Here is a 120,605-nt window from a genome sequence, read left to right as displayed (position 1 = left end):
CCCCATAATCCAGCTATGCTGTCGGAGTGTGAACTACAAATACACTGCTTAGAAAGCATAAAAGTTGCACTCAGAACATAGACCATCCAGCATCCAGCTTGATTTTCTATTAGGTTATATTAGGAAGTTCAAAACCTTGAGTTGTGAGCCATGGATAGCAATATTATACTGTTACTGACTATTGATACAAGACCGTACACTTATAAAAATGAAAATAAAGTTGAGTTTGCAGCTGCATTGCATAGGCAATACTGTGGGAGCCATATTGTTCCATATTAAAGTCTTACAACATTTCAGTTGAGGTAGAGAAAAAGAGGCAAAAACAAACAGATGGAATAAATTATCCAAGTAAACGTGAAAGGAAAAAGGATTTGTTATTCTCTGCCTACAGTGCTGTGGTTACAATTCCAAACAAAATAAATCAGAAACAGAGCAAAATTTTCATAATTATTTATCTACTTTTGGTTTGTTGAAGACACAATAAAGTTGATATCTGGTACAAAGTGTCGGCATGCTGCCAGACCTGCAACAGTTTATCACACAGTCGTCACGGAGGCTACATATAATTGTGACCTATTTAGTTTCATATTGTCTGCAAACTTATACAGCAAATGGGTTTTCAAAATGCTTTGAAAACAAACGCGAGATTAGCAGTGACCTGAAAACTGTTCCTGTATTTCTTCTAACACCATAATGCATTGTTCATAATTTGCATTTTCTTTAACACTAGGGCACTAATGGAAAATGAGCAGTGTTCCTTTTCAAAAGTTGTCCCTTCCACATTGTGATTTTCATTTTAAAGACATTCATGCATCCATCTTTCCAATTAACTGAGACTGCTTCTCACCTTGCAGTGTTTTATTGAGTGTGTTCAAGCGTGCAGTCAAGTCAATTAAAAGTGTCAGGTCTGCAATCCATTCTGGATCTTTTAATGTTGGTTCCTGCTTTCCATTTGCCTCCATAAATTGAACAATTGCAGGTCGTGTCGAAAAATCATACCAGATATGTCACTTGATTTCACCAACATACTTCGCAGGAGTAAATCATGTCTCCATACTGTTCCTGTAGCTCCATCAAAAACTATTAAAACTGCCAATGTAATAACCCACATGAGTTCACATAATTTACTATTCAGACCACCAGATTCATGTTGTGCTCTGTCCCAGCAAATTTAGCAAAAATACTTTTTGATGTACAGAGTAATGAATTCCATACAAATTGTCTGTTGATTGATGTACTCTTAGTTCTTCACACAACAATGCTAGAGTGCCCCTCGTATTGCTGCTACGCCATCAGTGGCAACATGACCCGATTCAGGCCAACGGCTTCTATTGCCTCTTCAACAGCTTTCAGCAAGTCGATCCCTCTTGTTGTGTCTTTCATTGGCATTAGATCTAACTGTTCTCCTGTCATGTGCAAATTGCTGTCATCATTGGCTGACTGTGATATGGAGCACATATCTTTGGAATGGAATGTACACTCCTGGAAATTGAAATAAGAACACCGTGAATTCATTGTCCCAGGAAGGGGAAACTTTATTGACACATTCCTGGGGTCAGATACATCACATGATCACACTGACAGAACCACAGGCACATAGACACAGGCAACAGAGCATGCACAATGTCGGCACTAGTACAGTGTATATCCACCTTTCGCAGCAATGCAGGCTGCTATTCTCCCATGGAGACGATCGTAGAGATGCTGGATGTAGTCCTGTGGAACGGCTTGCCATGCCATTTCCACCTGGCGCCTCAGTTGGACCAGCGTTCGTGCTGCACGTGCAGACTGCGTGAGACGACGCTTCATCCAGTCCCAAACATGCTCAATGGGGGACAGATCCGGAGATCTTGCTGGCCAGGGTAGTTGACTTACACCTTCTAGAGCACGTTGGGTGGCACGGGATACATGCGGAAGTCCATTGTCCTGTTGGAACAGCAAGTTCCCTTGCCGGTCTAGGAATGGTAGAACGATGGGTTCGATGACGGTTTGGATGTACCGTGCACTATTCAGTGTCCCCTCGACGATCACCAGTGGTGTACGGCCAGTGTAGGAGATCACTCCCCACACCATGATGCCGGGTGTTGGCCCTGTGTGCCTCGGTCGTATGCAGTCCTGATTGTGGCGCTCACCTGCACGGCGCCAAACACGCATACGACCATCATTGGCACCAAGGCAGAAGCGACTCTCATTGCTGAAGACGACACGTCTCCATTCGTTCCTCCATTCACGCCTGTCGCGACACCACTGGAGGCGGGCTGCACGATGTTGGGGCGTGAGCGGAAGACGGCCTAACGGTGTGCGGGACCGTAGCCCAGCTTCATGGAGACGGTTGCGAATGGTCCTCGCCGATACCCCAGGAGCAACAGTGTCCCTAATTTGCTGGGAAGTGGCGGTGCGGTCCCCTACGGCACTGCGTAGGATCCTACGGTCTTGGCGTGCATCCGTGTGTCGCTGCGGTCCGGTCCCAGGTCGACGGGCACGTGCACCTTCCGCCGACCACTGGCGACAACATCGATGTACTGTGGAGACCTCACGCCCCACGTGTTGAGCAATTCGGCGGTACGTCCACTCGGCCTCCCGCATGCCCACTATACGCCCTCGCTCAAAGTCCGTCAGCTGCACATACGGTTCAAATCCACGCTGTCGCGGCATGCTACCAGTGTTAAAGACTGCGATGGAGCTCCGTATGCCACGGCAAACTGGCTGCCACTGACGGCGGCGGTGCACAAATGCTGCGCAGCTAGCGCCATTCGACGGCCAACACCGCGGTTCCTGGTGTGTCCGCTGTGCCGTGCGTGTGATCATTGCTTGTACAGCCCTCTCGCAGTGTCCGGAGCAAGTATGGTGGGTCTGACACACCGGTGTCAATGTGTTCTTTTTTCCATTTCCAGGAGTGTATTTTAGGATGGGAAATAAGCACTTGTGACGAGGCCACTACAGAAAGCCACAAGCTCTGACGCCACATTAGTTGTCTGTATGAAACCAGCTTCAGATACTGAGAATTTCCATTTTCATTGTGGTAAGTGGCCTGAAGATGTCATAATGGCTACGTAACAATTTAAACCCACACAATCATTGTATTGTCATGCCAAAATGAAAGTGTAATTTTAACAGCAATATAAAAAATGAGTTTTCTTTTGTCACCCTTAGTGGAGAAACTGTTGAATGCACAGTAATGGAAAAAAGTATTCATATGGGCTCTGCATAACATGGGATAGTGGCAGAAATTAGCTGGAGAAAACACAGGCAGATTGATACAGAAATCCTGGACATGGGCTAGCGAGAGACTCGCAGATGACTGGACCACAGCCATTACGCGTCCAATTCACAAAAATTGAAGCATAACAGGTCCATTAACTACAGAGGAATACCGTTGCTTGCAGTCACATAAATCATCGAATGACATGTAACAAGGCAGTTGAACAGCGAGTTAAGGGAATATCAACAGGTTTGAGAGCATTGAGATCGTGTACTGAACAAATGTAAAACCTCAAGACCATCCTCTAGTACAGCAAGAAACGAGCCAGACAATGGGCATCTACCTTCATAAACTTCCAAAAAGCATACAATTCTGTTGATAGAACCATTCTCTTTTGAATACTAAGAGAAACAGAACTCATTGAAAGACTCAGTAGGTTGATCCAGGCTTGTACAACACAAAATTCAAATTAAAGTATAGAGGACAACTCTCATAAGAGTTTCCCGATCACTACAGGGCTGAGGAAGGTGGTGGTATTTCAAGCACATTGTTTAACAGTGTTCTGGAAGGGGAACAAAAATAATGTCAGGGAGGGACCAGATCTCTACCAGCTAACATTGGATTAAGGATGGGGATCAAAGCAGATCTCAGGATCTCGTGTCTGCCTGTTGCTGATGACCTGACTGTACTGGCCAACAACATGCAAGAGGCTTCTATGCAACTCCAAGCACTACACTTAATAGCAAAGAAAATGATCTATCAATCAACATCAGAAAGACCAAATTCACTACAAATATTAAAGATATCTATAGAAGCGTGAGAATCAGCACTACCAAGTATATCAAGAGAACAAAACTGTAAACTATCTTTGAGAATGGAGCTCAGTGAAACTGTTACTTCCAAACAAAGGAAAATCAAACTAGATAGAGCATACTATGCATGCAGAAAAATCTATGTCTCTAAACACCTATCAATGAATATCAGACTAAGAGAGTATAACATAGTACTCAGATCATCAATCCTTTGAGTGGCAGAGTGCCTATCCCTAACCAAAAAACCCCCTAATAAGAACCCTTGAATTACAAGAAAAGAAATTCCTACAAAAGACAGTGGGACCAAGGATGCCACCAGATGAGAGAGAATGGTACAAACCTAATTGAGAATTCTGCCACAACCAAGGAAACCTCACTGATGCCATCAGAAGAAGAAACAAGCTTTCTATGGCCACCTGTACGGAATGGACCCCCAAAGAGTGTCCTATAAGATCTTCAAAGTAGTCAACAAGGGTAAAACTACTGGATCCCTGTGGATCAAGCAAATAAAGAAATTCCTTGCAGAATGACTTTTTATTTATTGATTTAACCTGGCAAGCACCTCTTTTGCATCTAACCAGGCATTCTACTTATTTTACATTCATAAGTTTTAGTAGGAATGTTAAACTACATCTAGTACAAAAAGTGAAATGAACAATTACAAAGGCACACGTGGAAAAATACATACATATAGAGTTTATATTCGTAAATGATAAGTACTGTTATAATTAGACATTATGAAAGAGACAGATTTTAGATAGGAGTGCTAATAGCAGGGAGTATGAGGAAGACTGATGGTGAAGGGAGGAGAAGAATAGAGACATGATGTAACATAAATAAGGAAATATAAAGGAAAAGAAGATCGCATGGATAATAGAGAGAGACGAAGAGGAAGAAGAGAAAGGAGCAAGATAGGAGACACTAGCTTTGCTATTTGACCGGGGAAGGATTAGCCTTGTACATTAATTTTGTGGAAAACGTTATGACGATGGTAGTAGGAAATGCTTCAACTTCTTCTTAAAAACAGCAGGGGATTGAATTTTGCGCAAGGTAAAGGGCAGTTTGTTCCAGAGGCGGACAGCGGCAATTGAGAAGGGGTTTGTAAAAGTTTTTGTTTTGTGAGGTGGCACAGTTAGGATACCAAATAAGAGTGACCTCGTGTGTGGATTATGATGGCATGAAAGGTGTTTAAACTCTGAAGCAAGATACTGGGGTGCTTGCGCGACGAGGAGTCGGTGAAGTAGAGATAGAGTGTGGTAGTCACGCAATTTGCCTGGCCGCAGCCACCCTAGCTGGGAGTAAGAAGCACTACCATGATCATATCGGCAAATGCTGCAGGTGTAACGCACACAGGCATTCATAGTTAGTTCTAGCCGTTGGTTGTTTTCACTACTCATGCCTTGTTGAAGTACATCACAATAGTGGAAGTTCAGTAGAACGAGTGCTTGCACGAGCTGGCATTTCAAGTCCTGTGGAAATACGTTCCAAAACTTTTTAGAGCATAGAGACAAGCGGACATCTTTTGGCACACTGCGACTGTATTCTCCGCCCAGTTGAGATGCTCATTGAAAGTTACACCCAAGTTCTTAACTGTTTTCGGATATGGTATTGGAATACCGTCGAGCAGAATAGGAGGCAGCCGTTCGCGGGAATCTGAACTTGTTAATTTCTGATGCGCTATTAAGATTACGTGTGTCTTTTTTGCATTTAGTTTAAGCTCCAGGTTTTTCACCCATGTCACTACTGAAGACATCATCGTTCATCTGAGCGATTGCAGTGTTTATATCTTCAGGTCTGACGCTTAGGTAGAGCTGGAGGTCATCGGCATAGAAATTATATTTACAGGAGGGCAGAACCGACGAAATATCGTTGACATATAAAGAAAACAGAAGTGGTCCTAACACTGATCCTTGTGGCACTCCCGAGGAGACATGTTTCCATGAAGATTTTTCATTTACTCAGACAACACATTGCTGTCTGTCTTTTAAGTAGCTTTCAAACCATCTCATTGCACTATTTGAGAAATTAAGCTGTTGCATTTTTCTGAGCAATACGTCAAAGTTAACAGTATCAAAAGCATTGCTGAAATCTAGTAGCGTCAATATCGTTGCCTTTCGGCTGTCGATGGCATATTTCAGGTCATCAGCTACTTTAATTAGAGCAGTGTTTGTGCTGTGATGTTTACGAAAACCGGATTGAAATTTGTCATATAGGCTGAATTCATGCAGGTGTTCAGTGATTTGATCATGAACAATATATTCAAGTGCTTTGGAAACAGCAGGCAGTATACTAATTGGTCAGTAATTACTAGGCAGTTGCGGGTTTTAGATCTTAGGGATGTGTCGAATTATGCTTCTTTTCCATGCAGTGGGGTATATTCCGTTCACAAGGGAAAAATTAAATATGTCAGTTAAGACAGGTACTAAGATATCGACAACATTCTTAATCATGGTTATACTGATACTGTCATTGCCTATCGCGTCAGAAGAGATTCTCATTATTGCTTTTCTTGCCGTATTTATTATTACGTGTTTTAGGTGGAACGCATCGTTGCTAGTTATCCAGTTAGGGGATTCTTGTGGACAGTAATCATCAGCCATGTGGGTATTCAGAGGTGCAGAGAAGAATGATTAATTTGTTAGCTGAGACATGAAAAGCTGTTTCCGATTTTGCCTTTCCGACCCCCAGGCTACGTAGATTCTTCCATAGAGTCGTGGGTGTCAGATCGCTGCATACAAGGGAGTGAGCGTGCCCGATTTTAGCATTGCGAATGCATTGTTTCAGTCTGTTCCGTAGTTTTCTATATTCTACGAAACACTTGGTTTTCGGATCTGCCTTGAAACGCCTATGGGCAGCATCCCTTTTATTCATCATTTGACGTAATTCCGCTGTCAGCCATGGAGCAGGAGATTTTCTTATGCAGATTGTGCGTACAGGTTTATGTTTGTCATAGAGGGCAGTGAGTTTATCACCAAGTTCATTAATTTTGCCATCGATTGTAGGTTCTCTGATTATTTGATGCCATGAGCTTTCTGAGCAATCGGCTGTTAGAGCGTCAAGGTCAATACGTTTCATGTTCCTACAAGTTATGTAACACGATTTGATCCTTGGGGGCTGCACAGAGTAGGCCAGGAATATTACATCATGTGCTGAGAGGCCTGGGGCCGAAATTTGACTAACATCTCTTACTCTTTCAGTCTGTTTCGTTGCGATTACGTCTATAAGAGCATGACTGTGCGCCGTATGGTGTGTAGGTTGTAATGGAAGAATGTTCATGCTATTGCAATTAAACAATCTTCTTAGGTTTACTGCGGAGGGGGTGTCTCTTAGCAGGTCTATGTTCAAGTCACCCATTACGATGACATGTTTGTATTGACACTGAAGTGAATGTAATTCCAACTGAAAGGAACTCATTGAGCTTATTTTTGGCGGCTTGTACACAACACCAGTCAAGAACTTCGGACTTTGTATATTTATTTCAGTGAACATGAATTCAGCCTCTTTTCCTTCAGCAGGGTTTGACATACATAGACTTTCGCTTTGAGATCTGTTCGTATAAACACGCCGACCTCGCCACCTCACTTTTTTTATCTGTCTGCCCTAAGAAATGTGTACCCTGGGAGATGAACAGGTATAGATGATATGTGTGGTTTTAACCACGTTTCGGATAAGAGGATTACGTGGTAGTTTAGTTGGTAGAAGAGGAGGATAAGTTCTTCGCAATGTGCAGGTAAAGACTGGATGTTGCAGTGCGCTACTAAAAGCTGACGCGTTCCGCTGGGCAGCCTGGAGTAGGGTGGCAGACTGGTTTGTCCCTTTGTTAGGCACTACCTGCTGCGAGGGGCACTGGCCGCTGCTTCTGCGAAGTGACATAACACAGGGGTGTCCGAGATTTTGCGCACCCTGTTTGTGACGCTGCGAGTGCCGAAAGAAAGGTGATCGCAAGAGATTTCCTGAGGTTGCAGGGGTATAGAAAAAGGAGTAGTGGTATTCGGTGCAACGAGAATATGACCAAGGCAAGACTTAAGGGGTGATTACCATTTAGTTATTGTAACCAGACCTTTTGCTAACATCCTCTACAGGAGTTGACCACATTGAGACCAGGAAATGGTTTGAGAAATGCAAGATAGAATTTAGCAAGAAAATGGAAGAATACAGTAATACCCCAGATTTACATGGTAGTTGGGACCGAGCAATAACCGTGTGGGCCAAATTTGTGCAATAAATTATTTTCGATTGGGACCAGAGACTAAAGAAAACAATGCAGCTTAGAAGAAGATGTTTAATAAAATGTTCAACAATACAACAAATTATATTACAGTACACTATTATGCATCATAACGGTATAAATCAAAGTTATTGTGACACAGAAGTTTTCATAAAATCTAACAATGTCATCAGATGAGTCAATTTTTTTCTTCTCATGCAAAATTTTGTCATAGTATGCTAATAAATTTTTCATTCCCTGTTTTGTACCAGAAATGCGCATTTCACTGGAGTCTATTTTTTTCTAAAATTTGTAAACCTTTTGCAACTGAACTGAGGCCTTCTGTGAAGTTCACAACCAGGATTGACCTTCTGGATGAAGCGGATCTGCAGAATCAAGTTGTTCAGTTTTTTTGCTCAAGCATTTCTATAAATCATCGCCATCGACCTCTAAATTTGTCTGGCAATATCGATCCCTTCTTCAATCACATTATCAATTTGATCAGGATCTGGTGCATATTCAAGTTTTTTTTTTTTGTGAAGTTTCATAACAAGGCTGTCCAGTAATTCTCATGGCATCAGAAACATTGAATTGCATCCAAAAATCTTTAACAGAGAGCTCATTGTTTTGTCTCATAGCTTCATATAGATGTGCAAACAATTGTCTCATATAATAAGATTTAAATGCTCATTGACACCCTGGGACCATCGGTTGAAGCAAGCTGGTTGTATTCAGTGGCAAAAATACAATTTTCATATGTGGATTGAAATTAATTGGAGTAACAGGAGGATGAGCTGGGCCACTGTTGATTAAGCAGCACTTTAAATGAGATTTGTTTTAATTGGCAATAACATTCGACTTCAGATATGAAGCGATGAGCAAATCAATCCTCTAAAAAAGAAGCTGTCACCAAACTATAGCTTTCAACTTACAAACCAGGAGCAACCTATCTTTAGATGTGTTTTTTAAAGCTCATACATAGGTTTTCTGAGCAATAAATTAAGAAAGGTTTCAATTAACAATCACCAACTGCCTTCACACCAAGCATCACTGTCAGGCAATCTTTGGCAGTTTTCAAGCACGAAAGGTTCTCTCTTCGTGTGCGATAAAAGTTCTTTAGGCATCTTCTTCCAGAACAGAGCAGTTTCATCTACATTGAATATGGTTTGGCTAGTATAGCCACCTTCTTCTATCATTGCCTTGAGTTTCTCAGGATAGAGCAATCTCTCTATCAGTGGTTGGTTGGAGTTAAAGGGACCAAACAGCGAGATCATCAGTCCCTTCATCCTACATGTATCGAACTAGGAATAATCCTCAGAGGAAGGATACAAAAGGTAAATAATGGGACACCTGATTGTAACCAAAATGCAGTAAGACTGAGATGGAAGCAAGGACAGGTAGGAAAGGAGTGAAAATGGTTCAAATGGCTCTGAGCACTATGGGACTCAACTGCCGAGGTCATTAGTCCCCTAGAACTTAGAACTAGTTAAACCTAACTAACCTAAGGACATCACAAACATCCATGCCCGAGGCAGGATTCGAACCTGCGACCGTAGCGGTCTTGCGGTTCCAGACTGCAGCGCCTTTAACCGCACGGAGGAAAGGAGTGAGAGGGGGTAAGACGGCGAGCCGCCCTGCCTAGAATGCAGTTGGAGGTCTCCAGGGCACGGTATGCAGTGGAAGATGCACCCTCTGCATCATACCAGTACTGCCTTGCCCTCTGTTACCCTAAGAAAATGAGCAGCACAGACAAGATGATAAATTTTTGGGAAAGACAAAACATTAAAAACAGCAAATGTAAAAGAATAAAAAAGTGGAAAGAGTAGCAGGAGACAGGCTGGACCACCAAACATGGGCCGCCATGTGTCCTCTTGGCCAGAGCAGGCGAGGGTGCCCCTCCAACCTCTCAGGCAGTCAATGAGGCCAAACTGCCCTACCTCACAGAGACAAGTAGAAACAACCTTCACAGGTGAAACATCAAACTAGGTCAGCCACTTTGGGGTTGGCCGCTAGCACTGGAGGTAGCATGTCAGGAAGTTACGATATGGCTGCAAAGAGCCAAATTTGGGCAGTCAAGTAGGATGCGGATCACTGTCAGGTGAACAGCACATCGACAGTAAGGTGAGTCCTTCCATCTGAGAATGTGGCCATGGGTCAGCTAAGTGTAGCTAATGCATAGCCGACAAAGGGCAGTTCCCTGTGAGAAGTGTGAAGGTAAGACTGCCACATGGTTGCGGTCTCCTTTATTGTGCTCAGTTTGCTTGGGGAGTCCAAGGCAGACCATTCCAAATTCCAGACATCCAACAGTTGATGGCATAGGGTGAAGCAAAGGTTCAGTTCTGGGTCACCCTGGTAGCCAACCAGTCAGCATGTTCATTCCCTGAGATGTCAAACAAAGACGACTGGCTGTCCAGCTTGATGGAAGGCAGAAAGAAGATCCTGGATAGTCGTGACAAATGGGTGACAATGACAAGGGTAGCAATGGTCTACAGCCTGAAGGCTGCATGGGGAGTCACTGCACAATAGAAGCATCTTGCCGGTTCAAGAATTAGCATGGCTCAGGGCTCATTTGATGGCCACCAATTCAGCAGTGAAGACACTATATCCATTTGGCTGTAAGCATAGATCACTGCACCTTGCATGAGTACATGCAAAACCAGTTTGTCCATTGACCATTGAGCTGTCGGTGCATACCACTTCTAAACCTGGAAATGCATCAAGAACAGCCAGGAACAGGCAGCAAGAAACCATGAGGTCAACTGAATCTGCCCAAAAGATAAATCAAGACAGATCTGAGGTCAGGTTACATACTATAGGGGCATGCATGACTGCTACCTGACAATAAGTGACAGTGGCAGAAGTTGGAGTTCAGAACAGAGTCACTACTGTCGATCTGCAGTTATGTCCGCAGTTCTGGGTTTTTGTTGTGGGAGGTGGATTTCCCTTCTAGGGGAAAAAAAAACATGGTAGCTTTGAACATGTATAGCACAAGTGAGTAGCTGTTGTTGGCACCTGATCTGTAATGGAAGGGCTCCAGTCTACATGAGTAAGGCTGTTCACAGGGCTAGTTCGAAAGGCTCCTGTATCAAGTCCAACTTCATAGCGGTTCATCGGGGGTCCAGTGACTGCAGTTTTGAGGGTGATACTGAACCGTGTGCTAGACTCTCGCAGCCAAGACAGGACAACACCAGGGCTTTGTAGAACTATAGAAGGGTAGTGTGGCCTGGACCTCAGCTGGTGTTACTGAGGCAACAAAGGGTATTTAGGTGTACCCAGCACTTTTGCTTAAGTTGGCATAGATGGGGAAGGCAAATCAGCCAGGTATTGAAGACCAGTCCCAAAAATGATGTCTCCACCACACTGACAAACTGTTCGCAACGTAAAGTTCTGGTTGTGGACGAAAGCTACAGTGTTGACAGAAGTGCATGATGTGAGTCTTGGTTTCTGAAAAATGAAAGGCATGGGCGAGGGCCTATGACAGCACCATTCAAATGGCGCCCTGCAGTCAGCATTCAGCAACATGTTCAGTAGAGGAGCAATAGTAAAAGCAAAAATCGTCAGAATACAATGAGGGTAATACTGAAAACCCCACAGCTGCTGCTAGATCATTGATGGCCACCAGAAAGAAAAGGGCATTCAATACAGAGTCCTGTGGGACTCCATTCTCTTGGGTATGCAGGGTGGGTTTACAGAGGGAAGCACAACTTGAATTGGAAAGTACAGCGCGACAAGAAGTTCTGGACAAAAATTGGAAGCAGCTTCTGGAGACCTCACTCATGTAAGGCAATGAGGATGGATGTCGCCAGGCGATGTCATATGCCTTTTGTAGGTTGAGTAAGAAAGCAATAAAGTCCTGATACTGGACAAAAGCAGTCTGGATTGTGGAATGCAGACTTCGGACAAACCAAATTATCAGCAGTAGAATGGCCTTGGCAAAAACTGCCCTCGAATGGAGGTGGAAGACCCCGAGACTGAAGGAGCCAGTGCAGCAGCCGGCTCACCATGGGTTTGAGCAACTTACAGAGAACATTGATGAGACCAATTGGGCAATACGTGTCCATCTCTAGGGGATGCTTACCCGGTTTCAGTACCGGGATGATGATGCTTTCTCGTCATTGAGACGGAACTCACAATACGGTCTCAGGTGTTTCACCATCAGAAGGGAGATAAACATTACAGACAGTAAAATATTAAAATGCCATTACCCGAACAGCCACTATCTCCAAAGTTGTATTGAGAGACAAACGTTTCCAGAACGACGATGCTTAAAATATCTGCGCTAGACACATAGGGCAGAGGTCCATGTTGCTGGAAACTAGGTTTCCTGAAGGGCAATGCAGAAAGCAGGGAAGGAACTTAAGAGACGTTGTAGCTCAGCCAGGTGGTGGAGAAACTTCTACAATTCCACTGGAGAATCATGCTGTCGGTGTACTGTGAGAGTGTGGAAGGATAAAGGAGGAAGGTCATGCCCCAGGGTCACCTGCTGCCTTCAGTTGAGAGGTTATGGTATCAACACACACAAGTTCTGAGACACATTGTGTGGTGCAATCTGGAGCCCCAGGAGCCACCAGGATCACTGCCTCAGCCACAGAAGCAGAATGTGTGGGATTCGGAGGCATGGGGACCCCCGGAATCTCCATCTTGGAAGACTTATTTTTATCTTCCTTCTCCTTAGGGGGTTTAGATGACTGGGAGAGCTTTCCTGAATTAGTTTTAGGGACTGAGGAAGATCATAAAGCCGTACAACCAGCAGCCTATGACTCCTTCATCCATTGGCTTGTTGGTTGGGTTGATTTGGAGGAAGAGACCAAACAGTGAGGTAAGCAGTCTCATTGAATTAGGGAAGTATGGGGAAGGAAATTAGCCATGCCCTGGCAAAGGAACCATCCCAGCATTTGCCTGAAGCAATTTAGGGAAATCACGAAAAATGTTAATAAAGATGGCCGGATGAAGGGATTGAACCGTCACCCTCCCGAATGCGAGTCCAGCGTGCTAACCCCTGCGCACTGACTGGTATCCAGTTGCAGACCCACAGAAACCTTGGAGGTGAGTGTCGTGAGGGACCCCTTCATGGCATAAGAAGTCAGATGAGGGTTGTGTGTCTATGGATGAGAGATGGGAATCAATGTCCCCAGCAGGTGGGGAGCCATCACTCCGAAAGTGGGTGTGGGTGAAGCAGCAGGAAGGGAGCCCCCAACCATCAGGAGGGCAGGTGTGGTCGAGCATTCCTGAGAGCCTGCTTGTAGGTGGCACAATGGGTGAGAATTGATGTGTCATAGCTGTAGCATGTCATTGTTGTGCATGCAGGATGTAGATGTCTGTGCTTTTTGTTGACCATTTGGTAAATTAGTTTGTCCAGAGTCTTATACTCCCGTCTTTTTTTCTCTCTCTCTGAAAGGCTGTGCAGTCTGATGAGCAGGGAAAAAGGTACTCTTTACTGTATAAAGATGGGGGAAGGTACATAATGAATGTTTGCGTACAATGGTCATCCATAATCCCAACAGACTGGGCTAGCATTGCAATGCAAAGACATGTGCCCATATTTCATGCATCTGAAGCATCATATGGGGGGGAGGGGATAACTTACAGTTTCACATCGCATCTGTGTAGCATCAGCTTGACCATTTTAGACAACAAATTGCTCTCTAAGGCCAAGATGAAGACGCCAGTAGCATTCCTATTGCCCTTTGCTGCATCAAACCTGTCTCAGGACTGAAGACAACAACAACAACAACAACAACAACAACAAGAACAAGGAGGAGGAAGTACAAGAGCAGTTGGATGTATGGGAAACAACAGTACAAGAATATAGGATGAAATTTAGTATAAGTAAGAGTGAGATGATTATCACAACAAGAAAGAAGGAGAGAGGAACAACGGGAATAACAATTGGTGGGGAACGATTGAAGAGAGTGGAAAGTTTCAAGTACCTATGAAGCCTGATACAGGAAGATGGAAAAAAACGACAGCAAATGAACGAGCAGGGGAGAAAAACAGAAGCATTTCAGAAGAGTGTCAGAAGCCTGATATGGAGCAAGTGTAGTGATGCAAGGGGTACCCAATTTGCTATAAAAGTCTGTTGACTGTAATCTGAATCAGTTTCATCAAACTAATATCATCTCTCGGGCGGTAAAATTTTATTGATTATGAGATACAAGTTCTTGAAGTTTATTCAGAATCAGAAATGTTTAATTAGTAATTACATGCCATAATTTATTTGTTTAATATAAAGGCGTTTTGAATTTTTATGCATAAAAAAAGTGTGAATTTATGTTCAGCTTTTACTCTGAGACAAGTTATCACTTAGAGTGCTAAAAGTGCGCGTGTACAGTTCGCTGACTTATGTGGTGAATTTTATTTTGTGATCTTGACCCGAATGGAAAGTAAATCCAGTTTCATTCAAACTTTACACGAGATAGACACATCAAGTTATTACAAAAGAGTCGTTTAACCTATTAGGGAAAACTGAAACCTGCACGCTCGATTTGAAATACATTACACGCCAGGTGTGATGGTGGTGGTGGTGGGGGAAGGGGGGGGGGGCTGGGCTGTATCAGTGCTTGCCATCTTTCCACTTTCTGTCAAGTTATGCCAGTTACAATTACTTTTGAATCAGCCAAACCATCCTCTACTAGTTTCATCTTTGGCTGCCTCCCCAGTTTCTTCTTCCAGTCACCAAAAATAAGCTTAGCTTGAGAACACATTATTTCCATCTGAGTAATAACACCATAAATTTACGAATGGTATTGAATTCAAAGATTGAGCATTTTCACAGCTTTTAGAATTTTTTCATTATCTGTTGTAACTGTGGATTCTGGTTCACAAATTTTAATTTTTGTGTTGAAGTCTTTGTAATATTAAGTTTATATTTAAAAGATAATTATTTTTTCTTGTTTGATGTAAGTGAATCACGTCTGCTTTATTTGGATGACAATGAGTCTATCAGTCAATAGTGTGGATAAAACGATTCCACATGCAACATGTCTGAACCTGTCATAAGCCTAACACTATGTGGGTGGAGTGGAGGAGCAGACATGCATGGCACTCAGATAGAATAGATCATATCCCGGCATCTTTATTTTCTTAAATATGTATCAAATGCCTTATTACATGTTAGTAACAACAACAAAAATCAATTATTGATAATATAATGTAAATGGGTAGATAAGGATTTCACTTTTACAAACTTTCAGATCGAGTGGCTCCTTCTTCTGATAGAAAAGTTGAAGGGGATGGAAGAGGGCTAAAGGAAAAGGGCTGGAAATGGAGTACAGTTCAGGAAAGTCGTCCAGAATTCCAGGTCAGGGGAGACTTACCGGACGGGACAAGAAGGAAAGAGTCTTTCCTTCTCATCCTGTCCTGTGAACGGAATTGTGAAAACCAAGGATATGCTGGAGGGAAAGTTCCCACCTATCTACTTCTGGGAGAAATGTAAGTGCAATGGGTATTTAAATTATTGGTGCTGTGGTGGCATTACGTTTGATAACTGGGAAGTCAGGTTTGCATTTGGTCAGAATTTGGTAGCAGTTAGTAACTGTACCACAGCTAATACATCATGTAATTGCTGTCACATGTGGTTCTACCTCTTAAGAGATTGGAAATGCCTGAGAGTTGAATGCAGTTAGAGGTCTTGCAGATATGTAATCCACAGGGTAAAGACCCATTTGGTGCCACAATGAGAACAGCGTTGGATTGGGATACTGTATAGGTTGTATGGACAACAGTGCACTATTGTAGATATAATGAGGGTAAGCTTATTTTGGGTATGATATACCTCAACTTAAGGGCACAAAGAGACAGCCCTGACAAAAGATGTGGTTAAATTTTTCAAGATCTGGGTTGTAAGTGGTGATTACTCAGTGATTGATGACAGGTTTGTTGCTATCATGAGAAGAGACCTTCTGGACTGATTGGCAGATTACTGTCTGCTTATAAGGGGCCTGGCAAAGTTATTGGTTTATTGGTAAACATCTGCTTTCCACTACAGGTGTTGTGCCCATAAGTGCTAGATCATTTGATGAGGGACTTTTTAATGTGGAATGGGTGACAACTGTAAAATTTGAGGTACTGTTAGTGATGTTTTCATGCAGCTGTCCAGGATGTTGATAATATTCTGGGGAAAAGATCAGAACTTATGCTTGCCATGGACCAAATCATTATGTCCACAAACCTAAATCAGAAGGTGTTTTACAAATTGAGTGCATAGGAATGATTTCTCTATGTGGGCTATACACAAATTAGCACAGACTGGTGCCATGTAAGTACCCATGACAGAGCTCCACAGGTTTGTTTTTAGACTTAGCCCTTGAAGAAGAAATAATTATAGGTCAGTATGTGGTTGGCCAAAAAAATCAAGAGAGAGATCAACAGAGATAGTAGTAAAAGAGTAATAATGCTTAGGTTTTACTACATGAACAGTGAAAATGCAGTAAGCAATAAATTTTTTCCTTTTGTCATTTTATGGAGGGTGTCAGAGAGAGAAACTTACATGAAGTTTGGAATTGTGTGTAAAGTTTGTTGGAAATCACTAAGTGCTCTCATTCTGAAGTACTGGATGAATAAAATCTGGTTATTTGCATGCTGCCATCAGTTACGCTGAAAAATTCATTCATTCATTCACGTGATCAGGCCCAGTGGACCGCATGCCACCACAGTAGATCTCTCCACCTGTCTCTGTCTTCTGCTATCTGTCTCCAGTTTTCCGTGACTCCCAGATGCTACAAGTCTCCTCTCACGCCATTGATCCACCTCTTTCTAGGTCTTCCCACTGGTCTGCTGCCTGAGGGGATCCAGTCCATTGCAATTTTGGGCTACCTTGTTGCTTCCATTCTAACTACATGTCCAACTCATTGCAGTCTTTTGCTTCTCAGCACTCCTAAGATGTTAGGCTCCTTACAGCTCTTCTGTGTTATTGCATCTTCTCCTTTCTCCAGTAGACTGATCATAGACTATTCCAAATATTTTCCTGAGGGCATTCCTTTCAAATGTAAGCAGTCGGTTAAGGTCTTGTTCTCGAGTGCTCCAGGTTTAAGAACCATAATGTCTTATACAATAGTAGCTTTAGTTGTTGAGAGACTTCTACATTTTAATATAGGGTCTAGAGAGTGATAGCAGCTGTTTCCCACCTGCAGTCGTGCTTTTATCTCTGCTTCAGTTGATGTTACTTCTGTGAAAATTGATCCAAGATATTTGAACTCTTTCACGTGTTTATACCTGGTGTGGCTCATCATTAAATCTTGAGAGTTTTGGATCTTTTTTCCTATGGTCATATACCCAGTCTTTTCAGAGCTAATTTGTAGACCAATCCTAGCTGCCAATAACTCCCAGGTCTGGATACTTCTTTTCAGATCTATCTGTGTGCATGCAAATATTTTTTTAAATTGGGATAATCAACAGACAGATTTCACAAACTGAGTTATTTGAGGTTCATTCCTCCCCCTCCCCTTTTTAAACCCTCAGCCTCAGCCTCTCATGTCATATGTGTCAACTTGGTTGAGTGATAATGTGCACTCAGGTATAGGATGATGTTGAACAAATTACATTAATTTTATAATAAATATAATGAGAGGGGAAGTTACAAGGGACAGAGGTGGAGTGTGTAATGTAATACTATCTGTAACATGTAATAATTTTCTTTATACATTCTTGAATTGTTTCGAAACAAGCCCAAGTGCATTACTAACTTGTTTCCTTTAAGTTGCATCATTTAAAGGATATTTTTAAGGAATATTTCATTGGTGCTTGGAGAAATGTATACATATTAAAAACTAAAACACACAGTATTAATGTGGGATGTCAACACTGTATATTCCAGTTTTTAATAAGAATGAAAAAACCAGTTTTTGATATTATAATGTAATTGGATAGATAAAAGATCTCCTCTACAAGTGGTGGCACGAAGACACAAACACAAAAGGTTTTACTTATGGAAGCTTTTAGGGCCAGTGGCGGAAGGGTTGAAGGGGAAGGAAGAGATTGAAGGAAAAGGAACTGGAGAGGTTCAGCAAAAGGGGTACAGTTCAGAAAAGTCACCTAGTACCCCAGATTAAGGAAGGTTTCCCCCCTCCCCCTATCCAGTAAGTCTCTCCTGACCCAGAGTTCTGGGTGACTTTTCCAAACTCTACCTCTTTTTCTTAACCTTTCCAGTTCCTTTCCCTTCATCCTCTCCCTCCCCCTTCAACCATCCTGCTGGAAGAAGGCACCACTGGCTTCAAACGCTTGCATTTATGTGTGCTCCTGCTGGCACTTTGTGAGTAGATGTTTTATCTATCCAGTTACATTATATTGTCAGTTTTCAATAAGATATATAATTACAACTCTTTCAGATTTTTTTCCAGTTAAGTTTAAATGGAAAGTGTTGGCAATAACTGAAGATAAAATAAATATCAAGTATAAAGTTCATAAATTTTTGCCCAATTTTTTTTAGTAGGACGTAGGGTGTCAAACTTTTACACTCTTTCCATCCAACATTTATGGATGTGGAATGTTTTCAGAATCCAGATATTTCAGTCTTTGATGAAAATAAAAAGCTATCTAGCTTCAGGTATTCAATCTAAAAGGAGCCATAAAACTCAGGAATTTCTGCATATAAAGAACCATTGAAAACTTTTTGCACAACAAAAGTAGTTTACTTATCTTGCTGCACATAATGATCTGATAATTTTAGGATGTCATAAGTTCATTGTACGGCACTGTAGAGTTGTTTGTATTCCCAAATCTGATAATTATGCCTGTTCGCTGTAACGGGTATGTAAAATGTTGATCCATCAGCAAACATATCCCTAGTACAAGAGTAACAGTATTTAGATTTGATGCAATATTTCAGACTGGCAAGGCTAGAATTTTACTTTCGAGTTTCAGCTTCTTCTGTTTTCAAGTACGTAGGAAAAACAATTTTTGAATAGCCACCCCAGGGGCTATTACTAAGATATCTCTGGCCACAATTGTATTTGCTATTTTTTTACTGGCTGCTGCTTACACCAGTCAAAGTGTATTTGTACCCTATGAAATATTCACACTTTTTCTTCAGTTAATGCCAACTATGTATAAACTGAATTCTAGCAGTAGTCAGTAGGAAAACGAGGTATTCTAAAAAAAAAAAAAAAGAAGGCATTTTATTGTAGATATGCTGTATCTGTTACTGAAATTCATTTTTGTATTATGTAAACAGCAATGGTCCTTAAAGTTTTTGTGCAGCAAGCATGTTTACATCAATTTGCAACTGATAACACACTAGCAATATCAGTGTTAATTCAATTCCCCATTCAACATTAGGGAGAAAAAACAAAGCTGTAATATTTGCAATGTCTTGTCTGTATCTGTATGTGTGTGTTCAGACGTGGATTTGAACATTCCTTCCAATTAACAGGTCATTTTCTTAACTACTGTACCACATCACTTGGTCAGAATACATGGAAGAACTAGCTCAGTGAAAAAAAAAAGCAGGAAATAAGTCAACATAATAATAAAACTTTTATTGAAAGCACAGATCATCAAATATCTACCCATTGTTTGGTGGAAGATATGCCATTAACAGTACCTGACATTGTAATAACACCAATATTTATTAACACAGAATACCCACAGTATAATATCTTTAATACAAAATGTGTACAAGAATTCTTATTAATATACTATGTTTTGGGATTTCTCATTTAAATTAAGTTTGAATCTGATGTCTGATTACACACACATCAAATGGGATGCAAATGTATCTCAACAAATTGAGGTCTATAACAAGAAAATTACATAAAAAATCACTTGTGCAAAGAGGTTGAATCAAACAATTCAAATTTATATAAATATCAGACCTGGGAGTGGAGAGGGGTGTGTGTGTGTGTGTGTGTGTGTGTGTGTGTGTGTGTGTGTGTGTGTGTGAGAGAGAGAGAGAGAGAGAGAGAGAGAGAGAGAGAGAGGGAGGATGAGGGGGGTAGAGGAACAATAACCACAGCAAGACAGCCCATTACACTATTAAAACCTTGTCATGAGTTACAAAGTCATGTGTATGGGAAAGAGAGAGAATGGATGCTGAAATAAAATTACACTGAATACTAACTGTATTGGTTCCTGATATTTACATCATAATCTGTCCATCATTTTTAAGGAAGCAGTTAAAATTCCTAAGCAGATACTCTAAAATGTGCTGGAAACTTAAGCATTGTAGAAATTTCTGTGCTATTCTTTTTGTCATAACCTAAGATTATCAGTGTATATACTTCATAGTCCAAGTTATTAAATGTACTTGCTTCTCAGTCTTATTTTACAGAAAAGATGATAAATTTATTTGCTGGACTCTCATTAAGAGCAGTTGTGTAATGAACTGCTCACAAAGTCAAAATATTAAGTATGTACACACATCGTACACCAGTAATTATTGAAGTCGGAGATAAAAAATTATGAAAACCAATGGCACCTTGGTATCCAGAAACAGTGCTATGAAGGCTAATGAAACAATGAGAAAGGTTGGGAACCATGTCAAAAGCTTTTGTGGAATGCACATAAAAATATGTAAATTGCATTGGAAGGGGAAGAGATAAGCCAGAGGGTGAGATGATATACCAAACTCCCACTGAGTCAAAAGTGTGGAAATAAAAAGATTACATAGCAATATTTAATTTATTGCATTTTAAATTCAGAATGCAAGAAAATGTGAAATGGTTATAGCAAATAGACTCCCACTTTATTGTGAAACTGAAAGATTAACTTATGATGTAAGAAAAGTAGTCAACAGTTCTTAAGAATTATGATAGCTGGAAGGAGGAAGGTAACAGTAAAGAAGCAAATACTTAATGTTGAAGTCCAAAACAATCAAATTGTGTGTACTTTTCTGAAGACACACATATTTAATACAATTGAGAAAGGTATAAAAAGCAGAGAGAAGATGAGTACCACATCAAATAAAATATAGGGGGTTACACATAACAACAAAACATAAAATTTACTGTATTTGTAAAATCTATAAAAATGCCTCAACTATATGGCAAGTAATCTTACAGTAACTTCTTCCATTATTTATAGACTGCAGTATTTGTTGGTTTTTGTTTTATGTTAGTGACATTAAGAAATGTATATTTTAATAAGAAAGCCTGGGCTGAATGCAAACAATGCCTAGTTAGCGTTGTCACTCTGGCAGTGCTGAAGAATATCGATTTGAAGTCTGAGTATACAGCAAGAAGTTGTCTTTTATAATATCACAGTTTGTATTAAAGCTTGTTTTGAACTTTAATTTTTGTGAAGATAATTTCATAGTTGGATACTGCTGATAATTAGGCAGTACTGGCTGATTATTTACAATAACTATGTCCTAGATCTACAAACAAGACTGTGTTAACCTTGGTGATCGCCTGGCTGGTGTAGAATGAAGAGGTGTCATGGCCTTTATAGGAGTTATTGGGTGCCGTCCTGCAGCACTTCCTGAATTCATGTATGGCTTCAGCATTTTACTTGGAGATCGCAACAACAATGAATCTTTGATATGGGGTACTGGTGTCTGATATTTAACTTCAATGTTGTTTCGTCCTGCCACTACGTTTGCCACATCCACTCTATTCCGGACTTTTAATGGAGAAGAGACGTCTTTTGATGAGTCGAGGTGTGATTGTTTTCTTAAGATATCTTGACACTTTTGCGAACGGAATTCTGCTATCTTATTTCTAAAAAACTGATCATCTGTGGCTGCAAGGTTTTCCTTTTCACCATTTGCTGTCTTTGAAGGGGTGGTTTTATTAAATCTTGAATGGCTGTGCTGTGATTTAGCAACTTTGCAACTGTGTGACTTTCTCACCAATCTATTTTTGGGTGAATTCACGTGACTGCTTAAAATTGCACTTTTTGACAAAGGAGATTTTGACTGCTTATGTCTAGTTTTTCTGGAAGTCTCTTTTGGGCTTTTAGCGTGGCATTTCTTTTTATTTGAAGTGGTTGTACCATGGGTAATGTTTTTAGTAGTTCTGTGAACAGTAATTATCTTAGAGTGCTGCTGACCATTAATCACGTCCACTCCTTTCAAACAGTTAATCCGTGTTCTGTTACTGATGGGAACTGGAGTGTCCAATACACCAGAAATAGCATCACCAATATAATTGTCAAAAAGTCTCATTCTTTCCAACACCATTCCAGCATTTTCATTTCTTATTCGGGCTACTGATGCCCTACCTGTAACTGGAGCTTCTCCATGAACAGTTGGTGTCTTGGGCAGGTGCGTTTCAGCTGAAAACCATTGGTCGCCATTTGAAACAGCAGCAAAATCTTCACTGCCTTCCAGCATAGGTTGGTGTGTAACAACACAATGGTTTTGTTCTGCAAACTGAGGGGTGCTGGAAACAGTCATCATTCCAACAGATGACTCAATTGACTTTCCTCTCTGTAAGAATAATTGCTGATCAGATAAAACTGGGCTCACAGTGCAAGCTAAATTTCCAAACGTATCATTTCCAGCAGCACAATTTTTGGAGACAGATGAAGTCGCATCTGTATCAATATTAGATTCCCGCCCATGATAAGACGATGATCTACGGCATGGACGTCGTAGACCCGTCAATACTGTATTTGGACGGCCCCGACGCAGTGCAGAGCCATTTGCTGTTGAAACAATAGCATCTGGAGAAGCCCACGAATTCCGCCGTAATTTTTGTGCTTCTATTTCTCTTGAACGCCTACGCAATGAGCCAATCTTACGAGCACTAGGTGATCTGATTGGTCTTGCTCCATCCAAACTTCTTCGTATACGCAGTTCACGGCTCAGTCGCCGAGCAAGTTGATCAGCAGAAACCATATCTTGACCAGGAGTCCCATCAAGACGTGCTTGCTCTTCCAGAGTACGCTCATAAGCAGACTGAACTGACAGTGTACCACACACTTGTTCATCTGAAGATGCATGATTCACATTGCCAAATTCTCTTGTAATTTGATTTTCAATTTCAGAAACTCTGTTCTTAATGGCTTCATATTCACTCTTGGGTATACGGACAAACTCAACAGAATCAGAGGCTGTGTTGTCATAGTCTTCAAGAGCAGCTCTTGAAAGTTTACCATCTACAATTGCCTCATTTAAATCACAGTCTGATAGATTTACAATGGCATCTGAGAAAACAAGATCTCCTGAAGAAGTGCTGAGATCTGGCATGTCTGTAGATTCCGAAGGAACAGAAACATCTAGCGAGTCAAGTCGCCTTTTGCGGCGCCAAAGACCTGTGCTCCATCGTCTTTCCAGACTTGCTGTATGCTTTTGCAGCCAACTAGTTTCTTCTCTTACCTGCAACAATTATGGAAACTACATAACATATATTCTAAAGTTGTGTGCAGTAGTATATGACATTCTAAACTTCTTTATTAACCTTAGATTCTAGTACAAAAAACACCAAACTATTATTTTGCAGTCACTAAACAACTTCAAATATTAAGAGACAGTATGTTAGCTTTGGAATAAGATACTTTCAGAAAATTAACAACAAACTGTCTCTTGATAAATCAATCAATCAATCTAGGTTTTACTTGCCTGGTTGGATAAGGAGTGGGGTTTCTTTCGATTTGTTGATGCCATGCATATCTGATCTGGACAGGTTTCATTCCCACTTCTGCTGCAATTAAGATAAATGAATTTCACATCACTGCGTTTGCTGTATAAAAAGTTATGGGAAGATAATTAAGGCTTCTGATGTTACTGAAAAAATTAATTTGTATTACAACTGTAAATTAATAAGTACAAGCTTAATTATTTAGAAAACATACTCATCTCTTCAGTGTGGAACTGTAACACTGTTACTAGTCATAGTGTTACAGTAATTAAAGGGAAGTAGAAGCAAGCAACTGCTGAAATATTGTTCAAGTGCTACTCCTGGACACAGTAATGAATATGGTCAGTACATTAGAACCTGTATTATCTGATCCTCAATTAACTGACTCCTCAGATTATTTGTCCATGTGCCCAATCATCTATCTGTGCTCCACACCTAACAGTATGTCGGCTTATTTGCTATCTCAACAGTCTTCCACCTAAGTCATGATCTTCATGCATGCTCAACTGACAGACAATTGTACTGTCAGAATGTTTGCTTCATTATACTCTAATCTGCTGCTTTATTTGTGCATTTTTTAAGTTTATTATTATATTCTTTTAATTACACATTTGCGGTGTAGTTTTAGAGAGTTCTTGCAGTTGTGATTAAGAAATGTAACACATTCAGAAAAACTAAAATGGGTACAAATCAGAGTAGGAAACATGTTGTGTGCATAATCGAACAGAAACTAAAGTGTTCTGCAAACACTTACAAGAGGTGAGTCAGTTACTAGCTTAGCTTCTGAAATGGATGTCTGAGTGATGCCCATTAATGATTGGAAAAAGAACTGAAAAAATCTAAGTTTTTTGTTAAGTTTAAGTGGTGAAAAATGCTTTAAAAACTAGAAAAGCATTGAAAAAACCAAAATCTGAGCTCCTGGATGACACTGTGTGTGTATGATTTCATCGGAAAAGAGTTGGATGCCTTTCAGACGCTATCATAAAGAAAAAGTTATTCAGTTACACCAAAAAGTGGGGGTGGGGGGTGAAGAAGATGGATTCCCAGCAAGTGGAGGTTGTCTTCACTGATGGTAAAATCTTCACAGCATTATGCAAGTTGCTATTTCACGTGGAAAACTTTCTGATGATGATGCAGATAGGGAGTTTGTTGAAAAATTAAAAAAAAAAATAGTCTAAGAAAATAAATTGGTTCTTGATCAATTATACAACATTAACAAGAACCAAACAATGAAATGTCAAAAAATGCTTGCCTCAAAGAATGAGACATTCACAGACAAGAAACTAGTAGCAAAGGACAGGCTGACCAATTGCAACATAAAGCAATGCAAGAGGTGAAAGAAACCAAGAGCATCCATAAACATTCAAGAGTGCACTCAAATATTTGGAACAACAGCTAACTACTTTAGTTATGGTCATATTGTGGACAAAACACCTTTTACACTTCTTTAAATAGATTTTTATTGTTTAAAATTTTCTGTTTTACTTTCTCTCAATTAGAAATGTATTTTTTACTCAACTCTGATTAATTACATCATTTTGAACTCTGCAAATGATTTGTTTCAGTCTCCTCTGATTATCTGACCATTCTAGCATTTCAGGCACTGCCTGGTCCCAAAACTGACAGATAATCAAGGTTCTACTGTAGATAGCAAAAAATGTAAGCTGGCTGATGAAAGTCTGAAGTCATAAATAATAACAATTTTCCACTAGGGTATTAAATATGAAATATCATATTGCTAGGCTATATTTACAAATACCAGAATGATAAGCAGTCACCACAGCTACATTGATCAATGTTTCAACAGAGATCGCTATAGATTGTACTGGGACTTGTTTGTTTACTTATATGGGTACATGTTTTATTTTTCTCTGTTTATTTTTATGCATTAATTCGCCTAAGTAGTTTACGGCAAAGATTAAAATGCAGTATCCCCACCGCAATCAAGCCTGTGAAGATAGCGAGGAAAAAGCACTAAGAACATTAATTTTCTTGTGTTTGTAAAAACTCTTATGGGATGTTTCATTGATCCTGTAAAGTGTCTTATAGTCCATAATAGAGGTAAGATGTGAATTTCTGTTTAGTTCACTAACAATGTGAAATATATCAATTATTATAGTAATAAATTAATTCTTAAAGAAATAAGCTAATGTCACTTACTAATTCTTTATTTCACCTGATCTATCTGTGTGTGTCCCCATACCTGTAATACTTCAGAGAAGCAAGAAATTTAAGCAAAGCAAGCTGCACACCATAACATTGTCTCCAAAGAAGAAGATGAGGAAAATAACTTCATGGCTGGAAGAAATATCATCTAATAATCTAACATTACACATTAGAGATTTTTTTGTGTTAGGAAAAATCATAAGCCTAACTGTCTCGAGTGTGCGTACCAGTGCGTAAATTAGTTGAGACACATGCTCCTGAGCGTGCTTCTTGTGCAGTGCCAACAAATTTCTATCGTATTTATTATTCTTAAAATTAATAATTAACCAATAGAACTGGTGACCTTTCCCTGGATGGTGCCAGATAGATTAAATAGGCGAAATAATTAAATGATATAAAACCTGTTGTGTAACTGTCTATTGTACTAATTTTTTCTGTACTTACTTCATTTCATGACGGACAAACACCACATGGTATGCATAAATGACATATGGTTAACCAGAGGAATTTTACCAAAAACCTGTAAGAAGATTGTCTATAAGATAGGAAAGAACTCCAACTTATTGCTCCCATGACTGCATTTGGAAACACATCTATCAAAAGTAGTGTCACTATCTTACCCCTATCCAGTCATAAATCTGAAGCATTTTTTTAAAACAACAGATATTTGGGTTAACATTATTCTGATTTTTTTTGGAATTAGATACAAAAATTGTAAATGGCAAAAATAAGCTGCAATTCTGGTGAAGGATAAATCATACATTGACTGGGAAAATTCTTGCAATCAATTTTAAGATTAAATTTAAATTTTGTTTCATATTTATAACTTTAAGAAAGACTTGCAAGATGGAACCAGTTAAAAAGATGGTGCTGACTAATGAAAATAGCGTAGACACACACAATGTTGCCACAATGGGTGTGTGACAAAAAATGTTTATCATATCAACGGCAGCTCTGAATACTATACAAATTCAATTTATGCTGATGACAATAATGTCTTAGCTCATGATGCTACCATGCTCATGGTAGAAGAGAGTAATTCCCAAATCTTACTAAGAAGCACTTTCTTGCATGAAGCCAATGAAAAGAGCATTAGTGTGGAATCAGTAAATTTCGTTTCTCGATGTCAAGAGAATTTGTTTCAAATGTGACTGAACGAGACACAGTAGGTACACAAGATGGTTATGTGCTATCAATGAATTCAATGCAGAACATGTATAAGGGCTTTACTGACCCCATGAGGAATTTATTTAATAATTTTCTAAACAACAAACCAACAAAAAATTTCATTATTTTAAAAATGACCTATCACAGATGTTCGATCATTTAAGTCAAAATCTACACACTGACTTTTCTAATGATTTAACATGCAAACTTGCTGATATGGGGAAGAAATTGAAGGTGTAATTATTCACTGATTTGTCTCAGGAGATAAACAGCCTAGATCAAAAATGTCATTTATAGAGGAGGCACAGCCGCAAGAGGCTCAGTCAGAAGCTTCAGAAATTTATAAACTATGACAGGTACTGTTAATGGGTTGCAATCTTTATGTAAAGATTTAACAGAATAAGTAGAGGAGCTGTCAGTAAAATTGAATAATTTAGATTTAGGCATTAAGTTCATAAAGAAAGCACAAGGAAACATCATAAAGGAGGTAAAGACTTTAAACAACAGAGCCAAAGCAGGAATGTTAGATAAGGGTACAACCCTAGCACAGAAGGTTGTACAAGAGCTTAAGACCAATGTTGAGGCAATTTAAGAGGTACTAAAGGAAAGAGAAAATGAACTGATTGCTAGGATTGAGCTGGGCTTAAAGGCAGCAGAAGAGAAGTTGCAGGGCAGTCTAATTAATGTTGTGGGTGTCACTAGAGAGACGCCAATAGCAAGCAATCGGGAAGGAAAGGTAGTGGTAATACTTATCAACCATTTGCTATCGGCTCTTCAGATGGAGAAGAAAGGAATTATGAAATGCAACAGGCATTGCTAACATCAATACCAGTTGTGCAAACATATCCAGAGTGTAATCATGTACATCCAAACAATGCTGTGGCAGCAACAGACAATACTGCATGCTTGCTTCCTTTATTAATGGATGTTGGTCTCCTCCATCACAGGCAATTCCCAGTTTTTTCATCTGAGAGTAAGAACATGAACCTTATAGTGTTTATCAGAAATTTTCACAATGTGTTACCCTGCAACTGGGCAGAAGCACAGAAGATCCAGTTCATTTTAGGGTACACACAGGGCAATGTTTTTATTGTGGGCAACAGATGGCTGAGAGATGCCATACCTATGAGCAACTTGAATGGACAGACTTTAACAAATATTGGTCCACAGCAGTCTAAGAAAGTCTACGTCAAGCAATTTTCAACCCACAATCATTCAGTAGTAAACATGGGGGACTGAGGAAGTTATTTTGAAAAATACTTAAACAAAACCAGTTATTGGACAAACCCAGTTTCCCACATGGACATATTGAAAATACTGAGAAGTGACGTGCCCAACCGTATAAGGAAAAAACTGACCAGATACATGAAAATGATAGAGCATTTCTTATCTGCAATCGACTTGGTTGACCTAATATATGAAGAGGGGCCATCACAAGCACAGAACATTAATACACAGTCCGTGTCTCCACAAAATAGCCAACTGCAGAATGTCAATGGTGGCAATAACCAACATGGCTGGCACCAATATTTCCCATGCAACAATAATAATAATAAAAGAAATAATTATGATGGGGGAAGCCAAACGTACAAACAAGTTTTCAAAGGAATTGCAATAGACTGGCTTATATCAAACAGAAGAGCTTTGGCCATATAGTTCAGAAAGCACCTCCCACAGGTGACAATAACCAATACAGTAATTTGCAGGAACCGAATGCAAATAGACCATCCGGCAGACCTCCACCTGGCAGTTACAATCAACGTAATAATTATATATTGTGGGGGTCAAACAATTTAACTCCAGGGCAATAAAGAACACGAACTGGCGAGGTCAAACCCACAACAAGCAGGTAGTTAAAGTTACAATGAAGAGGCTAACCCTCCAACCAATCAGGAAAACTAACAGGTCACAATAAGGAGACCTATAAAAGGGGTGGGGGCATGAAATTTATTCCAAACTACTTTCTGAGATATGAACAAGGGGGGTAGATATGAAAGAAGAACTGTATCGCAGGGTGTATACGTGGACAGTGAAAAAAATTCCCAGATTTCCCAGTTTCTCCCGGGTGAAAATACACTTTTTCCGAGTTAAGTGACAGCATACTTTTCCTCGGAACCGTAAAACTTATCAATTTTTCGAGATTGCTACGCGCTTTTGTAAGCCAGTCGTAGCTCACGCCACATGATCTCGACAGCCAATAGCATTATCACTATTAAGTAGCGTGTACACACAAATAGGAAAAGTTAATGGTTTTAATTAATATACATAGTGTTGCTACAAGAAAAGCAAAGCTTTCACATACAAATGTGCCAGTAAAATTTTTAATAACGACACAAATGTCTGATCTTCTGGGCTCGAAATTATTCTAAACGGTCATCCTCAAAGAGTTGATTTTTAAATGAGAGTCAAACGCTCTGCGATTAAAGAAATTCATCGCACATAGTTCATCTTCGGTAAAAGAAAATTTACTTTGAAAGCAACGCTTTTCAATCAATCATTTGCGATATTTTCCCGTGACCTGTTAGAAAGAGGTTCGTTTCAGCAGTCGCCAGAGAGCGCCAGATAACAGGTGTGTCAGCGCTTGAGCAGCTACGATGACGCAAGAAGCCCCTACGTTCGTAAGTGTAAAACATTAAAAGATCTTATGTTATGTCATAAAAGAAACAAGACACCAGAGGATATTCCAAGAGCATTGGAATTTCGTGAACCATAATAATGTGCATAATTCAGTTTAAAGTGCACATTCGTACGTCCAGATTGGGTTGTAAATTTTCTTGGAGTACCAGTACTGTATTATTTCATTTTTGGTCCTTTATTATGGCATAATGCCGTACTTGCAAGAAGACGAAAACATGCTCTTTTGAAATGCAGAGAACAGTTGAAACTAGCCAATAGTGTGGAAATAAACATTTTGTTACAAATAAATTGACTGCCTCAGCGGAAAAGATGAATAAAAACCACATTTCTTTAGCAAACTGACAAAAATAACTTCATTGTTCTGCAAGGCGATTAATGCTTGACTGAAATTGTCGCCCGGGGCAGATACCCCGGTTTGCTCCCAGTGAATATGGCAGCTTGCACACGACAGTAAATTTTTTCCATGTAGCATCTCGTTACTGCTTATACAGCTAACAGCCACACTTTTGCAGTGGGAGAAGGTACTACACATACGCAACTCAACTGTGCATGCGCATGGGCCCACACGCAACTGCTCATACGAATCCAATGTAAACAGTTGTGATGTTACGCTCACCGGAGGCAATTTGTTGTTATGAAGCATTGCATAGCATTCCTAAAGCCTTTGACACATTTTGCTGCTGGCAGATGCTTGTGTGAGCACTGTGTTTTGTTGTTGTACATGGCATATTTCCTTTGCAACTTAAGTTTTATTTTAGTTTCTTTCTCTCGTTCATGTTTTATTGCTGCAGTATTATTCTGCAGTAGCGGGATACAGTAATATTCTTTGTTTGAATATTATTTCTTACCAGTCAAAATAACAAAAATTTAATTGAAAAGTAAAAAAAAAAAATCACTGAATTCTAAAAAATTCCTGGGTTTTTCCCGGTTTTCTCCCGGATGAAAAAATTCCCACGTTTTTCCCGGATCTCCCGGTTGTCCCGGGTCGTATATACCCTGGTATCGGGAAGATGTAACAATTTAGACAAGGCTAATAAGGAGTCAGTGCAAGCTGTCACTAATGCCCAGATATGTGATTTAGATGTACCTCTGGTACTTAATATGGGTTCACTGACATACGTAATAACATAAGGTCTATTTAATGAGCTGCAAATTCTGGTGCAGAATTGTCATATTCTGAACGCAGTTGGGAGCAAGTCAAAAGGAGTTAAACTTCAGGAGTTAATACCCACTACCATCAGCAATTTTTCTCTGAAATGCATTTTTCTGCTAGTGGAAAAACTTGTAGTAAACTGTCTTACTGGAAGGATACCTTCAGACAATACAAAGTACAGATTGACATATGGCAAGAAAAATGTTTCTTTACCACCAACAAACAGAGGTCATCAGTAAATTTAATTAAAATCAACACAACAGAGAATACACTCAAATCGAGTACTGTTAGAGTAGAATTCTCATATCCAAAAGAGAATTCTTGATAAACAAGAAGGTGAGCAGCTGTCTGAAGAAGACGTGACCCCAGAGCCTGTCCACACTAAGGTAAGTGAATCTGCTTGTTTGTCAGATGATCAGGAGGAGGAGTTACAAAGAGTAATACTTTGTGATGCACATGTATTTAGGAGGCGCAAGGGGTAATAAAGGGTTACGTGTATAAAATGGACGTTTACCCACACAAAACATTCTGCTTTTCTTCATATCCAATTCCATGGACAAAAGGAGAAACTGTGAGGGAAAAAATTGAAAGGATGATAAATTAGAAGACCATACAACCCTCCTATTCCCCAGTTGTAGCTCTATTTTAACCATCAAGCCCGATGGTAGCGTGAGGCTTAAGTTTGATGCCCAAAAGTACAAACAAAATCATTGTTCCTGTCAGGACATGCCGTGACAACGCTGAACAGTTACTGAAGTTTTACAATGTTAAATACCTTTCTATAATCAATTTAAAACCGTCATATTGGCAAATATGATTTCATAAAGGGTCTTTGTGAGTGGGGGCAGGCGCTGTGAATTCTGCGTTTTGCCGTCTGGCTTGAACGTGAGCGCGGGTGCAGTCACCACAACTACATCAGTTAACGTTTCAACAGAGATCAGTGTAGATACTGCAATAATCTCCTGACAACAGTCCTCCAATATATGTGGCTTACGTCATTAGAATATATTTCAAAGTTCTCCACAACTAAAAGTCCATGGAGGTAGATCAGGATATGGTTGGAGGGCAGGAGGGGGTTACTCAATGCACACTCTTTGTCCAATCCAGTGCCCCTGCATCCTGGAAAACTCATGCAACCACATGGTACTGTGGTGGCACCCCGTCCTATTCGTAGATGACATCATCAGCTCCATAAAATGCATGTATACTTCGTAAAATTAACTCGTGTAACATTTCCAGGTACACTTCTCTAGGGACAGTATCAAAGAGAAAGGGTTCTGAGGTCCTAGATGGTATTCAGAACCCTACATGAACCTCTGGTAAACTGACCATCTTATCCATGTGAACAAGTGATTTTTCAGAGCCCAGTAGGTGCAGCTTTGCTGATTCAGTGTTCTATTAGTTTTAAATTGGCCCTCTTTAGACCACACCAACTATTCATCTCCAGTAAACATTTGCTAATATTTAAAAATGAATATGAATGGTCACAACCTCAATAAACTTTATCTCTTTATAAGTTTATTGCGGTTGTGACTATTCAGATTCATTTTTAAGTAATAAATACACTGCTGTGCTCCAGAGAAAGATGTTCTCAAAAATTATATGCTGATATTATTTGCAAAATTTTATTCGATAATCAGCATCATCACTTAACTGCATGCAGGAATTGTGGGATGTAAACTTTTGACTTAACAACTTTTAGAATTCATCATACACTTATTGCGTTAATCATCACCTCAAGTGCACAAGCATAACAGACTTCTGTGGAGAAGCATCAAACTTGTCAGACACGAGAGCCAATGAAGAAGGACTTTTCGCTGTACCATGGTCTTCCAAATCTTTTCGTGAATATCACAAACCATTCCATGCATCTCAAACAAATCAGGAATGAGTTTAATTGTTAGACAGGTTGGGAGTTTTGTTTCAAACTCCTACCACCAGTGACACTAAACATCAACAACATTATCAAATTTGATAAACCACTTCAAAATGCATTTTCACTGCTTGAATGTCAACTGTGATTCAGCCATTTTGTTTTCTCACTAACATGATACCTGTTGAGTGAGAGGCCATACTACAACATAATCTGAATTTAAATTTCTTGTCAATATCAATATCCAGATACAGTGTGACAGCAGATGTATAGATATTTGACAGACTCTGTATGTAAATGAATTAGCAGACAATACTAAATAGTAACTTCATATTTCTTTGCATATGATACAGTTATCTATAATGAAGAACTATGTGAAAAGTGGTGCACAAGTATCTACTCAGATCTAGTTAAGATTCCAAACAGTGCAAACATTGGGAACTTGCTTTAAATGTAGACACATACAACACAGTGCATTTCAAAAAATGCAGGAAAGTAGTGCCTTATGACTACAAAATGAATGAGTTTCAACCGGAACCAACCAATTCATAGAAATATCGGAGTAACAATTTGAGGGGATATGAAACGGAATGATCACATAGGCTAAACTGAAAACAGGTGGTAGATTTCAGTTCATTGGTATGATACTGGGAAAACGCTGTCAGTCAAGGGAGATTGCTTACAAAACACCCACGAATCTCCTCTTAGAAATTTGCTCACGTGTATGAAACCTGTACCAAATGTGACAGGCAGGGGATATATTGGATGTACACAAAGAAGGGCAGCATGAATGGTCACTGGCTTGTTTGGCTTAAGAAAATGCTGAGATCTTAAGCAGCAGATACATGAAGAGAGGCACCAATTATCACATGAAAGCTTACCTACAAAGTGAAGAATCTTTTATATTAATTACAGCCTGCACAGAGCCATTAAAGCAGTCATTCTTCCATGCTGCATATGTGATTGTAACATGTGGTACAATGCTAAGTACCTTCTGCCATGCAATTCACAGTAGTTTGCCGAGTATGTATGCAGATACAGAATTATATTTGCATATAATTACAGACATGAGAAAATAAATGTATACCTTAATTCTTACTTTTAGGTATTGAATAGTTTTAAGAATATGCACAGAAAATGGAAACCAAAAGGAGAAAACTTCAAAAGAAGAAAAGAAAGATTTGCAAGTAGAAATATTTAAACAGTTTAAAAAGTATACATTCAACACAAAAATAAACATACTTATCTTGAATCTTCTGTGGAAATAATTTTCGGTTTCTTGGTTTATTTACTGGGCTTCTTGACTTTGTAGTTGGACTATAACAAAAATATTTCTTAAATAACAATATTTAAACAATCGATGCATGGAATACAGAAACACACAACAGAAAACAGCATTCTGGCTACCTTTCAAGCATTAGCTACTGCTTCTTCTTCTTCCCTTAAAAAAAAAAAAAAAAAAAAAAAAAAAAAAAAAAAAAAAAAAGGGGGGGTGGGGTGGCAATAGTACACACACATTCACGCAGACAACCAAAAACCAAAACACACACTCCTGCAGTCACGGCATTACACACAAACCCAATTTTGAAGACAGCATATTTGACAGTAGGGTTTTGTAAAAATCTATGAAGTTTTAGACACACAACAATGTACTTGTGTTGTTACACTGTCAGTACCTTTTCCTTTCTGGGAAATTAAATTTTTACCTGTACAATTACCAATTACATGGTTGTTTCATTGTTCTATAGCTATCTTAAAGTTGGATTCTTTATACCGTTTGGTCCCCACAGCCTTTCTTGTTCACAGTTTACATTTTGTTAATAAAACTGCAATAGAATCAAGAGAAGTCAGAATTTTAAGAATCTGTGTCACCTTCAAAATTTGATTTTACAATCTTAGCACGTTTTAACTCTAAACAGTGTGTTTCTAAGAATTTAAGTAAAGTTTTGTGTTCATTAAAGATAAGCAGCACTGACACAGCCAAGGAATCGTTAATTAAGATTGGCATCCAAGGAAAGACATTTCATCCACAAATGTTTCCCCAAATACATACTATTACCATAAATGTGAAAGTAACTGTCTGGTATGTTTTCATAACTAAACTGCCAAACCAATTTCAATGAAATTTGGTATGGTGGTAGCTTGAGCCCTGAGAAGGAACATAGGCTACTTTAGAAAGTAAAAAAGAATGGCCCCAAGAGGGTGAAGCTGGGGATCTACCATCTTTACTTCAGTAAACATAAACCACATAAATTATTAAATTGGTTGCATAGTGTATAGTTACTTCAATGGCAAGCTACAAAGATGTACACTCCTGTCCAAGCCCCTCTGCATGCACTGCTTGGCAGTGATGCTGCCTGTCCACCAAATTGTGCGTTGGGGTAGGGCACACATCACAAGCTACGCTACCCCAAACAGACACACATATGCGGGCAGCTGATGTTATTGCATTTACTCATCCTCACTCATCACAACAAAACTACTGACATGTGAGCACAGCCAGTACTTGATATTTTAATCTGCTGGGAGGGGCAACATAACTCTTTTAAGCACTCATTTTTTTATAAATAAATTTCTAGCTTGGTCTTAAGAACTTTAATGTTGTTAATATTGCAGATAAGTTCAGTCACATATCATAGAAAAATTCCAGTTATAAAACACAATATCAAATGTATACAAAATTTTCTGGTAAATAAATACATACACAATGAAAATTCACCTAAGAAGGAAAGTATGGGTTTTATGTGCAGTTGTGACCTCATACAATATCTAAGGGAAATTCTGATCATAAAGTTTTTTGACTAACAAGAAAAGGTCAGCATGCCTTTTGGATATTGTAACACACTTAAATAACATGAAAGTTAAGCAAAAGCGTAATCTTTTGCGGCTTTTGTCGTGCAGTGGTATAGACTGGAGCAGTGAATCTTTGAATCTGTACTGTTCCAACTCAAATGCTGTCTTCAGTATGTAGATGGTGCTTTCATCATGTGCCAACAGTAAAGAGGAACTGTATAATTTTCACTATTTTTTAATCGATAGCATGCAAACATACAGTTTATGATGGGGACAGGAAAGCGAGGTATGCTACCCTTGCTCGAAGTGACAGAATCTGGACCAATACACATTAGCTAAGAAGTATACCAGATCAGTGATGCACATCAAAAAGTGAAGACTGCAGAAATTATTTCTAGTAGTAAAGGGTACAACAATCAGTTGCAAATGATGTTTATTGCATATCTATATTTCAGTCACTGTGTGGTCATATTCAGTGCCAAAAAAAATGTGAAGAACCAGTTACAATAAAGTAACATGCATGCCTTATTAAATGAATTGTTGCATAAGCTTTAAATGTAAGTGAGTCATAAAACAAATACCAGTAAATGTGAAATAAAACATTAAAACCACTTGTAAATGCATGTAGTCCCAACTGGACTAGTCATGTCAGAGGTTGAGTTAACATTGAGGCCACTGTTTATAATTACACCACAGCTGGCTTCAGTGTATGTCATACAAATCTACAGTGTCCTCCTCACATGTGTGATGCATTGAAAATATGTATTAAATTTAATTTACAATACATATGTTTTATCATTTTATTTTATATATTTTTAAAAATATGTACATAAAACAAAATATGGTAGTTGTAACTAAAACCAGAAATTAATGTTTTACAGTTATATATGGTGGTAATTAGCAAATACCTAAGCTAATAATTTTTTAAATTAAAACCTTGCTATATACTAAGTACAGTTAAAATAATTGGAACAGGTGGGAGGGGTACTATAAGCTGTCGTACCATCAGTAGTATGTTGAAGGGCCAGGGATCTTTCTGCTTTAAAATGTTCTCTGTTATGAGTTTAGTATACAGAGCCATTACAATTTACACAGTTCAGTGTTAAAATTAATTAACTATCATCTACATCATGTAATATCATGGGAAATACATTACATTTTTTCTCCAGAAACTTCGTGCTCATATGCTTCCTAGCAGGAGTGTAACCGTTATTGTCAGATCAGTATGTGTGTATTGGGACCGGTGCATAATAGCTGAATCCCAATGATTTTTAAATAGTTCCCAAAACTGAGCTAAGGACAGTTATATAACCAAATTCAATAATTACGGGCATAATTATGTCAATGGCATGGGTAACAACATGGTGAACAAAAGGCAGAAAGAAAATAGTTTGAATAGAGGTGACGATATCAGTGATAAGAACATTTGTTTACAATACTATGGTAAAATTAGTGACAGAGTGGCCTTCCATTTTTAGAAAACAAAGTAAATGTGGCATTTTCTATTACGGGTAACTTGGGTAGAATTTTAAAAAATAGCATAAAAAAATCTTTTCCATAAGTCACGTGACTATAGAATTGAATGTCTTGACTGCAATGCTTGCTATGTGGGACAAATTGGTAGATGGCTGGAAGCCAGGTTCAGTGAACATGTCGCATTAGATCGTCAAAATGCAACAGAAAAATTAACTTCACTGTGCACCTCCTTGAAAGTGTACCAGTTTTGTCCTCACACACGAGGATGCTCCATCCATGCGAGAAGGGAAGATGCATGACCTGTTGGAGGAGTTTGGAATCTTCTGCCATCATGCGTCATCTCATGTGGCATTGTTTAATGAGCAGGTGGCCTCAAAAAACACCCAGTTTTGGGAACTGTTTAGAAATAATTGGGATCCGGCTACTATGCACTGATCCCAACAGGCACACTGATCTGACAATAATGACTCAGCTATGATTACACTACTCTTAGAATGCATATACGGGTAACTACAAAGTTTCTGGAGATAAAGGCAATTTATTTTCCACTTTATTATATGACGTACTGGATAGTTTATTAGTATTAATATCAAATTGTGTAAATTATAATTGATTTGTATATGAAACTCTATGGCGACTTATAGTAACATTCCTGTCGGTTCAAATTCTACTTAATAATAATAATAATAATAATAATAATAATAATAATGGTTTTAATAAAAAATATTAATATGTATTTGAACATATATGTTTTGTATTTTTTTAAACTATGTTCAACTGTAAAATGATTAGCAGTAACTGATGCCACAAGTTCACAAAGTTACTACCATGTATAGCTGTAAAACATTAGTCACTGGTTTATTTGTTTTATGTGCATAAGAGTATAAAAAATAAATAAAATGATGATATTCAATCGGAACTGTTGGGGATAGCGGTCAAAGGCTTTGGGTGAAAGCTTTCCGTTGTGCCTGTCTGCAACTTAGCAGATCATCTGTGATACTGCAAAATATATTCATTTCCATTTTCTTGGATGCAATAAGGGGACCACAATCTAACCACAAAGAACACCACCACACCATAACACCACCTCCCCTGTACTTTTCTTTTGGCACTAGACATGATGGCAAGCAATGTTTTCCAGGCGTTCACCAAAGTCAAGTCCTTCAATCAGATTGCCACCAGGTATAGCATGGTTCAAATCACTCTTTCCAGTCATCCTTTGTCCAGAGGTGTTGCTCATTACATCACCTCAAATGTTCCTTAGTACTGACTACAGAAATGAGGAGCTGCTTGACCATTATTCCTGCTCCTTTTGCACAGTCACTGGACTAACTGAACTGCTGGTAGAAACTTGGAAATCAAAGGTGATTCCTTCCACTGGTTTCATGTGATCTTTTACTACCAACCTGTGCAAAGCTAAACATGAGTGCATGAGATGTGCCTAGTCTTGGTTTACCTGTGGTCATTCCTTTCCACTTCACAATTTCATTAACAATTGACTTGGGCACCTATCGAAGGGTTGCAATGTCCCTGATGGATTTAGTACTCAGGTAACATCCAATGACAAGTCCACATTCAAAGTCACTGAGCTCTCCTGTGTGACCATTTCTACTGTTACTGCTTCTTTGCCAACAACATGATACTCCCTGCCCCCTTTTATACTTGCAGGTTCACCTCTTATGACATCTAACAGTCAGCTACACATTACATGGAGCTGCCTGCATACTTCTGATCAGATAGGGAATGTGATTATCCTGGCAGTAAATACCACACATTAGTCTTCACAACAACATGATGGAGTCAGATACTCGGGAAAATTTTATTGAAAAAATAAAAATTCTCTAGAACACTTAGCCTCTTCCCCATTTTGGTTCTTATTTGTCCCCATTTCTTCTACTTACATGTATGTTCATTCATTGTTTGTTTGTTTGCTCTTACAGATCTAGACACTGCTGAATATTTCTCTGAATCACTCACAATGCCTTTTAAAACCTGCTCATATAGTATTACGGTCAGAAACAAAGCTTGTGAGTGGGAATTGCACCAGACACAGATTAAGTCCATGAATTGGATTAATAATTACTGGTCTGGTACATTAGTTAATCAGAATGTGAATTTTAGTTAGTTTCTCCTTCATATTAAGGTGACGTTAAGAATTGATTCCTGCCTCAGAAAGAGACGCCAGACCCATGGCTAGTGGGACAATGCAATGAAAGTGAACATGAAACTTCCTGGCAGATTAAAACTGTGTGCTGGACTGAGACTCGAACTCTGGACCTTTGACTTCTGCGGGCAAGTGCTCTACCAACTGAGCTACCCAAGCACATTCACACCCCGTCCTCACAGCTTCACTTCTGCCAGTACCTCGTCTCCTACCTTCCAAACTTTGCAGAAGCTCTCCTGCGAACCTTTGGAAGGTAGGAGATGAGGTACTGGCAGAAGTGAAGCTGTGAGGACGGGGCGTGAGTCGTGCTTGGGTAGCTCAGTTGGTAGAGCACTTGCCCGCGAAAATCAAAGGTCCCGAGTTCGAGTCTCGGTCCGGCACACAGTTTTAATCTGCCAGGAAGTTTCATATCAGCGCACACTCCGCTGCAAAGTGAAAAACTCACTCTACAAAGTGAACATGTAATGTAGGTGAATAGTATATGCTCCTCCCCCAGAGAGGAGAGGGTTATTGCTTGGGGGAGGTTAAAAAGGAAGAGAAAGTCACTTAGACCCCAGGATGATACTATCCATCTGTAGTTAGGGCTGATGTAGACAAAGATCACTAGTATAGTCCTCACTACAGGTGCGTCCCTCTCAATCTGGGGCCTGAGTGACCTGCCCTTCTATTTTAACCTCTCCCAAGCAATCTCCCCCCACCACCAAACTTCTCCATGGAAGTTAGGATAGTGTCATGTACCTTTACTTTTCTTATTTTATTTTGGCATCTGAGCAGGATCATTATCACACATATAAGGTTTTAATATACCATCATAAACACGAAAGTACAGTAGAATCAGTTAGTTCACATGCTCTTCCAATAAAGACACATATCAATGGTGATAGATTCTCAATCATTTGAGCTGAGCAGTACAGTGATATGTCAGAAACAGCAACCAATGACGTGCCAACAATGTAGGAGGTGACTTGTAGCATTGTATCTGTTCGTGCAACCAAAAAAGGGTATGACTGACAATCTCTTCAACACAGCCACAGCAACTAGACTAATGTGATGTAAATGCTTCCTGTAACAGCCATGACTAGTGTGTGTGTGTGTGTGTGTGTGTGTGGCGGGGGGGGGGGGGATATTGGTACTCCCGACATTAGGAATCAGCACCAGGTCCACTTTTGGTATAATCCTTTTTTGTATTTGGAGGTCTCGTGCCATTCTGTGTGCGCGTGTGTGTGTGTGTGTGTGTGTGTGTGTGTGTGTGTGTGTGTGTGTGTGTGAGAGAGAGAGAGAGAGAGAGAGAGAGAGAGAAGTATTGAATATTGCCTCCTGAACGCAAGTACTGGTCAGAAATTCTGTCTCACAATTTAATGGTCTTATAGACAGTGTTCACATTTGCTTCTGCATTCTTCTAAGTGTCCTAACCCAAGCCAAACTATACCATGCCCTCCCATAAGGGTCCGACATCTACGAGTCTGTGGTTTGCTAGCAAAGTGTGCCCAAACTGAACATTATGCACCCTCTTCAGTTTTTGAAGTCATACTAGAGGCCATACTGACAGACAACCACTTTCATTATATTATCTATTTGGACAGCTAATTTGTACCTGCATGCCACAGCAGTGTTTTACTCTCTTTTGTTATCTGAGAAGATGTTTCAGTGGTTTCTCCTACATGAAGTAGCAAGAAGTTTTTCAAGTAAAGTTTTTGCATGCCTAATTCCTGATATAAGCCATCATTCTGGTGCTTTAAGGAGTCCTGTTTACTTTAAGATTCCCAATCCTTTTAACTTGTGGGAAAATTCTCACATAGTTTTCAAGATTAAGTTGTTAGTTATTCAGGCAGTTTAATTTCATCAGAATGATTAGTTTGCTGTCAGTTAAAGTACACAGTAAGCATACACATGTTTCTTTCCTTTTTTCTGTATTTCTTTCATTTGTTTTAAATATTTGGATCACACTGACAGTCTTCATGATGTTTCCACTATGCATGTTATCTGAGAAATAGATACCCTGCACAAAAGCTGAACAACATTCACACTGTGCTTCTTGCACAAGTTGTCCAAATCAAAAGACTGTCTCAAAGCTAACATCTTAGAAATGATTCCCAATTACAAAACTAGATAATGAACTACATTTTAATCCATTCTCTCACCCTTCAGCTATCACCAAATTTGAGATTTATAAAGTGGTATTACATCTGGACTTAACAAGGTTAGACCAAGTACATCATCTCCTGTGGGCAATCCCAATGTAAATTGTTCTTAACATTATCTCCCCCAGCCTGGCAGACCATAATAATTTCACAGAGTAATAAAGGAAGCAGTGAAGAGATATTCACACCACCTTGGGCATCATGAAATGCTGTGGCTATGGCTTCAGAAGCAATGTGTTACTGTATTTATAAACAAAACTGAAGTGACACACACACACACACACACACACACACACACACACACACACACACAGACACAGCTACATACTCACCAGCATCTCAGTTCCTAAAAAAAATTATTAAATTACCTATCCATGAGTCCAAATGGAGTAAATGTTCAATCCTATAAGCCAAGAAATTAAATACGAGGGCCGTTTTTTCTTCAACCTCCGATCACTTAGTACAGAAGCTACGCAAATGGCAGAAAGTGGACACGCGCTGTAGGCTACTGCGCAACTCTCGCACTACACACTCCGCCATTGCCGACCTCAAGGCATCAGTCTGCATTGCACTACAGCCACGTAAACGTGGCTGCTGTCATTGTTGCTCCCGCCAAGTGTGAATTACAAAGTGTAATTCTGTTTCTGCAAGCAGAAGGGAATAGCGCAGCAGAAATTCATCGGAGAATGAGCGAGTGTACGGTGATAACTTCACGACTGATGGTGTTTTGTGTGAATCGTGCTGAAAATTTGAAGATGGCTGAAATGACATGCATGATGAAGGGGGCCAAGGACACAAGTTTGTCGCTACAGTCGACCTAGTTGAACGAGTTAACAGAATGGTTAGACAAAATCGTAGGTTCACCGTAACTCCTTTGTCTATGGAAAATTCAGAAGTTTCAAGATCTGTTGTACACTCTGTCATTACTGAATATTCAGGCTACAAAAAACTTGGTGCTCGTTGGGTTCCAAAAAATGTTGAAAGAGGCCCACAAAAGTCACGGAATGGTGTCAGCTTTGAATTTTCTTGACCATTATCATGATGAAGAAGAGAACTTTTTGAAATTAACTGTTACTGGAGATGAAACTTGGATACAATGACACACCAGAAACAAAACAACAATCACAACAATGGATGCATCCAAATTCACCAAACAAACCCAAAAAATTCAAAGATTCAACAACAGAAAGGTTATGGCTACCATGTTGTGGGACCATAAAGGAGTGCTGCTTGTAGAGTTTATGCAGCCCGGAACCACTATCAATGCTGCTGTTTATTGTGAAACTTTACGACGTTTGCAGAGAGCCATTCAAAACAAATTAAGAGGAATGCTATCTTCAGGAATTGTGTTGATCCATGACAATGCTCGTCCACACACCGCTGGCACAACCCAACGGCTCCTCGAACAATTTCAATGGGACATTTTTGATCATCCACCATACAGTCCTGACCTGGCACCCAGCAACTTTCACCTTTTCCATGAACTGAAGACATGGCTAGGAGGGCAGCAGTTTCAAACCAACAAAGATCTTCAAAACAACATCAATGCTCGTTTGAAATAATTGGCAGTAACATTTTTTGAAGAGAGGTATTGCAAAGCTTGTCCACAGGTACGATAAATGGCTCAATCTTTACGGTGATTACGTTGAAAAGTAACCACTAGTGTAAAAAATCTTTTTCTAATAAAATAATTGTTTTCTATGAACTTGTCTTATTTATAGCCTATCGGAGGTTCTTTAAAAAGAGGCCCTCATATCTAAATCTGTTTTTATTAAGTAATCTTAAGGCGTAAGTTACATGTGATACATGAAAAAATACAGCTACTAAGGAAAAGGAACCAGGTCCAGAAGAAAGTATTTAAAACTACAAAGCAAACAAAGAGAGGAACAGTCTAAAAACCACTTACTTGGGATGCACGCAAACTTGTGGTGTAAGGTACAATTCACGACTGACGTAATGTGCAGATGTAGGTGTAGGTGTGAACTGAACAGAAGACAGAGGGACTCCTTGCGGCAAAGATTTCAACACTTCTTGCCTGAAAACCAACATGCACACATGCATACTACAGGGACATGCACCCATAAAAAAGTGTACAATAACCTACTGAAGACAAGCATTTGCGTTTACAAATAATCTCTCTCTCTCTCTCTCTCTCTCTCTCTCTCTCTCTCTCTCTCTCTCTCACTCACTTCCCCCCCCCCCCCCCTTTTCCTATGGATAGTGGGATGCAACTTTAATTCTCTTAACTCTTATATCAACTAAGATATGAAGCAAGTATATTTTTTAATGAAATAATACACATTTTAACAACATTCGAAAGCTCTTGAAAAGACAAGCTGTATAACTTTTCCTAATATTAGTGCCGAACCTTCTTGGAAAAATATCTGAGAACTGTACTAAAACTGAAATGCCAAGTGGCTGGAATTGGCTATTGATGTGTTAACATCACTAAGCAAGGCCCCATCATTGTACAAATAATTTTGATGGTACACTTGTTTCAACAGAAGCTGTTCACTTGAACCTGGGGATATCCACACATTTGAAACAGCCGTCCTAAGCCAATTCTGGTATATAGAAATTATTATACAACTTCATTTACAAAAATCAATAGTTGACTCTGTATCCAATTCATATCAACTAAGGCCCAGATGGAATTCATTTAATTTTAGGAGACTCAGTCTTTCTTATTGTTGCATATAATGATGGAGCCTGAATTGAGAGGTGGAGGGGCAGTGGGTGGGGCGTAGCGGAGGTGGGGTGGCCACCGTGGGGGAGTGGCCACCGTGGGGGAGTGGCCACCGTGGGGGAGTGGCCACCGTGGGGGAGTGGCCACCGTGGGGGAGTGGCCACCGTGGGGGAGTGGCCACCGTGGGGGAGTGGCCACCGTGGGGGAGTGGCCACCGTGGGGGAGTGGCCACCGTGGGGGAGTGGCCACCGTGGGGGAGTGGCCACCGTGGGGGAGTGGCCACCGTGGGGGAGTGGCCACCGTGGGGGAGTGGCCACCGTGGGGGAGTGGCCACCGTGGGGGAGTGGCCACCGTGGGGGAGTGGCCACCGTGGGGGAGTGGACACCGTGGGGGAGTGGACACCGTGGGGGAGTGGACACCGTGGGGGAGTGGACACCGTGGGGGAGTGGACACCGTGGGGGAGTGGACACCGTGGGGGAGTGGACACCGTGGGGGAGTGGACACCGTGGGGGAGTGGACACCGTGGGGGAGTGGACACCGTGGGGGAGTGGACACCGTGGGGGAGTGGACACCGTGGGGGAGTGGACACCGTGGGGGAGTGGACACCGTGGGGGAGTGGACACCGTGGGGGAGTGGACACCGTGGGGGAGTGGACACCGTGGGGGAGTGGACACCGTGGGGGAGTGGACACCGTGGGGGAGTGGACACCGTGGGGGAGTGGACACCGTGGGGGAGTGGACACCGTGGGGGAGTGGACACCGTGGGGGAGTGGACACCGTGGGGGAGTGGACACCGTGGGGGAGTGGACACCGTGGGGGAGTGGACACCGTGGGGGAGTGGACACCGTGGGGGAGTGGACACCGTGGGGGAGTGGACACCGTGGGGGAGTGGACACCGTGGGGGAGTGGACACCGTGGGGGAGTGGACACCGTGGGGGAGTGGACACCGTGGGGGAGTGGACACCGTGGGGGAGTGGACACCGTGGGGGAGTGGACACCGTGGGGGAGTGGACACCGTGGGGGAGTGGACACCGTGGGGGAGTGGACACCGTGGGGGAGTGGACACCGTGGGGGAGTGGACACCGTGGGGGAGTGGACACCGTGGGGGAGTGGACACCGTGGGGGAGTGGACACCGTGGGGGAGTGGACACCGTGGGGGAGTGGACACCGTGGGGGAGTGGACACCGTGGGGGAGTGGACACCGTGGGGGAGTGGACACCGTGGGGGAGTGGACACCGTGGGGGAGTGGACACCGTGGGGGAGTGGACACCGTGGGGGAGTGGACACCGTGGGGGAGTGGACACCGTGGGGGAGTGGACACCGTGGGGGAGTGGACACCGTGGGGGAGTGGACACCGTGGGGGAGTGGACACCGTGGGGGAGTGGACACCGTGGGGGAGTGGACACCGTGGGGGAGTGGACACCGTGGGGGAGTGGACACCGTGGGGGAGTGGACACCGTGGGGGAGTGGACACCGTGGGGGAGTGGACACCGTGGGGGAGTGGACACCGTGGGGGAGTGGACACCGTGGGGGAGTGGACACCGTGGGGGAGTGGACACCGTGGGGGAGTGGACACCGTGGGGGAGTGGACACCGTGGGGGAGTGGACACCGTGGGGGAGTGGACACCGTGGGGGAGTGGACACCGTGGGGGAGTGGACACCGTGGGGGAGTGGACACCGTGGGGGAGTGGACACCGTGGGGGAGTGGACACCGTGGGGGAGTGGACACCGTGGGGGAGTGGACACCGTGGGGGAGTGGACACCGTGGGGGAGTGGACACCGTGGGGGAGTGGACACCGTGGGGGAGTGGACACCGTGGGGGAGTGGACACCGTGGGGGAGTGGACACCGTGGGGGAGTGGGGGAAGGGCAGGGGAATGGGACACCAAGGGGGAGTAGGTGGGAGCGGACTCCGTGGGGGAGTGGGGTAAGGGCAGGGGGAGGGGACACCAAGGACCGGGGGGGAGGTAAGACCGGGGGGGATGTAAGACCGGGGGGGATGTAAGACCGGGGGGGATGTAAGACCGGGGGGGATGTAAGACCGGGGGGGATGTAAGACCGGGGGGGATGTAAGACCGGGGGGGATGTAAGACCGGGGGGGATGTAAGACCGGGGGGGGGATGTAAGACCGGGGGGGGGGATGTAAGACCGGGGGGGGGGAGGTAAGACCGGGGGGGGAGGTAAGACCGGGGGGGGAGGTAAGACCGGGGGGGGAGGTAAGACCGGGGGGGGAGGTAAGACCGGGGGGGGAGGTAAGACCGGGGGGGGAGGTAAGACCGGGGGGGGAGGTAAGACCGGGGGGGGAGGTAAGACCGGGGGGGGAGGTAAGACCGGGGGGGGAGGTAAGACCGGGGGGGAGGTAAGACCGGGGGGGAGGTAAGACCGGGGGGGGAGGTAAGACCGGGGGGGGAGGTAAGACCGGGGGGGAGGTAAGACCGGGGGGGGAGGTAAGACCGGGGGGGAGGTAAGACCGGGGGGGAGGTAAGACCGGGGGGGGAGGTAAGACCGGGGGGGGAGGTAAGACCGGGGGGGGAGGTAAGACCGGGGGGGAGGGAAGACCGGGGGGGGAGGGAAGACCGGGGGGGAGGGAAGACCGGGGGGGAGGGAAGACCGGGGGGGAGGGAAGACCGGGGGGGAGGGAAGACCGGGGGGGAGGGAAGACCGTGGGGGAGGGAAGACCGTGGGGGAGGGAAGACCGTGGGGGAGGGAAGACCGTGGGGGAGGGAAGACCGTGGGGGAGGGAAGACCGTGGGGGAGGGAAGACCGTGGGGGAGGGAAGACCGGGGGGGAGGGAAGACCGGGGGGGAGGGAAGACCGGGGGGGAGGGAAGACCGGGGGGGAGGGAAGACCGGGGGGGAGGGAAGACCGGGGGGGAGGGAAGACCGGGGGGGAGGGAAGACCGGGGGGGAGGGAAGACCGGGGGGGAGGGAAGACCGGGGGGGAGGGAAGACCGGGGGGGAGGGAAGACCGGGGGGGAGGGAAGACCGGGGGGGAGGGAAGACCGGGGGGGAGGGAAGACCGGGGGGAGGGAAGACCGGGGGGAGGGAAGACCGGGGGGGAGGGAAGACCGGGGGGGAGGGAAGACCGGGGGGAGGGAAGACCGGGGGGAGGGAAGACCGGGGGGAGGGAAGACCGGGGGGGAGGGAAGACCGGGGGGGAGGGAAGACCGGGGGGGAGGGAAGACCGGGGGGGAGGGAAGACCGGGGGGGAGGGAAGACCGGGGGGGAGGGAAGACCGGGGGGCGAGGGAAGACCGGGGGGCGAGGGAAGACCGGGGGGCGAGGGAAGACCGGGGGGCGAGGGAAGACCGGGGGGCGAGGGAAGACCGGGGGGCGAGGGAAGACCGGGGGGCGAGGGAAGACCGGGGGGCGAGGGAAGACCGGGGGGGAGGGAAGACCGGGGGGGAGGGAAGACCGGGGGGGAGGGAAGACCGGGGGGAGGGAAGACCGGGGGGAGGGAAGACCGGGGGGGGAGGGAAGACCGGGGGGGAGGGAAGACCGGGGGGGAGGGAAGACCGGGGGGAGGGAAGACCGGGGGGAGGGAAGACCGGGGGGGAGGGAAGACCGGGGGGAGGGAAGACCGGGGGGAGGGAAGACCGGGGGGAGGGAAGACCGGGGGGAGGGAAGACCGGGGGGAGGGAAGACCGGGGGGAGGGAAGACCGGGGGGAGGGAAGACCGGCAGGAGTGGGCGAGGGGCAGGGGGAGGGTAGAGTGAGGCGATGGGGAGGGGACGACCAAGGGGTGGGGGTGGTGGTGGTGGTGGTGGTGTGGAGGGAAGAGTTAGACGAGGGGGAGGGATGACCAAGGAGGAGGGGGAGAGAAGATGCAAAGACAAGGAATAAATTCAGATGTGTCCTTTCCAATGCAAACATTCTGGAATTCAGGTTCATTTAGGGACACCAACAATAGGTAAAATTCCACGTGGACTTAATGGTCTCTCATCGGGCATCTCTCCAGATGGCAGATAGGGGAATGCTCATCAGATATGAGGCTTATCAAAGAAATAATATAGTCAAGGTGGACCAGAACCGCAACAGTTACCCTGTTTTGTGTAGAGTAATCTACAAAGGTTAAAGAAGGAAGACCCCTACAGAAAGAAAAGACCAGTCCTCTAGGCTGAGGACTGTTCACAAGGCTAGTAACACAGCTATGGAAAAATTCCTAGGTTATGAATATTTCACATATGCCTTGGATGAAACATGGGGAAAAAAATGACTACCTTTAGCTGGAAAACAGACATGAGATTGGGAACATGGAATGTACACCATTTATTTGAAAATGGTTCTTCTGAAGACTCAGTAAACAATGAGACATTTATAATGTAACAATCCTCCCCCTTGCATGCCTCAGTGATACAGATAGCCGTACGATAGGTGCAACCACAACGGAGGGATATCTGTTGAGAGGCCAGACAAACATGGTTCCTGAAGAGGGGCAGCAGCCTTTTCAGTAGTTGCAGGGGCAACAGTTTGGCTGATTGACTGATCTGGCCCTGTAAAACTAACCACAAGGGCCTTGCTGTGCTGGTACTGTGAACAGCTGAAAGCAAGGGTAAACTCCAGCCATAATATTTTCCCAAGGGCATGCAGCTTTACTGTATCGTTAAACGATGACGACGTCTTCTTGGGTAAAATAGTCTTCTGAACAGATAATATTGTGACTCATGCACCATCAAGAGCGATGTTCATCATTAATGGATTAAAGTTAAGTATCAAACTAACTACGTCCGCTTTCTGAATTCTAATTCCTTGTCATGTTACAGACCTCACGTCAGTATAGTCCTTCCCACCTCACGCCAGCCTGCGTGAGCTAAAACGCGTGCATTTTTGCCTCCTCTAGTAACACGGTGTTCGCTCTTCAGCCAACACAACATTAATACATACTAAAAGAATGGAACAAGTTTCAAGATTTATTTTTCATATTTACTGTAGTTCTCCGAGGGCCTACAGATTTTAAAACAATGACAGACAGTATAATTATTCTGCCAAGAAAAAAGTGCGAGGTGAGTTATTAAGCAATTTCTTCCTCTTGAGCTTCCAAAATTTCATGCTCTCTTAACACATGACACATTTGTAGCAGAACTACGGCAAATTGCAAAACCTAATGAGTACACTCATATTGGCTCAGCCATATGCGACAGCAGCTGTTATGTTCATTAATGTTTCTTTCAAAGCAATTATAGAAATTGACAACAGAAGATAGCATCAGTCAAGGCACATGTAACGAAACATTTGTACATTGTTCTCATATGAAATGAGTCCAGTTTGAGAGTGATAGGTGGCTTGTGTGTTGAGAAAATTGCTGATTAAGCATGCCAAGCTTTTTTCTACATATGTAAGGACAACTGTATGATAGCTATTAGGCAATATGTGGTCCTGCACTGATTTGAGAAAAAAGACCAAGATTGAACATATGATACAGAAACACTCAGCCAGTTGTCATTATATAAAAGCTTCGAGGATTACTTTTGCCTTATATCCTAAATGCAGCATTTTCTACTGGAATCACTGGGAAGTTCGCCGGGTCTCAATTGGTGCAAAATAGAACTAGCACATTGAGAAAGTAGTTCTACTCTCCACTGCTATTGGAATACAAGTCTTAACCACCTTCCCCTTTAATTTGAGTGGCGCCTTGTGAACAGGTCTGGGTGATTATTACAGGCATTATTTTAAGATATACACATTAACACAGCAGTTAACTGCAATTTGCCTTGTCTACCAGCAGTCTGTCTACTGGCTTCCAGTGTCATAAAGCTGATAGAACAATTTATACGGCTCACAAACATTTGCTATAGCTTCCTCCTGTTCTTTTTAATTGTACTTCATGTCAGTGACCTTGGGGCCCAAAAAATTTTAGTTTCCCTGCAAATGTGAACCATCCTGAAGCTATGCATCTGCTGTAATTGCAGAGTGATGGCTCATTACAACTTGAAACAAACATCTCTGAAGGTGACCATGGGACTTCAGCTGGGACTTCAGCACAGATGCATCAACTAACAACGTTATCCAATCTGTCTTAGATGCTGTCACAGTGGTTCTTTTAACACAATTGACTGTATAGTGCCCGTCCACTCAAAAAGTGAAACATCTAGGTGGATTCTCTGCTGAGTCTCCTCTTTTGAAAAGTGTATTTAAATAATGTAGTGCAGGTACAGCCAAGAACTCTGCTCTCATGCAGTGCTCATGCATGTGTGCAAGTCCAATTGCACACTAACCCCCTCCCCGCTCCACGACACGCTGTCTGAGCAGGAAGAGGAGCGGGGGAGGCAAACTGCGAAAGAACCACACGTGGCTTGCAGCTTTGCTTCATATTTACAATGAAGGAAAATACAGGTTGTTACTTTGCTAGTTACTGCAAAGTAGGCACATAAAGTTGCAGACATGCACACTTAAAAATCACTTACATGAAGCTTTTGATCACAGCCTTCATCATCAAAAGAGAAACATACACCATTTCTACTCACAAGCAAGCACACATGACCGCCAATTCCAGCAGCTGTGATGCTGAACATTCCGCCTCACACTGCCGGAGTTGGTGATCATGTGTACATGTGTTTGCTTGCTTGTGATTATGAATAGTGTGTGTTTCTCTTTCGCTGATGAAGGCAGTGGCTGGAAGCTTTATGTAAGTGTCATGCCTGTCTACAACTAAACGTTTCTTCTTATGGTAAGTAAGAATGTATTTTTTTCTACATTGTTGATTACCTACCTGGAGTTTCCACTGCTTGATTTTGAAAATATTTCATATTTATGATTAACATAGATCACAAATAAATCAAATTTTTAGTATTACTTCTGAAGTGCTGTAAAAAATAAAATTTTATCTGGCAGAAACTGTTGGCATGTGGACAGATGCAGGCAGTTTTGCAGATTTTCATCACTGAGGTTGCCACATAATCCTGACTTATTTAGTTTTATGATTGAAAACATATGTTAATCAAAATACTGATATAATGTTTCCAACCTTATTATACAGATGTGGAAACTCTTCACAAGGAAAACAACATAAAACTCTTTGAAAATTTAAATGTAATAGAATTTGCCTTTTAAACAAGAATTACATTGCAGATCTACCAGTTCTATCTGCAGAAGCACAGGGGCACTTTCAACTGAAACGGCAAGTGGTCCTGAAATCAGCTCAAAAACAGATTAAAGACTGCAGTGTCCTCAAATATTTGGAAAGTTATTCCCATAATTCTTTCAATGTCACAATAGGTTGTTCAGAATTAGCACCTTCTTTAATGCCAATGACCTTACGGAAACAGACCATTTTCCTTGTCAGAAGCTGTCCCTTCCATAATGTGATTTTCTTTTTTAAATGCATCCACTTTCCACATTAAATGAGAAATGGTACTTCTAACCTTGCAATATCTTACTGTGGGCAGCCTGCAGTCAACTATTTAAAATGCAAGGTCTGCAATTCATTCTGGATTCTCCAATTTCTGTTCTCATTTTCTATTTTCCTTCAGAAATTTTACCAAAGCAAGTCTTAAATCAAAAACTCTTTTCAGGCATGTCCTATGAGTTAACCAACAAACTTTTCAGTAATAAAACCTCATCAAAATCTTAGTTCAGTTCCATCAAAAACTCTTGCAACTAGCGATTTTATAGTATGTACAACTTCAGAAAACTTACTATTTGCATCACCTATACCATCATATGTTCTATGGATGGATATTTAACAGAAAGTGCTTCTTGATATACAGAACAATGAAAGCCACACAAATCATCTCTCACTTGTTATAATTTTTAACTCTTTCATCATCAATTAATCTTTAAATTATTTCCGCGTGGTGTTGTAATGCATTTTCATAGCACTGATTATGCGATCACATAATAGATACCGAGTGTTCTCTTCCTCCTCCTCCTCTACGATTACTATTCATTGTTAAAGGACTGTGATGATAAATCACTAGACTACCAGTTTTTGCTTACAGCCACCGGATCAGTGAACTTTGTTTATACCATGAACTTAATAGTGAAGGATACACAGCACTTAGATCACAATTCTACTGAACTGAAGAAAGTTATGCAGCCCAAAATAGCCACACCAAATGCTGGAAGAAAGTGTAACATCATACTGCTAAATGAGGTGTTTCACTATATCATGGAGGACGGAGCAGATATGTACCGAGTAGTGCCAAGTCAGCCTGAGCCTCGTTCTGCTCATGTGCAACACATTGAGCCGTTAACTTGGATGTTACCACCCGCCACTACTGGAAGACATAGGTCTTCTAGCCTTATGATGCTCTGGATAACTCAATCCTTGGGGCAGATGAAAGTAGAGTCCCACAATGCATCAAAATATCCTTAAGTACGATGGTTGGGAGAGTTGAGAAATAAGATCTGAGAGAGACCCTAGACACAGAGCTTTGTGGGTTGGTAAACAGAGATTCCACAGTATCACCAAAGAAGAGATACACACTTTTAAGCAACTGCTTGAAATTCTGTTGTAATAGGGGTAACAGTGGAGTGGATTGTGTGATTCACTGGAATATCCACTTTTCCCCCAATTCCCTCAGAGATCATACTTTCTACAGACAGTACACCCTTAGCACAGGGGCCTACGCTCTACTAAAAGTTACAGCACCTCTAGAAGTATACTGAAACTATCCAGTTTCCACTGTAGCATCAGAGCCCTTCCTATTTAATTTCTTTAAAATTCAGTCTCAACTAAAAGCAGGAGAACAAATGAACTTGCCGAATCACTCAAGTAGACCATGACCTATCATACTTTATCTGTGTTACTGTTGTCTTGTCATCCTGAAATGGCAACAAGTATTCTGACTGTAAAATATCGATTTTTATTCTCTCTTTTACCGATATGTTAAGTATATCTAATGTAGATGAGTTTCAGACGATTTTGAGTTGGCTGCTAACACATACCCAGGTACATTTCATCTGAATTAATGTCTATTGTTCAACTTGAGTTTGTGTTTAAGTGCTAGTTTTCTGTGTGATTTTTCTGAGAAGCTGAAAATGGTTGAGGCTGAAGAGGCTTATACACCTTTTCAGGTTCAACTTACAAGTGCTTTGTCAATGTCAGTTCTTGTAGTCAGTGGAGGTCATAGTTTTAAACATTCTAAATACCAAGCAATTCCCACTGTGTAAAGCACTATTCAACTTCATACCAATAAGACTCCATTGAAGTATACCACTGCTGAGCAACATACTCTGCCATTAAGTTGGTGTACTAGCCTTGTTCATACAGCTGTTTGGTGGTCAGGCTTGCATAGACAGCTAATCATTGATTGTAGCAAAGCTGAGGAATTACAACTCTACTGCAGGAGACCTTCCTTCTGATGGTATAGAATAACCTAGTGATTAGGCTTGAGTAGAATGCATTGGCTGGATGTGTGGATAAGTTTAGCAAATGTATCTTACACCTGCGGATTACCATTATGGAAAGGGTTGAGAGCAGAAGTAGGAAAAAGAAAAAAAGGACCAAGATATTTTATAGAACAGGAGGGGTGGAGAAGTAGAATGCCATTTGTGTATGGTAGGGTAGAGCATATTTTATGCAAATCATACCTCATTTCAAGGGAAATGTGAATAAGTGGAACACAAATAAAGGCACAGTCATCACAGTGTATTAATGTCTAACCATGAAGCTAAATGTTGAACCAGTGGAAAAACACTACGATTGGAGCACAAAAAATGTGAATATGTTTCTGTTTGTTTAAAATAGAAAACTGACTGAAAACTACGAGTACTGGCTGCTTCATTCTATCTTTCGCAGCACCTTTAAAAATTTTCTCAATAATTTTGGCATGCAAACATATTTGCTCTTTTTTTAACAGGCAACTCACCACCTCTACCTCGTACAAAATCCCCTAACTGTAATGTACTCCTTCTTGGTGTTGTGATTAGAAATTCACATGTGCTTCAGTACTACAACACGATCTGCCCATATGATAACAGTATGTATACAGCATCTTTCTCAGTGCTGCATCACTTTATAATCTATGTTTTTACCTCACACCAGATTTTACGATGTATTTTACGTGAACAAGTATGGTAATGAGCCTCTATATCTCTGAAATGGAAGATATGAAGAAAATTTTCAAGGCTGTTCGAGATGAAGGTCTTAGGAATACATCGTAAAAATTATAGCCATTTGCTGTGCATAGCCATCTCAAAATCTGCACCCAAAAAACAAGTTTTTGGAGTGTTTCTCAGTAATGGATGGGGAGATGGCTCTTCTAGATAAATGTCTAGAGAATATACAGTTAAAAATTGAGCAATTTGCTGTGGTTATTTATTATTAAGATTTCTCCTCATATCGTATTGTACGTGTAGACATAAGGTAACTGAACCACTATATCTTGAAAATGGATACAGATGTCAAGAAAATTTTCAAAGTTTGTTTGAGATCAGGGTCTTAGGAATATATCATAAAAATTTCAGAAATTTGCTGGCATAGCTGTCTTGGAATCTTTGTCTAAGTTTTGGTCCACTGGTGATTGTGAAAATATAGTAAAAAACACTTTTTTGTGGTTTTCTGAGGAACCACCCATGAATTAATGGTGCTTCCTTTCATCATCCTTGGTGATATCCTGGTGTGATAATATCACTTAACCAGTGATAAGTGAGAAATGAGGCCAAGTCTTTCTAAACACGAGAAGTAATGAAATTTACAATCTTTGTTTTCAGAAATATTTGGCCATTTCATCCGAATACGTTGTGATTTCTGGTATTGTTGTTATGGTGGTATCTGAGAGCACAGCCACTTTTTAAATACATATTAGATTTCGCATATATACTAACTTGAGAACACACTACGTTTACATGTGACTCAACTTACAGAGGATTAAATCTGAATTTCAGAAACCAATTTTCACTGTTGTGTTTGCATGTTAAGACCTGAAGTAGTTTTGCTAGATTGGTCAAATATGGCACCTGAAATCAGCTGCTCCGATTTCAGATTTAGTCAGTGAAATGCATGTATCTCATCAGTTTAATATTGCAGGTATATAACTGTATTTCTGTTTAACATTTCTATTTCTCCTTCTGTGCACAGGAAGTCACTCAATCCAAATTAACTGAAATTTTTTTAAAGACGTAGTATAACCTGACAACCAAAGCATATCTCAAAAAGAGTTGGTTGTTAATACAGGAGGAAAAAATCGATTCTGGAAGTGGAAACTGGACACCAAGAGCTGTATTTACAGAATCGACATTGGGGTGCTGACATGACCGACCAGAAGCAGTATTGGGAAACTGGTTCATGAAATCCAATTCTGGCAGCATTCTGTAAACATAGAGAATATTCCTCCTCCTCTTGCTTCCAAACATGCTGACTGCCAGTTGCTCTCTTATTGGTTTCATTGAACCAACAGCCTTTCGTTCTCATCATACCTCACAAAGAATGTTGAAAACACTGCTCTACTAAATATGAAAGTACGACACTGGCCCCTGTCTAGACTTATCACATCCTGCAGAAATGTATAATATTGAGTATTTGTCCAATTCTAAAGTCAGTTCAATTCCAACTACAAAGGAACTCATACAAAATGCAGTTTAAACATGGTAGATGTTCATAAAAAGCCAAGGTATGCAATACACATTCGCACAGTTGGCAGTACGACAAAATTTGCTGTCCACTAACCGTTCCCCTTTCTACATTCATCATAGTTCTCAGCCAAACTGGTGCCACTGTTCTGCTCTAACCCTACTAAATTCTCCACAATAAATCTGGATGTGAACTCACTTGCCATAGCGTCACGTGTAAATTTAAGATTATCCCCCTCTTACTCTATTACATAATGTAAAAACATTGACAACACCAACAATAGTTTAATCCACAAATTTAAGACAGCTCTGTATTTTTTTTAATGGCAAATTTCGGAAAAACCTTCATCTTATAATCGAATAAATATGGTAATACATAAAATTATCCTTTGCCTTACTGCAATTGTAGGGGAAGGAAATGACAGACATTTAGAAAACTTTGTACAACTGGTGTCAATATTTCACACTTTACATAACTTGCCTGTATAGCATGCAAAACTGAATTAATGTGGTTTGTACAGTAAGAACCCTTTACACAGGTCATTTACTTCTGGATTGTCATCACAGCCTTGACAAATTTGAGAGAAAGACATCATTTCATCAGGCTGTATTCTAAACTTGCACTTGATTCAGAACATATCACCCTCGTCTCATAACACAGAAAATGTGTAATTTATGAATGGTGGGCTCCATGTGGTTCCCAAGTCGTGCAGTGACCGTAAACCATAAAATTACCAAATATGCAGCAACCAGTCGCAAAATCATGTTTCATTTATTCACTTTCGCAAATCGATTTCAACTGATTAACAGCCATCATCGGTGCTTTCAACCAATATGTGCCCTAGGTAGTAATATTGTCTAAAGCAGAGGTGACACAAAAGTCATATGTTTGACCTCTGCTTTAGACAATATTACTACTTAGGGCACATATTGGTTGAAAGCACCGATGATGGCTGTTAATCAGTTGAAATCGATTTGCAAAAGTGAATAAATAAAACATGATTTTGCGACTGGTTGCTGCATATTTGGTAATTTCATGTGTAATAGTGCGCAACGTGGACATCGAAGTCCATGATCTCGCGACGCACAGCTATGAAACAGATCTACACACAGCTGTTCAGGGTACTGTCTAAACTGTCCTTTATACATGTTGTGAAATAAATATTTCACACATGACTTCTGCCCACCTCAGTACAAGTAAAATAATGGTAACTAAAAGTACAGTACTGTCATATCTGCTACCCCTCAAGTACAAAGACACATAACAATGCTAGAATGTAGGAAGATTAGTACACATACATGTTGCAGGTGACAAAAGAACACACTACTTTCTAGAGGACCTACATCACAGCATAGTGAAAAAGAAACATTTAAGAAGCAGCAAAGAGACAGCACAGAAAAAGTTCCCTTTCAGCTTCTCTACACAATTTAAGTTCAGTGGAGTGCAGTTCCACCAATCTGCCAGTCTCTAATATGAAGGACATTCAGTAATTGAAGAGACAAATTCATGCAGAATTTGCCTTATCCTCCTTGCAATCCAGATTTGGCTCGCTCTGATTTTAATTTGTTTGCTCTACTGAAGAAGACATTATGTGGAAATAAAGTTCCACAACAACGAGTTGGTCAAAGAATTTATGGATAAGTAGCTCAAACAACAAGACAAAGACTTCTTTGCATCATGTATAAAAAAAGCTAGTATATCATTGGGACAATTGTGTTAATGGCAGGGGTTAAGTTGAAAAGTAGTAAATGTCTCATTTTGTAAAAATAAGCAGCCTTTTTTCTTCATATCGCATCAATGACAGCAAAATTACACACAAAATTTGGCACATATTACACCAATGTGAAATTGTCACTAAATCCAAATATATTTCTCTTTTCTTGTGAGGCAATATATTCAAAGGAACTTATATTTTTTTGCGTAATGTTCCAATGAGTGTACATTTACAATCTGTGGCAAGTTTTCTAGAAAGAATGTAGCCTGCTATCCAGTTGTCAAGGGTAATACTCCTAGTTCCCTTTACTGGTTCAGACATTGGCAGCTATGTTACTCACTTTGAAGAAACCTCCACATTGTTGTCTCACACACACTTCCAAATTATGTATATAGTATGTTTCTGCATCTGCAATTGTTTGTTTTGTTTTAGGGCGCAAAAAACAACTGGGGTCATACGCACCCCAGTCAAAACCAGAGAACACAAACAGAGAGAGGAGAAAAATGACTATCCATCAGTCCCAATGGACAGAATAGGAGACACCTAAAAACAGGCAGGTGGGAGAAAAAAAGAAAAAAAACACCATGCAAAAATGGAGGTCCAAAACTAAAAATTAAATGGCCTTCGCCATATTGCTTCAGCGAATAAAAAGTAAAACGCGGTAGACAGCCCACGCATCATTCGCTAAAACGACTGATAAATCAGACAGCAAACCCAAGGTGGAATGTAAATTATTTTTAAAAAAAGGTATTCCAGCAGGAAGGGGGGAACAGTTAAAATTTGGGCGCAATGCATCCAAAGTGGCGGGGTAGCACCACTGAGCAAATGAATATGGCTAAAAAGGCAGTGCCCAATACGTAGCCTAGTTAAAATAATCTCCTCCCAGCAGGAGGGCCGAGAGGAGGTCGGTGCCAGGAGAGGCTTAATAAGCCAAAGCTTATTCCCTTGAAGGGAGGACCATTGGCTGTGCCAAAGGGACACCACCTCCTGACAGACGGTAATGCAGAGATCATCAGAGGGAATATAAATACTCGCGGGCTGAGGTACGAGGACAGCAGCCTTGGCAGCAGCATCAGCAGCCTTGTTTCCTGGCAGACTGACATGAGCAGGGACCCACAGAAACTTGACATTGGCTACACAGAGAGTGAGCAAGTGACAGCTTTCCCGGACCCGCTGCACCAAGGGATGAGCAGTGTACAGTGCACAGAGACTTTGGAGGGTGCTGAGTGAGTCTGAGCAGAGGACACAACTGGGAAGGCTGTGTCACCTGATGTACTACGTGGCCTGAAACAAGGCGAAAACCTCGGCTGTAAAGACTGAGAATGTGCCAGAAGCTTATGGATGCCAATGATGAAACCACACCCTACCCCACGGTCAGTCCGAGAGCCATCAGTTTATACAAAAGTATTATCGCAAAGTTCCATGCGAAGGTCGTTAAAACTGAAGGTGGTAGACCGAGGCTGGAGTAGTGTCCTTAGGAAGTGAATGAAGGCCATGGTTAACATGGGCCACTTCACGAAGCCAAGGTGGTGAAGGGTTCACACCCACTGGAAAGGTTGCAAGTAGTGTCAATTTAAGCCGCAGTACCCAGTGGCAAAAGTAGACTCCAGGAGATGACAGAGAAGAGGGACAAGCCCCATACCAATGATCAAAGGAATCATCAAACAAGGAGGCATAGGAAGGGTGGCCACACATGGCTGACAAATGCCATGCATACCTGCCTGCTGAGGAGAAAGTCACAGCAGTAGGACAATGGTAGTTCAACAGCTTCAGCATACAGACTCAACTGGGCTGGTGTAAAAGGCGCCCATTGCCAAACGGATGCCATGATGATGGATAGTGTTGAGACGGCATAAAAAGGATGGGTGTGCAGATCCATAAACAAAGCACACGTAGTCATTTCGAATGGACAAGGGATCAGTACAAACAGAGGAGGGTGGTTCGATCGGCAGCCCGGGAAGTACCACTGATGAGACGTAGGACAGAGGAACAGCAAACAGCGGGGTGCCAGGTAAGATACGTGGGATTACCAAGAGTGTTTCCTATCGACCACGAGCCCCAGGAATTTTGTAGTGGCAATGAACGGAAGGGCAACAGACCGAAGATGGAGAAACGGTGGGAGAAACCATTTGCGCCGCCATAAATTCATACAGACAGTTTTGTCAGGGGAAAAGCGAAATCCACTGTCAATGTTCCAGGAGTGAAGATGATCAAGACTGCTGAAGACGCCACTCAGTGAGACAGGTTCGTGGTGAACTGCAATAGATGGTAAAATCATCGAGAAAAAGGGAGCTGGAGATGCCCGGTGGGAGACAGACCACTATAGGGATTATGGCGATAGTAAAGAGGACGACACTTAGGACAGAACCCTGAGCACACCATTTTCCTGGATAAAGGTGGTCGACAAGGCAGAACCCACACACCCCTTGAAAACTCTGTCTTGTAAAAATGGCCAAAGAAAACAGGGCAGGCACCCACGGAAGCCCCACATGTAAACAGCACGCATGATACCAGTTCTCCAGCAGGTGTCGTAGGCCTCCTCCAAATCGAAAAACAAGGCCACAGTCTGGGATTTTCGCAGAAAACCATTCATGACATGGGTTGACAAAGTAACGAGTTGGTCAACTGCATAATGCTGCGCTCGAAATCTACACTGTGCATTTGTTAGTAAATGGCGAGACTCGAGCTACCACACCAGCCAGGCATGAATCATATGTTCCGTCACCTTGCAAACACAGCTGGTAAGAGAGATGGGGCGGTAGCTAGAAGGAAGGTTTTTGTCCCTACCGGGCTTAGGTATAGGTAAGACGGAGCTCCACGCCAGCATCCAGGAAATGTGCCCACAGCCCAGAAGCAGTTGTACATGTTAAGCAGAAAGTGCTTGCTTGCAAGAGAGAGGTGCTGCAACATCTGAATATGGATGGCATCTGGCCCTGGGGCGGAGGATTGGGATGAACTGAGAGCATGATCTAGCTCCCTCATAGTAAAGGCAGCATTGTACCACTCACGATTTTGAGAACAGTATCGCCCGAGCCTCCACTCGTTTCCTATGGATGAAGGCAGGGTAATAGTGGGAAGAGCTCGAAACTTCTGCAAAATGGTGGCCCAAGGTGTTGGAGATAGCAATAGGGTCCAAGATGACATCGTCAGATACTGTCAGGCCAGAAATTGGGGAATGGATCTTGGTTCCAGAGAGCCATTGGAGGTTGGCCCACATGACAGAGGAAGGTGTGGAACTGTTAAAAGAACTAGTGAATGAAATCCAGCTAGCTCTTTTGCTATCCCGAAGAACTCAACGATACTTTGCATGCATCTGTTTATAATGAATGCAGTTTTCCAGCTTACGGTGGTGGCAGTTAAAAATGCGGAGAGCACGTCTCTGTGTGCGAATTGCATTGTGGCATGCCTCAATCAACCAAGGGGCTGGGACAGGATGTGGTAAAGAGGAAGTGCAAGGAATGGAACGTTCTTCAGCAGTAAGGATAATGTTGATGAGATAGTCCACCTGGTCATCACAACTGGGATAGGAGTCAGCAGACGGAGAGCACACTGGAAATGGTCACTCGAGTAGGCGTCAAAAAGAACAAACCACTCAAGACAATGGTCAAGCTAGGCAGTGCGAAAGGATAGGTCCAAACAGGAATAGGTGTGCGAGGAGTCAGAAAGGAAAGTGGGTGCTCCAGTGTTAAGGCAGAAGAGGTTAAGTTCGTTAAGAAGGTCTCAGCCAAGAGGGCACCTCTCTGACAGGTCCTAGGTGAACCACATCTACATTTATACTCCGCAAGTCATCCAACGGTGTGTGGAGGAGGGCACCTTATGTGCCACTGTCATTACCTCCATTTCCTGTTCCAGTTGCATATAGTTCGCACGAAGAACGACTGCCGGAAAGCCTCCGTGTGCGCTCGAATCTCTCTAATTTTAGATTCATGATCTCCTCGGGAGGTATAAGTAGGTGAAAGCAATATATCCGATACCTCATCCAGAAATGCACCCTCTCAAAACCTGAACAGCAAGCTACATCGCGATGCAGAGCGCCTCTCTCGCAGAGTCTGCCACTTAAGTTTGCTAAACATCTTCGTAACGCTATCACGCTTACCAAATAACCCTGTGACGAAACGTGCCCCTCTTCTTTGGATCTTCTCTATCTCCTCCGTCAACCTGACCTGGTATGGATCCCATACTAATGAGTGATACTCAAGTATAGGTCGAACGAGTATTTTGTAAGCCACCTACTTTGTTGATGGACTACATTTTCTAAGGACTCTCCCAATAAATCTCAACCTAGCACCCCCCTTACCAACAATTAATTTTATATGATCATTCCACTTCAAATCGTTCCGTACGCATACTCCCAGATATTTTACAGAAGTAACTGCTACCAGTGTTTGTTCTGCTATCATATAATCATACAATAAAGGACCCTTATTTCTATGTATTCGCAATACATTACATTTGTCTATGTTAAGGGTCAGTTGCCACTCCCTGCACCAAGTGCCTATCCGCTGCAGATCATCTTGCATTTCGCTGCAATTTTCTAATGCTGCAACTTCTCTGTACAACATGCTGTGTTCTGTTTGCTAAAAACTCTTCAATCCAACCACACAGCTGGTCTGACATTCCATAGGCTCTCACTTTGTTCATCTGGCGACAGTGCGGAACTATATCTAACACCTTCTGGAAGTCAAGGAAAATGGCATCTACCTGGGAGCCTGTGTCTAACCACAAAGGGGATGATGAGCATTAAAGTCACCGTGTAGCAAAAACAGAGGTGTGTGTGGGGGGGGGGGGGGGGGGGCGTTGCCCGATAATCTGAAGGAAGTCTGCCCTGGTGACAACGAATGACGGAGGGACATAAATGGTACAGAGGGAAAAAGTCAGGCAGTGAAAGAAAAGACAAACAGCAACAGCTTGAAGATGGGTAGTCAGGTAGATGGGTTGACTATGAAGATCATCCCGTATGAGCAGCACGACGCCCCCATGAGATGGAATACTGACCTCGGGGGGAAGGTCAAAACGAATCGCTAAGTAATGTGAAAGCTCAAAGCAGCCGTGAGGGCGCAATTTTGTTTCCTTAAGGCAGAGTACAAGGGGATGCTGCGATGCTAAAAGCAGCCATAAATCCTCTTTGTGGGACCGAAGGTTGTGAACATTCCATTGGAGGACAGTCATGAGGGGGAAGAGATGTAGGGGTGTCAACACGGCAGCCACGGAGTGACAATCGGTGTAGAGTAACTACTACAGGGCACCGAAGGAGGAGGATCCTGTTCCATGGGGTCCACAGAAGCATTGGCGTGCTTGTGCGGTTGATCTGCGGAGTCCAATGCTGAAAACCGGTTAGTGGTTCGCACCGGCGAGACAGATCCCAGCCGGGCTAAGGAACCACGTGGACACCATTGAGCAGGATTTTCGAGTTGGCGAAGGAGATGACCGTTTGTCTTTAGTGGACTTCTTCGAGCCCTTCTGTTTAGAGGAAGGCTTGGGTGTTTGGCTGGAGGGACAGAAGAAGTCTTCACGGGAGTACTCCTTCTGTCCTTTCCTGCCTGCTGGTTGTGTAGTGGGTGGTTTCACCCCTTGAGGTGAGAGTTTGACTGTTTCTTACACAGCGGGATGGGGGGCGACGATGCTACCTTGACACTGAGCGATTTCACAACCTCAGGGCCGAATTTGAGGTCACATGTCTGGGTGGCCATGTCCTTCATGGAGCTAGGGGTAACAAGAACAGAACTATAGGCGCCAGATGGGAGAACACAGGGTTTGCGACTAGCCAGTAACTTGTGAGCTACTGGGTAAGGCACTTTTTCCTTTAACCAAATCTCTTGAACAGCCCGCTCATCTAGATACATGGGACAATCACAGGAGGAGGCTGCATGGCCACCATTGCATTTGATACAATGGGAGAAGGAGGTGGACATTCGCCCTCGTGTGCATCCCAGCCACAGGTTACGCATTTGGCTGGGTGTCGACAAGAAGTTAAAGTGTGGTTGAAATGATGATACTGGTAGCAGTGCATCGGATTCGGAATATACGGCCGGACTGTGATAATTTCATAGCCTGCTTTGATCTTGGACGGCAGCACCACCCTATAAAGGTAAGGAAAAGAGCGCAGGTGGGCACCAAGGAGGAAGAGACCTTTTTCATTACAATGGACGGCAATGACAAGATTGTATTTCAGCGTCAGTTAGACCATCAAGCAGCTTGGTGTACATTACACCACGGGAAGAATTTGAAGTTCTATGTGCCTTTACACGAACAGGCAACAAGCAGTTGTTGTGTTTGACAATCAGAAGCCGTCTGCTAAAGCAAAGTGCCATTCCGTAATTGAGAGCAGGATTTCACAGGGCCAGCAATTGCATCAACACCTTTCTGGGTAATAAACGGATTGACCGTGGTGAAGGACTGACTGTCTTCAGTACATGAGACCACAAGAAACTGCGGTGCAGCGGGAAAGGTCTTCGAATCAGTAGCCCCATTAAGTTTACGCTTCGTAGACGTCAATGGGGAGGATGATCGACTCATGGTGAGGAAATACCTTGTGATTGCCAGCGTCTCCGATGGCGCGCTCCTTCCAACTGAGGGCCTCCTTCACAAGGGGGCACATCCACCTTAGGTGATTGTTCGCACTTGAGGTCACACCTCGCAAACACCTGACGCCGGGACCAATCGGCAATTTGGGAAGGTTACCGCTCGGGCAAGGTTACCCGGTCACCTGTTACGTGTCAGACGCGTGGGCTGGCCTTCGGGAGTGCACAGGGAGGAAGAAGAAAAAAGAGGATCCTCAAACGCCAAAGCGGAGGATGAGAGGAGGAGGGAAACAGAGAAAGGAAAATGGAACCAAAATCAAAGTTGAGACTGTTCACACATCAGCGACAGAATGCCGGACATTCCCAATAATACCCCAGACATTTTCCCCAAGGGAGGGGAAAAAAATAGCAAGAGGATAGTTATGCAGCATGGAAGGGAAAAAGTGCTGCAAAGGCTGGGGCCCCGTGGTAGCTAAGCACGAATCTGCGAAAGAGTGGCGAGCCCCCTGGGGGGGTTCATCGGCAATGATAAATATTTTGATTTCATACTTTACAGGTTTTGAAGAAATGAACGTTATGAAAGCACAAACTCCCCAGAAAGATAGTAACATTTCATCCATTGTTAGGTGTTCAGATGTCGTAATACCTCAAACAATTTTTAGAGAATCCCTCCATAACATCGTGTACAGGGGCCAACTTATAACTCTTTATGCTCCTATCTTGAGTGAATACAGTTTTATGTAATCAAATCCATCTGAAATGAAAATAAAATCTTTGCAGTGACATTCCAGGTAGGAAGATTTCTGTCCCGGTGCCACAAGAGTCCCAACATTCTTCCATATTTATTTGCCTCCATGAAGAATGCCAGAAATGTACAAAAGACCCAAAAATTCCTTGAACTCTTTTTTTTTTTTTCTCCAAGTTTCTTGCAGTATTTAGGTCACATTTATACGAGGTTTTACTTTATCTATCTAAGTATTTGTGCTCTCTATAATCAAATTGACCAAATCATCATCAGCAAACAGTTTCCAGGCCTCGACAAGTGTGTTTGCATTTCTGGCTTCCCCACTGACATCAGGCAAGTGTGTAATTATATTGTGAGATCTGGTATGGACATTTTGATTGGGGGCATTTTTCAGCTGGTTAGTTTGCTCAAGTCTCAACAAATAGCAAAATGATGATTCACTGGAGGAGGGACTAGAACCAACCACATTAGTTGACAGAGAATCTCAATTAGTATTAGTGCCTGCACTCATATTTCTGATGGGACTAACTAAGGTATGTCTTCACTGTCCAGGTGTTTGTTGCTCATTTCACTTCCTCTCTCGTGATCACTTCTGGGAACAAAATCAGGATCTACATCCAAATCTTCATTAACACTTTCTAATAACTATTTTTCAATTTCTTCCTCAATTAGTGGACACTGCCAATCAACAATCAACTTGTGAATAAAGAGGAATGATGAAGCAAGTAGAGGCCTTTAGAAACATTAACTGGATGCTACAATGAATGGCTTACTCCAAGTAGTGTACTCTTCTGGATATTTAAAAAAATCTCGACTGGGTCTGAGAGACACAACCCATCAGTACTAGGGTTAATTATTGAATGTCCCTCATATTTTCCAAGAAGATACATAGCACCTAGCATTATCATTGCTGGCCCCCGCTCTCTCCCCTTCTGATAATGTTTCTTCAATCTCCCTCTACTTTTGAGCTCTGACAAAGTCCTATCATAAATAACAAGCATCAATACGTAATGTTTACTATATAAATGTCTATTGATCTCAACTGATCATATCTCTAATTACTTACCTTTTCTTGTTTGAGAATGCACTTGTTGGTACATCTAATAATTTCCGTTTCTTAGTAGATTTCATTACTGGTGTGGAGAAATCTGGTGTTGAACTAATAAGATCATTCTCATCAACATCTGGCGAAATTCGTCCAACCATTTTCTTGAAACCATTTATCACCCCTGTTGACACATATATATTATAACTAGTTGATTAGCCATGAACTACCAACTTTATTTCAACACAAGATCAGTCCACTATAAATTGACACAGTGTACAATTTCTTCTTACTTGTAAATGAATTACTTCGACGTTTTTTCTTTTTCTTTGTTTTAGGACCTTCTTCCCCATTCATCCCCAACATTTCTATACCATCATGGGACACAGAAGTCAGCTGGCAGTAAATGTGATCTGGCAATAAACCAATTTCAGAAGCATTCTCAAGCAGGGTCTGGAAGTATACAGTAGGCACACTGAAAAATAGTTCTCTTAATCATCATGTCAAAAGCAGAAATTGGTTATAGGAATAGAAAGAAAATACTTTATCCAAGAGAAACTGATAGTAGAGATGAGGTAGAGGAGAAGGGAGGAGGAGTACAGTGGAAGGAGAGGACAAGACTGCCGTGGCAGTGACAATGGAACGAGAAAGAGGAGCAGCAATATAAATAGTTTCTCCATTGAATGAAATGTGTAGGGGTCTGTAAGTCATCCCCACTTATCCTTTTCCTGTTCACTGTCAAATTTATAACAAAAGGAAAAAAGAACAGTAATAGTAATAGGAAAGAAAGAGAATAGAGTGCAAGGTTTATTTGAGCAGGTAACATTAAAAATACCGTGTGGAAAATGAAGCACCGAGTGACTGAATTCAGACTGACCTCAACAATACTGACGTGGTACCCCAATCTTGTTCCTGTATTGGTAATCATCTTTTCATCCACTGGCATAATAGAAGGTGTCAAAATAATAGCCAGATTTCTTGTATCCATTTTGTTCAGTTCGGACTGTGATGCAACTCTCTGAAAGAACTAAAAATTCAAAGCAGTCAGCAAAAATCTGACTTCTGTCCACCTGGGACAGAGAGCCTAGAGCAGTTTGTAGAAATCACTGTATAGTATTTAACTTACCTGCATTATGTATTCTAGTGAAGCGAGATGTACAGCTGGTAGAAGCAAGCATGTTAGAAGAACTGCCTCTACTTTCATTTCTTTTAGCAGCAAGCAACTGAAAGTTTTGAAAACATGCATACAACTTATAGAAATGACACAACCATCAGAAAATAAATAACCTAAATGTCATCAAGTTACAAACACCTTTTTGAAAAGCTGAGCACTCTCAGTCAAACCAGAACAAAATACTTTGATTCAGACAGTATCTCATTTGAGACAAAATACCAATTAGTATCAAAAAATTAAAAACTGATGAAAAATACATGAAATAGTTTGACGGGGCATAGAGACAGGGCGAGATATACAGCGAGGGGGGGGGGGGGGGGAACTGGGCTTAATAGAAAGAGGAGAGGGGAGACCGGGGGGAAGGCAACGGGGGGGCGGGGGGAGCGGAGGACACCGGGCGGGCGGGGGGGGGGACACAGGGCGGGAGGTGGGGGGGGGACACCGGGCGGGCGGGGGGGGGGGGAGGCCACCGGGCGGGCGGGGGGGGGGGAGGCCACCGGGCGGGCGGGGGGGGAGGGCACGGGGCGGGCGGGAGGGGGGGGCAGGGCACCGGGCGGGCGGGGGGGGGCAGGGCACCGGGCGGGCGGGACGGGCAAGGGGGGAGGGCACCGGGCGGGCGGGACGGGCAAGGGGGGAGGGCACCGGGCGGGCGGGACGGGCAAGGGGGGAGGGCACCGGGCGGGCGGGACGGGCAAGGGGGGAGGGCACCGGGCGGGCGGGACGGGCAAGGGGGGAGGGCACCGGGCGGGCGGGACGGGCAAGGGGGGAGGGCACCGGGCGGGCGGGACGGGCAAGGGGGGAGGGCACCGGGCGGGCGGGACGGGCAAGGGGGGAGGGCACCGGGCGGGCGGGACGGGCAAGGGGGGAGGGCACCGGGCGGGCGGGACGGGCAAGGGGGGAGGGCACCGGGCGGGCGGGACGGGCAAGGGGGGAGGGCACCGGGCGGGCGGGACGGGCAAGGGGGGAGGGCACCGGGCGGGCGGGACGGGCAAGGGGGGAGGGCACCGGGCGGGCGGGACGGGCAAGGGGGGAGGGCACAGGGCGGGCGGGACGGAGAGGGGAGGACACCGGGCGGGCGGGACGGAGAGGGGAGGACACCGGGCGGGCGGGACGGAGAGGAGAGGACACCGGGCGGGCGGGACGGGCAAGGGGGGAGGGCACCGGGCGGGTGGGACGGGCAAGGGGGGAGGGCACCGGGCGGGCGGGACGGGCAAGGGGGGAGGGCACAGGGCGGGCGGGACGGAGAGGGGAGGACACCGGGCGGGCGGGACGGAGAGGGGAGGACACCGGGCGGGCGGGACGGAGAGGAGAGGACACCGGGCGGGCGGGACGGGCAAGGGGGGAGGGCACCGGGCGGGTGGGACGGGCAAGGGGGGAGGGCACCGGGCGGGCGGGACGGGCAAGGGGGGAGGGCACCGGGCGGGCGGGACGGGCAAGGGGGGAGGGCACCGGGCGGGCGGGACGGGCAAGGGGGGAGGGCACCGGGCGGGCGGGACGGGCAAGGGGGGAGGGCACCGGGCGGGCGGGACGGGCAAGGGGGGAGGGCACCGGGCGGGCGGGACGGGCAAGGGGGGAGGGCACCGGGCGGGCGGGACGGGCAAGGGGGGAGGGCACAGGGCGGGCGGGACAGAGAGGGGAGGACACCGGGCGGGCGGGACGGAGAGGGGAGGACACCGGGCGGGCGGGACGGAGAGGAGAGGACACCGGGCGGGCGGGACGGAGAGGAGAGGACACCGGGCGGGCAAGCCAGGCGGGGAAAAAATCCCCATAATTCCACTGGAGGATAACATTGTGAGACTGGGTAGGCATGGAACTTTCAATAAGGCTGTTTACGCCTCTGGGTCATCAGTTTATATCCATTGTGTCTGAGGGTCCAGCGAGATTTAGGTGCTCAGCGGATGCCAGAATCTCCACCTAATCCCCAGATGCTGAACTTGTATGCAGCAGTGGTGTGGGAGCCACCTCAAACTCCTTGGTCTTAGGGGTCGTCTTTTTGGACTTTTGTCGCTGCTTCTTGGGTTTCTCTGGCTGGGAGGGCTTCACTGATTTAGTCTCCGGGACTGAGGAGGATCGTGAAGTCCAATAACCAGCTGCTTTTGGGCACTTCAGCCACTAGCAGGTGTCATCTTTCCCAGTAGCAGAAACCTGGGAAGGGAGTGAACCAAGGGATCGAGGAGTCGAAGAAGACTTCCGCTTCTCCAGCTGGGAGGTGGGGTCTGGTGTGTCTGATAGTTGAGGAGCAGTGCTCCCGAGGTAGGCAGTGTGGGTGCAACAGGGAGGTATGTGCCCCCAACCATGAAGGAGCCAGGTGTAGTTTTCTGGCTTTGAGAGGCGACAAACTCGCACAACTGATGCGGCTACAACTGTTGCAGTAGCAGCGGTATATAAGGGGGTCATAGCCATAGGATGTAGGCGCTCATATTTTTTTCTTAGCCTAGGTATACAGGGTGATTCAAAAAGAATACCACAACTTTAAAAACGTGTATTTAATGAAAGAAACATAATATAACCTTCTGTTATACATCATTACAAAGAGTATTTAAAAAGGTTTTTTTTTCACTCAAAAACAAGTTCAGAGATGTTCAATATGGCCCCCTCCAGACACTCGAGCAATATCAACCCGATACTCCAACTCGTTCCACACTCTCTGTAGCATATCAGGGGTAACAGTTTGGATAGCTGCTGTTATTTCTCGTTTCAAATCATCAATGGTGGCTGGGAGAGGTGGCCGAAACACCATATCCTTAACATACCCCCATAAGAAAAAATCGCAGGGGGTAAGATCAGGGCTTCTTGGAGGCCAGTGATGAAATGCTCTGTCACGGGCTGCCTGGCGGCCGATCCATCGCCTCGGGTAGTGACGTTCAGGTAGTTACGGACAGATAAGTGCCAATGTGGTGGCGCTCCATCCTGCTGAAATATGAATTATTGTGCTTCTTGTTCGAGCTGAGGGAACAAATGCACGCTGGATGCGTGCTACATTTTCATCACTCGTTCTCGGCCGTCCAGAACTTTTCCCTTTGCACAAACACCCATCCTCTGTAAACTGTTTATACCAACGTTTAATACACCACCTATCAGGAGGTTTAACACCATACTTCGTTCGAAATGCACGCTGAACAACTGTCGTCGATTCACTTCTGTCGTACTCAATAACACAAAAAGCTTTCTGTTGAGAGGTCGCCATCTTAGCATCAACTGACGCTGACGCCTAGTCAACAGCGCCTCAAGCGAACAAATGTACAACTAAATGAAACTTTATTGCTCCCTTAATTCGCCGACAGATAGTGCTTAGCTCTGCCTTTTGTCGTTGCAGAGTTTTAAATTCCTAAAGTTGTGGTATTCTTGTTGAATCACCCTGTATGTCAGTCAGTCCAGGGTCTTGTATTCCACGATTTTCCTGTCTTTGCATAAAATCCTGCAGTCTGTCAAGCAAGGTGAATGATGCTCACTGCAGTTGACACAGATTGGAGGTGGGCCACATGGAGTATTGGGATGTGATGGACATCCACAATCTTGACATGTGACGCTGGAAGCGCAGCGGAAAGACATATGGCCGAACTTCCAGCACTTAAAGCACCGCATCGGGAGAGGGATATAAGGGTTGAAATCACAGCGGTGGACCACGATCTTGACCTTCCTGGGTAAGTTGTCACCCTCGAAGGCCAAGACGAAGGCACCGGGGCAACCTGATTATCCCTCTGACCCTGATGGACACGCAACACGAATAAACACCACGCCGCTCTAAATTGGCACGCAGCTCATCATCAGACTGGAAAGGAAGGTCCCTGTGGAATATACAGGGTGTATATGTGGACAAGGAAAAAAAATTCTTAGGTTTTTCCCAAATTTCCCGGTTAAAAATACACTTTCTCCCAGACGAAAATACAATTTTTCCGTGCTAAATGACAAGATACTTTCCCTCGGAGCAGTAAAACTTATCAATCCTCTGAAGGGTGGGTTAAGGTTTCATGCACCGGCCTGAAATTCCTGGCACATTAGTAAACGACCGCGAACGGGGAAGAAAACAATTATATGCAGCCACAAGTACACTGCATATCTTCATATTACAAAAGTCTAAATTCGAATTCCACCAAACTCGGCAAGTTACTTTCTGAAGCATTGAAATCAAGTTTGCAATGCGCTTTTGTAAGTCAATCATAATGCCACGTGATCTGGTCAGCTAATGAAAGCAAGTATCCAGAGCATAGAACATGTGATGTAGTCAGTCAACAGCAACATTACTGTTAAATAGTGCGAACACACGAGTAGGATAAGTTAATGGTTTAAATTAATATACAAGTGTGGCTGCAAGGGAAGCTACGATTTCACATATAATACTGGTCTCTAAGATTAATTAGTGACCAGAAAAGCGAAAGTTTCACATATAAATTGATCTTTTTCTAGGAGTGTCCAAGAGCATCGGAATTTCGTAAACCATACTAAAATACCCAATTCCGCTTAAAGTGTCCAGATTCACAATGAAGCAGGTCCCAACCTGAAAGTAAGTTTTTCAGTGCGGTTTTCGGGATGTAAATTTTCAATACTGCATTATCTCGTGTTTGGTTCCTTATTATCGTGGCCCTGAATAGGGGGCTCCCGGCCAACAATGCCATACGCTTATTTCATTTTATCGATAGTGCCATACGTGCCAAAAGAAGAAAACATGCACTTGTAATCCAGCAAACAGTTGAAACTAGTCAATTATATGGAACAAAACACTTCGTTTCAAATAAATGGACTGCCTCAGCGGTAAAGATTAACAACAACTCAATTTCTTTAGCAAACCGATGAAAACAACTTCACCATTCTGCAAGGCGATTAATGCTTGACTGTTAAAAACCTGGAATTAAAATAAAACCAAAAAACTGAAATGAATAAATGTGTTTTAGCCTTCCATAATTATGTGATTTATTTTATCTATGAATCTACAAAATCTATGAATTGATGGCTCCCAGCCACAGAAATCAGATTTGTTTTCATTTGACGTGAGATTTTTAATCAAAGAGGAAACAGCAAAATAATTAAATGTAAACACTGCATCCCAGAAAAATTTTCCGGGTAGCATCTGGCTGCTTGCTACAACCACACTTCCAAGTAGCCAGAAGCGGGTGAATGTACTGTTCATACACGGCTGGCATCTTCTCTAACGAAGCTAATGTAAACAATTCTGACATCACGCTCATCGCAAGCAGTTTGCTGTTATGAAGTATTGCATTGTCTTTCATCCTAATGCATTTAACACGTTTTGTTGTTGGCAGACATTTGTGTGTGCAATTTGTTTTCTTGTAAATAGGGCATTTCCTTTGCAACTTAAGTTTTACTTAATTTTTTCTCCCGTTCATGTTTTATTGCTGCAATAGAATTCTGCAGTAGCAAGGTAGAGTAATATTCTTTGTTAGACTATCAGTTGTTAGCAATCACAATTACAAAAATTTAATTGAAAACTAAAACTCTGAAAAATTTCCAGTGTTCTAAAAAATTCCCGTGTTTTTCCCGGTTTTCTCCTGGATGAAAAAATTCCCGAGTTTTTCCTGGATCTCTCAGGGTTTATACACCCTGAATATAACACCCTGACCATATGTAAGCTCTTATGTGGCATGATGGTAACAGGAACATCCCCCAACTTGTTACAAGTGAGTAAAGCCTGTGACTGGGCAGAGGATGCTGTTTTTATCAAGACTGGCCCAGAGCGCATTTTGGACAAGCCCTCCACCTCTCCAAACTTGTCCTAAATGCTCTACAAAAAACTGTGGCTTCATCAAAACAAAGGAGTTTCCATTAGTTCAAGTATATATGAGGTACCACGGTGAATAAGGTTCGCTGCCATCCTTAGCACGTGTTCCTCCCATGGTGTGGCCAGGGAGGGGAAAGATTTAGGGTCGTACTTTCTTGCATTGTACTGAGACTTGGGACGCTTACAGACTGCTGTGGTCTGATAACCAGCAAGTGATGACATGGTACGTTTCATCACGTGTCATCTGCCCTGATCCCACCCACTCTGACCACCTGGCAGGACGGCCTTTGCCGTGTGTCCTGATGCCCCTGGGTGACGGGCATCTACTCCTTGGCATACGTGGGGAGCTAACGGCGTAGGCATCAGCAGAGCAATCCCTGTGTTGTCAAGGCGGCTACAACCAACAGGGTACATGGCAGCCCCACCACAACGGACTGGCTACTGTGCTGGATATGAGGTGCAAAGAAGTCCATGATTGTCGTCTGTGCAGAAAGCAACACTGCAAAGTGCATGGTGAATAATGCATCCAGGAAGGTGTCCTCATAAAAAGAGATGGAGAATGAGCTGGACTGCAATGTGACTATGAGAAAGTGGGCGAAAGATCTCAATGCACAATGGACACAATGCACAATGTAAGGCGCTCTTCCCGAATTGGCTCGCTCTTCGGGAAAATTTTGAAAAAAAAATGGGGGTCAAACCGTAGAGGGGACCATCACATAAAGGCCGAAACTTTTAGTTGCCTCTTATGACAGGCAGGAATACCTCCGGTCTATTCTAATCCCTGGACCCAGGGGGAGGGAGGGAGACCGGGCGAGATATAGTGGGGGAGGAGATAGTTTCATATGCCAATGATACTCTCAGCCTTCCGTTGAGATGAGATTCCATCTATGCAAGAGGTATGTCAGTATTGTCATAGTTCAGCATCTACACTGATGGCACAAAAAATGTACCACTTCAATTTCCTGAAGAAAATGATTTTCAATTTTTCCATTTTAAATTCCAATCACTTATATGAAACTGATCTACTAATTTATGAAAAAAATTTTTGGTAGAGGCCCAATTAGGTGTCTGACAATGAAAACAATGGCATTTATATAAAATTAAGCCCAAGGAGGTGGAAGTAATATGAATGGATTGACACTTCAAGCAAAGTTTGAGGAATCTCACAAGGGGAAATGCACCTCTGTGTTGGTTTTCTGCACTACACAGACCTCTCTTTGCATTTCCAAATGCATCTGTTACCTCCTGCATCAATCAAAACCTCCAACCTTCCAGGCATGCTCCTGATTAATACTGCAGTGTCTTCTTGAGGAATCATCTCCCATTCTTTCAGGAGGGTCTCTGAATAGTGCTCACTGACCCTTTTCCCCAGGTGGTTCTGTACAAGCTGAACAGGATTCAAATCAGAGGCTTGAGCAGATGAGGCATAGCATGAATCTCTGCTTCATCCAAGAACTCTTGCACAATTCATGCAACATGTGGGCGTGCATTGTAAAGAATCGCCAACATATGGAGTAAAGGGTCCAATAAGCTCCAGAAGGATTACCACCACATACCAATATGCTCTAAGACCAGTAGCTCTACAAAGACCAAATTTGTTCTTGCAGTCATACTGATTTCTTGCCACCCCAACAGAGAACTACCCTGTAAAGGCATCCTGGATGAGAACATGCAAGATCAGTGAATGACTCTTGCTCTCTCAGTTATTCTCTCCAGCCATGATACTATGGGCAAAACAGATGAAGTTATGTGATGCTCTCTGGTGAGTTCTGGGCAAGTGGTGGGTCTTCAGAATTGAAGATTGACTTCTTCCGGTCTTCTTCAGATGGTTCTCTCAGTAACATTGACCCCTAAAATTTGGTGGAGTTAATTTTGCGCTTCAGCAGTAGCAGGATGACAGTTGTGGAGAACCTGATATTGTAAGAAGTGGTAATACTGTGCCAATGTTGTTGTTCTCACGCCTGATCCTGATTTCCTTGCATAGCCTCCAACTTCCCTGTACCTTCTTACAGTTCTGGAAGTAGTGGAAGTTGCAGTTCTGAACACTTCCACAGCATAATGCTTGCTGCAACCATTCTCCACCAAAGCAACAGCTTATGCAGCATCTTCGGAGCTTAAGGGCATGTTTACTCCAGAAAGCTGATCACAATGACAGAAAATGCCTAAAAATACCCAGATTAAAAGGGGAACAATACAAGGTACAACAATAAATGCAATAAGAGCAGGAAAGCATTACTGCCTCACATCCAATGTTCTGTTTTTCAGGCTGCGTGAGAAACAACAATTAATTCTAGTGGAATATGCAAGCGATGCACCATTGTTTCCTCACAAAGCAATGCCTGTAACATATTCCATCTAAAAGAGTAGGATAATATGCTTCACTTTTATTAAACAAATAATTAAATATTAGTACAGTATTGCGAAAATGACAGATTGCTACTCACCATATAGTGGAGATGTTGAGTCGCAGACAGGCACAGCAAAAAGACTGCTGAACAAGTAAGCTTTCGGCCAGAAGGCCTTCTTCTAAAGAAAACAAAACACACACACACACACACACACACACACACACACACACACACACACACACACACACACACACACACACCATTCACACAAGCACAATACACACACACACACACACACACACACACACACACACACACACACACATACACACACAAAAAACCACTGTCATTGTCACTGGCTGCCAAGGCCGGACTGTGAGCAACTGTGCACGATGGGAGAAGCATTCCAGGTGGTGGGGTTAGGGACAAGGCTGGGTTGGCTAGGGGAAGGGATAGCAAGGTAGTAGTGGGGGACAGTAAAGTGCTACTTGTGAGAGCATACAGCGACACGGTTGGGACAGATTGGAACAGCTAGTGCATTCAGAAGGTTTGGGGTGGGGGGAGGGGGGAGGGGGGGGGGAGGGGGGGGGAGGTCGGAAAGGGGAGAAGTAAAAGGATTGCGGGTGCATTGGTGTGGGAGCAGGGAAGGGAATAGGTGGGTGGAGGACAGTCAACCTGCTGGCCAAACTCCAATAATCACTGTCCTTCAGCCACCTGTGCACATCCTTGCTGCCACTCCAGCAAATCAGAGCCTTTTGTTCCACCAATGCACCACAGTCTTTTTAGTTCTCTGCTTTTTCACTCCCTCCACCACCCCAGCCCTCCTCACTCCTCCTGACAGCACACAGCTGCCCTCCCCAATTCCCACCACATCCCTGAATTCTCACTACCCCGTTCTCCCTCCCCCTGAGCCTCCTACTTGCCCCAACATCCAGACTGCATCTCCCATCTCACACACACACACACACACACACACACACACACACACACACACACACACAGAGAGAGAGAGAGAGAGAGAGAGAGAGAGAGAGAGAGAGTGTGTGTGTGTGTGTGTGTGTGTGTGTGTGTGTGTGTGTGTGTACTCTAGAAGGCCTTTTAGCCAAAGCCTACTTGCTCAGCAATTTTTTTGTTGTGCCTGTTTGTGACTCAACATTTCCACTATATGGTAAGTAGCAATCTATCCTTTTCATAACAGTCATTATTCTGCCCTGGATTTTTCATTGCCTAATTAAACATTATTATGTGTTGTGTATAATTTTACAGTCCACACAAACAAAGGCACAGATCACGCCAACAGAATAGCTTTGTTGTTTAGCTCTTTCAGGGAGACTTTTGTTATATAACATATGGCTCTATAGAGAATCAAATCACGAAAGCCAAACTGAGAAGTACTTAAACTGTGCTGTGAAAATGTGGCATTATCCTAGTGCTGAGAGGAGCAGTGGAGTAATCATACCTGTGTAAGAGTTACTACATGTTTGCATGTGGTCAAATTAGTGGAAGATGTAAGATGCATGAAGTTGACACCTACGATACTAAACATGCTACAGCAATAGAAAATGGACGCATACTGTAATACAGTGTTTGTGATGCCAAGTTTAAATGATGGTGGGGGTGAACAAGTAATACAATACTGTTATTTGGAAAAGAAATCTATGCGATAGCAGAGAACTTCTCAAACACAAGAGTAAAACTATGAAAGGTACATCATCCGTTTGCATGTATTACAAGAAAATAATCATGCCCTGAAAAACACACGGAAGAACAAGCAGAAGGGCACACTTTAATTTTTTGATTATGTACTACACTACAGTTTGCATCTGTAAATATTATTCACCAGTGTATGAACATACCGCATAAAAAGATCATGGTAAATGTATGGCAGGAGTGGTTCTGGAAGCTCTCTGAAGAAATGCTTCAGAACATTTGCAACGTCTATCACATGATGCTGTCTACCAAGTTTCCCACCACTGTCAAGATGCGTCTGCAAAAATTCAATATGCAAATCAAATTTAAAAAATAAAAATAATAAAATAAATTAAGGCAAAGGAAATCTATTCTGGTTGCAAATCCTCACTTTCTAGTCAACTAATGAAATAACAACTTCAATTCTGGCATATTGTTGGGTCAGAATGGAAAGATGAGTCATCCAAAAATAAATTTCCCCTTAGCATTTTGTCAACCCCCACAAGCATTGGGTTATGGCACAGATTCTGTTTCTGCACACAATTTACATGCCACCATTTTAACAATGCTATAATTAAGTGAAATTATTTGATTAGTTACATACACACCTTTATCTGCCTTTGTCGGGCGTTTGAACCTGCTTTGCGAAAGAGCCCTTCTGTACCACTGTTCTCTTCAATACATTTACAAGCTTCGATAATGAAAGTAGGGACTTCAGCCTCACATCCAGACTCCAAAGTTATTTTCTGACACTGCAGCTGATGTAAAGGCTTTTTGAAAAGTCTTCCATCATTACCTGTTGCTCGTAACTGCCACAAAAATGTTTCAATGCATTAGCTGTTTCTCAACCGAGGCATAATGTTATAAAACTAATTTTAAGTAGTATTCCCAAACCATCTTTAAAAAATTTATTTTGCTTGCTTCTCTAGCATGAACTACATTTACATGTTTTCTAAACCAGTGTGAATAAAAACAGAACTGTCCTAACTCCGAAACAATCCTGTCAAAACACAGGGAAAAGCTTTTGTTTGTCATGAGGAAGTGAACAAAGACAGACATGAAAGCTGATAGGCTCACTAATATTTAGAAACTAGATGGTGCAGGAATATTCCAGGTTTATACTCAAAGGTAGTTAAAATAGCAAGTAGGAAAGTTCTATTCTGGTCTTGGCATTCTTTATGTAAATATCGAGTGGCATCTCAGGCCTTGTTGAGAAGATATTTAGAGTTATGATTGATGAGATACTCTGCAGCTTTAATTTTAAGATTGAATTCCAGAAATGAGAGATCTCTGTCAGCACCTTCATTTGGTTGTGATTTCATGAAGTGTACTGTGATACTACTATTCTCTTAAACTACTGACTGTTTGAAATGTGTGCCCACAGTTCAGTGCAGTTCTGACCCTGTGGCTAAAGTATCACAGATGACAAGAGAGCTGTCAAGAGAGCAAAGTGTGATGCCTTCAAAGACTACCAAAGCAGAATATTGTCAAATGATCTATCACAAAGACCCAAAGACATTCTGGTCATATGTAAAGACTGTTAGGGGCAACAAAGTTAGTGTCCAGTCCCTAGCGAATGAGACAGGAACTGAAATTGAGAGTAGCAAAGCAAAGGCTGAAATGTTTAACTCTGTTTTCAAATGTGCCTTTACAACAAAAAACTCAGGATAATTTAATCCTCATACCACTGAAAAGATGAGTGAAATAAGAATTAGTGTCAGTGGTGTTGAGAAACAGTTGACATTATTAAAATTGAACAAAGCTCCAGGGTCCCATGGAATACCTGTCAGATTCTATATGAATTTGCAGCTAAGTTAGCCCGTCTTCTAACTATAATCTATTGTAGATCCCTCGAACATAAAACAAGGCACAGTTCTTTGAAAAATGCACAGGTCATACCCGTCTGCAGAAAGGGTAGTAGAAGTGATCCACAAAACTGCCATCTAATATCTTTGACATCAATTTCTTGTAGAATATTAGAAGGTATTTTGAGCTCAAATGTGATGAGGTACCTTTAACAGAATAACCTCCTCAATGCCAATCAGCATGGATTCCTAAAAAATCCATCACATGAAACCCAACTCACACTTTTCTTACCTGACTTACTGAAAGCTTTGGATCAAGGCAACCACATGTATGCATTATTTCTTGATTTCCAAAAAGCACTTTACTCGGTACCATACCTATGTTTATTGTCCAAAGTATGATCATATGGGGCATCGAGAGAAATTTGACTGGATAGAGGACTTTTCTGTAGGGAGGACACAGCATGTCATCTTGCCTGGAGAGTCATCATCAGATGTAGAAGTAACTTCAGATGTGTCCCAGAGAAATGTGTTGAGACGCTTGCTTTTGGCATTCTATATTAATGAAATTGCAGACAATATTAATAGAATATTAACCTCAGGATTTTTGCAGGTGATGCAGTTATCTATAATGAAGTACTATCTGAAAGAAGCTGCATAAATATTCAGTCCGATCTTCAAAGGGTGCAAAGATTGGCAACTTGCTTTAAATGTTCAGAAATGTAAAATTGTGCACTTCACAAAACAAAAAACATTGTATCCTACGACTATAATATCACTGAGTCACTTTTGAAATCGGCCGACTCATACAAGTAACTGGATGTAACACACTGTAGGGATACAACATGAAATGAGCACACAGCCTCTGCTGTGGGTAAAGCAGGTAGCAGACATTGGTTTATTGGTGGAATACTAGGGAAATTCAGTCAGTCTACAAAGTAGATTGCTTACAAACCACTCCTGTGACCTATCTTAGAACGTTATTGAAGTGTGCAGGACCTGTATGAAGGCGATATGAACATACAGAGAAGGGCAATATGAATGGTCACAGGTTTATTAAATCTGTGGAAGTGTGTCACAGATACTGAAGGAACTGAACTGGATGACTCTTGAAGATAGACGTAAACGATCCTGAGGAAGTCTATCAACAAAGTTTCAAGAAGCATTTTTAAATGGTAACCCTAGGAATTAGTACAATCTCCAATGCATTGCTCACATTTAGCATTCTCCTGCACTCCATACGTGAATGGAACTCGTATATTCCTAGAGTCACAATTTAAAGTCGGTTCTTGGAACTTCGTTAATAGACTTTCTTAGGATAGTTCACGTTTATCTTCAAGTCATACAATTCAGTTCCTTCAGTGTCTGTAGCTCTCCCATGGATTAAACAAACTGGTGACCACTCATACTGCCTCCCCCCCCTCCCCCCCCCCCCCCCCATTAGTCCTATTTCATACAGGTCCCACACAGTTCAACAATATTCTAGGATGGGTTACAGGAGTGATTTGTAAGCAATCTCCTTTGTAGACATGATTGCACTTCCCCAGTATTCTACCTATAAACTGGAGTATACCACCTGCTTTACCCACAAGAACTTATATGCTCATTCCATTTCATATCCCTATAGTGTGTCACATTCAGGTACTTTTACGAGTTGACCGCTTCCAAATGTGACTCATTGATATTATAGTCATAGGATACTATGTTTTTCATTTTGTAAAGTGCATGATTTTACATTTCTGAACATTTAAAGCAAGTTGCCAATCTTTGCACCACTTTGAAGATCAGACTTAATATTTATGCAGCTTCTTTCAGATAGTACTTCATTATAGCCTAGGTTACTATTAATATTGTCTGCAAGGTCATTAATATATAACACGAACAGCAATGGTCCCAACACACCCCTGGTACACCTGAAGTTTCTTCTACATCTGACGATCACTCTCAATCGAAGATAACATTCTGTGTCCTCCCAACTAAAAGGTCTTCAATCCAGTCACAAATTTCACTTGATATCCCATATGATTGTACTTTTGACAATAAACATAGGTGTGGTACAGAGTCAAGTGCTTTTTGCAAATCAAGAAATACTGCATATACTTGGTTGCCTTGACCCAAAGCTTTCAGTATGGCATGTCAGAAAAGTGTGAGTTGGGTTTCACATGATCAATTTTTTCAAAATCCATGCTGGTTGGCATTGAGGAGGTCATTCTGTTCAAGATACCTCATTACATTTGTGCTCATATTTTCTAAGATTCTACAACAAATCAATGTCAAGGATATTATATGGTAGTTTTGTGAATCACTTCTACTACCCTTCTTGTAGATGGGTGTGACCTGTGCTTTTTTCGAGGAAGTGGGCATGGTTTTTTGTACAAGGGATCTACAATGGATTATAGTTAGAAGAGGGCCTAACTGAGCTGCAGATTTGTATAAAATCTGACAGGAATTCTATCAGACCCTGAAGATTTTATTATTTTTAATGATTTCAGCTGCTTCTCAATACTTACTTCATTCATCTTTTCAGTGGTATGAGGATTACATTGAGGCTGTTCTCCTGGGTTTTTCATTGTAAAGGAACATTTGAAAATGGAGTTAAGCATTTCAGCTTTTGCTTTGCTACCCTCAATTTCATTATTCACTAGGGACTGGACACTAACGTTGGTGCCACTGACAGCCTTTACAAACAACAGAATTTCTTTGGGTTTTGTGAAATATCATTTGACAATATTCTGTTATGGTAGCCATTGAAGACATCATGCATTTCTCTCTTGACAGCCAAACATGTTTCATTCAGCATTTCTTTATCTGTAGCCTTTTGCTTTATTTTACACTTATAATGCAAGAACTTCGGTTTCTTTAGAACTTTCTTTACAGTGACTGTATAACATGGTGGTTCCCTCCCAGTATGGACTGTTCTTCTGGGTACATATCTATCCTGTGAGAAGTCAACTATTCTTTTAAACTTGAGCTGTAGTTCGTCTACAAGCTCCTGTCCTGTGATGAAAGTTTCAAGTTCCTCATTGATATATCACTCAACTTTTTCTTCCAGTCACTAGAATGACCCAAATATGACCTCAAAGGCCAGACAACAGGCACCATTTGTTCCAATGTGTGCCACAATCTGCAGTTGGTTGCACCTTGTTCTCTAATGGCTGCTGGAATAGCTTCTTGAACATGTTGAATGAGGCCCGCAGGCATACACACTGAATGCACCTAGAGTCCTTTCCTGGCCCTTGCACCTGGTGTCCTTTCCTGTCCCTTGATGCCATTTCCCTACCATTCACCATATGTTTGAACTGCTGATGATGTATATGTAAATGTTAAAGATAATCGGGCAAGACACCCTTGATGAACCACGTATCATAAACCACAGTCAGACAAATACGAGAAAAATGTATTAAAATTCAAGCAGCCATGTTGTGCCTGCCACCCATAAGTAAGGGCCGAGGCATTTCAGACATTTAAAATGCTGCTCCTTCTTTCCCTCAATTTATCACTGAAGTATTTTTTTTTCCTTTTAAGGGCACAAAAACAACCGAGGTCATAAGTGCCCATGTCATAACCTTAGAACTTCAAGAAGTACAAGAAGTTAAAAGCAACTATACGTTAAGCCCAACTGATGAAAGGAAAGAGAACTAAAAACAAGGACTTCCTCTTTGAGAAAGGCCCACAAAATGTGCCATACAGACAGAGAAGTTCCCAAACCAAAGATTAAATGTCTTTTACCCTATTGCTATGATGGATAAAAGTACACTACTGGCCATTAAAATTGCTACACCAACAAGAAATGCAGATGATAAACGAGTATTCATTGGACAAATATATTATAATAGAACTGACATGTGATTACATTTTCATGCAATTTGGGTGCATAGATCCTGAGAAATCAGTACCCAGAACAACCACCTCTGGCCATAATAATGGCCTTGATACGCCTGGGCATTGAATCAAACAGAGCTTGGATGGCGTGTACAGGTACAGCTGCCCATGCAGCTTCAACACAATACCACAGTTCATCAAGAGTAGTAACTGGCGTATTGTGACGAGCCAGTTGCTCGGCCACCATTGACCAGATGTTTTCAATTGGTGAGAGATCTGGAGAATGTGCTGGCCAGGGCAGCAGTCTAACATTTTCTGGACCTGCAACATGCGGTCGTGCATTATCCTGCTGAAATGTAGGGTTTCGCAGGGATCGAATGAAGGGTAGAGCCACGGGTCGTAACACATCGGAAATATAACGTCCACTGTTCAAAGTGCTGTCAATGCGAACAAGAGGTGACCAAGATGCATAACCAATGGCACCCCATACCATCACACCGGGTGATACGCCAGTATGGCGATGAGGAATACACGCTTCCAATGTGCGTTCACCGCGATGTCGCTAAACACAGATGTGACCATCATGATGCTGTAAACAGAACCTGGATTCATCCGAAAAACTGACTTTTTGCCATTTGTGCACCCAGGTTCGTCATTGAGTACACCATCGCAGGCTCTCCTGTTTGTGATGCAGCATCAAGGGTAACCGCAGCCATGGTCTCCGAGCTGATAGTCCATGCTGCTGCAAACGTCGTCATTCCGTATTACCCTCCTGAACCCACCGATTCCATATTCTGCTAACAGCCATTGGATCTCGACCAATGCGAGCAGCAATGTCGCAATACGATAAACCGCGATCGCGATAGGCTACAATCCGATCTTTTTCAAAGTCGGAAATGTGATGGTACGCATTTCTCCGCCTTACATGAGGCGTCACAACAACGTTTCACCAGGCAATGCCGGTCAACTGCTGTTTGTGTATGAGAAATCGGTTGTAAACTTTCCTCATGTCAGCACGTTGTAGGTGTCGCCACCGGCGCCAACCTGGTGTGGGTGCTCTGAAAAGCTCATCATTTGCATGTCACAGCATCTTCTTCCTGTCGGTTAAATTTTGTGTCTGTAGCAAGTCATCTTCATGGTGTAGCAATTTTAATGGCCAGTAGTGTAAACAGTTATTGACAGCCCACAAGTCGTTCACTAAAACTGCCGGCAAACATACTGTGGAATGTAACCAGTTAAAAGAAGGCCATTGGGTATGTAAATGGTGAACTGTCAAAGGCTGATGACAATGGTCACAAAGTGATGAGGGATCACCACTTAAATGGCAATGACTAAAAAGACAGTGCCCAATATACAACCTTGCTAAAGTGATCTCCTCGTGATGAGAAGTCAGAGATGGTCAGCCAAACCATTTGGAAAGGTTTAATTCCACTGGGCTTGTTCTCGTGAAGAGAAAACCACTGGTGATGCTAAAGTGACATCATATGCCGACAGACAGTAACACGGAGATCATTCAAAGCAATGGAAGAGCTAGCAGACCCAGGCAGGATAACTGCAACTATGGCAGCAGTTTCTTTTAATCTCAGACCGACATGACCAGGAATCCTAAAACTGCAGTGACTCCCTCAACAGCAAGCAAGTGGGAGCTTTCTTGGACCTGCCGCACTGAGGGATGGATTGTGCACAGCACACACAAGCTCTGAAGGGCACTGAAAGAACTGGAGCATATGACAATTAAAAATCACATATCGCCGGATGTACTGGTTGGCCTGATAGAGGACGAAGAGCTCTGCTGTAAAAGTTCAGCAATTTTCTGGAGGCCAGTACCAAAAAGGGTCAGTGCCAATGACAAAGGCACACCTGACACCATGGTTGGTCACGGAGCAATCACAGTGTACTTGAAAGTACCATTGCTAAGTTGTGTGCAAGGTCTACAAACTTGCAGCAGTAGATCACACCCAGAATAGTGTCCTTGGGAAGCAAATGAAGTCCAAGATGAAAATGGGCCACTGCACAAAGCCAAGGCAGTAAAGGGTTCATACCCATCTGGAACGTGGCCAGTAGTGTGAAGTTAATCTGCTGGAGCAGTAGACAAAAGCTAACTTTGGGAGGTAACAAGACAAAAAGAGCACACCCCATACTGGTGGTCAAGGAAGTCATCAAAAAAAGAGGGCCTAGGATGGATGGTTGGGCATGGCAGACAAATGGCATGGGTATTCACTGTAGAGGACATTATGCCGGTATGACAATGGTAGTTCTTCAACTTCTGCATAGATGCTCTCAGCCGATCTAGTGTGAAAGATGCCAGTGGCCACACCTATTCCATGGTGGTGGATTGTGTTAAGACAGTGTAACATAGATGGACATGCAGAGGAATACACAAAACACCCATAACACAGTTTCAACTGCGCAAGGGATTGATACAAAAGGAGAAGGGTGGTCCGATCCACTCCTAGGAAGTACCACTTAGGACATGTAGGAAATTGAGGAACCAGGCACAGCATGCGTCCACGTAAGACACATGGGAGGACCAAGAAGGTTTCCTATCAAGTATGAGCCCCAGGAATTTCATAGTTTCAGCAAACAGATGAGCAACAGGCCCAAGATGTAAAGACGGTGGAAGAAACCCTCTGAGCTGCCAGAAATTCATACAAATGGTTTAGTGGCTGGAAGAGTGAAAGTCATTGTTGATGCTCCAAAAGTAAAGACAATCGAGACATCACTGGAGGTGCCGCTCAAGGAGACAAGTCCATGGCAAACAGTAAGAGATCGCAAACTCATTGATGAAAAGGAAGCTGGAGATTCCTGGTGGGAGACAGTCCCTAACAGGGTTAATGGCTATACTAAAGAGGACGATACTCAGGATGGAGGCTTGAGGCCACTTGTTCTCCTGGATAAAGGTATCTGACAAGGCTGAACCCACATGTACTTTGAAAACTCAGTCTTTTAAAAATTTCTGAAGGAAACTGGGCAGGCAGCCTCGGAAGCCCCACGTGTATAGAGTATGGAGGATACCAGTCCTCCAGCATGTGTTTTAGGCATCCCCCAAATCAAAAAACATGGCCACAGTCTTATTTCTGCAGAAAACTGTTCACGACATGATTTGACAAAGTGACGAGAGTTCACCTGAAGAATGGTGCACATGAAATTAACAGTGCGCAATGGTCAGTAGATTGTGAGACTACAGTCACTATACCAGACGGCCAAGAATCATACATTCCATCACCTTGCAAATACAGCTGTGGAGATAAATGGGGCGGCAGCTAAAAGGAAGTTGTTTGTCCTTGCCGGGCTTAGGTGTGGGTACAACAGTGGCTTTAGACGAGCATGTGGGAAATGTACCATCTGCCCAAACATGATTGTATGTACGAAAGAGAAAGGTACTGCCACATCTGAATGTGAACACCGTCCGGCCCTGGGGCAGAAGTTCGGAATGAGATGAGAGCGTGGTCAATCTCCCTTATAGCAAAGCCAGCATTGTAGCATTAACAATTCTGCGAGGAGTAGGATGTCACCCGAGCCGCCTTCACTCATTTCAGTGGGAGAAAGGCTGGGTGATAATGGGTGAAGCTTCAAATCTCTGCAAAATAGTGGCCCAGAGTGTTGGAGGTAGCAATAGTCCACAATGACATCATCATGCTGGAAATCAGGGAATGGACCTTAGTCCCCCAGGGCCAATGGATGTTGCCCCACATGATGGAAGAGGGAGTGAAACTTAAAAGAACTATTAAAAAATCCAGCTAGCTTTTTTGCTACCCCAAAGAATGTGATGACACTGCACACACAACCGTTTATAACAAATACAGTTTGCCATCGTAGGTTGACAGTTAAAAGCATGAACACCACATCTCTGCACGCGAATCACACCGCAGCATGCCTCAGTCCATCAGGCAAAGGAACATGGTGTGGTAAAGAATTGCAAGGTATGGAACATTCTGTGGCAGTAAGGATAACATTCATAAGGTCATCACAACTGAGGAAATATTGTTCGTCGAATGCCCCCAATTGGGCTTAGGAAGCTGCCAATTGGGTTTATTGCAGGTGGGGTAGGTGTCAGCAAACAGACAGCACACAGGAAATGGTCACTCTAGTACATGTCAAAGACAATGGACCACAGGAGATGATGGACAAGCTGGGCAATGCAGAACGAAAGGTCCAAATGGTAATAGGTGTGTGTAGTCTGAAAGGAACTTGAGTGCTCCAGTGCTAAGACAGGTGTGGTTGAGTTGATTGAGAAGGTCAGCCAAGAGGGTACATCATAGACAGGTTCTTGAAGAGCCCCAAAGGGCTTGGTGGACAGTAAAGGTGCCAAGTAGCAAAAAGGAGTGAGGGAGCTGACCAATAAGCTGGAGCATGTCTGCCCTGGTGCCAGCAAGTGATGGATGGATGTAGGCAACACAAAGAGAAAAAGTGAAACAAGGAAGGAAAATGCAGACTGCAACAGCTTCCAGCCGATGTTCAATGAGTAGTCTGGCTATGGACATCATCCTGGATGAGCAGCATGACTCCACAATGAGACAGAAAGCTGTCCACGGTGGGGTGGTGGTGGGGTGGGGTGGGGTGGGGGGGGGGGGGGGGGGAGGATGGTGGTTGCTTTGCTTAAAAGAGGGGGGGAAGCGAGCAAACACCTACATCATTGGCCCTTCGTTCCAAATAAAACAATGCCACAAGGGTGAGGATAATACAAGCAAGACTGACAACACAAAATGGAAAGAAAGGAAAAACCACAAGAACAATGGAAAGGCAACATAGACTTAAGTGGAAAAAAAGGGGACAAGAAAACCACAGAAACTCAAGAAACAGGCAGAAGAGATTAAATCAACAAAACAGATTACCATGACTGGCTGACTATGAGAATAAAAAGGAGAAGCCAGCCACTCTGCAACACATTAAACCCTCCACCCTAAAAGCACTACGGTGGAGGACACACAGGGACAAAGGACAAGCGCAAAAATTTAGATTAAATGATAAAACCCACCCTCACAAATAAAAGGTGAAACTAAATTAGCCGATGGGGCGTTGTCAGATAAAATTAGTGGCGAGTCAGGTAACCGAAGATTTCATCACAGGGCAGTCAAAGTGGGACAGTGCACCAGAATATGGGCCACTATCAACCGAGCGCTGCATCGACATTGAGGTGGGTCTTCATGGCGCAGGAGGTAGCCGTGGGTCACCCAAGTGTTGCCAATGTGGAGCTGGCAGAGAACTACAGAGTCCCTGTGAGAGGCCCGCATGGAGGACTGCCACACATTCATAGTCGTCTCAATGGCACGCAGTTTTTTGTGCATATTGAGACTATGCTATTCCGACTCCCAAAGCCAAAAATCCTAGCGCCATAAAAACGAATGCAGGTCAGTTATTGGAATGTTGATCTCCATAAGCAGTTTCTGTGCAGCCTGTTTGGTCAGCTAGTCAGCAAGTTTGTTGCCTGGGATTCCGACGTGTCCTGGGGTTCACACAAACACCACTGAATGACAGGACCATTCCAGGGCTTAGATGGAGTCCTGGATGGTCACTACCAAAGGATGACGAGGGTAGCACTGGTCGATAGCTTGTAGACTGCTCAAAGAGTCAGTACACAGAAGAAACGACTCCCCAGGACATGAACAGATGTGCTCAACAGCACGAGATATAGCCATCAGCTCGGCAGTGAAAACACTGCAGCCATCGGGCAAGGAAGGTTGTTCAGTATGTCCTCCATGGACATATGCGAAGCCGACGTGATCATCAGCCGTTGAGCAGTCGATGTAAATCACTTCATGGCATTGGTACATGTCAAAAATCAAGATGAAGTGACAGCGGAGGGCCACGGGGTGAACCGAGTCCTTCGGGCCATGTGAAAGGTACAGGCGAAGCCACGGCCTAGGTGTACACCACGGAGGTGTAAGCAATTGGACCTCATGTATAGGTGGTAAAGCCAAGGACTCCAGTTCAGATAGAAGGGATCGGACGCGAACTGCAATTGTAAGCCCTGACCTGGGCAGCTGATGCAGGAGATGAACCGACGCGGGTGGGAGAAGAAGATGGTAATTCGGATGCGCAGGAGAACAAACATGTGCAACGTAACTGGCGAGCTGCTGTTCATGCCTGACCTGCAATTGAGGAACTCCAGCTTCCGCACAGATGCTGGTTACAGGACTCGTCCTGAAAGCTCCCATTGCTAGTCGAATACCACAGTGCTGCACTGGGTCGAATAAATGCAACACTGAGGGCGCCGCCGAACCATAAATAAGACTCCCATAGTCAAGGCAGGATTGAACAAGGGCTCTGTATAGCTGCAACAGCTTAGAGCAATCTGCACCCCAGTTGGTGTTGCTCAGGCAGTGAAAGTCATTGAGGTGCTGCCAGCACTTCTGCTTAAGGTGACTAAGGTGAGGAAGCCAAGTCAATCAGGAGTTGAAAACCAGTCCTAAAAATCGATGTCTCGACTACAGTGAGGGGATCGCCAGAAAGGTAAAGTTCTAATTCTGGATGAATGGTACAACGCCAATAGAAGTGCATAACACACGACTTTGCAGCCAAAAACTGAAAGCCGTGGGCTAGAGCCCATGACTGCGCCTTGTGGATGGCTCCTTGTAGGCACTGCTCAGCAACACCAGTACTGGTGGAGTAGTACAAAATGCAGAAGTCGTCTGCATACGGAAAGGGTGAGACGGATGGCCCTACAGCTGTTGCTAGACCATTAATGGCCACTAAAAATAGAGATACACTCAATACAGAGCCCTGTGGGACCTCATTCTTCTGGATATGGAGGAAACTATGGGAGGCACCAACTTTGACACGGAAAGTACACAGCAACAGGATATTCTGGATAAAAATCGGGATATGATGTTGCCAGATGGTGTCATACACTTTTCGTAAATCAAAAAAGATGGCACCAAGGTGTTGGCATCTGGAAAAGGCTCTTCGGATGGCAGACTTAAGGGACACAAGATTATCAGTGGAAGCCGCCCTGACACGGAGCCAGTAGGCCACGTGACTCCAGGACCCAACCCAACCGCCAACACACCATAGATTCCAGCAGCTTACAAAGATGTTGGTGAAGTTGATGGGCTGACAGCTATTCACATAAAGTGAGTTTTTGCCGGATTTGTCGGGGCAATGTGCAAGGGCACTGAGGAGCTCCCACACTGTAAATGGGACGTTATACGATTCACTGTGGCGTGTAGTGAATGAGAAGACTTTCTCTTCCATCTGCTATTTGAGAGTGCGAAAGGCTAGCATGCATAGTGCTAAGCAAAGTGCTCGGCAATCGCGTTTGCGTCGGTACGTAAAACGCCATTTATGTTAACACCAGGAACACCTGTTGGTGTCTGGTACCCAAAAACTTGTTTCATCTTTGCCCAGACTTAGGATGGTGACATGGCACCCAATGGTCGACACTACCTCTCCCAACACTTCTGTCCTGAGTTTTGGTAAGATGGAGAACACGGGCACGTAGCTGTTTAAAGGCTATGAGGTGTTCCAGGGAAGGGTGATGCTTATGCCACTGTAGAGCTCACAGACACTCCTTAATTGACTCCGTGACCGGCAACCACCAAGGGACTGTCTTTCACTGGGGGCGCCCTGCAGAAACGATCGTTGTAGTTACCTGCTCAACCATCAAATCAATGTTACCGTGTGGGGGAGATTCAACTGTGACAGCAGAGGTAAAAGATTCTCAGTCAGCCTTGTTTAAAGCCCATCTGGGCAGGCATCCATGGGCCTGACGCCAGGGCACTGACAGGAAGATGGGGAAGTGGTCACTACCACACAGGTCATCATGTGCTATCCGGTGGATAGATGGGAGAAGGCCTGGAATGCAAATTGAGAAATCAATGGCCGAATATGTGCTATGTGCCACACTGAAATGTGCGACAGCCCAGTATTTACGAGCAAGAGGTCGAGTAGTGACACTAAATTTTCGACATCTCTGCCTCTGCCAGTAAGAACTGTGCCACCCCACAAAGGGTTATGAGCTTCAAAATCTCCCAAAAGTAGGAAAGGTTTAGGGAGCTGATCAATTAGTGCAGCCAACGTGTTCAGCAGTACTGCACCATCTGGAGGAAGATATACGTTGTAGACAGTTATGTCCTGCATTGCCCTTATCCTGACAGCCACAGCTTCAAGAGGGGGTTTGAAGGGGCATAGGTTCACTGCATATTGAGTTCAGGACACAAGCTGCAACTGACACTCTATTATAGTTTCTACAGTTCCTGCAACATTCTTGTAGCCACAGAAGGCAGGGGTCTGCATAGCCGGGAACCAGGTTTCCTGGAGGGCAATGCAGAAAGCAGGTGTAAAGCTTAACAGTTACCGTAGCTCAGACAGGTGGTGGAAGAAACCACCGCAATTCCACTGGAGGACCATGTTATCGTGAGGGTGGGAAGGCATGAAGTGCTCAAGGAGGCAGGTTATGCCTCAGGGTCACCTGCTGCCTCGCACTGAGTATTTGTAGCCATTTCTATGGTGGAAGAGGCATCAGTGAGATCCAGATCCACAGGGGATGCTAAGATCTCCACTGCATCCTCAGATGCAGAATTGATAGGGAGTGGTGGTGTTGGGGCCACCAGAAGATCCTGTTTCTTAACAGACTACTTCTTAGTTTGCTTGCTCTCTCTCTCGCTTCTGTTTAGGGGCTTGCTGGGAAGGTTTCTCCGAAGCAGCTTCAGGCATGGAGAAAGACCATAAAGCTCTTCGTCCAGCAGCTTTTGGCTCCTTGAGCCACTGGCAAGTGTCCTCCATGGAGACCTTGGAAGAGAGGGCCACAAGGGACCACTTCCACACGAGAGCAGTCGGAGGAGGCTGTTGCTTCTCCAGTAGGGGGGAGGGGACTGATTTCCCCTGCGTTTGGGGGGGGGGGGGGCCTTGCGCCTGAAAAAGATGCTTTGGGAGCAACAGAGGAAGATTTGCCTCCTACCACCAAGGGGGCAGATGTATTCTGGTAGTCCAGAGGGCCCACTGTTCATGGCAAAGAGAGAGGAACCATAGGCACTTGGGACAGCAACGCTGACGTAGCTGCAGCGTATGTCGACGTCAATCGAATGGGGTGTAATCTTTCGAATTTACATCTAGCCACTGTGTAAGTCAACTGGTCCAAGGTCTTGTACTCCGAAATTTTCCACTCCTTTTGGCGTACTGAGCAGTCTGGCGAGCAGGGAAGTGGTGCCCTCCACAGTTGATGCAAGTGGGATGTAGCGCACATGGAGTATCTGTGTGCAGTGGATGTCTGCAGTCTCGACATGTGGCGCTGGAAGTGCAGCGGGAAGACATGTGCCCGATCTTCCAGCACTTAAAGCATCGCAAAGGGGGAGGGACATGTGGTTTAATGTCACAGCGGTAAACTATCAGTTTGACCTTTTCAGGCAATGAATCACCCCCAAAGGCCAATATGAAGGCACTGGTAGCAACCCTGTTGTCTCTGGGTCCCCAGTAAATGCGCCAGATGAAATGAACACCCTGCCATTCTAAACTGGCGCGGAGCTCGTTATCAGCCTGCAAGAGGAGGTCACAATGGAAAATAATCCTCTGGACCCTGTTGAGGCTTTTACGAGGAGTGACGAAAACAGTAATATCAACCAGCTTGTCACAGGCGAGTAACACTTGGGATTGGGCTGGGGATGCTGTCTGAATCAAGACTGCACTGTTACACATCTTTGACAGCACTGTCACTTCTCCAAACTTATCCTCAAGGTGTTCAATGAAAAACTGAGGCTTCATCAGTAGAAAAGAGTCCCCATCGTTTCTGCTATAGACTAATACAGTCACCAGCAAGAGATGACTTAGTCTGCTTCGTTGTGTGTCGGCCGCCCTGATGCCTCTCACTCCGATCAGGGGGTCTCCCCATGGGCGCCACTTTCCCACAGCAAAGGCCAACTGGCATGATGGCTGTTGCCGGGAGTCCTGATGCCTCAGGAAGACAGGCATCTACTCCTTAGCATATGTGGGGAGTTTACAGCTCAGGCATCAGCAGTACAATCCCTGTGTTGTCAGGGGGCTACCACCAAATGGGTACATGAAGGCCCCACTACAACGGACTGGCTACCGTGCTGGATATTGGGTGCCGAGAAATCTAATATTGTCATGGGGGCGAAAGAGGACACGAGGCAACAGAAGAAGATGACATACCCCGGAAAGTGTCCTCACCCAAATAGTTGAATCGCAGGTGGAGATGCAAAGCCATAAGAGATTCAGGAGATCGAATCTAAGGGCACTATGGATAACTTGTGCACCACGTAAGGTGTCCTTCCCCATATGGCCCACAGTTCTGTAGAATTTTGAAAGTGGCAGGTCAAACCATAGAATGGGACCTGAACTCGTAGGGCCGGAAAGTGAGAGACTCCTTTTAGTCGCCTCTTACAACAGGCAGCAATACCTCGGGCCTATTCTAACCCCCAGACCAGCAGGGGGGCAGTGTGGAGGGGAGGAAGGTCAAAGCAAACCAGAAGGATACGCGAGATGTCAAAGTGGTCACAAGGATGCAATTTTGTGTGTTGGAGGAAGAAAACAACCTAATGGTGTGATTTCAAGAGCAGCTGCAATACCTCCTTATTACATCTAATGCCACAAATGTTCCACTTGAGGAGAGTCATAACGGGGCATAGGGAGGATGGAAAAAACAAGGGGAAGTCACTTTGGCAGCTACCGCTGAGTGCCAGCCTTCGAAGATTCATTCCTACATGGCGCAGAGGTTGGAGGATCCTCTTCTGTGAAATGGATGTCAGCTGGGTGAGGGTATCATGTGATGACACCACTGAAGAGAATTTCGGAGTCAGGGAAAGAAAGGACCGTTTGCCTTTGTTCAGTTTGTTAGAACCTTTATACTTGGCAGGTGAAGACTGACATTTGTTGGCCGGAGGGATCTAAAATGTTTTTGCAGGAGTGTTCCTTTTGTCCTTTCTGGCCTGCTAGTTGTGTAGCACGTGATTGTCACTGAGGGCGAAGATTTGCTGGCTTGTTGCACAGCTGCAGGAATGCTACCATGATACTGGGCAATTTCACAACGACAGTACTGAATTGGAGGTCACAAGTATCTGTGGCGATGTCCTCCATAGAGCAAGGTGTAGCAAAAATGATACTATAACTACCAGATGGTAAAATGCAGGGCTTTTGACCAGCCAACAAGCTGTGAGCGACAGGGTAGGATACTTTTTCATTCACCCGGATCTCCTGGGCAGCCCGTTCATAGAGATACACTCATGGGGTGAAGCAGCATTGTCACCATTACAATTAATACAGTGAGGAGAAGGAGGTGGGCAATCACCCTCAAGGCCAGAGGTTCCCAAACTGGGGGGCGCGCCCCCCTGGGGGGGCGCAGGTGGAGTTAGTGGTATAAACCTAATATTTCTTTTTAATATCGATATTTTAATAAAAATGAATGTGCAGGTATTAATGATAGATTATGGTGCTAAATGCAATAGTTTGGCGTCCCACTTCCTGCAATCCTATCTCAATAACCTATCCTAGAACATACAGCTTTTGAAGATCACGTTTAGAATGTCACACACAGAAACTCTCAAAATTACGAAGGCGATATGCGCTAAATCTAATATATCAGATTTGTAAACAACTTACTTCTGACAATTGGAAAACAGGAAAGTCAGGTATTAACTATTCCGTACATTTGTACACATGAACTGAACGTAATCATGTTATAACTTTTAGCCGTAGTAGGCTATGTTCATCAGAGTAATAATCACTTATACCGCGTAACTCCAAAAATGCCGTCTTATTACCCTGTCAACCCGCGGATCCCCATGTGATATGCAAGCTCATCCTTCACATTGATTTATTTGTTTGTTTCTTGCCATATGTGTGTGGAAATAATATTTTTATAATAAATAAGTCACATTATAAGAGAACTTCTTATTGTCCTCTTAACCATCCTTACATGTAGGTAATACTGTAAAATTATAATAAACTATTTCAAAGAAATAATATAAAATAAACATAGTGAATCTGATTTAAATATAAATATTGCATGTGATCCTTATGGATTCTGATGTTACGTGTGGTATGTTATTTCAACTAGATATGGCAAGCGAAGAGTAGTCCTAAAATCGTACACGGGTGAAGAAATGGTGTGCAGCAAGAGAATGGAATCAAGGTAAGGAAGTTGTTTTATTCATATTTTTTAAAGTTCTGTGTAGTCTGCACGATTATTGCGTAAAACTAATTTTTTATTTTTTGTCTGGTTCTGGGAACTGGGCCTTTGTCGCCGTTCGGTAACTGTCGTCGTTGACATAAAGGCCAACCTATGCGCAATGACAATGGGGAGCACTATAGGCGTACAAATCAGTGATGTTCGCTAACACCGTGACTGAGTGACTATTTTTGGTAATGAGTGAAAGTACACACTCAACTTAAAATAATAGCCCGCATCCACTAATCTGCAAAGGTCGCAAATTTTCTTTATTTTCGGAGTGGCTTATAATCACAAGACTAGACTGATGACGTAATAACTACAACTCGATACATTAACAACCCACCATGTTACATGATGTCACCATCACAAATTTTTCAATAGTTTCTTGATAATTAATAAAAATCTTTATATATATATTTTTTTTGGGAGGGTGGGGGGGGGGGGGGGGCACAGAAGTTTTCTTTTCGGCAGAAGGGGGGTGTGACAAACAAAAGTTTGGGAACCTCTGCTCAAGACCATCTCTACCATAAGTAACACATTTGGCCAGGTTTTGACAGGACAAGCATGCATGGTTGTAACACTGACACTGACAGCAACACATCGGGTTTGGAATGTATGGTTGGACCATGATGACGTCATGGCCTGCCTTAATCTTTGATGGTACCACTACTCAATCAAATGTGAGAAAAAAGTGTGTGTTAGCACTAAGTTTGCATCAACCTCTTTCAGTACCAGATTGACTGCAGTAATGCCCTGATCAGAGAGGTAAATTTGGAGATCTCCTCGGTCAGAACATCAAGCAGCCGAGTGTAAATAACACCTGACAAAAAACTCGGTGTACAATGGGCCTCCATATGAACAGGATAGCCGTGGAATAGCAAAGCGGTAAGCAGCTGTTAGGGTTTGAAAATCACAGTTCATCATCAGAAGCAAAATCCCATTATGTAAGCGAGAGCAGGATTTCACAGGGGCTTCAATTGCATCAACACTTTTCTGAATAACAAATACATTAACAATAGCAAAAGACTGGCCTCCTTCAGTACACGATATCACGGGAAACCGAGGTGCAGCTGGGGGAGTCTAACTCTTTAGCTTCACTCTGTTTACATTTAGTAGATGTAGATTGAGATGGTAATTGGCTCATTGCAAAGAAATCCCCCAAGATTGCCAGTGCTCCAATGGCGTGCTCCTTCCAATGGACAACCCTCTCAGAGGGAGACTCACCCACATTACGTGAATGTTCATGCCTCCTGAACCCCAGACAGAGGGGCCAACTGACAATTGGGAAGGTAACAGCTCAGGCAGTCACCCCTCCCTGGGCCTGACCTGTACCAGAGAGTAAGTGCAAACCCTCATGTTACCCCGTCACCCGATGTACGTTAAACACGTGTGCCAGCTTTCAGGAGCACACAGGGAGGAAGAAGAAACAAGGAGACCTTAAATGCCGAAATGGAGGAAGGGAGGAGATAGAGAACAAAGAAAGAAGGAAAAAGCAGACAAGGGACTGTTCCACTGTTGGACTACTGAAATTTTTTGAACATATTCACAAAGATACTCAAGATATGTTCACCAAGGGAGGAGAAGAAGAATGGCAGGAGAATATACATGCAGCTCGGAAAGGGGAGATGTGCTACAAAGGCTGGGGCTCTGTGGTAGCCAACCAGAAAGTCGCCAAGAGTGGTGAGCCCCGTAAGGGAAGTAAAGTTCATTCTGAAAGCCTAACGCCTCACTGTAGTTTTAGAAGTAAGTAGTGTCTCACATCTAAAATTATGGGAGATGAAAAACACAATAATCATGATTAAAATAAATAGCTTCTCTGACAGAGTGTCAAAAATGAGAAATCACTATCCATACCTCCACCCATCAGTTGCAAAAACTGTTTCTTCACACCTTTTTATATGTACACACAGACACACACTTAACTGAGTGAATAGAAAACTAAGTTTCACTTATGTATTAGAAGAAACAAAGCATCTACTCTGAACTGCGATTTTATATGTAGATGATGCCACAATTTTAGCAGAGAAAGAATGACCTGTGAAAAGCACTTTATCTTCTAAATAAAATGGCTGAAGACTACAATATTATTATATCCTCAAGGAAAACTATAACAATGGCATTTATAGAACAGGAATTCGTAAAAACAGAAATAATGGTGAACAATAACAGCAGAAGAGCATGTCAACCACAATAATTATCTGGTATGTGATATCACATACGAGTATGATAAAAATGTAGAAAAGAAAGTAGCAAAATTTGGAAACATGTATGTTAAACAATAAACAGGTTTAAATCAAACAATAGAAAATCCAGACACGTAACACAGTCATGAACCTTTCCTCCAGAAGCCTTAGTCCCACAGAAATAGCAGTCCTTTTCAAAGGCCTCTCACCTTTTGCCCCACTTCCAAATTCAATCATGTTGGACTTGTTAAAGACCTTTTCTCCTTCTCCCGATCCCTACAGGGAAACACTTTTTCGCCACCAACACTACCAATCAGATTCAACCGAAGACCAATGTTGAACCCTGCCTAACTTAGTTCAGTCCTCCATCCAACTGTGGTCCACCCCCACTGGCCCCAAAGCACCTCCTGTTAACTTATCAGAATTTTTTAACCTCAAACCTTGCCTCACCAGGATTCCCCAAATCCCTCAACATGCAAACTGACCGTACATCTGAAGAAAGAACCATAGTCCACCATCTAAAAATTGATCTGACCTTATAATCCTACCTGCAGACAAAGGCTCCACCATTACTGTTTTGAACTGCAAGGATTACCTGGCAGAAGGACTCCACCAGCTGTCAGATACTTCCATTTACAAACCTTGCCACAGTGACCCCATTCCAGAAATTCAGCAGGATCTCCAGTCACTCGTCAAATCTGTAGGCTCATCCCAGAACCTGTCCCTGGAGTCCATCTCTCTGCTCACCCCTACCACTCCCTGCATTCTTACCATCTACATGCTTCCTAAAGTCCATAAATCCAATTACCTGGGACACCCATTGTGACCAGTTACTGTGCCGCCACTGAGAGAATATCTGCTCTCGTAGACCAACACCTTCAACCTATTACCCGGAACCTACCATCCTATACAAAAGATACCAACCATTTTCTCCACTGACTCTCCACAGTTCCCATTCCTTTACCACATGGTGCCCTGCTCATCACTATTGATGCCACCTCCCTTTACACCTAAATCCCTAATGCCAATGGCCTTTCCGCTATTTAACACTACCTTTCCCAACACCCGACAAATTCCAAACCAACAACTTCCTTCCTAGTCGTCATGACCAACTATATCCTCACCCATAATTCCTTCTCCTTTGAAGACATTACCTACAAACAAATCCAGGGTACATATATGAGCACCCACATGGCACCATCCTATGCCAACATATTAATGGGCCATCTAGAGGAATCCTTCATAAACACCCAGAATCCTAAACCCCTCACCTGGTTCAGATTCACTGATGACATCTTTGCTATCTTGATCAAAGGTGAGGACACCCTATCCACATTCCTCCAGAACATCAACAACTTCTCCCTCATTTGCTTTACCTGGTCCTACTCAACCCAACAAGCCTCCTCCTTAGATGTTGACCTCCACCTCAAAGATAGTTACATCAGTACGTTTGTCCGCATCAAACATACTAACCACCAACAATATCTCCACTTCGACAGCTGCCACCCATTCCATACCAAGAAGTCCCTTCCGTACAGCCTAGCCACCCGTGGTCGTTGCATCTGCAGTGATGAGTAGTCCCTCTCAATATATACCGAGGGTCTCACTGAAGCCTTCACTGACCGTAATTATCCTCCCATCCTTGCACAAAAACAAATTCCCGTACCTTATCTTTCCAGTCTCCCACCACCTCCCAAAGTCCCGCAGTCCAGCCACAGAGTAGCATTCCCCTCATAACTCAGTACCATCCGGGACTGGAGCAACTGAATTACATTCTCCACCAGGGTTTCAATTACCTCTCGTCGTGCCCTGAAATGAGAAATGTCCTGCCCACTATCCTTCCCACCCTTCCGCTGTCCACCGAACCTACACAATATACTTGTCCATCCTTACACAGCCCCTGCTCCCAATCCTTTACCTCATGGCTCATACCCCTGTAATAGACCTAGATGCAAGACCTGTCCCACACATCCTCCTACCACCACCTACTCCAGTCCGGTCACTAACATCACCTATCCCATCAAAGGCAGGGCTACCTGTGAACCCAGTCATGTGATTTACAAGCTAAGCTGCAACCTCTGTGCTGCATTCTATGTAGGCATGACAACCAACAAGCTGTCTGTCCGCATGAAAAGCCGCCAACAAACAAGTGGACCACCCTGTTGCTGAGCACACTGTCAAACATCACATCCTTCATTTCAATGACTGCTTCACAGCCTGTGCCATATGGATCCTTCACACCAACACCAGCTTTTCTGAACTGCGCATGTGGGAACTTTCCCTGCAATACATCCTACATGGCCCATAACCCTCCTGACTCAACCTTCATTAGTCACTGTTCTCACCCATCCAGCCTGTTCCCATTCCAGCACTACACAGCTGTCATTCCACCATCGCACTCAGTCTTTTAACTTCTCTCCTTTTCAGCAACCCCCCCTCCCCGTCTCTCCCCTGGCCTCCATCTAACCTGCAGTACTTCACTGTCCACCAACCCTGACCTACCATCCCCCCTCCTTTCCCCATCCCACCCTCCTCCCTAAACACACCCAACTGCCACTTCCATCATGCACTGGTGATGCTGCTCGCAGTGTGGTTTCAGTTGCCTGAGACTGCAGTCGTGTGTGTGTGTGTGTGTGAGATGAAGGCCTTACTGATCGAAAACTGTTTGTGACAATCTTTTTGTTGTGCCTATTTGTGACTCAGTATCTCCACTAATTGGTGAATAAACGGGTACTTTAGAAACAAGATACAAAAGGATAACTACGGATACGAGTCGTGGATCACTTACAGATGACAAGAAAGGAAGATCCACGCAGCTGCAAAGAAATGTCTTATACCTTTGAAAGGCCATATCAGTGTAGACAGGTTAAAAAACAGTGACAGTAATAAAGAATCAAACACATTTAACGTAAATTATTATTAGGATATATTCATTATTATTACTTGATTACTTTCTCAGACTTTTTAGAAGTCTGGTTAAGAATGGAGTGACGCGGACCTTTATCAAGCGTCACTTCCTTTTTGCTGTACGGTACATGTTATATTGCATTTAGGAACTTTCGGGTAATTGAACATGTATCAATAATTACGGATTTCTGTAATTGTATATATATGTTTGGATGTAGCTGTATTGCATTGATGTATTGGTGGATATTGTGTGGTATGACTCCTGTAGTTGATAGTATAATTGGTATGATGTCAACTTTATCCTGATGCCACATGTCTTTGACTTCCTCAGCCAGTTGGATGTATTTTTCAATTTTTTCTCCTGTTTTCTTTTGTATATTTGTTGTATTGGGTATGGATATTTCGATTAATTGTGTTAATTTCTTCTTTTTATTGGTGAGTATGATGTCAGGTTTGTTATGTGGCGTTGTTTTATCTGTTATAATGGTTCTGTTCCAGTATAATTTGTATTCATCATTCTCCAGTACATTTTGTGGTGCATACTTGTATGTAGGAACGTGTTGTTTTATAAGTTTATGTTGTAAGGCAAGCTGTTGATGTATTATTTTTGCGACATTGTCATGTCTTCTGGGGTATTCTGTATTTGCTAGTATTGTACATCCGCTTGTGATGTGATCTACTGTTTCTATTTGTTGTTTACAAAGTCTGCATTTATCTGTTGTGGTATTAGGATCTTTAATAATATGCTTGCTGTAATACCTGGTGTTTATTGTTTGATCCTGTATTGCAATCATGAATCCTTCTGTCTCACTGTATATATTGCCTTTTCTTAGCCATGTGTTGGATGCGTCTTGATCGATGTGTGGCTGTGTTAGATGATACGGGTGCTTGCCATGAAGTGTTTTCTTTTTCCAATTTACTTTCTTCGTATCTGTTGATGTTATGTGGTCTAAAGGGTTGTAGAGGTGGTTATGAAATTGTAGTGGTGTAGCCGATGTATTTATATGAGTGATTGCTTTGTGTATTTTGCTAGTTTCTGCTCGTTCTATAAAGAATTTTCTTAAATTGTCTACCTGTCCATAATGTAGGTTTTTTATATCGATAAATCCCCTTCCTCCTTCCTTTCTGCTTAATGTGAATCTTTCTGTTGCTGAATGTATGTGATGTATTCTATATTTGTGGCATTGTGAGCGTGTAAGTGTATTGAGTGCTTCTAGGTCTGTGTTACTCCATTTCACTACTCCAAATGAGTAGGTCAATATTGGTATGGCATAAGTATTTATAGCTTTTGTCTTGTTTCTTGCTGTCAATTCTGTTTTCAGTATTTTTGTTAGTCTTTGTCTATATTTTTCTTTTAGTTCTTCTTTAATATTTGTATTATCTATTCCTATTTTTTGTCTGTATCCTAGATATTTATAGGCATCTGTTTTTTCCATCGCTTCTATGCAGTCGCTGTGGTTATCCAACATGTAATCTTCTTGTTTAGTGTGTTTTCCCTTGACTATGCTATTTTTCTTACATTTGTCTGTTCCAAAAGCCATTCTTATATCATTGCTGAATACTTCTGTTATCTTTAGTAATTGGTTGAGTTGTTGATTTGTTGCTGCCAGTAGTTTTAGATCATCCATGTATAGCAAATGTGTGATTTTGTGTGGGTATGTTCCAGTAATATTGTATCCATAATTTGTATTATTTAGCATGTTGGATAGTGGGTTCAGAGCAAGGCAGAACCAGAAAGGACTTAATGAGTCTCCTTGGTATATTCCACGCTTAATCTGTATTGGCTGTGATGTGATATTATTTGAATTTATTTGGATATTAAGTGTGGTTTTCCAATTTTTCATTACTATGTTTAGGAACTGTATCAATTTAGGATCTATTTTGTATATTTCCAATATTTGTAGTAACCATGAGTGGGGTACACTATCAAAAGCTTTTTGGTAATCAATGTATGCGTAGTGTAGCGACCTTTGTTTAGTTTTAGCTTGATATGTCACCTCTGCATCTATTATCAGTTGCTCTTTACATCCTCGTGCTCCTTTGCAACAGCCTTTTTGTTCTTCATTTATAATTTTGTTCTGTGTTGTATGTGTCATTAATTTCTGTTTAATGATTGAAGTTAATATTTTGTATATTGTTGGTAGGCATGTTATGGGGCGATATTTAGCTGGGTTCGCTGTGTCTGCTTGATCTTTAGGTTTCAGATAAGTTATTCCATGTGTAAGTGTATCAGGGAATGTGTATGGGTCTGCAATGTAACTGTTAAATAATTTAGTTAGATGTGAATGTGTTGAGGTGAACTTCTTTAACCAGAAATTTGCTATTTTATCATTTCCAGGGGCTTTCCAATTGTGAGTAGAATTAATTGCTTGGGTGACTTCATGTTGCAAAATTTTCACTTCAGGCATTTGTGGTATCATCTTGTATGTGTCTGTTTCTGTTTGTATCCAACGTGCATGACTGTTATGTTGTACCGGGTTTGACCATATGTTGCTCCAGAAGTGTTCCATGTCTGTTATGTTTGGTGGATTGTTTATTTTAATGTGTGTGTTATCTATTGTCTGGTAAAATTTCTTTTGGTTTGTGTTGAATGTTTGGTTTTGTTTCCTTCTATTTTCACTTTTTTTGTATCTTCTGAGTCGTTTGGCTAATGCTTGTAATTTCTGCTTCTTTTCGTCTAATTGCTCTGTCGCTTCTTGTTGTGAGATTTTACCTAACCTTTTTCGTTTTTTTTCCGAGATTTCATTTCTTATAAATTGTGTTAGCTGTCCGATGTCTTTTCTCAGTTTTTCTATTCTGATCTGTAGCCTGTGTTGCCATGCTGGTTTTGTGGGTTTCTTCTGTGTGTTGGTTGGTTCTGATCTCTGTCTAGTGTGTATATTTAATGTAGTGAGTGCTCCTATATAAACCAGTAGTTGTAACTCTTCCATAGTTGTGTTTTCATTTATTTTGTTGTGTATGATTGTGTTGATAGTTTTTATTGTTGTTTCGACTTGTGGGTTATTTGGTGGTCTATGCAAGAATGGTCTAATGTCTGTATTTGTGTCTTTGTATTCTATATATGTTAGCTGAAATTTTTCTTCTATATCTAGCATCTGTGTCACTTCGTGTTCTATTTGTGCTTGTTCTGGTGGCTGTCTTAAGATTTCGTTTTCCTCTGATTGTTTAATTGGTGCGTGTTGTTCTTTGTTTGTTTGCTCTGGGATGTTTGAGTCCATTACTGTATTTTCTTCTTCTTCTGATTGCACATTATTTTGTTCCAGTATTTGTTGTACTTCTTGTTTGATGTTTTCTAATTCTGACTGGGGTATCCTGTTATTTTTGATTATTACACGGATCTGATCAGCTAGTCGTTGTTCTGTTAAAAATTTTAATTCTGGGTATCTGGTAATAAATGTTGTGTATACTTGTGATCTGTATCCAGTTGTGTCGGTTCCTAGGTTTGTTGCTTGGTAATAACAGAACATGAGGTGTCGATTAACTTCATCTGACCATCTCATCCTCTGTCTTTGTTTTCCTTCTAGGGTGGTTGCAGGAAGCATATCCTGCAAAACACCTCTATTTGGATTTAAATCATTTTCCAGTTGGCTAGCAGTGTCGTTACCATTGTGGGCGGGCATAGGGTTCAAGCGTCGTCCCCGACCATGACGGCGCTTGTCCGAGGCTTCTTTAGTTCTGTCCTGAACCAACTAATCACACTAAAAGGGGGGTTAGCCCTATTAGTGGTTTGTTCTTTTCGTCGCCTTTTACGACTGGCAGAACATACCGGAGGCCTATTCTTTTCCCGGGCCTCCACTATTATTATTATTATTATTATTATTATTATTATTATTATTATTATTGAAGATAACAGATAAAATGGAGTGAATATCTGGACAGTATGAACAGAGGCAGATTAATTACAAAGTCAGAAATTATAATCTGGTAGGCTAAAGAAGTCTGGAAAGTCAAAGGGAGCAAACACCTGACATCTGATATGCAGAAGAAGAAGGAGGAGGAGGAGGAGGAGGAGGAGGAGGGGAATGGCCACTACGGAGCATCAATGATATGTTGTAACCTCCAAATATTATGCATCCAGGTGGCAGACAAGATCTCTTTACAAGTACAGCTGCTATTCAGTTATCTCTTGTAGGGCCGGCTTACCAAAATCGGGACTGATATTTCTTGAACCTCCACTAGATGTGTGGGAGTAATTATCAGAATTCCATCACACTAAAGGTACCAGTTGACCATGAACACTTGCAGTTCTGATTATGATATTGGTTTCACGGTGCTCAATGGCATGGTTATCAGCACCCCTGTAGGATACAGACTAAATCCTTAGTGAGAATAAATTCTTTACTTAGGACAATGGCACATGGAAATGTACTGGACACTTTAAAACCTGTCTGGCAATGAAAACACAGTGATTTCTTATCAGTATACTAAAACTGGTGATAAAAGTTACACTATGTGATCGAAAGTATCCGGACATCTGGCTGAAAGTGAATTACAAGTTGGTGGCACCCTCCATCAGTAATGCTGGAATTCAATATAGCCTATGGTGTTGGCCCACCCTTACCCTCAATGACAGCTACCACTCTCGCAGGCATACGTTCAATCAGATGCTGGAAGGTTTCTTGGGGAATGACAGCCCATTCTTCACGGAGTGCTGCACTGAGGAAAGGTGTGGATGTCAGTCGGTGAGGCCTGGCACGAAGTCGGCATTCCGGTGTTCTATAGGATTCAGGTCACGACTATGTCCAGGCCAGTCCATTATAGGGATGTTATTGTCATGTAACCACTCCGTCACAGGCTGTGCATTATGAACAGGTGTTCGACTTTGTTGAAAGATGCAATTGCCATTCCCTAATTGCTCTTAAACAGTAGGAAGCAAGCAGGCGGTTGAAACAAAACATTAGTTTAGGCCTGTGCTGTCATAGTGCCACACAAAACAACAAGGGGCGCAAACCCCCTCCCTGAAAAACACCACCACCTCTGAATTTTACTGTTGGCACTAAACACGTTGGCAAATGACATTCACTGGGCATTCGCAAAACCCACACCCTGCCATCAGATCACTACATTGTGTAGCGTGATTCATCCCTCCACACAACGTTTTTCCACTGTTCAATCATCCAATGTTTATGCTCCTTACACCAAGCGAGACATCGTTCGGCATTTACCAGCATGATGTGTGGCTTATGAGCAGCTGCTCGACCATGAAATCCAAGTTTTCCCACCTCCCACCTAACTGTCGCAATACTTGCAGTGGAGCCTGATGCAGTCTGGATAGACATCCGCCTATTACACGTTACGATCCTCTTCAACTGTCGGCAGTCTCTGTCAGTCAACGGACAAGGTCGGCCTGTACGCTTTTGTGCTGTACATGTGCCTTCATGTTTCCACTTCACTATCACATCGGAAACAGTGGACGTAGGGATGTTTAGGAGTGTGGAAATCTCATGTACAGACGTATGACACAAGTGACACTCAATCACCTCACCACGTTCGAAGACCATGAGTTCCGCGGAGTGCCCCATTCTGCTCTCTCACAACGCCTAATGACTACGGAGGTCATTGATATGGAGTACCTGGCAGTAGATGGCAGCACAATGCACCTAACATGAAAGGCATATGTTTTTGGGGGTGTTCTGATACTTTTGATCACATAGTGCATGCATGCGAAAATTCATGCATGCATTCACATTCATCCCCTTTCCAAATGCTTAAATAAAACTATAATATAGCCATGACATAAAACATTAAATGAAACAGGAATTAGCTGAAAAATGTGCTAAGAGTTATTCTCTGGTACATGCGATTGGCCGAATGTTATTAAAAACAGGGAGAGAGCAAGCTAATGTGAGAAAATCCATATATTTAACAGCTAAATTATATATATATATATATATATATATATATATATATATATATATATATATATATATATATATATATATATATATATATATATATTAAAAGTGCTTAAATAAGAACTTGACTCCCAGACCAGCTGAAAAAGAGAGGAGGAAATAAAATCTAAATTCACAGGTGGAGAGGATATGTGACGTTATTGCAGTGATTACCTAATCTAGTCAAATTTGCAAAAACTTGGCAGTATAAGCCAAGGTATCAGTATGATGTTGCACCCTCTCTGGCCTGAATGCATGCACCTATTCATTTGGGAAGTGTGTCAAAGCTGTTTTATGTTCTGAGGCAAGCTGACCCACTACTGTTGTAAATGTTCCTTGATATCATTGATACTGGCACTGGGACTGGTTCCACCCATGTCCTATTGGGGAAAACTCTAGAGATCTTGCTGGCCATGGGAGTACCTCTCCACTCCGACTGTGCGTAGACAAATGTGCCGCACACGCGTCTGTGTGTGCGTGCTTGCGCTGCTCTGTTAAAAAGGGCACCACAATACTTTTGAACGAGCGATAACATATGTGTACCCTTGTGCCATCATAGTTCCTTCAGTCACTACCAGCCATGACCTAAAGTCATGGACAGACACATCCCCACACCACGAAGCCAGGGGTAACAACAATGCCTCCCAAAAACTTTCAAAGAATTTGACGTCTCCTCGGGTAGCCATAATGTTCATTCATGATGACCATCTGGGGTAGTGTATAACCACAATTAATCACTGAGCACCGTGACACATCATTCATCAGCAGTCTATGCTTCCTGGTCACAGCATCACTCCAAATGCAGCCATTTATGTTGTTGTGCTAGCAGCAGCCAATGCATGGGCAATAATTCCCTAGTCTGGCTGCTGCAAGTCTCCTGCCAATGTTATGAGTTGACACAGAATGATGCAGGACATCTTTTACTCATTTTCAGATGGCAGGTGGGTGGTAACGATATGATTGGTGCACAATATAACAGTCCTCCCTTTTGGTGGTCAGATGTGGTAAACTGGAACCTTGAAAAGGAGTATGCCTGCCCTCATGTTCCCATGCAGTTCAACATCACACCACTGTCACATCTGAATGCCCCACAAGTTTGGATATTGCACAATTCAACCAGTCGGCCATATGGAGACCCACTAATAGACCCCTTTTAAACTATGTCAAGTGTTGACAATGCTGTTGCACATAAGTATTCAGCATCTTCGTGTCTTTCAGTGATCCCCCAACTTCTGAAGCTATCTGTGAACCTTATATAACCTTCTCTTTTAGGCCCAGTAAGAACATTAATGTAATCTGGTGGCTGTTCTACCTGTCACAGATAACTGCAACTGTGTATGAAGTTACACTGACAACTCTCCAGAATAACGATGTTAAAGTACTCATCAGGGAGCATGGGGTAATACATTACTTTCATTGCATTTTTCAGTTGCAGCAGTTCTCCTAAGCAATTGGTTAATTTAAGAATTGTGTGGCTATTGGGGCATACAGTTCTGTCCTCATTTTAAAATCTGGATTAAATTTGCCTCTTTCTGTAACTCAGGAATGTGTACTGTCAGTCAAGTCATATTAAAAAGGCAAAAAAAAATAAATAAATAAATAAATAATAATAATTTAAGAATTTACAATATGATACCATAACACATGTGCACTGTATATCATGCCTCAGATAATTCTAATTCCATATCACAGAACACAACAAGGAGGAAATTCAAGTGTAAACAAGAAACTAAATTTTGTTGGGTATACAGCAGGAATGTCAGACAGAATAGAAAGCTATATTTTAAACATAAGTACAGGATATATAATGGAAATAATTCAAGGCTTTTGATAAGTGCATTAACACTGTTATGAGTAGATGAAATACCTCTACAAGAGATTTACAGAAGCTCATAACTGACAGCAGCTTCTAATTCAAGATAATGGGAATTTTTATGTTCAAGTGGGATAAAAACTAAATAGTTATTCTTCAGAGGGAAACTTGGGTGATAGGCCTATCAAAATTGACAGATACTGCAAAACTTGATAAGATCAAGATGTTTGTCCTTAACACATTCTTACAGAAGAAAACTAGAGAATGGATTTGATAAAGACCAAACATAACTGAAAATCAAATTGCATACATTTGATTAAATAATAATGAAACAATAGAATGTTACAGTCCTGAATCACTTCCAAACTGCAAAAAAAATCTTATTCATATGATGCAGAGTAAGAACAGATACAAAGCTAAAAAGAAACATACTTATCAAGGAGGCTTTTAGAAATTTAGGTTATGATTATTTCCTTCCTTACAGCCAAGACTGGTATGCAATCAATGGAAAATTTACACTATCATTGAATAAACATTTCTGAATTCAGGAAAGGGCAATACACGAATCAATTTTGTTTTCAGACTTTCTACGCAAATATCTTGGCATTTGAAAACTTGAATGACAAGAGGCTGTTTGTGGAGGATGCTGTTGTACATGTGAAAGTCACAACACCAGAAAATTGTGATGAAATAAATGAATCTATAGGCCTATAATAAATAACTATATATATAATATATAATTTTTTGGAGTGGCTGTGAATGACAGACCATCCAATCAATTTACCATGCACATTACAATCTAGCTGGCTGGCATATGAAATGTGGCACTTTCATACAAGAACAATTCTAATTCTTAATACTTTATTCACACATGTACAGCAAAGAAAATCTTGTCAACACGGACTACAACTTTGAGAAGTTTTACTTTACCTTAAATTATCTCTACAAAGAACTGACACAATTATCCTGTTACTAATGACTATTAGTAAGTAAGAAAAAGGTTAAGCATGATGTTGTCAAAGAATGCAATGCCTCTGGCAGCTGGCGCAAAAATGTTTTGACAGCACAATGTAAATAAGCACTTGTAGCCTCACACAACGCTGCACTGCATCAAAGAGCAGTGATCTTTGTCGCAGGGCAAGAGGACCATTGTGCAAGAAGCACGCCGGAAAGTGGAGATGTCAATCTGATCTTTCAGTACATCCTGGAGGCCTGTCTGTGCAAGATGGCGAAGGTGCCAGTGCTGCAGTAGGTCAGCATTGTAGTACATCAGTAGGTAGCTCTTCCTCAAAAACATATGCAGGCTTCACCCGATCACGAGAGATGGTAGAGGACTTGTTAAAAAGTATGTTGATAGTGCGAACTACCCATCGTATGACCTTTTGTATGCCCATGTTTTGGTGATTGTACTGCAGCTGGCAATGATCACAGAGAAGGCGGGTCTGGGGGCGAAGCCAACGTGGTGCCGTACCCCATTTGTCAAGAAAGTTTTAGGAAATTGGAAGGAAAGGGAATGTAGCAGTTGATTGAAGCAAACTCCTGGTGGTAGAAGAGAGGAAGGGTGGCCTGCATACCATAAATCCAAGGAGGCGTCGAAAAAATGGGCATGGGTCAGATGATCATGAATGGAAGACATGACTAGCGCAACGAATCAGAAGGATAGCTCACCAACTGGACAGCGGAGGTTCAGCTGTCTCAGTGTAAAGGCTCTCCATGGAGCTGGTGTAAAAAGCTCCAGATGCTAAAAACAAGCCACGGTGGTGGACAGAGTCTAGTCGCCGAAGAATAGACGACTGTGTAGAGAAGTAAACTATGCTTCCATAGCCCAATTTTGAGCGCACTAAGGTGATATATGTGGAGGAGGACCACTCTGTCCACTCCCTAGGAGGTACCACTCATAACACGAAGGGTGTGGAGGAATCGCAGACAGCGAGCCGAAGGACATGAAAAGTGGGAAGACCAGCATAATTTTCTGTCAAACATAAGTTCCAAGAATTTGGTGACATCTGTGAACGGAAGGTCGACAGGGCTTAGATGTAGGGAAGGTGGATAAAACTCCTTACAACGCAATGGTTTTAATGGGAGAAAATTAGAAGCCAGTTTCGATGGTCAGATACCCCTTTTCATCCATGAATTTGTGACAAAGCGCACATTTAAGGTGCAGGTGAACACTAATATCTCCCCCTACTTTCTTCCAAGAAAACAGGGTGCCGCAGGTCTCTGTGCTAAGTGTTGTACTGTTTGCCATCCCCATAAATCCAATTATGGATTGTTTCCTTCCCAATGTCTCGGCTCCCTCTTTGTCAACGATTTTACAATCTACTACAGCACTCAACGGACCAGCCTTCTTGAATGATGTCTTCAAGGATGTCACGATTGCTTCCACTCATGGAGAGAGAAACAAGGTCAACTGCGGAACGATACTTCCGGAAACCATATTGGGCAGGTGTTAAAAGGTTTCGGGACTCTGCCACCAGCCTAAACGTCAGTTTACCATACACTCCAAAACCTTACATATACTACTCGTGAGAGAGATGGAGCAATAGCTAGAGAGGAGATGTTTGTCCTTTCCAGGTTTTGGAACAGAAATGACAATAGCTTCCCGACATTTTCTGGGAAAGGTACTGTCTATCCAAATTAGATTATAAAGGCGAAGGAGGTAATGCAGACTATGATATGATAAATGCAGCAACATTTGGACGTGGAAGTGGGGAGGGGGGGGGGGAGGCTCAGGGACAGGGAGGGATGTGGAAAGGGATAGTATGCAGCCCAGAAAGGAAAGAGAGCTGCACTAGCTCAGGGTCCTGTGCTCACCACGCACATATCCTCAAAAGAGTTGTGGACCCCCTGGGGGGGGGGGGGGGGGGGGGGATAGGCTAGTTCTCTGTTGGATTTCACATTGTTTGTTTTGTTTTAGGGTGCAAAAACAACTAGGATCATACACGTCCATGTCAAAACTGTTAAACACAAAGTCAAACAGAGGAGCTAAAAACAACTATACATCAACACTAATCGACAGAAAATAAAACAGCAAAAATCGGGGATGTGGAGAAAGATGTATAAAATACACCACAGAGAAATAGAGTTCAAGAACTAAAAATCAAATGGTCTTCACCATATTGCTACGACAGATAAAAAGTGAAACATGGTCAACAGCCCACATGTCGTTCGTTAAGACGGCTGATACCCCAGATGGCAGAGCTCCTCGCAGACAGTACTTCACTATTTAACTGCACCATCTGCAAAAAAGCCTGATTTACTATCAATATTGTCTGCAAGGTCATTCATACACACTTCCTTCCCTATCCTGACCTAATCCTACCCTACCTTTTATATGCACATATTATTTCTGCAAGTTGTCTGAAATATTGAATAGCACTGCCCTGAATAGTATAATGACAGATAAATAAATGCATAACATTTATTTTTCAGAGAGTTAATAATAATGAAAACTTCTTTTGGAGATGATGTATCAAGTTAAATATAATCAAACTTGTTTTTGGCAGATTTTCTTACGAACTGTAGGCTATCAGGTATGGAAGTGTTCAAACCAGAAATATCTGCTACTGACAGAAAAAGTTATTAAAAATTTCTGCAATTTTTGTGCTACCTTTCATCAGATCATTATCCATCTTTAGTAAAATTTCTTGTGTTTTATTGATTCATTTTTGCTGTCTCATTTTCCTACCACTATAGTTGCACTGCACCCAAAACCTACCTTTCTTAATGTATCTTACTTCAAACCATGGGAAAAAAAAATTACAGCAACCTGTGGCAACCTATAGATGTAAATTCTTATACTAAACCACAGCACTGGAGTCATGTAGAGTATCAAGCTCTAGGAAAAATTACGTTTTTTTTTTAAATGACTATAGACTAGTTTTGTTTGAAATAGTGAATATTGCAGCTTTGTAAACTGACAGTAAAATAACCCCTATCATACTTCATGCTCTTGTTTCTACTGTTTCAGTCCAAAATATTTTGCACTGTTTAACTGCAGTCACTGAAGATAAGCACACCTGTTAACAGGTGTTGGAATCAATAAACTCTTACAAACAGCTGAGTGAAACAAGTTGTAGGGCCATGAAATGAAACAATCACATACGATCAGTTGGGGGCAAAGCAGTCTTCTGTTTAGGCCTACTAGTAGAATACTAGGGAAATGCACATTCTACAAAGTACAACACTTACAAATCACTCATGCAACCTATCCTAGAATATTGCTGAAGTTTGTGGGACCTGCACCACATAAGGCTGAAGTGGGATATTTAACACATACAGAGAAGGCCACCACAAATGCTGACAAGTTTGTTTGAGCTGTGGCAGAGTGTCTCAGATGCTGAAAGAATTAAACTGGCACACTTGTAGGCAGAGATTAGCTACACAGAAAAAGATAGCTCACAAAATTTCAGGAACTGGCTTTGAATGCCGATTAGGAATATACTACAGCCCCCTACGTACACTCTCGCAGGGAATGTGAAGACAAGTTTAGATTAATTTCAGCACACAGAGAGGCATAAAATCATTCTTCGCACACTCCATACATGAACGGAATGAGAGAAAGCCAAGACAACTGGTACAATGTGACAGACCCTCCACCATGTTCTTAACGATTTGCAGAGTATCGATTTAGGCCTAGGTTTAGAACTAAGCACACTACTGGAACTTCTATTATCCGAATAATTTAATCCAACTCACATGGCTTAGTAATGCAGCACTCTAATGACAAAACACACGAGTTAACTCTTACAAAATCTATAAACACTGGTCTTTGATTAAAACATGACTGCAAAATTCGTGCATTGGGGAGCAACTGAGTCAGGAATAAGAGTATAGGCCTATAACAAACTTCCCATGAGTATAAAAAAAAAAAAAAAAATTAATAACATGCATGTATTCAAAAGGAAACTAAAAACATTCCTCACAGAGCAAACTTATTATAAAATGAAAGAATTCCTACACTAGTAAGGCATCCTTTTGAGTAAAGTAGCCTAAGAAGAAATAAGATCTTTATATCACGAAGACATAATTGTGTACTTCTAACATAATTATAGTGATAAAATGTAAATTTATTTATACCATAGTTGGGTCATTCCATATCAAATCACCCAATTTTCATGAAATTTGGCTCAAATGGTTCTAATACCATCCTGACAGCACCTGCAAAATTTTTTTGCTGTATCTCTTATAGTTTTTTTTATACATTGTTTTGCATTTTCCGAACCTTCAGAAATGGTAAATTTAATTTCTATTCAGAACTTTAAAATTGCTTATCTTAAAAACTCTTTTAGATAACATCATTAATTTTTGCAGCAAGTTTATTTATTACACATATTTGAAGATAAAAATGATACTATTAAAATATATTAATATTTTCTATGAAAAAAAATATATATGTTTTTTTTCTTTTTTTTTTTTTAACGGATGTTTTGTTTTATAAGAATTGCAATATCTAGAGTCTCAGACCTGATAGAATGCTCAAATTTGTTTTAATTTACTCTTAAACATATAGGCTACTTTATAAAACAAAAATAATGATGGCTTTTTAACATGTTTATTAATTATAGTAGATTACATTAGAATTATGTACAAAGATAGTGTACTTACAACACTTATGTATAACCCAACTGATTTGAAACATTGAATTTTTTGAGTAATTTTGTCTTTTTAATAAACATTAATGCTGATTCAACTTGTTTCTCCACTTCATCCAAGAGCTTTCAGTTCTTTTGATACAGTCTTTATTGAAGTAATACATTCTTTCCAGTGCCTCTTGATTGAGGTGCGTGTACTACACAGACTATGTGCTCCAAAGGCACTGAAGGACGTAGAAATAGAATTTCTGCATCTTCTTCGTCATTGAATATTGTTTTTACCAGTCAAAAGTATCAGTTACCATCATAATTTACAGCCACATAACTATTTATGGATGGTTCAACACGAACCCAATCAGAAGATGAATGGAAAGAAAAGACTAAGGAGGGTTTTACACTATCTGCAGTCCTTCTAATTTCAAGGTTGTTTGTTGGAAGTGGTTTGAAGTTATGAAAACTTTTTGTTCCAGGAATGGTTCGGGTTGCTGAAAAACGGTTTTCTAGTTTTAACCATAGCAAATCAGCTTCTTTTTTGTCAATAAAGTGAAAATGAACACACATCGATTGCTGTCATTATTTGATCTTTGTCTGAAAGCTGTAGACTAGCTTTCCTTAAAATTCTGTTAATAGTTCCTCCTAGGCCATCACAAATTGACTTCCCATGACTTGTTGCAAAGAAAGAGTGTTGGGCCTTCAAATTAAAGTCTCTCAAGTGTTCAGTCAAATTTTTAAAACTGTTTCTATTTTTGTACTGCCCAGCACAACCATCTGTAAAGTAGTGAACTGAGTCAATGTCAGCATGATGTGATGACAGCCACTTTGTAATTTCTTTTTGTACAAAGTTAACAAAACCGGTATCACGTTCTTGGTCATCACTAATAAAACATTGGTTGAAAACAAAAACATTGGTTGAAAACAAAAACATTGTTTTCCTCATTTCTTAGAAAAACTCCAACTGGGTGTAGAGTACAACCACCTCTATTCCAGTGGTAACTTTGGATCTCATTTTGTATAACAAAGGAATAATTTTCACTGAAACCCATCACAATAATTGCTGTTTTGGGTGGTGGGTCTTCTTTCAATCTTTTAAAGGCTGCTGATTGGGATTTTGCTATAAACGAGTGCAGGGTGAGCTTTTCCAATGACCTAACCAATAAAGAAATGTAGTCTTCAACACTGATAGTCTGTTTGATCATTTCTGCCCTGTCTGTGTTAACCCACTGACTGATTACAATTTCTTCTTCTAAATCATAATCTTCACTTAGTTTTTCAGATAAGTACTCAGTTAGTGCAGTATTTGCAGTACAGCTGTCGCAATGACGTAGCATGCAGTTTTGGTTTTCCATGTTGCACAGAAGCATCTTAATTAGGTATTTATAAGATTCTTCAATTTTCACAGCATCCAGTAATAGTTTAACATTCTGGTGGATACTGCATACACATACAGTGTGTGTGCCTGCAGCACCAGCAAGGATACACCATTTAGGTCTCAAGAAACAAAATTTTGAAAATCCTACTTCTACCTCGGGATTCTCCCATTAGAAAGAATAATAGAGTTCTCTCAAGTTACACAAAATGAGTCTTTTTTGCATGTACACATTTTTTTGAACACTTACTTTGTCATTTGTTCCAGGTAGCACTCTGGAACTTTCATCCTTTTCATAAAAATCTGTTACAAGTCTTACTGTATTTTCAGAAAGAGTTTTATCTTTTTTTGGACCAGGAGTTTCCAAAATACCCTTTTCAGATTTTAGCTTTCTAGCTTGTCGCACCATGTACTCACTCACATTAAATTCTTTCATCACTTTATTTTGACTCCAAGAATCTGGAGCCAAGGTCAGAATCTGGATTTTTCTAGACCTCCCAACAGATGAAATCTTCTCTTTCATAAGAGAAATCATTACATCAAAATCCTTTGCTTTCTCAACCACACTTGTTTCTTCTTCGTCATCATCAGAACTTGGTGCATCATATTTTAATGCTTTTGAAACCGCCTTTTTTGCAGTCTCTTCAATACTGCTAATCTTCCTTTTAAAATAAGACCCTTTACTTTTTTCTGACAAGCCATGAAGCTCTATCGGTGTTAAATCTAAATTATCAAGAGCAATGTTTGTTTGTACGAGGGATTCATTTCTGGATTCCAGTGATTCTAATTCAACCATGACGTATCATCTGTTTCACTTTCATTGACTTCAACTCTTTATTTTTCCTCACAAAAGTTACGGCATGTTGAGCAAAACTTTTGTCCAGGTTTTATGCTAATATTTTTTGTCAGTAATTGTTTAGAAAGATCCAAGCCTACACTTCTCAATGATTTTTTGATGGGCTTTTTGTGTTTTTTTTAGTGGGTCTACACATGTTGTTTGATACTTTTCAAAAACGTTTAAAAAGTAGTAGCTGTGGTATGAACATATATTCTTAAATTCACACAGTTTAATTCCAGATCGTAAGTGGATCAAATCTTTTTCTTCCTCGCTCAATTCAGATACCGGCTGTAACCTTTTTGAAGGTGTGTAGGTTGTTTGGAAACAGTCAGATTTTTTAAATAGCCCTACGCTACAGGTTTGAATATCTGACTTACTGATTTCACTTTTGGTCGGATTACTGTTCTGGTTACTTTTATAGGATATTGGAAAAGAATTTCTGTAAACTAAGTAACAGTACTTACTGATAGTTCGAATAAACTTAATAAAATACTATCCAAGCACTATTTAACACTAATAATTTTTTACTTCAAAACACAGGAGTAACAAAACAAAATCCAAGCGTACATAGTTACTCGAAGAAGACAAAATCTTATTTTCGGTGTCTAAGTCACTTGGTGCTTTTTATTTTTAAAATATAATTAATATTATTTTAGAAATTAGATAACTATTAAACAGGTAAAAAAGCCAACATAATTTTTCTTTTATCTTATAGCCTATACAATTAAGAGTATTTTAAAACAAATTTGAGCTTTCTATCAGGTCAGACTCTAGATGTTGCAGTTTTTGTAAAACTAAACATCCGTTAGCTAAAAAAAAACTTGTAAATTTTTATTCATTTGGAAGGTTTTAATATATCTTTATGGTAATTCTTTTAACATTTAAATATAATACACAAACTTATTCCAAAATTTCATACTGATATCTTGAGTATTCTTTAATATACAAATTTTTTTAGTTGTGAGGACACGCTTAAGTTACGATTTCCGAATGCTGAAACAACGCCAAATCTAAAAACTTTAAAAATTTATATAAAAAAACTATAAGAGATAGAGCAAAACAAATTTACAAGTGCTTTCAGGATGATAAAAGAAGTAATTGTACCAAGTTTCATCAAAATCTGACATGGTTGGTGTCAAGGCCTGGGTGACTTGACATGGAATGACCCAGTTTGAAACTATTACTACCACTTATTCTATTCTATTGAGTATTCACTTGGACCTATCTATGTAATGAAGACAAAAAATTTGTATTTCAATTTAAATCATAGTGACAAAATGTAAGTTTTATTATTTGTGGCACAGGGATAAAAATGTATACTTCCATTCATTCTGTTATTTTAAGTAGGCCTATTCAATTTAACTCATACCAGTAAAGTGCAGGTTGTAATATTGCCCTCAATTAATCGTTCACAGAAAATAGGTATTTGTATGATGTATAAAATGCTCACATATTTTTTTTTAATATTTCACTTGACTTGTCCTATATTACTAGCACACTCTTTGTACAGTATGTAAACAGGACCAAATAAAATATATAATCAAATCGTAGAACAGCGACTTTACAGCAACGAAAAGGAGGCTGGACGTTGCCATCGCTCACTGGAAATGAACACAGACGGGTATAGGTCTAATTAGGTTCAAAAATTACTACCAACCTGAGAGTACTTGTTGACGTTGAGTTTCTTAAGTCTGTGCTTCACGCCCATGTCCTTCAGTGTTCGCAAAATTGTATGCTGCAGCTCCTCCGTGCATTGCAGTGCAGAAATATGCATGATGAACACAGTCAAATTCCATACCATAAACGAGGGAAGGTGAAAACCAATACTACTCAGTAAGGTGTATATTAAAGGCGCGTGGCTGTATTACTTTTGAAACACTGCCGGGTGTAACACCGTGCTAACAAACACTGAAACACAATCCACACTAAGACCATTAGTAAACTAAAACACACATCACAGCCGCGGTCTATTACAACTAACAAAAACTTTAGTTTTTCTATCTTTGGCCTTACTGACACATCTTTCCGTTACACTTTTCAAATCGACCACGCAAAAGATTCTAGTCTTTCCGAAATGTCATAACAGAATAGCCAACATATGAATTGTACAACAGATTTTGAAGCGTTTGACCAGCCATGCAAAACCAGAGACGATTTAAGTATATCAATATTAATGTTATTATTACAGAACACTGCTATCACGTTTAGTTTGTTAATTTGTTTCAAGCCGACATTTCCGCTTAGTGGCTAGTAGATTTCTGAGGGAATTAAATTGCAAAAGACCCCAATTGAAAATAATCCTCAGACATATCAGCCGTAGCGAACTATTGTTCTCCCAGTATTCCACGGCGTCTTCCTGCGCTTAATTTTTTGACATATTTGGAACCTAACCAAATTTTCGATGTTCTCACTCTACAATCTTGATCTACAGCACAAATTCTCGCACTTTCCCATGCAATACATTTCCATGTAAAAGAATGTACTATTCGACAGAACACGATTTATTTGTGATGTTGGGCACCCGTAATTTTAAACTCCTAGTCATTAAAAATATAAAAATACAGTTTTACGTCTTCTTCATGACGTCACTGATAAAGACTTCTGAACCTGAACACTGACATAGAAGTTCTTTTGTGTTAAAACGAAAAATATTCATGTCCTCATCCTTCTACAGTAAAATATGCAAATATAAATGTTTTATTCCACCGTTGAGCATATTTACATTAACGGTGGAATAATTAGTATTTTGTTATTTTATTGTAGAAGGATGGGGATAGAACACACTAAATAAGGACATGAATATTTTTCATTTTAATACAAAATAACTTCTATTTCAGTGTTCTGAACGAATACTACAGGAGTTCGAAGACTGGATCTAAACTTCTAATAGTTGTATTTTATTTTTTATTGATTGCATGTTTTGATGGAGGATTGTTAAGTCTTTGAAATGCCCCATGTTACTCTTTCCAATGGTTTGTTTTTCATTGAGACATCTGGCATATGTGATATTTGAGGTGTTAAAATCTGTCTTGTGAGTGATTGTTTCAGTATTTTTAAAGTGCTGGAGATACTCTTTAGGCAGGGGAACCTGTTGTCTGGATTTATCCTAAAAGAGACCTACTTTTCCTATGTATGACAACAGGTATTTGACCATGATTAGATTAGATTAATACTAGTTCCATGGATCATGAATACGATATTTCGTAATGATGTGGAACGAGTCGAATTTTCCAATACATGACATAATTAGGTTAATTTAACAACATACTTAAGTTAATATAACAACTTTATTTTTTTGTGTTTTTTGTTTTTATTTATTTTTTATTTTTATTTTTTTAATATTTTTTCTTTTTTTTCTTAATTTAATTCAAAAATTCCTCTATGGAGTAGAAGGAGTTGTCATTCAGAAATTCTTTTAATTTCTTCTTAAATACTTGTTGCTTATCTGTCAGACTTTTGATACTATTTGGTAAGTGACCAAAGACTTTCGTGCCAGTATAATTCACCCCTTTCTGTGCCAAAGTTAGATTTAATCTTGAATAGTGAAGATCATCCTTTCTCCTAGTATTGTAGTTATGCACACTGCTATTACTTTTGAATTGGGTTTGGTTGTTAATAACAAATTTCATAAGAGAGTATATATACTGAGAAGCTACTGTGAATATCCCTAGATCCTTAAATAAATGTCTGCAGGATGATCTTGGGTGGACTCCAGCTATTATTCTGATTACACGCTTTTGTGCAATAAATACTTTATTCCTCAGTGATGAATTACCCCAAAATATGATGCCATATGAAAGCAATGAGTGAAAATAGGCGTAGTAAGCTAATTTACTAAGATGTTTATCACCAAAATTTGCAATGACCCTTATTGCATAAGTAGCTGAACTCAAACGTTTCAGCAGATCATCAATGTGTTTCTTCCAATTTAATCTCTCATCAATGGACACACCTAAAAATTTGGAATATTCTACCTTAGCTATATGCTTCTGATTAAGGTCTATATTTATTAATGGCGTCATACCATTCACTGTACGGAACTGTATGTACTGTGTCTTATCAAAATTCAGTGAGAGTCCGTTTACAAGGAACCACTTAGTAATTTTCTGAAAGACAGTATTGACAATTTCATCAGTTAATTCTTGTTTGTCAGGTGTGATTACTATACTTGTATCATCAGCAAAGAGAACTAACTTTGCCTCTTCATGAATATAGAATGGCAAGTCATTAATATATAATAAGAACAACAAAGGACCCAAGACTGACCCTTGTGGAACCCCATTCTTGATAGTTCCCCAGTTTGAGGAATGTGCTGATCTTTGCATGTTACGAGAACTACTTATTTCAACTTTCTGCACTCTTCCAGTTAGGTACGAATTAAACCATTTGTGCACTGTCCCACTCATGCCACAATACTTGAGCTTGTCTAGCAGAATTTCATGATTTACACAATCAAAAGCCTTTGAGAGATCACAAAAAATCCCAATGGGTGGTGTTCGGTTATTCAGATCATTCAAAATTTTACTGGTGAAAGCATATATGGCATTTTCTGTTGAAAAACCTTTCTGAAAACCAAACTGACATTTTGTTAGTACTTCATTTTTACAGATATGTGAAGCTACTCTTGAATACATTACTTTCTCAAAAATTTTGGATAAAGCTGTTAGAAGGGAGACTGGACGGTAATTGTTGACATCAGATCTATCCCCCTTTTTATGCAAAGGTATAACAATAGCATATTTCAGTCTATCAGGGAAAATGCCCTGTTCCAGAGAGCTATTACACAGGTGGCTGAGAATCTTACTTATCTGTTGAGAACAAGCTTTTAGTATTTTGCTGGAAATGCCATCAATTCCATGTGAGTTTTTGCTTTTAAGCAAGTTTATTATTTTCCTAATTTCAAAGGGAGAAGTGGGTGAGATTTCAATTGTATCAAATTGCATAGGTATGGCCTCTTCCATTAACAGCCTAGCATCTTCTAATGAACACCTGGATCCTACTATATCCACAACATTTAGAAAATGATTATTAAAAATATTTTCAACTTCTGACTTTTTGTTCGTAAAGTTTTCATTCAATTTGATGGTAATACTGTCTTCCTCTGCTCTTGGTTGACCTGTTTCTCTTTTAATAATATTCCAAATTGTTTTAATTTTATTATCAGAGTTGCTGATTTCAGACATGATACACATACTCCTGGATTTTTTAATAACTTTTCTTAATATAACACAGTAGTTTTTATAATTTTTTTATAGTTTCTGGGTCACTACTCTTTCTTGCTGTCAGATACATTTCCCTTTTGCGGTTACAAGATATTTTTATACCCTTAGTAAGCCATGGTTTCTTACAAGGTTTCTTACGAGTATATTTAACTATTTTCTTGGGGAAGCAGTTTTCAAATGCATTTACAAAAATGTCATGAAATAAATTATATTTTAAATTGGCATCAGGTTCACGGTACACCTCATCCCAGTCTAACTGCTGTAGGCTTTCCCTGAAATTTGCAATTGTTAAATCGTTGACTGAACGTACCACTTTGGAGGACTGTTTAGTATTGCTGAATGGAGCTATGTCATATATTGTAACTAGCTGTGCACCATGATCAGAAAGACCATTCTCAACAGGCTGAGCATTTATCTGGTTAAACTTATCTTGGTCTATAAAGAAGTTATCTATCAGTGAGCTGCTATCCTTTACCACCCGAGTAGGAAAATCAATAACGGGTGTCAAATTGAAAGAACCGAGTAATACTTCAAGGTCATTTTTCCTATTACCCTCTTTCAGAG

General features: G+C 42.1%; 1 protein-coding gene across 5 annotated transcripts; it reads right to left on the bottom strand.

Moving 5' to 3' along the window:
* Positions 1 to 19,721: 19,721 nt before the first annotated feature.
* LOC126259817 (uncharacterized) lies at positions 19,722 to 116,840 on the bottom strand. 5 transcript variants are annotated; one of them, XM_049956855.1, is made up of 11 exons: positions 116,477 to 116,840; positions 77,082 to 77,282; positions 76,641 to 76,771; positions 66,652 to 66,748; positions 66,403 to 66,552; positions 65,819 to 65,978; positions 65,547 to 65,709; positions 43,213 to 43,341; positions 33,975 to 34,049; positions 23,718 to 23,799; positions 19,722 to 23,474 (listed from the first exon to the last, which is right to left on the bottom strand). In XM_049956855.1, exons 1-11 carry the CDS (start codon positions 116,618 to 116,620, stop codon positions 21,531 to 21,533), a joined length of 3,276 nt encoding a protein of 1,091 aa, XP_049812812.1. In that variant the 5' UTR covers positions 116,621 to 116,840; the 3' UTR covers positions 19,722 to 21,530. The 5 variants fall into 5 exon arrangements, with proteins under 5 accessions (XP_049812812.1, XP_049812813.1, XP_049812814.1 ...); XM_049956856.1 differs by having other exon boundaries at positions 23,718 to 23,796; XM_049956857.1 differs by lacking the exon at positions 43,213 to 43,341.
* Positions 116,841 to 120,605: the final 3,765 nt, after the last annotated feature.

The sequence above is a fragment of the Schistocerca nitens genome, chromosome 5 (assembly GCF_023898315.1).
Source record: "Schistocerca nitens isolate TAMUIC-IGC-003100 chromosome 5, iqSchNite1.1, whole genome shotgun sequence".
In the NCBI taxonomy this organism is placed as follows: Eukaryota; Metazoa; Arthropoda; class Insecta; order Orthoptera; family Acrididae; genus Schistocerca; species Schistocerca nitens.
Note: the sequence above shows the minus strand (reverse complement) of the source record. Positions and strands in the feature narration are given on the sequence as shown.

What these genes read in the sequence shown, in the direction of transcription:
- LOC126259817 (XM_049956855.1), bottom strand. Translation starts at nt 116,620, where the DNA reads ATGGTATGGAATTTGACTGTGTTCATCATGCATATTTCTGCACTGCAA. An exon ending in ACCACGTCAGTATTGTTGAG is followed by an intron (nt 65,979 to 66,402) that starts GTCAGTCTGAAT and finishes GTATACTTCCAG; the next exon opens with ACCCTGCTTGAGAATGCTTC. An exon ending in CCCACTCCTTATCCAACCAG is followed by an intron (nt 23,475 to 23,717) that starts GCAAGTAAAACC and finishes TAATTGTTGCAG; the next exon opens with GTAAGAGAAGAAACTAGTTG.